Source organism: Bufo gargarizans, chromosome 2 (genome assembly GCF_014858855.1).
Source record: "Bufo gargarizans isolate SCDJY-AF-19 chromosome 2, ASM1485885v1, whole genome shotgun sequence".
Taxonomy (NCBI): Eukaryota; Metazoa; Chordata; class Amphibia; order Anura; family Bufonidae; genus Bufo; species Bufo gargarizans.
In genome coordinates, this window is record NC_058081.1 from 726,820,209 (window position 1) to 726,964,387 (window position 144,179).

The following is a 144,179-nucleotide window of genomic DNA, read 5'->3' on the forward strand; positions in this document are numbered from 1 at the left end:
GTCCAGGAATCAGTGACAAAGCTGAAGCTGCGCCGGGGCTGGATCTTTCAACAAGACAACGACCCTAAACACTGCTCAAAATCCACTAAGGAACAAGTACAACGTTCTGGAATGGCCATCTCAGTCCCCAGACCAGAATATAATTGAAAATCTGTGGTGTGACTTAAAGAGAGCTGTCCATGCTCGGAAGCCATCAAACCTGAATGAACTAAAGATGTTTTGTAAAGAGGAATGGTCCCAAATACCTTCAACCAGAATCCAGACTCTCATTGGAACCTACAGGAAGCGTTTAGAGGCTGTAATTTCTGCAAAAGGAGGATCTACTAAATATTGATTTCATTTCTTTTTTGTGGTGCCCAAATTTATGCACCTGCCTAATTTTGTTTAAATAATTATAGCACTTTCTGTAAATCCAATAAACTTCATTTCACTTCTCAAATATCACTGTGTGTGTCTCCGATATGATATATTTAACTGACATTTTTTATCGTAACAACCAACGATTTATACAAGAAAATCATGACGATTAAGAAGGTTGCCCAAACTTTTGCATCCCACTGTATAGCCTGTAATATTATTACACTCCAGAAATACATCCAGGCCCCTCCTGAACTCTTATAGTGACTTCACCATCACTACCTCCTCAAGCAGAGCGTTCCATAGTCTCACTGCTCTTACAGTAAAGAGTCCATAGTCTCACTGCTCTTACAGTACAGAGTCCATAGTCTCACTGCTCTTACAGCAAAGAGTCCATAGTCTCACTGTTCTTACAGTACAGAGTCCATAGTCTCACTGCTCTTACAGTATAGAGTCCATAGTCTCACTGCTCTTACAGTATAGAGTCCATAGTCTCACTGCTCTTACAGTAAAGAGTCCATAGTCTCACTGCTCTTACAGTACAGAGTCCATAGTCTCACTGCTCTTACAGTATAGAGTCCATAGTCTCACTGCTCTGACAGTATAGAGTCCATAGTCTCACTGCTCTTACAGTATAGAGTCCATAGTCTCACTGCTCTTACAGTATAGAGTCCATAGTCTCACTGCTCTTACAGTATAGAGTCCATAGTCTCACTGCTCTTACAGTATAGAGTCCATAGTCTCACTGCTCTGACAGTATAGAGTCCATAGTCTCACTGCTCTTACAGTATAGAGTCCATAGTCTCACTGCTCTGACAGTATAGAGCCCATAGTCTCACTGCTCTTACAGTATAGAGTCCATAGTCTCACTGCTCTTACAGTATAGAGTCCATAGTCTCACTGCTCTTACAGTAAAGAGTCCATAGTCTCACTGCTCTTACAGTAAAGAGTCCATAGTCTCACTGCTCTTACCGTAAAGAGTCCATAGTCTCACTGCTCTTACAGCAAAGAGTCCATAGTCTCACTGCTCTTACAGTAGAGTCCATAGTCTCACTGCTCTTACAGTATAGAGTCCATAGTCTCACTGCTCTTACAGTATAGAGCCCATAGTCTCACTGCTCTTACAGTAAATAGTCCATAGTCTCACTGCTCTTACCATAAAGAATCCTCTTCTATGTTTGTGTACAAACCTTCTTTCCTCCAGACGCAGAGGATGTCCCCTCGTCACAGTCACAGTCCTGGGGATAAATAGATGATGGGAGAGATCTCTGTACTGACCCCGGATATATTTATACATAGTTATTAGATCTCCCCTCAGTCATCTTTTTTCTAAAGTGAATAACCCTAATGTTGATAATCTTTCAGGGTACTGTAGTTGCCCCATTCCAGTTATTATTTTAGTTGCCCTCCTCTGGACCCTCTCCAGCTCTGCTATGTCTGCCTTGTTCACAGGAGCTCAGAACTCTACACAGTCCTCCATGTGTGGTCTGACTAATGAATTGTAAAGTGGCAGGACTATGTTCTCATCATGGGCATCTATGCCCCTTTTGATGCAACCCATTATCTTATTGGCCTTGGCAGCAGCTGCCTGAGGGGCGATTCTACATTGTAGCCAGTTGCTTTCCTCCCTGCCATCTAAACGATACCTGCACATGTCCTTAAGGAGTAGGGAGAACTGGGCCCTACAATGTTGAAGGTGTCGAAGAAGGTGGATTTAGCTAAAGATCTGTTGCTTTGATCATCTAAGTTTGCATATACCTTGATCGCCTTATCTCAGTGACCGCCCGGATAAACTCTGACAAGGCATATTTTTTAGCAGGACTTCCATCCTGCGAGTCCTTTACAGATCTCATCACAGTGAGAAATTGCTACTGCGGTGTCTACGTCAGTGTCTATCTGCTTCACGTCATGCTTCTCTGCTTGGAGTGATACCTGAGAGAGTGGTGCATGGTGTAAAGCCGTGTTGTGTGCTGTGCTACCGCATTCTGTGCATGTCACACTGACCTTACAGTTCCTGGTGAAGTGCGATGTCGTAGCGCATCACCTGAAGCAGATGTTGTTTTTTTTGAGGAATTCTTTGTGGTCCTCTAAAGACTTCTCCCTGAAGGCTCTACATTTTATAAGAGAATGTGGTTTCTTATGCAGGGGGCATTCTTTGGTATGATCTTTGAGTTTGTTCTCTTCTTGAGAAGACTTAAACGGCCTGTAAGGAGAACCTGTGGAGGCAATGTTAGTTTTGTGGACTGCCACTAGTGTTTTATGAGGTTTGACACCAGGGGTAGTGGAACATAACAATGTAAAGTCAAAACTGGGATTGTTTATGATCCTTGCCTGTTGAGTAACGAAGTCTACAAACACCAAGAAGGGGGGGAATGGTACATTTTGAAACTGTTTTAATGGGAACCATGCGTGATCCACTTCTCCTGTAGATTATAAGGGAGTTTTTGGACAATCGGGTTGACACCTCTGGCGGTGTCCAGGAATGAGTTCTCTGAGCTTCTGGTAACCCCTACCCACTATTCTGGGAAAATTATCAATTCTCTTATATAAAGCATTTTCTCTAGCTTCTATTGACCCATAACACTCATCAAGTCTTTCCCACACCATCTTTAGGTCTCTGCCTGGATAGTTTATGTTAATGTCTTTGATTCTTTTGGTGTGTTCAGCAGACTCGCTTCCAAGCCACTTTACCAAAAGATCTAACTCCTCACTATAGGAAAGATCTAAGTCTCTTATGGCATTCTGGAAGGAGGCTCGCCATGCTCTGTAGTTCTCGGGGCGATCGGTGAACTTTATAAGTCCTTTGGTAACCAGCTCCCGTTTAGCAAAGAACTTAGCAAAGTCCATGGTTGGTTGGTGCCAATACTACCCGGTGTGTTTTTGTTATGCTGCATGTGTGGGGTATCACCATACCTTTTAGGGGTTTCTGGTTTCACCTATCCCAGCCCCACCGGGTAGCCAGACCAAGGAAGCGGCTTACAATTTGCACAAAGGCAGAGAGGGGGCGGAGGCCTTTTTCACGGTGTGCAACGATCGGGATCATGTCCTCTCTATGAGCACCCTTCGCTGGAGGTGGAGATTTTTCAACTAGCCGATAGGGAGGTTCGTCTGTTTTGGACCATCAAGTCCCTCACTTCTTACAAAGAGAGTAACCGCATACCTCGCGGCTTAAGAATATATAAGGAGATACATCAATATGAGGATGATGGGGAATTTGTGGAGGCATGGAAACAAATGCATGCCGATTTCTCCACACAAATACTAAACTCAGTACTATCACGTAATGATAAAGAATATAAGCAGGTTAGTCATGACCTGGAAAAGGCGCACGCAGAACTCAAAATACGCATGACAGAGTTACAGTATACGAACTTTGAAAAAAGGCTGAATAAGAAGCTAACTGTGATGCAAAGCGAAATCAAGGAAAGCAAGAGAGACAAGTTTCTCCGTGATAAGAATGACTACGAGAGTGACAGAGTGTTCGATTGGAACAAGAATCGTGGCCGTGTTCGCCGCAACCCACGCCGTGCTCGTAGTGACTTTTGGACGACTGACTCCGATTCTAGTCAATCTGAAAATGGAGCAGCTGCCCCTCCCCCTTTGGGAAAAGAACCAGAAGGGGTCGAGGACGGCACAAGAGGAAGAAATCCCCAGGTCCGCAAGTCCATGAGGAGACGGAGACAAGTGACGTGGAAACAGTAGAAGAACACCAAGCACTCCCGTTTACACAGGACCGTCCTAGCCCTATTATCAATCTGACTGCCTATGTGTTACCCCCGAGCTGTATCTCACTCCTCCATCGAGGACTGGGATACAGCTTAGTGGAACAATTTAACCCTGTCGACTTTGAGGTGGACTTATATAAGGCAATACGTAAATTGTTCCTGAGCAAGATGTTCTCAGAACGCAGTCCAACTCACCCCCAGCTGTTACCGGGCGAGATCCCAGCACAAATGACATGCACCGATTTTCACCTCCAGCACCGCTTTGATACTGAGGAAATCTCATGTATTCAGTTCCTAGCGGGTCTTGACAGTGAAAGTGCCCAGGTTTTGGAGCCTCCAGCATCCTTTTCAGGTGGCATCAGGTCCACCTTTCTTCCCCCTATGCCGGCGGGCTCGGCCATTGACCTCTTCCATAAAAGAGTAATTAGGGATGTACGTGCACTGATTTACCCGGTTGCACCCCCTAATATTACCAGAGAGGAGAAAGCAGCGCTACGCTGGCTTACTGGCCTTCAAGATGTAGTGATTAAGCCCGCCGACAAGGGGGGAAATGTGGTCCTGATGACCAAGGCCTTCTACTTGGAGGAAGCTTCCAGACAGCTGGGAGATACTAACGTATATGAGAAGTTAGGTGACAATCCCGTCCCACTGATACTCACCAGGGTACGATACAATTTCTCCCCGCCAGCATCCTGGACAAGTTAGTCCCCAAGTTCCCCAAGAACCCAGTCTGGTATTTTGTGCCTAAGGTGCACAAATCGCTGTCCCATCCCCCGGGGCGACCTATCGTCTCCGGCTTGGATCAGCGACTGAACCGCTTTCGGGATATGTGGACTGGTTACTGAGGCCCCTACTGAAAGGTACTCCCACGCATCTAAAGGACACCGGGGACTTCCTCCGTGCCCTGAATTCAGTCGAGTGGCAGGAGGAATTCCACCTTGTGTCCTTAGACGTGGAGAGTTTATATACCAGAATTCCACATGATGCAGGCCTTAAAGCTATAGCAGCAGTCCTTAGCAGCTCCAACAAAGGTACCATCTTTTCACAGTTCATTCAGGAGTCCCTAGACCTGATACTATCCAACAACGTCTTCCAGTTTGGAAGTCAGTGGTACCGCCAGATACTAGGTACAGCGATGGGCACTCCAGTGTCGTGCACCTTCGCTAACCTGTATCTGGCGAGGTTCGAAGAGACCTACGTCTTCTCCATGCAGAACCCCTTTCTTAGATATGTCCACCTCAACTTGCGGTATGTGGATGACGTGTTTCTGGTCTGGTCGGGCAGCGAAGTTCAGTGTGGACAGTTTGTGGAATACATCAACAAGACAAATCATATGAATATGAAGTTCACCCTCAACTTCGGAGGCAACAGTCTAGAATTTCTGGACGTTAAGGTGCACCGTTGTTGATGGCATTTTGCGGACCACGGGCTTCCGCAAACCCACAGCCACCAATTTCGCTGCTCCACCAGACCAGCTTTCATCCCCCTGCCTGTCAAGGAAGCCATCCCGTATGGGCAGTTCATACGCCTCCTGTAGGATTAACAGCACAGAGGAGGACTATTTTAGGCAGGCCCATCAACTCAAAGACAGGCTGCTTGAGAGGGGCTATTCCAAGAGAGACGTCACTGATGTGCTGTATCAATCAGCTCTCCGCCCCCGATAAAGCCTTCTCAGTGATCAGGTCCAAAATGATAACAAAGATAGATTTACCTTTATCTTAAAATTTAGCCCAGCGGCAGACATTGTAAAACAAGCGGTGCTCAATAACTGGGATCTCTTGAAGGGTGACCCGGTTCTGGGGGATTTAGCTTCCCAGTGACCTTTAATCGCCTTTAGGAAATGTCACACCTTAAGGGATAGGTTAGTCCACAGTGTATTAGGGCGGACCAAACAGCCCAATTGGCTCCAAAGCAGGAGACCTCAAGGTAACTTTAAATGTGGGACGTGTTCTTTCTGCCCCTACAATTCACAGGGGAAGTCCTTGTCTCTGGGGGGCGTCACACAAGAGGTCAATGATTTAATTACATGCCGCACTACCCATGTGGTTTATGTCATATCATGTACCTGCAACAGGTTCTATATTGGCAAAACCATTAGGCCTCTGTTTGAGCGTATACTGGAACATCTTGGCTCCATCAGGACGGGACATGGTTCTCCGCGCCTTGTTGACCATATACGCTCAACCCACAATGGTGATCCATCTAGCCTCTCCTTCGCTGGGATAGAAGTGGTGGGCCCCATCCCACGGGGTGGGGACCGTCACCGCCTTTTGTTGCAAGCGGGAGGCTCGATGGATCATCAAAACGGGAGCCATGGGACCAGCACGGTCTGAATGACAAAAACGACATGGCTGTTTTCCTTTAAAGCCCTTTCCTCCATCAATATGTTAGTATATTTAAGGATGTACTAGTCTCTAGAGCCCGTACCAAAACTTGACTATCTGTGGTTCCAGATATCTATTCCCCACCTCCTCCATTTGCGCTTTATTTCCCCCTATGCACTATATTGCATTAGGGAATCAGCTTTTGTGTAATAACTCCTATGTAATATCTTTTTGATCTATGTATTCAGCATCTCACCTTTCTTCGCTAGTGTAACTTGTCTCCTCCATGATGTGTGTTACATAATGTTCGCTGCAGAGTTGTATAGTCGTGTGTGTAACATCGCAATGATTCCTTTCTGTATTATTCACAAAGCGCACCTGGGGAGCGTCCATGGTCGTCATGGTGAAGACCTAGGTTTGCCCTTAAAAGCACGTTCGTGCACCTGCACGTTAGTAGCGGTCTGAGGAAGCGCGACTTAGCGCGAAACGGCCGTCACCGCCTAACCACACCTGGGCCTGTCCGCTCCCCAGCCTGTGCACCTCACGCTACCTTGCTAACCAGCAAATAAAGCATCCATGAAGAATCGACCCTGGTGAGTGCCGCGTGTCTGTTATCTACATTCCTCGGTTTCTGGTTTAGGGCAGTCTGTATAAAACCGTTCTGACGTGAAGGGTGTCCCTTTAAGTCGAAGCGAAGGTTGTAGCTTTCGTTCTGTAGGGCGGTAGTTGTGGTCAGTATCGTGTTGTCGCACACCGTCCTGCTGGAGGTACTGTGGTTCAAAGTAGGATCTTGGACACTCTGTATAAGCTGGCTGATATACTGGATCACAGTTGTCATCTTTTGTAGAGAAGGGTCGGCACTGCTAAGATGTATGCGGTGCACGAGTCGATGGGGAGGCGTCCCAAAACTTACGATAAAGAAGAAAGGACCGGCACTCGCAATGATTATTCAATGATGCTGTACTTTATTCAGTCACATATTATAGAGCATAGTGTGACGCGTTTCAGCACAACACGTGCTTTCTTCAGACTATACAATCTTGTATAGTCTGAAGAAAGCACGTGTTGTGCTGAAACGCGCTTGCAGGAGTATTCTCTCCTTTTCCAGTGACGCTTGAAGGAGTATTCTCTCCTTTTCCATTGACACTTGCAGGAGTATTCTCTCCTTTTCCAGTGACGCTTGCAGGAGTATTCTCTCCTTTTCCAGTGACGCTTGCAGGAGTATTCTCTCCTTTTCCAGTGACGCTTGCAGGAGTATTCTCTCCTTTTACAGTGACGCTTGCAGGAGTATTCTCTCCTTTTCCATTGACGCTTGCAGGAGTATTCTCTCCTTTTCCATTGACACTTGCAGGAGTATTCTCTCCTTTTCCAGTGACGCTTGCAGGAGTATTCTCTCCTTTTCCATTGACGCTTGCAGGAGTATTCTCTCTTTTTCCAGTGACGCTTGCAGGAGTATTCTCTCCTTTTCCATTGACACTTGCAGGAGTATTCTCTCCTTTTCCATTGACACTTGCAGGAGTATTCTCTCCTTTTCCATTGACACTTGCAGGAGTATTCTCTCCTTTTCCATTGACACTTGCAGGAGTATTCTCTCCTTTTCCAGTGACGCTTGCAGGAGTATTCTCTCCTTTTCCAGTGACGCTTGCAGGAGTATTCTCTCCTTTTCCATTGACGCTTGCAGGAGTATTCTCTCCTTTTCCAGTGACGCTTGCAGGAGTATTCTCTCCTTTTCCAGTGACGCTTGCAGGAGTATTCTCTCCTTTTCCATTGACACTTGCAGGAGTATTCTCTCCTTTTCCATTGACACTTGCAGGAGTATTCTCTCCTTTTCCAGTGACGCTTGCAGGAGTATTCTCTCCTTTTCCAGTGACGCTTGCAGGAGTATTCTCTCCTTTTCCAGTGACGCTTGCAGGAGTATTCTCTCCTTTTCCATTGACACTTACAGGAGTATTCTCTCCTTTTCCAGTGACGCTTGCAGGAGTATTCTCTCCTTTTCCAGTGACGCTTGCAGGAGTATTCTCTCCTTTTCCATTGACACTTGCAGGAGTATTCTCTCCTTTTCCAGTGACGCTTGCAGGAGTATTCTCTCCTTTTCCATTGACGCTTGCAGGAGTATTCTCTCCTTTTCCAGTGACGCTTGCAGGAGTATTCTCTCCTTTTCCAGTGACGCTTGCAGGAGTATTCTCTCCTTTTCCAGTGACGCTTGCAGGAGTATTCTCTCCTTTTCCATTGACACTTGCAGGAGTATTCTCTCATTTTCCATTGACACTTGCAGGAGTATTCTCTCCTTTTCCAGTGACGCTTGCAGGAGTATTCTCTCCTTTTCCAGTGACGCTTGCAGGAGTATTCTCTCCTTTTCCAGTGACGCTTGCAGGAGTATTCTCTCCTTTTCCATTGACACTTGCAGGAGTATTCTCTCCTTTTCCAGTTACGCTTGCAGGAGTATTCTCTCCTTTTCCAGTGACGCTTGCAGGAGTATTCTCTCGTTTTCCAGTGACGCTTGCAGGAGTATTCTCTCCTTTTCCATTGACACTTGCAGGAGTATTCTCTCCTTTTCCAGTGACGCTTGCAGGAGTATTCTCTCCTTTTCCATTGACACTTGCAGGAGTATTCTCTCCTTTTCCAGTGACGCTTGCAGGAGTATTCTCTCCTTTTCCATTGACGCTTGCAGGAGTATTCTCCCCTTTTCCAGTGACGCTTGCAGGAGTATTCTCTCCTTTTCCAGTGACGCTTGCAGGAGTATTCTCTCCTTTTCCATTGACGCTTGCAGGAGTATTCTCTCCTTTTCCAGTGACGCTTGCAGGAGTATTCTCTCCTTTTCCAGTGACGCTTGCAGGAGTATTCTCTCCTTTTCCATTGACACTTGCAGGAGTATTCTCTCCTTTTCCATTGACACTTGCAGGAGTATTCTCTCCTTTTCCAGTGACGCTTGCAGGAGTATTCTCTCCTTTTCCATTGACACTTGCAGGAGTATTCTCTCCTTTTCCAGTGACGCTTGCAGGAGTATTCTCTCCTTTTCCATTGACGCTTGCAGGAGTATTCTCTCCTTTTCCAGTGACGCTTGCAGGAGTATTCTCTCCTTTTCCAGTGACGCTTGCAGGAGTATTCTCTCCTTTTCCATTGACGCTTGCAGGAGTATTCTCTCCTTTTCCAGTGACGCTTGCAGGAGTATTCTCTCCTTTTCCAGTGACGCTTGCAGGAGTATTCTCTCCTTTTCCATTGACACTTGCAGGAGTATTCTCTCCTTTTCCATTGACACTTGCAGGAGTATTCTCTCCTTTTCCAGTGACGCTTGCAGGAGTATTCTCTCCTTTTCCAGTGACGCTTGCAGGAGTATTCTCTCCTTTTCCAGTGACGCTTGCAGGAGTATTCTCTCCTTTTCCATTGACACTTGCAGGAGTATTCTCTCCTTTTCCAGTGACGCTTGCAGGAGTATTCTCTCCTTTTCCATTGACGCTTGCAGGAGTATTCTCTCCTTTTCCAGTTACGCTTGCAGGAGTATTCTCTCCTTTTCCAGTTACGCTTGCAGGAGTATTCTCTCCTTTTCCAGTGACGTTTGCAGGAGTATTCTCTCCTTTTCCATTGACACTTGCAGGAGTATTCTCTCATTTTCCATTGACACTTGCAGGAGTATTCTCTCCTTTTCCAGTGACGCTTGCAGGAGTATTCTCTCCTTTTCCAGTGACGCTTGCAGGAGTATTCTCTCCTTTTCCAGTGACGCTTGCAGGAGTATTCTCTCCTTTTCCATTGACGCTTGCAGGAGTATTCTCTCCTTTTCCATTGACACTTGCAGGAGTATTCTCTCCTTTTCCAGTTACGCTTGCAGGAGTATTCTCTCCTTTTCCAGTGACGCTTGCAGGAGTATTCTCTCCTTTTCCAGTGACGCTTGCAGGAGTATTCTCTCCTTTTCCATTGACACTTGCAGGAGTATTCTCTCCTTTTCCAGTGACGCTTGCAGGAGTATTCTCTCCTTTTCCATTGACACTTGCAGGAGTATTCTCTCCTTTTCCAGTGACGCTTGCAGGAGTATTCTCTCCTTTTCCAGTGACGCTTGCAGGAGTATTCTCTCCTTTTCCAGTGACGCTTGCAGGAGTATTCTCTCCTTTTCCAGTGACGCTTGCAGGAGTATTCTCTCCTTTTCCAGTGACGCTTGCAGGAGTATTCTCTCCTTTTCCAGTGACGCTTGCAGGAGTATTCTCTCCTTTTCCATTGACACTTGCAGGAGTATTCTCTCCTTTTCCAGTGACGCTTGCAGGAGTATTCTCTCCTTTTCCATTGACACTTGCAGGAGTATTCTCTCCTTTTCCAGTGACGCTTGCAGGAGTATTCTCTCCTTTTCCATTGACACTTGCAGGAGTATTCTCTCCTTTTCCATTAACGCTTGCAGGAGTATTCTCTCCTTTTCCATTGACACTTGCAGGAGTATTCTCTCCTTTTCCATTGACGCTTGCAGGAGTATTCTCTCCTTTTCCAGTGACGCTTGCAGGAGTATTCTCTCCTTTTCCATTGACACTTGCAGGAGTAATCTCTCCTTTTCCAGTGACGCTTGCAGGAGTATTCTCTCCTTTTCCAGTGACGCTTGCAGGAGTATTCTCTCCTTTTCCATTGACACTTGCAGGAGTATTCTCTCCTTTTCCAGTGACGCTTGCAGGAGTATTCTCTCCTTTTCCAGTGACGCTTGCAGGAGTATTCTCTCCTTTTCCATTGACACTTGCAGGAGTATTCTCTCCTTTTCCATTGACACTTGCAGGAGTATTCTCTCCTTTTCCAGTGACGCTTGCAGGAGTATTCTTTCCTTTTCCATTGACACTTGCAGGAGTATTCTCTCCTTTTCCAGTGACGCTTGCAGGAGTATTCTCTCCTTTTTCATTGACGCTTGCAGGAGTATTCTCTCCTTTTCCAGTGACGCTTGCAGGAGTATTCTCTCCTTTTCCAGTGACGCTTGCAGGAGTATTCTCTCCTTTTCCAGTGACGCTTGCAGGAGTATTCTCTCCTTTTCCATTGACACTTGCAGGAGTATTCTCTCCTTTTCCAGTGACGCTTGCAGGAGGTATTCTCTCCTTTTCCATTGACGCTTGCAGGAGTATTCTCTCCTTTTCCAGTTACGCTTGCAGGAGTATTCTCTCCTTTTCCAGTTACGCTTGCAGGAGTATTCTCTCCTTTTCCAGTGACGCTTGCAGGAGTATTCTCTCATTTTCCATTGACACTTGCAGGAGTATTCTCTCATTTTCCATTGACACTTGCAGGAGTATTCTCTCCTTTTCCAGTGACGCTTGCAGGAGTATTCTCTCCTTTTCCAGTGACGCTTGCAGGAGTATTCTCTCCTTTTCCAGTGACGCTTGCAGGAGTATTCTCTCCTTTTCCAGTGACGCTTGCAGGAGTATTCTCTCCTTTTCCAGTGACGCTTGCAGGAGTATTCTCTCCTTTTCCAGTGACGCTTGCAGGAGTATTCTCTCCTTTTCCATTGACACTTGCAGGAGTATTCTCTCCTTTTCCAGTGACGCTTGCAGGAGGTATTCTCTCCTTTTCCATTGACGCTTGCAGGAGTATTCTCTCCTTTTCCAGTGACGCTTGCAGGAGTATTCTCTCCTTTTCCAGTTACGCTTGCAGGAGTATTCTCTCCTTTTCCAGTGACGCTTGCAGGAGGTATTCTCTCCTTTTCCATTGACGCTTGCAGGAGTATTCTCTCCTTTTCCAGTTACGCTTGCAGGAGTATTCTCTCCTTTTCTAGTTACGCTTGCAGGAGTATTCTCTCCTTTTCCAGTGACGCTTGCAGGAGTATTCTCTCCTTTTCCATTGACACTTGCAGGAGTATTCTCTCCTTTTCCATTGACACTTGCAGGAGTATTCTCTCCTTTTCCAGTGACGCTTGCAGGAGTATTCTCTCCTTTTCCATTGACGCTTGCAGGAGTATTCTCTCCTTTTCCAGTGACGCTTGCAGGAGTATTCTCTCCTTTTCCAGTGACGCTTGCAGGAGTATTCTCTCCTTTTCCAGTGACGCTTGCAGGAGTATTCTCTCCTTTTCCATTGACACTTGCAGGAGTATTCTCTCCTTTTCCAGTGACGCTTGCAGGAGGTATTCTCTCCTTTTCCATTGACGCTTGCAGGAGTATTCTCTCCTTTTCCAGTTACGCTTGCAGGAGTATTCTCTCCTTTTCCAGTTACGCTTGCAGGAGTATTCTCTCCTTTTCCAGTTACGCTTGCAGGAGTATTCTCTCCTTTTCCAGTTACGCTTGCAGGAGTATTCTCTCCTTTTCCAGTGACGCTTGCAGGAGTATTCTCTCCTTTTCCAGTGACGCTTGCAGGAGTATTCTCTCCTTTTCCATTGACACTTGCAGGAGTATTCTCTCCTTTTCCAGTGACGCTTGCAGGAGTATTCTCTCCTTTTCCATTGACGCTTGCAGGAGTATTCTCTCCTTTTCCAGTGACGCTTGCAGGAGTATTCTCTCCTTTTCCAGTGACGCTTGCAGGAGTATTCTCTCCTTTTCCAGTGACGCTTGCAGGAGTATTCTCTCCTTTTCCAGTGACGCTTGCAGGAGTATTCTCTCCTTTTCCATTGACACTTGCAGGAGTATTCTCTCATTTTCCATTGACACTTGCAGGAGTATTCTCTCCTTTTCCAGTGACGCTTGCAGGAGTATTCTCTCCTTTTCCAGTGACGCTTGCAGGAGTATTCTCTCCTTTTCCAGTGACGCTTGCAGGAGTATTCTCTCCTTTTCCATTGACACTTGCAGGAGTATTCTCTCCTTTTCCAGTTACGCTTGCAGGAGTATTCTCTCCTTTTCCAGTGACGCTTGCAGGAGTATTCTCTCGTTTTCCAGTGACGCTTGCAGGAGTATTCTCTCCTTTTCCATTGACACTTGCAGGAGTATTCTCTCCTTTTCCAGTGACGCTTGCAGGAGTATTCTCTCCTTTTCCATTGACACTTGCAGGAGTATTCTCTCCTTTTCCAGTGACGCTTGCAGGAGTATTCTCTCCTTTTCCAGTGACGCTTGCAGGAGTATTCTCTCCTTTTCCAGTGACGCTTGCAGGAGTATTCTCTCCTTTTCCATTGACGCTTGCAGGAGTATTCTCTCCTTTTCCAGTGACGCTTGCAGGAGTATTCTCTCCTTTTCCAGTGACGCTTGCAGGAGTATTCTCTCCTTTTCCATTGACACTTGCAGGAGTATTCTCTCCTTTTCCATTGACACTTGCAGGAGTATTCTCTCCTTTTCCAGTGACGCTTGCAGGAGTATTCTCTCCTTTTCCATTGACACTTGCAGGAGTATTCTCTCCTTTTCCAGTGACGCTTGCAGGAGTATTCTCTCCTTTTCCATTGACGCTTGCAGGAGTATTCTCTCCTTTTCCAGTGACGCTTGCAGGAGTATTCTCTCCTTTTCCAGTGACGCTTGCAGGAGTATTCTCTCCTTTTCCATTGACGCTTGCAGGAGTATTCTCTCCTTTTCCAGTGACGCTTGCAGGAGTATTCTCTCCTTTTCCAGTGACGCTTGCAGGAGTATTCTCTCCTTTTCCATTGACACTTGCAGGAGTATTCTCTCCTTTTCCATTGACACTTGCAGGAGTATTCTCTCCTTTTCCAGTGACGCTTGCAGGAGTATTCTCTCCTTTTCCAGTGACGCTTGCAGGAGTATTCTCTCCTTTTCCAGTGACGCTTGCAGGAGTATTCTCTCCTTTTCCATTGACACTTGCAGGAGTATTCTCTCCTTTTCCAGTGACGCTTGCAGGAGTATTCTCTCCTTTTCCATTGACGCTTGCAGGAGTATTCTCTCCTTTTCCAGTTACGCTTGCAGGAGTATTCTCTCCTTTTCCAGTTACGCTTGCAGGAGTATTCTCTCCTTTTCCAGTGACGCTTGCAGGAGTATTCTCTCCTTTTCCATTGACACTTGCAGGAGTATTCTCTCATTTTCCATTGACACTTGCAGGAGTATTCTCTCCTTTTCCAGTGACGCTTGCAGGAGTATTCTCTCCTTTTCCAGTGACGCTTGCAGGAGTATTCTCTCCTTTTCCAGTGACGCTTGCAGGAGTATTCTCTCCTTTTCCATTGACGCTTGCAGGAGTATTCTCTCCTTTTCCATTGACACTTGCAGGAGTATTCTCTCCTTTTCCAGTTACGCTTGCAGGAGTATTCTCTCCTTTTCCAGTGACGCTTGCAGGAGTATTCTCTCCTTTTCCAGTGACGCTTGCAGGAGTATTCTCTCCTTTTCCATTGACACTTGCAGGAGTATTCTCTCCTTTTCCAGTGACGCTTGCAGGAGTATTCTCTCCTTTTCCATTGACACTTGCAGGAGTATTCTCTCCTTTTCCAGTGACGCTTGCAGGAGTATTCTCTCCTTTTCCATTGACGCTTGCAGGAGTATTCTCTCCTTTTCCAGTGACGCTTGCAGGAGTATTCTCTCCTTTTCCAGTGACGCTTGCAGGAGTATTCTCTCCTTTTCCATTGACACTTGCAGGAGTATTCTCTCCTTTTCCAGTGACGCTTGCAGGAGTATTCTCTCCTTTTCCAGTGACGCTTGCAGGAGTATTCTCTCCTTTTCCATTGACACTTGCAGGAGTATTCTCTCCTTTTCCATTGACACTTGCAGGAGTATTCTCTCCTTTTCCAGTGACGCTTGCAGGAGTATTCTCTCCTTTTCCAGTGACGCTTGCAGGAGTATTCTCTCCTTTTCCATTGACACTTGCAGGAGTATTCTCTCCTTTTCCATTGACACTTGCAGGAGTATTCTCTCCTTTTCCAGTGACGCTTGCAGGAGTATTCTCTCCTTTTCCATTGACACTTGCAGGAGTATTCTCTCCTTTTCCAGTGACGCTTGCAGGAGTATTCTCTCCTTTTCCATTGACGCTTGCAGGAGTATTCTCTCCTTTTCCAGTGACGCTTGCAGGAGTATTCTCTCCTTTTCCAGTGACGCTTGCAGGAGTATTCTCTCCTTTTCCATTGACACTTGCAGGAGTATTCTCTCCTTTTCCAGTGACGCTTGCAGGAGGTATTCTCTCCTTTTCCATTGACGCTTGCAGGAGTATTCTCTCCTTTTCCAGTTACGCTTGCAGGAGTATTCTCTCCTTTTCCAGTTACGCTTGCAGGAGTATTCTCTCCTTTTCCAGTGACGCTTGCAGGAGTATTCTCTCCTTTTCCATTGACACTTGCAGGAGTATTCTCTCATTTTCCATTGACACTTGCAGGAGTATTCTCTCCTTTTACAGTGACGCTTGCAGGAGTATTCTCTCCTTTTCCAGTGACGCTTGCAGGAGTATTCTCTCCTTTTCCAGTGACGCTTGCAGGAGTATTCTCTCCTTTTCCAGTGACGCTTGCAGGAGTATTCTCTCCTTTTCCAGTGACGCTTGCAGGAGTATTCTCTCCTTTTCCAGTGACGCTTGCAGGAGTATTCTCTCCTTTTCCATTGACACTTGCAGGAGTATTCTCTCCTTTTCCAGTGACGCTTGCAGGAGGTATTCTCTCCTTTTCCATTGACGCTTGCAGGAGTATTCTCTCCTTTTCCAGTGACGCTTGCAGGAGTATTCTCTCCTTTTCCAGTTACGCTTGCAGGAGTATTCTCTCCTTTTCCAGTGACGCTTGCAGGAGGTATTCTCTCCTTTTCCATTGACGCTTGCAGGAGTATTCTCTCCTTTTCCAGTTACGCTTGCAGGAGTATTCTCTCCTTTTCCAGTTACGCTTGCAGGAGTATTCTCTCCTTTTCCAGTGACGCTTGCAGGAGTATTCTCTCCTTTTCCATTGACACTTGCAGGAGTATTCTCTCCTTTTCCAGTGACGCTTGCAGGAGGTATTCTCTCCTTTTCCATTGACGCTTGCAGGAGTATTCTCTCCTTTTCCAGTTACGCTTGCAGGAGTATTCTCTCCTTTTCCAGTTACGCTTGCAGGAGTATTCTCTCCTTTTCCAGTGACGCTTGCAGGAGTATTCTCTCCTTTTCCATTGACACTTGCAGGAGTATTCTCTCATTTTCCATTGACACTTGCAGGAGTATTCTCTCCTTTTCCAGTGACGCTTGCAGGAGTATTCTCTCCTTTTCCAGTGACGCTTGCAGGAGTATTCTCTCCTTTTCCAGTGACACTTGCAGGAGTATTCTCTCCTTTTCCAGTGACACTTGATCTGCTTGCTTTAACTTTGGTTGCATCATTTAGTGCAGCAAAGGAAGACTTTACTTTTGCAGCCTCAGCTTCCGCACTGGCGAGAACAGGACTTGCTAGAGCGGCTTTCTTGTGACCTGGTCCTGAATGATGATGCCTGGCTAGTGGACATTGTGTGCCTCTTTGCTGGTTGCCTAATGTCTCTGTGCGCACTCCGTCTAGGTAGGAACAGACTTCAGCGTGGTCTGGATTGTGCTGCGCTTGCTGGGGCCTGCACTCTCACTTCATGTGACTGTATGGCAGCCGCTGCACTCTTGCACACAGGACCATATGTGTGATGGCGGCTCTGTATAGTCAGATCCACTATCGCTGGTGAGTAGCATCTGTTTTACTGTCCTATCTTCATACACGTTCACACACTGCGCAGTCTGACATTCTGTATAAACAATTCCTGTCTTCCAAATAAGAGGACTGTTTTCTGTAGTCTAACTGTTTTTTGGTAAAACATAAGTATTTGATAATTGATCGATTGATAAAACAGATCTGCTTTTACAAGACAGGTGGAGTTTAAGAAGGAGATATGCAGAAGGACAGCTCTGCTGATGTGTCCTGGTGATTGCAGGCTTCTCTTTCCCAGGATGCTTTGCACCACCCACAATGCAGCAGTCTTTGTAACAAGAAAAACTAAGTGTGATACAATTTAACACCACTAGATGGTGCTATAACCACATTAATCACTACAGAAATACCAAAACCAAGGCAGACGTGATCTGTAATGATTCTAACTCTGCTGGGCAGAACAAGAGTAAAAAAAAAAAGTTCAAAATATTTATAAAATTTGGTATATTCATCATCATACTGACCCGCAGAAAAAAAATAAAAGTTATACAGTGCATTAGATGTACCCCAGGATGGTTCCATCTAAAAATGCAATGTGTCCCACAAAAAAAACATTCCTTCATGTTAATAGAAAAAAAACTTATTAAATATGTAGATGAATTTTTTTTTTTTATAAAAAGGTGGCATTCATAAAGGGTTGATTGACATGTTTTTTTTTTGTTTCTTTTTTATCGAAAGCCCAAAATCGTGCAACGTGCCACACAAAAACGTACACTAGGTCGCGGTCTATCGCAGGCCCTCTCCGAAGAGAAGGGCCCCCCAACAAACCATTCCCTATCCCTCCGGGGCCGAAGCTCCTGCAAGGGACCGGGACAAGTGGCAACCCTCAGCCGAAGCCAAGGGTTCGCCCATCTATGCTCCCGGCTTTCGCCTAGGCTGCCACCCAAGGCGTCAGCCAGGAGCTTCAACAAGGTCTGGACTCTCCCCGGAGGGAGAGCCCAAGGGGTTTGGCAGGGGGTGAGGAACCAAATGGCCACACGCCCCCCAGACCTCAAGGAGGGGGTACCCGTTAGAGCGCCGCAACCCTTAAGAATCCTAGTGACACACAAACGTGGAAAAATGCACACAGTGACATAAAAAATAAATAAGTGAAATGTTTGCCGTAAGGCCCGGACATTCGGCCGGAATTATAAAAATTCCTCGTTTCTTCAAGGCCGAAGCCGAGCAAATAGAGGTGTGTGCTAAAATTGTAAGAAAGAAGTGCATGTGCAAATGTGCCGTCACTCTATGGGCCAGGACACCCGTGAGTTCAGGCACCCCGGGGACACCACCCCTGGGGCACTACCACTTTTGGGCTTTCAACACAACCCGCACCTCATGGCTTCGATCCAGCAGAGCTCAAAGATCACTTCGCATAGGCGGTCTCTGGCCACCCATGCTCCATGACCCAGAGTTGCTGTGTGGTTCTTCATTCCGCTCAACAACCTTGGGCATACCAAGGTTGGAGTACAGCCTGGAGCGTAGCTCTACAGGACTGAAGAACAGATACTACACTTGATCTTAGCCAAAAGGCCGAGAAGCGAGACTGATTGACATGTAAGGTTTCAACATAACTTTATTAACGAAGAAACAAATACGAAAAGGTGAAACCAATTTTTATAAAATAATAAATAAAGAAAAAACAGATTTTGTAAGATTATCAAACATAATTCAAAAAACCGACTTCACTCATGGTTAAATTATAACATAAGACAAGAAAAACCAACTTAACATTCCGTCATCATCAAACACAACACAATATTAATCATCCTCAAAAATTTGAACCCTCTTAATTTTCTTTATCATACATATCAATAAAGCTTCATACAATGAATTCAACTCTTCTAATGAAACATCTAGTTCTTCATCTAATGCCTTTACCAACCAACTCTCTGGCTCATAAAGTCTTAAGAACCGTTCTGGATCCCCTTCATAAGATTCTGAAACAGCTTTACGTGCCTTTCTTAAGTCATCCCCTGGATATTCCTCTTCTAATGCTTTCTGCCATTGTTCTTTTTCCCTTCTCTTCCTTTCATCCTTCTTAATTTTACTTTCATCTTCTGAAGCAGACAACTCTAATCCTATCTCTTTTTCTAAAGCAAGCTTGACTTCTCTAGCCTCCTGTCTAGCCTCCTGTCTAACCTCCTGTCTAACCTCTTTAACAGCCCTTTTAATTTCTAAGCGAACTGTTTTCCCTTCTTCCTTTTTCTCAGGACCCTTACTTTCTTGCCTAGCTCTCTTCTTTACACCTGTCTCAAATTTCTCCTTCCTCTTGGGACACTCAGCATATAAATGCCCTGTCTCCCCACACAAATTACATTTTTTACCATTTTTACAGTCTTTTGGCAAATGACCAACTTCCTCACATTTATTACACCACATATGTGAACAATCTTCTCTTTTATGTCCATACTTTTTACAGTTGCGACAAAAGTCCGACATTCCGCTGAAAAATAAATCACCGTTAATTGTGCCAATTTTAAAGCGCCCTGGTGGCAGGACTAAAGCCCCCCCAGAGTCCTCCTTAAACAAAACTTGAAATTTCCATTTTGTAGTCCAAAGTCCAAACTTGTTATAAACTTTTCCTACAAGAGAAACCTTTTCACAGGACCTTTTCAGGAACTCATCAATGTCCTCAACTGGAACGTAAGGACTGTACATCTGTACCGTTACCAGCTTCTCCCGTCTTGGATGATGAGGTATCACCCAGACACCATTCAGGATCGGATTCGATGCCGATTGTTCCAATACTCTCAAAGCAGAGTGACAGATCTCCTCAGACATAAAAACCACGTCGTAGACTCCTCTCTTTGGAACTCCAACATGGCCAAAACCAGCTCCTTCCGGGCACCGATTAGGCCAAACAGGATATCCTCCACAAGGAAGTCGAGACCACGTTCCTTCTTAAGCGCATCCTCCAACTGGAACCGAACAGCATTCTTTAGCCTCTCGAAACCGGGAACATCTCTGCGACCAGCCTCCAGAAGCTCCATCTCAGCCATCTCAGCCATCGGAAATCAGGACACGCACTGAAACACAAAATCCTCACCCACTTGTTCAGCGGGTAGGTAAGGTGATCGCTCCTCGTTGCTCGGGGACTAAGCCGTCCCCCCAATAGCAGCAGGGGATCCAACCGCAGCTATAAACTACGGCCTTCACCCCAGGCAGAGGGTCCGGGTACCCCGAGCACCTCCGGCTAAGACACAGCGCAGCACCTCACGATACTACACTTGATCTTAGCCAAAAGGCCGAGAAGCGAGACTGATTGACATGTGGTTTCTCAAACCTTGTACAGGGGTGTTTTGTATTGTACTGTATTCCTAAAATTTTCTGGGGGTATACCTGGATGGGAGCATACATCAGCTAGGGAGACAACAGAAGGTGTGCCCCATGGTGGCTCATACCAGTCTTAGGCAGGTCCACTTTATATAGGCCTCACCCGAAACCCCACCAAAGGTTTGTACCGCCCTATGGGGAATTGGTAACAGGTGGAGACACAACTTGTTGGTGCTGGAGCCTAGAGTCATGGGTTATGCCAACGAGTTCAAATACAAAAAAAATAACGTCCCCTTTTGGATATCTACTATGGGTCCTCTCTACTCAGTGCAAGTGTATTTAAGATGTAGCAGACCTGTGTTTGTATTTTGGGTCAATTTAAAGAGTACCCATCTGCAGAACCGACCATATTATGCCAGACATACTGCCTAGGAGGGTTGATCCTGCTGATTACAATGACACATGTATTGTGAAAGGGCTAATCCTGCTGACACGTGCTCTTTAAATTGAATTTGTATTCTCTGAGGATTTCCAGTAAACTTACTTAGTTAAACTAGGTAATTGGCTTACAGCTAACGGATGAAATAATATCAGAATGTTATAGCTCTGCTACACCTATAGACCTTTCTGGTCTTAGACTGAGCTTCTTGTGGTAGAAATGCCTTTCTAAATGTATACAATACAAGAAGACGAGAAATGACTCAATCTGATGTTTACACAGCATTTTTATTACTACTTTGATGGATGACTCATTTGGCACAGTGATATTACAATCCCCCTGGTAAAAGCATGTTCAGTGCAAAACCCTTAAAGGCACCAATGGACATTCGAGGAATGAAAGTCAGAGGTTGGCAAGCTGCGACTGGTTGGGTATGAAGCATGGACCAGCAATACAAGTGTGAACTAGATGTCCAATAGATATTGATGTAGCAGAGCTGAATTAATCATTCTTTGGTGATGCATCTTTAGCTTTTGAATCTTCCTCCAGTTCTACTTCAACCTTAAAGAGGTTTTCTCATGAACAATACTTATCTTCTATCCATATGGTACGATGTTGATCGGTGGAGGTCCGACCCCTGGGACCCCAACCAATCATGAGAACACCAGTCCCACAAGCCTACATTGGAGTAGCACCACACATGTCCACTATTACTCACAGAACACAAAGAGTGAGGATTTCAGAGGTTGGACCCCCACTGTTCTAATCCATCCCCTAGTTTGTGGATAAGGAATATGTATTGAATATGGAAAACTCCTTTAAGAGTCAAATAACTAACTCAGCCTCCTACATCTGGCAAATTCAGTTCCCTTTCTAAACAGAGGAGATAGTTTGCTTAATGGTCATTGACAAGGTTGCCATGGTGGTCTCTGTTCTATCTGCCTTTTTCTTCCCAATAGCTGGATGGATCATAAACTAGAAATATGTAGCGGTGAACGATCAGGATGAACCTGATTTGAGAGCAAGTAGATCTACAGGGGCCATGATGCTATTGGAGACAGAAGATCTTGCCCAACTTAACTAAGACTTGTAGTAGAAAGAATCACCAAATAAACTGGGGCAATGATCTTCAAACATGCTGGGAGTTGTAGTCTTGCAACAGCTGTAAAGGCACAGCTTGGAGACCCCGGCCATAGGCCAAACCAAATTTTAGCTTGACTTGACCTTGACTTTAATTTTAGGGACTCCATATCATTGAGTGGAATTGGTGTCAGAAATGGAGATCTTGTAAGAATTGTCCTTCTAAATCCTGACATCTGTGGTTATTCTTGTTGGCTCAAAGTAATTCATGACTGTGTCCTAACTAACTGTCCATGGTATCATCTATGGCTACATGGAAAAGACAAAACATTGACTGAGGTTACAACATAGCCCCAGAAAGTTTAAAGACTTGGTAGAGCATTACTATCTTAATCTAGACATGGAGACATCTAGTCTCAAATGCATCAGTGCCTGTTGACTGAAGTTGATGAGATCAGGTCTCCAAGGTGGAACCAAACTTTTATTTGCTCCTTTGACTTGCTTTATAACAAGCAAGGTTGAAGAATCCAAAGTCAACTGAACAATGGTGGGGTTGGTGGTCTAATGAACAGAATAAAAATATAATAATACAATCTTAAATTCCAATTCACCTGACGTTCTCAGTCTGGCAGGTGAAAATGTTTTATAATTTGGCAAGAGGCTGATGGGAAGTCATTTTGCATGGCGTCATTTACGCAAAGTGAAGCAGATGAAAGTTCACAATTTGGTTTACCCTAGGCTGTATGACCAATGTAGCTTCTAGATCTTTGAGATTTTTGGACTTTGGTATCTTTGGTGAATAAGTCTGGAACCTTCTTAGAACATGTAGGAGACGTTCTCCAAGGTTGAGTGAGACAGAGTAGTGACAAGAAAACAGAAACAAGGATCTGGGATCAAAAGGCCTGGACACAGGAACATGTACTAGCTTGAACAGAGTTGAGTATAAATACTGCATTAAATACCCATTCAGTGGAGGGTGGCTATAGGCTACACTGGCCATGGCCATACAAAGATAACAGTCTCCTGGGCTACAAGATAAAGCAGGATCTACATTACAATGAAAGCGGGGACTGTGCCACGAAACTTGATTTACATAGTGTTGGGTTGTGGTTCTTAATCGACTTCTTCAATGGTGGGTCCAGAAGAGCCACCTCCTGCACTGCCTCCAGCTCCGGGAAAGCCACCCGGCATCCCACCAGGCATTCCAGGCCCACCAGCTCCTTGGTATAATTTGGTGATTATTGGGTTGCAGAGGTTCTGCAGCTCCTTCTGCTGATGTTCATATTCTTCTTTTTCAGCCATCTGAAAAGATATACAATGATAGAACAGGTGACATCAGTCTCAAAAACTGCAAAAAGAACAAGAATAAATGTAAAATGGAAAAAGGTCTATTTACAACGGCCTGTAGATAAGACCCCACATGTGAATTACTGAATCCTTCTCACAACAAGTCTACATGTTTCACAAGTCTAAGGACTTTGCCCAGAAATGGGCAAAGTCCTTAGACTTGTTCGCACCTGAATGTAGTGTATTTTAACCGCCTCCGGACCGCCTAACGCAGATCTGCGGTCCGGAGGCGGCAGCTGTGCGCTCAACGACGCATCGGCGCGTCATCTCGCGATAGCCGAGATTTCCTGTGAACGCGCGCACACAGGCGCGCGCGTTCACAGGAACGGAAGGTAAGCGAGTGGATCTCCAGCCTGCCAGCGGCGATCGTTCGCGGGCAGGCTGGAGATGTGATTTTTTTAACCCCTAACAGGTATATTAGACACTGTTTTGATAACAGCGTCTAATATACCTGCTACCTGGTCCTCTGGTGGCCCCTTTTGTTTGGATCGACCACCAGAGGACACAGGTAGCTCAGTAAAGAAGCACCAAACACCACTACACTACACCCCCCCCTGTCACTTATTAACCCCTTATGAACCCCTGATCACTTCATATAGACTCCCTGATCACCCCCCCCGTCATTGATCACCCCCCTGTGATTGATCACCCCCCGTAAGGCTCCATTCAGACGTCCGTATGATTTTTACGGATCCACGGATACATGGATCGGATCCGCAAAACACATACGGACGTCTGAATGGAGCCTTACAGGGGGGTGATCAATGACAAGGGGGTGATCACCCATATAGACTTCCTGATCACCCCCCAGTCATTGATCACCCCCCTGTCATTGATCACCCCCCTGTAAGGCTCCATTCAGACGTCCGTATGATTTTTACGGATCCACGGATACATGGATCGGATCCGCAAAACGCATACGGATGTCTGAATGGAGCCTTACAGGGGGGTGATCAATGACAGGGGGGTGATCACCCATATAGACTCCCTGATCACCCCCCTGTAAGGCTCCATTCAGACGTCCGTATACGTTTTGAGGATCCGATCCATGTATCCGTGGATCCGTAAAAATCATACGGACGTCTGAATGGAGCCTTACAGGGGGGTGATCAATGACAGGGGGGTGATCACCCCATATAGACTCCCTGATCACCCCCCTGTCATTGATCACCCCCCTGTAAGGCTCCATTCAGACATTTTTTTTGGCCCAAGTTAGTGGAAATTGTTTTTTTGTTTGTTTTTGTTTTTTCTTACAAAGTCTCATATTCCACTAACTTGTGTCAAAAAATAAAATCTCACATGAACTCACCATACCCCTCACGGAATCCAAATGCATAACATTTAACATTATATTTAACATTTATATTCCAGACTTCTTCTCACGCTTTCGGGCCCCTAAAATGCCAGGGCAGTATAAATACCCCACATGTGACCCCATTTCGGAAAGAAGACACCCCAAGGTATTCCGTGAGGGGCATATTAAGTCCATGAAAGATTGAAATTTTTGTCCCAAGTTAGCGGAAAGGTAGACTTTGTGATAAAATACAAAAAAAAAATCAATTTCCGCTAACTTGTGCCCAAAAAATTTTTCTATGAACTCGCCATGCCCCTCATTGAATACCTTGGGGTGTCTTCTTTCCAAAATGGGTTCACATGTGGGGTAGAAGTCTGGGATCCAAATGTCTAAAAATGCCCTCCTAAAAGGAATTTGGGCCTATTTGCGCATCTAAGCTGCAAAAAAGTGTCACACATCTGGTATTGCCATACTCAGGAGAAGTTGGGGAATGTGTTTTGGGGTGTCATTTTACATATACCCATGCTGGGTGAGATAAATATCTTGGTCAAATGCCAACTTTGTATAAAAAAATGGGAAAAGTTGTGTTTTGCCAAGATATTTCTCTCACCCAGCATGGGTATATGTAAAATGACACCCCAAAACACATTCCCCAACTTCTCCTGAGTACGGCGATACCAGATGTGTGACACTTTTTTGCCGCCAAGGTGGGCAAAGGGACACACATTCCAAAGAGCACCTTTAGGATTTCACAGGTCATTTTTTACACATTTTGATTTCAAACTACTTACCACACATTAGGGCCCCTAGAATGCCAGGGCAGTATAACTACCCCACAAGTGACCCCATTTTGGAAAGAAGACACCCCAAGGTATTCCGTGAGGGGCATGGCGAGTTCCTAGAATTTTTTTTTTTTTCACAAGTTAGCGGAAAATGATGATTTTTTTTTTTTTTTTTTTTCTTACGAAGTCTCATATTCCACTAACTTGTGACAAAAAATAAAAAATTCTAGGAACTCGCCATGCCCCTCACGGAATACCTTGGGGTGTCTTCTTTCCAAAATGGGGTCACTTGTGGGGTAGTTATACTGCCCTGGCATTCTAGGGGCCCTAATGTGTGGTAAGTAGTTTGAAATCAAAATGTGTAAAAAATGACCTGTGAAATCCTAAAGGTGCTCTTTGGAATGTGTGTCCCTTTGCCCACCTTGGCGGCAAAAAAGTGTCACACATCTGGTATCGCCGTACTCAGGAGAAGTTGGGGAATGTGTTTTGGGGTGTCATTTTACATATACCCATGCTGGGTGAGAGAAATATCTTGGCAAAACACAACTTTTCCCATTTTTTTATACAAAGTTGGCATTTGACCAAGATATTTATCTCACCCAGCATGGGTATATGTAAAATGACACCCCAAAACACATTCCCCAACTTCTCCTGAGTACGGCGATACCAGATGTGTGACACTTTTTTGCAGCCTAGGTAGGCAAAGGGGCACACATTCCAAAGAGCACCTTTCGGATTTCACCGGTCATTTTTTACAGATTTTGATTGCAAACTACTTCTCACGCATATGGGCCCCTAAAATGCCAGGGCAGTATAACTACCCCACAAGTGACCCCATTGTGGAAAGAAGACACCTCAGGGTATTCCGTTAGGGGCATGGCGAGTTCCTAGAATTTTTTATTTTTTGTTACAAGTTAGTGAAATATGAGACTTTGTAAGAAAAAAATAAAATTAAAAATAAATCATCATTTTCCGCTAACTTGTGACAAAAAATAAAAAGTTCTATGAACTCACTATGCCTATCAGCGAATACCTTACCTAGGAGTGTCTACTTTCCGAAATGGGGTCATTTGTGGGGTGTTTGTACTGTCTGGGCATTGTAGACCCTCAGGAAACATGACAGGTGCTCAGAAAGTCAGCGCTGTTTCAAAAAGCGGAAATTCACATTTTTGTACCATAGTTTGTAAACGCTATAACTTTTACCCAAACCAATTTTTTTTTTTACCCAAACATTTTCTTTTTTATCAAAGACATGTAGAACAATAAATTTAGCGAAAAATTTATATATGGATGTTGTTTTTTTTGCAAAATTTTACAACTTAAAGTGAAAGATTTCATTTTTTTGCAAAAAAATCTTTAAATTTCGATTAATAACAAAAAAAGTAAAAATGTCAGCAGCAATGAAATACCACCAAATGAAAGCTCCATTAGTGAGAAGAAAAGGAGGTAAAATTCATTTGGGTGGTAAGTTGCATGACCGAGCGATAAACGGTGAAAGTAGTGTAGTGCAGAAGTGTAAAAAGTGGCCTGGTCATTAAGGGGGTTTTAGCTAGCGGGGTTGAAGTGGTTAAAAGGATGTTCTCTTACTTAGACCATCCAGTAATATAACTTACATAGCGAGCCTCCTGAATTTTATCTCTGCTATTTAATTGAGAAAGGGCTCCTTGAGTGTTCATTCTTGGTTCCACCCTTAAAGAGGTATACCCATTACAGACATGCATGGTATATCCACATGATCTACCATAAATGTTGGGTATACTGTACGAGGTTCCTTCCCAGCATTGTTTCTTCTGATTGCCAATTCCAGGCAGAGAATTAATGGAGAGGTTACCATGCATGTGTGCAGCCCTAACCATTCACTTCTATAGTGTGGATGTGGTTCTCAGAGGTTACCCCTTTACCAATATCCTCTGGTATACATGATAATTGGTCTATAATATTCAACTGGATTGACACAGCCTTGTATAGTCACAAAGGTGTACCTCCTTAATCTATAAATCAACCAAAGAGAACTGGTACCATGGAATACCTAATAAAATGTATCTTTATTTAACATAAAAACATGAAAAAGATAATTAATCTTTTTATAGACAAAAATACATATACATAGAGACCATACAAGATGCCAGCAGAGAATGATCGACAATAGCTATTATATTATTATTCACTGGTCATGTAATATTATATACTTGAAGTGTGAGACATCGCCGATACTTAGTATCAAGATCAGCATACCATATCTAAGCTGTCTCTAAACATCACTGTCTCTCACTTCAAGCATACATAGCATCACTGGAATCGAGGTGTTAATGAAACTATATTTGCAGAGTTGGCGCCATCTGTTATTCACAGCCTATTGCATATTTCTATGATACAAGCGCCAACGCTGATTAGCGTCTGTCTCTTACCCCAAAATCCTATGGTTCAAATGTGGTCAGTCTCTGCTAGGCATTCCTCATCCTCGACGCACGTTTCGCTTATTGCTTCCTCAGGAGGATTGGTTTCTAAATGGCTCTGGAGGTCTTTTTATTTTGGAAGTGGCCAATGGCTGGTTGTACTCAGGTCATGTGATGTCGCTGCCCATCAGCTGTGATGTTACTTCCTATCAGCTGTGAATTTGTATCCTTGTTGGCGCATCGCACGTTCGCGTGGCATGGATGTTAAAGGAACTTCCGCCCTTCCGTCTGCGCGACCCACGCGAGGGCAGAATACGTCTGACGTCACATGGATCACGCCTGACGGGACGGCGAAAGCCTCTCCTGCCCGCGAGCCGCGATGCGCTCTGGATGCCCTGATCTATCAATCTACAAGTGATCATGGAATTATCCCCACTCATAATCTATTCATTCCTATTCATTCCTATGGTATGTATACTGTGTATACATACCATTCTCCCCTCATATATTCATACTATTGTTGAATGAGTGTATACAACATAGCAGATCTCACATTTGAATACAGAATCTTGAGGCATGAGAGAACCTATATTGTTTCGATCTAGTCATATATTTCCACCTAGTTATAGTACATTAACATATATTCATTAATTAGGCTACTATTTTGAGAGATCACCAGTATCTCCTTTTGACACTATGCTTGTTACACATATTGCGATATGATGTATAGTATCCTATCCAGCGGTCGTGCAAGAGATTTTGCACATTCACATACATACGACATATTCATCTATTATCAAATATGGATTTATTAGAAAGAGTAAAACTGCTACAGCAGTATGCTCATGTAGATGAATATCGTGCATATTTATATATTTATCCACCGCACTGTCGCTGGACTAGGAAATACATCACATCGCATATGTTTGTACTTAATATCCCGCATGTCCCACAATTCATATTAGATTATTTTTCCCTCTATTACATAGTAAAGTGCCAAGTGCAAAAAGTTTGACCATATATCAGAGTTGCGGATGTCCGTCCATATATTTCTCCACATATATAGTATATGAGAGATATTTTATTTAATTGACTTGTCTATTCGACAGTATATATTAGTCCATCATGCATCTCTCTTTCCATATGTGTCTTACATCCGCAAGTCCGCATATAACTCATTCTTACTTGATCAATCTACAGAAGTGCAAATGTGCAGAATAAAGTGCATATTTGTTACCACATAGATCACGAGTAAGTGGACGTATTCAAATGTGAGATCTGCTATGTTGTATACACTCATTCAACAATAGTATGAATATATGAGGGGAGAATGGTATGTATACACAGTATACATACCATAGGAATGAATAGGAATGAATAGATTATGAGTGGGGATAATTCCATGATCACTTGTAGATTGATAGATCAGGGCATCCAGAGCGCATCGCGGCTCGCGGGCAGGGGAGGCTTTCGCTGTCCCGTCAGGCGTGATCCATGTGACGTCAGACGTATTCTGCCCTCGCGTGGGTCGCGCAGACGGAAGGGCGGAAGTTCCTTTAACATCCATGCCACGCGAACGTGCGATGCGCCAACAAGGATACAAATTCACAGCTGATAGGAAGTAACATCACAGCTGATGGGCAGCGACATCACATGACCTGAGTACAACCAGCCATTGGCCACTTCCAAAATAAAAAGACCTCCAGAGCCATTTAGAAACCAATCCTCCTGAGGAAGCAATAAGCGAAACGTGCGTCGAGGATGAGGAATGCCTAGCAGAGACTGACCACATTTGAACCATAGGATTTTGGGGTAAGAGACAGACGCTAATCAGCGTTGGCGCTTGTATCATAGAAATATGCAATAGGCTGTGAATAACAGATGGCGCCAACTCTGCAAATATAGTTTCATTAACACCTCGATTCCAGTGATGCTATGTATGCTTGAAGTGAGAGACAGTGATGTTTAGAGACAGCTTAGATATGGTATGCTGATCTTGATACTAAGTATCGGCGATGTCTCACACTTCAAGTATATAATATTACATGACCAGTGAATAATAATATAATAGCTATTGTCGATCATTCTCTGCTGGCATCTTGTATGGTCTCTATGTATATGTATTTTTGTCTATAAAAAGATTAATTATCTTTTTCATGTTTTTATGTTAAATAAAGATACATTTTATTAGGTATTCCATGGTACCAGTTCTCTTTTGTTGATTTATGATAATTCGTCTACAGAATCTGCCCCAGCGGAGCCCTAACTGAACGTATCTACTGTACAAGTGCCAACTCACATGGGTTTGTAAAAATGCAAAGTCTTTTGACTTGACTGTCCTTAATATTAAGTTTCCTGAAACACAAAAGTTTGACTCTACTACCCATGTATGTATTTGTGAGTATCCTTCAAGCTTTCCAAAGACATGCTTTGATGACATGATATAATTTGGCCTACTAATGATGGTGAGAGACCCACTGGGCAAGTGACCAATAATATAGCATGGCACAAGTAAACTAATAAATTATAAAAAGAGGGATAAAAGAGGGGGGTAAAAGAGTGATAATCCAGCAGTCCGACTGCCCCCCGGAACAATGCCAGAAGATGCCAGTAGCACAAAGGTTAAGAAATGAAAAGCTTAGAGTCTTGTCTACAAATGCTCGCAGTTTAGGGAATAAGATCAATGAATTTGAGGCTATAATGGCATCTGAGAATATAGATGTAGTGGCTGTTACTGAGACTTGGTTCAAGGGAAGTAATGACTGGGATATATCAATACCAGGGTTCTCTCTATACAGGAAAGACAGAGAAGGCAAGAAGGGAGAGGGGTGGCCCTGTATGTGAAAGATAGCATAAAATATAATTTAATACAAGTTAGCAAGAACAATTTAGAGTCAGTTTGGGTTACCTTGCAGCTTGATAATCATAAGGTAACTCATGTAGGTGTGATATATAGACCACCTAGCCAAGTCAAAGAATTAGATGATCTACTAGTTGAGGAAATAGCTAAAATGACATTGAAGGGGGAAGTTATCATTATGGGAGACTTCAATCTTCCTGATGTAAACTGGAAAACCAAAATAGCTAGTTCTGCCAGGAGTACAGATATTCTAAATTCCCTACTGGGATTATCTCTACAGCAAGTAGTTGAGGAGCCAACCCGGAAGGAGGCCATTTTAGATTTAGTATTCACAAATGGGAATTTGGTATCTGATATTACTGTAGGGGAAAGCTTCGGATCTAGTGATCACCAGTCAGTGTGGTTTACTATAAGTACAGTGACTGAGTCACACCACACAAAAACAAAAGTTTTAGATTTTAGAAAAACAGACTTTTCTAAAATTAGATTAGTGGTACACGAGTCCCTATCAGATTGGAACGTTTCATTGGAGTCCAGGAGAAATGGGACTACTTAAAAGTGGCACTATTGAAGGCAACAGAAAATTGCATTAGGCTTGTTAGTAAAAGCAAAAAAAGGAAGAGACCACTGTGGTACTCAGCAGAAGTGGCCAAAATCATTAAAAACAAAAAGATAGCATTTAGGAATTATATAAAAAAAAAAAACGAGGATGACAGGCAAATTTATAAGATTAGGCAGAGAGGGGCCAAACAAGTTATAAGAGCTTCTAAAGCACAGGCAGAAGAGAAATTAGCTCAGTCAGGGAAAAAAGTCGATAAGGCCTTCTTCAGATACATAAATGAAAAAGGAAACTAAAACAAGGAATTACCTAATTAAAAACAAAAGAAGGAAGGTATATGGAAGAAGATAAAGAACTAGCTGACTGCCTCAAACTGTTCAGTTTTCACAAAGGAAAATGAAGGAGAAGGACCTCAGTTAGGAAAGAAGACTAATGAATCTTTTGATGCATGTGTCTTTACAGAGGAAGAGGTTCTAAGTCAACTGTCTAAAATCAATACAAATAAGTCACAGGGGCCTGATGGGATACACCCAAAGCTATTAAAAGAGCTCAGCGGTGAACTAGCAAAACCATTAACAGATTTATTTAACCAATCACTGGCAACAGGAGACGTCCCAGAAGATTGGAAATTAGCAAATGTTGTGCCCATTCACAAGAAAGGTAGTAGGGAGGAATCGGGCAACTATAGGCCAGTAAGCCTGACATCAGTAGTGGGGAAATTAATGGAAACCATACTTAAGGAGAGGATTGTGGAACATCTAAAATCCCATGAATTGAAAGATCAAAAACAGCATGGGTTTACTTCAGGGAGATCATGTCAAACTAATCTTATTGATATTTTTGATTGGGTGACTAAAATAATAGATGGCGGAGGTGCAGTAGACATCGCTTATCTAGACTTCAGTAAGGCTTTTGATACTGTCCCACATAGAAGGCTTATCAATAAATTGCAGTCTTTGGGCTTGGACTCCCATATTGTTGAATGGATTAGGCAGTGGCTGAGGGACAGACAACAGAGGGTTGTAGTCAATGGACTATACTCAGACCATGGCCTTGTTACCAGTGGGGTACCTCAGGGATCTGTTCTGGGACCCATATTGTTTAATATCTTTTTCAGAGAAATTGCAGAAGGCCTCAATGGTAAGGTGGGTCTTTTTGCTGATGACACAAAGATTTGTAACAGGGTTGATGTTCCTGGAGGGATACACCAAATGGAAAAGGATTTAGGAAAACTAGAGGAATGGTCAAAAATCTGGCAACTAAAATGTAATGTTGATAAGTGCAAGATAATGCACCTGGGGCGTAAAAACCCAAGAGCAGAATATACAATCGGTGATACAGTCCTAACCTCAGTATCTGAGGAAAGGGATTTAGGGGTCATTATTTCAGAAGACTTAAAGGTAGGCAGACCATGTCACAGAGCAGCAGGAAATGCTAGCAGAATGCTTGGGTGTATAGGGAGAGGCATTACCAGTAGAAAGAGGGAGGCGCTCATGCCGCTCTACAGAGCACTAGTGAGACCTCATCTGGAGTATTGTGCTCAGTACTGGAGACCATATCTCCAGAAGGATATTGATACTTTGGAGAGAGTTCAGAGAAGAGCTACTAAACTGGTCCATGGATTGCAGGATAAAACTTACCAGGAAAGATTAAAGGACCTTAACATGTATAGCTTGGAAGAAAGACGAGACAGAGGGGAGATGAGAGAGACTGCTAAATACATAAAGGGAATCAACAAGGTAAAAGAGGAGAGAAGATTTAAAAGAAGAAAAACTGCTATAAGAGGACATAGTTTTAAATTAGAGGGGCAAAGGTTTAAAAGTAATATCAGGAAGTATTACTTTACTGAGAGAGTAGTGGATGCATGGAATAGCCTTCCTGCAGAAGTGGTAGCGGCAAATACAGTGAAGGAGTTTAAGCATGCATGGGATAGGCATAAGGCCATCCTTCATATAAGATAGGGCCAGGGGCTATCCATAGTATTCAGTATATTGGGCAGACTAGATGGGCCAAATGGTTCTTATCTGCCAACACATTCTATGTTTCTATATTATAAATAGTGTCAAATGTTCTTAAAATGGGAAGATACAGAGATGAGAGCCGAGTAAATGTCATATCTTGAGGCTCTCCTCAGGACTTCATTTTGGCAGTGCCCTAAAAATTGCAGCAAGTCACTTACAATCACATTACAAGTAAATGTACTCACTTGGTTTCTGTCCAGCCAGGAGATGACCTCATTGCACTTGTCTAGGATCTTCTGCTTATCCTCTGGGCTGATCTTGTCTTTCAGCTTCTCATCTTCAGCTGTGCTCTTCATGTTGAAGGCCAAAGACTCCAGTGAATTTTTGGCAGTAATCTTCTCTCTCTGAGCTTCGTCTTCAGATTTATATCTGTCTGCCTCTTGTACCATACGCTCAATCTCTTCTTTGCTCAGGCGGCCTATAATACAAATACAGTATTATAATACAAATTATATTATGAACCTACATATGAGATGGAAAGGAGAAATCCCTGTGGCTGAGGATCTGGAGTTATCACAGTTTTACTCCAGAAACATGACTATTCCCCAAACAAGCAAGTCATTCCTGTTTGGATGAACTAGAAGTAAGTTATGCAATGACTCTGGGCAAAGATCTGGTATGACTATCCATTCCTCTTATGGAATTCAGACACCACTTGATCGCCCCTTTAGCAGTCACAAATAGGGAAGTTGGATGGGAACGTCCATGGCCAGACCTTTAAAGTCTATGGAAATCATGGAGAAATTCAAACTAAGTAGTTCCTAAGAGGAGATGAATCACAGGCCTCCTTAGCATAGGTTGCTAGGTCATAAAAGCCAATTTAAAAGGTAGATACATAAATATGCAATAGATAAATAAACAGATAGAATCAGGGTCGAATTGCAGTTCCTTGAGTCCATGAGAGGAAATTATTCTTGGGGCCCAACCTTTATATCATCAATAAAGTATAAGAAATTGGCTCTAGTTGCAAGTTATTGGTTCCAAAGGCAGCACCAAATGTTTTTTCATCCGGGACCTTTGGGACCCACATTGGTATCAGTACCTGTGCCCAGCTATCCTCTGGTACTCTGGTGGGCCAGTACAACGCTGAAAAGTACAATAAAGCTGGAGACCCCCTATTTCCTCAATAATTTGTCACTGCTTAAGACCACTCACCCTTGTCGTTGGTGATGGTGATTTTATTTTCCTTGCCGGTGCTCTTGTCTGCAGCAGACACATTCATAATCCCATTGGCGTCAATGTCAAAAGTCACCTCGATTTGGGGAACACCACGAGGAGCAGGTGGAATTCCAGTCAACTCAAACTTTCCGAGAAGGTTGTTGTCCTTTGTCATTGCTCTTTCACCCTCAAATACCTATGAGCAAGGTAATTGGTTAATTGAACATCAGTTTTTGACCAGATAATGCCTTTTATAAGTTGATTGGTCACTGTGTTTCCACCTCTCTAACTGTATCTCCAATACAGTGTCATGGACCATCACTTCAGATATATAGTAGATATGAAAAGTCTACTCACCCCTGTTAAAATGTCATTTTTTTGTGATGTATCATTTCAGAACTTTTTCCACCTTTAATGTGACCTATAAACTGTATCACTCAATTGAAAAACAAACTGAAATCTTTTAGGTGGAGGAAAGAAAACAAAAAAAAACAAAAACAATGTGGTTGCATAAGTGTGCACACCCTCTTATAACTGGGGTTGTAGCTGTGTTCAGAATTAAGCAATCACATTAAAAATCCTGTTAAATAGGAGTCAACATACACCTGCCATCATTTAAAGTGCCTCTGATTAACCCCAAATAAAGTTCAGCTGCTCTAGTTGGTCTTTCCTGAAATGTTCTTAGTCACATCCCACAGCAGAAGCCATGGTCCACAGAGAGCTTCCAAAGCATCAGAGGGATCTCATTGTTAGAAGGTATCAGTCAGGAGAAGGGGACAAAAGAATTTCCAAGGCATTAGATCTACCATGGAACACAGTGGAGACCGTCATCATCAAGTGGAGAAAATATGGCCCAACAGTGACATCACCAAGAACTGGACGTCCCTCCAAAACTGATGAAAAGACGAGAATAAAACTGGTCTGGGAGGCGACCAAGAGGCCTCCAGCAACATTACAGGAGCTGCAGGAATATCTGGCAAGTCCTGGCTGTGTGGTCCATGTGACTACAATCTCCCGTATTCTTCATAGGTCTGGGCTATGGGGTAGAGGGGCAAGACGAAAGCCTTTTCGTACGAAGAAAAACATGCAAGCTAGGCTACATTTTGCAAAAACACATCTGAAGTCTCACAAAAGCATGTGGGAAAAGGTGTTATGGTCTGATGAAACCAAGGTTGAACTTTTTGACCATAAGTCCCAAAAATATGTTTGGCCCAAAAACAACACTGCACATCACCAAAAGAACCCCATCACCACAGTGAAGCCTGGTGGTGGCAGCATCATGCCAAGGGGCGGTTTTTCTTCAGCTGGAACTGGGTCCTTAGTTAAGCTACAGGGAATTATGAATAGTTCCATATACCAGTCAATATTGGCACAAAACCTTCAGGCTTCTGCTAGAAAGCTGAACATGAAGAGGAACTTCATCTTTCAGCATGACAATGACCCATAACATATATGCGGACTCCACAATTTCCTCCACAAAGCATTGTGCGGACTCCACAATTTCCTCTAAATGACCCAAAGCAGACATCCAAATCAACAAAGAAATGGCTTCACCAGAAGAAGAAGAAAGTTTTGGAATGACCCAGCCAGAGCCCAGACCTGAATCCGAAAATCTGTGGGGTGATCTGATGAGGGCTGTGCAAAGGAGATGCCCTCGTAATCTGACAGATTTGGAGTGTTTTTGCAAAGAAGAGTAGGCAAATATTGCCAAGTCAAAATGTGCCATGCTGATAGACTCATACCCAAAAAGACTGAGTGCTGTAATAAAATCAAAAGGTGCTTCAGCAAAGTATTAGTTTAAGGGTGTGCACACTTATGCAACTGCAGCCAGCCAGTCGCAGGCGCAACATGTGAGGTGCACAGTGGACCGATGAGGGGCCAAATAATATAACACACAGTTCATCAGTTTACTCACGGTTAGCAGATAGTCTCCCTGGGCTGTCAGCACAGTGTTGAGGTGGACAGCACGAAATACTCCGGGGCACGCTCTGTGGTAGGAAGCACCAGCCAAGATGGTGGTTGAAGTGCCCTTGATGTTAGGGGTGCTTAGGGTGCTTGTTGCGGCTGAGTCCCTTGATGGTTTTTGTTGTGACACCAGTACCGTTAATGGTGGTACAACCATAGGTGGTAATAATGAGGTAGACAGTGGTAAGATGCAACTCACAACTTTTACTTTGGATGTCTTTTGGTTGCAGCAGTACAATTATGCAGTTTCTAGATGGTACAGAGTTTATTCTGCAAATCCACTGTTCTAGGCTGTTTAGGTTTCTTGGTTTTGGAGAAGTGGGTTCGGTGTACCTGGTTCCTGCATCCTATTCCTTGACTTTCCCTACAAGCTGAATATTTTAAACAGGAAAACTCAACTGTCTCTCAGAAGCATGGTGTGGCTGCCTGAAGCTATAAAACCTCCACCATGCAAAGGTGTCTGTGGCCCTCAATAATGTCTCTTATCACCGATGAATTCCTAGGAATGCTTGTTTCTTTTCCAGGGAGGCAAACTCTTCTCCTACTGGTCAGAGATGCAAGTCTACAGTCCGGCTACAGAAGGAAAATGCTCTTCTGCGCCTCACATCTGAGTATCACCTACTAGCGAAGTTGGCTCCACTCTCTAATATGACTACCTCAGATCTGCTCTCTTCTGAACTACATTTTCTTATCTCAACTTCCTCCTGGTCTCAGCTCATCTGTCTCACTAGGCCTGACCTGAGTATATATAGGACCTGAACTTTGTCCCCATCTAGTGGCGGGATGTATAAATTACACCTAATAGGCCTGTTACAGGGATTTTGCAGATACATAAATGCAAAGTTATACATTACAACCTAGTGCTTTTAATAATGTAAAAAGTGCTTTTAAGCAGTGCCCACACACACGTAGTGGGACGCTGCACAATCATATTATTTTATTTTTATATTTTTTCTTCCCTCTACCTAAAAAAATTCAGTTTGTTTTTGAATTGAGTTGTACAGTTTATAGGTCACATTAAAGGTGGAAAAGGTTCTGAAATGATTTATCTTTGCCTTATTTTTTTACATCACAGAAACCTGACATTTTAACAGGGGCGTGTAGACATTTAATATCCACTGTACAGGAATTCTCACCTGGATGAGGACACCGGGCTGGTTGTCAGAGTAGGTGGTAAAGGTCTGGGTCTGCTTGGTGGGTATAGTGGTGTTTCGCTTGATGAGCACAGTCATGACTCCTCCAGCAGTCTCAATACCAAGAGACAGGGGAGTAACATCCAGCAACAGAAGATCCTGAACATTCTCAGACTTGTCTCCGGATAAGATTGCAGCTTGAACAGCTATGAAAAGAGCAATGGATGCAAGAGTCAACATCATCCGAAATCATTCTAAAAAACACTGTGACAAATCTAAGAATCATAGATATGTCATCTAACTGAACATTATGGAAATTTATTAAAAGGTACAATAACCAAACAGGCGGCGAGGTGGAAATTCTAAAGAAAATCAGAAAGTTCTTCTCCAACATAAGAGCCATCTTACTTAAAGGGGTTTTCAGTTTAGAAAACCCATCGGGCCCCTGTCCTGCATTAAATAGGCAACCAATTGATTTATTCTGTAGTGGCGCTGCAGGGAAATCGAACACTTATGGCTCTGGAGGTCCCAACAGGCAGTCACTTTTTAATCATTATATTGTCAAGGGACCCTCAAGCGATTGTCCAAAGTGGAGAACCCCTGTATCTGGTATTCCTTTATGACTCAGTAGGCACAGGAAAGAGACCATTTTATCTTCAAACATAAGATATGTCCATGCCCTTTATCTAGACTTTGCTACCGGCCAAGTTTTGCTGTTGCCATAACACAACCTTTGTATGTTCTTGTTCTTGTGATTTCTCCTGTATTAAACCATAACAATATTTCACCACACAATATAAAGCAGCCTAAGACATTGAATAACCTTGTAAATTCTTATTTGTGGCTCAGAGTTTTTAGATATTCCATATCTTTCTCTCCAAAGTACAGAAGCAAACAATTGAGTGCTCACAATCTGAGCTGCCACAATGCATGGCAATGTTGGACTGGAATTTTTTAGGTTTAGCAGAGGCCCCTTTGTTGCCTATTATTCTGCCACAGTCTGGGACCTTCAGATAGGCTTAAGGTCCAGTCCAACCCTAAAGCATTGTGCTCCAGTAACTTGACCAAATATTGCAAAATATTGTAAACATTGTAACATAAAAAGTTGTATCTTCTGGAAAAAAACATAGAATTGCCTCTACAACTTATGCCATTTCGAAAATGCTAAATAGCGATCTCACCAGCTCCGTAGGCTACGGCCTCGTCTGGGTTAATGCTCTTGTTCAGTTCCCTTCCATTGAAGAAGTCTTGCAGAAGTTTCTGTATTTTTGGAATGCGCGTGGATCCTCCAACCAGAACAATATCGTGAATCTGGGCCTTGTCCAGCTTGGCATCCCGCAAAGATTTCTCCACTGGCTCTAGAGTGCCACGAAAGAGGTCCGCATTGAGCTCCTCAAAGCGTGCTCGGGTTAGAGAAGTGTAAAAGTCAATGCCCTCAAAAAGAGAATCAATCTCAATACTGGCCTGGGTACTGGAAGACAGTGTACGCTTGGCACGTTCACAAGCTGTACGCAGACGTCGTATGGCTCGCTTGTTCTCAGTGATATCTTTCTTGTGTTTGCGCTTGAATTCTCCAACAAAGTGGTTGACCATGCGGTTATCAAAGTCCTCACCACCTAAGTGAGTGTCACCAGCTGTAGATTTAACTTCAAAGATTCCATCTTCAATGGTAAGTATGGAAACATCAAACGTGCCACCACCAAGGTCAAATATGAGGACATTCCTCTCACTCCCGACCTAAAGGTAGAAAATCACTGAGTAATTAGTATGAGTTGATCAAAGTTTTACCTAGAATTAATAATCCCTTGTTAGTGTTACCTTTTTGTCCAACCCGTAAGCAATAGCAGCAGCAGTCGGCTCATTGATGATGCGCAGGACGTTAAGTCCTGAGATGGTCCCGGCATCTTTGGTGGCCTGCCTCTGGGAATCATTGAAGTAGGCTGGGACTGTAATCACTGCATTATTGATTGTCTAGGGAAAAGATAATATGTTAATATACTACTTCATAAAAAGAAGACAACCAACTTGAAATTTGAAGTAATCAGAGTACCATTAAACTGGGTCGTAACAGAAAACATTAGGCCCAGCGCCACTAAAGGAAAGAGCCTATGGCAAGCTTAAGTCAAGAATCGATTGCAAAAAATCTTTGTCGCACTCCGTAGGACTTGCTGTAAGTAGGGTTCCAACCCCTGTTTTAATACAACTACAGCATTAGACTTTTTTATCTTAATAGTAGAATTTTTTATTTATTTTTTTAATGCGGCAATATTCATATGTGACGTTTCGGCAAGCAGGCCTTCTTCATACTTTATGCCGCAGTGATGAAGGAAGAGAAGGAAAGACGCAGTAATAAGCAGAATGTGAAATCACATGTATGAAGGAGACGCTTTTCTTCATACATGTGGTCACATATTCTACTTATTACTGCGTCTTTCCTTCTCTACCTTCATCACAGCGGCATAGTGTCTGAAGAAGGCCTCAGTGCTGAAACATCACATATGAATATTGCCACATTTCAAAAATAAAAAATAATTTCTACTATCAAGATAAAAAAAGTCTAACGCTGTAGTTGTATTGTTTATTAAGCTTAAGTCAAGATTAGCCCCTCTTCTGGTGCTGGACCGCCACCCTTCAAGTGTCCAATGCTTTTTCACCCATTCCCGAATATCATGTCAAAAAGAGGTTTGACCCAACTTATAAGTCATACCCTCAATTTAGGATGGTTTGTAAGAATGAAGACCACTGCTCAGGCTCACATCAGCCATGGTGAAGGCAGATGGGCCAACTATAGATGGGGCCATTTCTCCATGGGCTCCAATGTAGATAGTAGAATAGAATAGTTTCTCTTATAAAGTATTGTACACCCAAGCTCAGTATGGAGAACCTTACAGATGCTCGTCAAACTTCAAATTGGCATGCCTTCAAAAAGTTATTTTTAATATGACTTTTTGACAATCAAGTCCAAACCCTTTTTGCCAAGCCCATTCAAACCCCCCGCAGCCACGCCCACAAATTTAGACCTGGCATGAGCGGGGCAAAGTCACAGATAGCGCCTGAAATACAACTATGTACTATGACCCCCAAGGTTCCTTCCAAGAAAATCACCCTTATTGCTTACTATGTAGTGTTATCATCCAACCTCCAATATCACCAACACCATCTACCAACTGAGATGACCAGTTCTAGTGTGATTGAAAATATGGTCTAATCGAGGGGTCTCATAAGCCATTCTCACTTTTCCAAGGTAGGCTTCCGAGATCTCTTTCATTTTGGTCAGAACCATGGAGGATATCTCTTCAGCGTAGAAGGTCTTGGCCTCCCCTTTGTATTCAACCTGCACCTTGGGTCTCCCACCATCGTTTATGACTGTAAATGGCCAGTGCTTCATGTCGGAGTGTACAATGGGGTCATCAAAGCGTCGGCCAATCAAGCGTTTGGCATCTGTAATTAACATCAAGAGGCAAATGTCAATAATATATTGAGCTTTCCAAATAACGTAGAATGCCGAGGTAAATTATAAGTCGATATACAGCTTGCCAGGGGCATTACTCACCAAACACTGTGTTTGTTGGGTTCATGGCCACTTGATTCTTCGCTGCATCCCCAATGAGTCTCTCAGTGTCAGTGAAGGCCACATAACTGGGAGTGGTACGATTACCCTGGTCATTGGCAATAATCTCTACTTTGCCATGCTGGAAGACACCTACACATGAGTAGGTAGTGCCCAGATCAATGCCAACTGCTGGACCCTTAGACATTTTGCCTCTGAAAGAAAAATAGTAATTAAATTATTGTACTGGTCATTCATGATGCTCACGTGTATCGTTATGCAATGTATTAACATATAGAGTAATTGTGGAGAACATCTAAAAGAACATGGATACCTGCATTTTCTGGATAGGTTGAGGGTCCCAGATGTCAAACCCCCATATACGTAAGGGGCATATCCTAGTATTCACCCTATTTCATCTCAATGTGTTCTAGCTCTGCTACATATTTCTAGTGCAAAACTGTGCACAATATTGTATTTACCATCTGACACGTGACCATCTTATTGGCTTTGGCAACAGCTGCCAGGCACTGGTTGCTGCAGTTTAGTCAACTATCCATGCCATTATTACCCAGTGTTTTTCCATTTGGTGAGAAAGTATTTAGGTTGGCCTAAGGTGCCATGATGCACGTAATGAGAGCTCCGTCATAGATAGAATAAATTATCTTGTGTTCCTCATCAATCAGCTTTAAAGAGTTTATTTACAATTTGAAAAACTAGGGCAACAAATTCTGACACAAGGAGGGGAAAATGCCAACCATAACCTCTACACCCACAACACAAATATAAATGCAAAAGACAAAGATGCAATAAAAACATTGAAAATGCGCAGAGAGTATGAGGAGTCAGACACAATCAGTCACAAGGATCGCACAGATCAGGGCAGGGTCCATCTTCTGCTGGTGGCAAATAACCAATAAAAATGTTTTGTGCTGACATCTTCAGTAATTACAGGTCAGGTGCCTGCTACACATGTCTCCAAACAAAACCAGCAAGCACAAATGAAGTTACTACACATGTGCAGCCCTTAAAAACTGTGTCCACAATTGTCCACCATACTGCAGGTTCATGGTAGCAATAATTTACAGCAACAAGAGAGTCACTGTGTACAAACATTACTTATCCTGTACTGATCCTGAGTTACATCCTGTATTATACTCCAGAGCTGCACTCACTATTCTGCTGGTGCAGTCACTGTGTACAAACATTACTTATCCTGTACTGATCCTGAGTTACATCCTGTATTATACTCCAGAGCTGCACTCACTATTCTGCTGGTGCAGTCACTGTGTATATACATTACTTATCCTGTAATGATCCTGAGTTACATCCTGTATTATACTCCAGAGCTGCACTCACTATTCTGCTGGTGCAGTCACTGTGTACATACATTACTTATCCTGTACTGATCCTCAGTTACATCCTGTATTATACTCCAGAGCTGCACTCACTATTCTGCTGGTGCAGTCACTGTGTACAAACATTACTTATCCTGTACTGATCCTGAGTTACATCCTGTATTATACTCCACAGCTGCACTCACTATTCTGCTGGTGCAGTCACTGTGTACAAACATTACTTATCCTGTACTGATCCTGAGTTACATCCTGTATTATACTCCAGAGCTGCACTCACTATTCTGCTGGTGCAGTCACTGTGTACATACATTACTTATCCTGTACTGATCCTCAGTTACATCCTGTATTATACACCAGAGCTGCACTCACTATTCTGCTGAGGCAGTCACTGTGTACAAACATTACTTATCCTGTACTGATCCTGAGTTACATCCTGTATTATACTCCAGAGCTGCACTCACTATTCTGCTGGTGCAGTCACTGTGTACAAACATTACTTATCCTGTACTGATCCTGAGTTACATCCTGTATTATACTCCAGAGCTGCACTCACTATTCTGCTGGTGGTGTCACTGTGTACATACATTACTTATCCTGTACTGATCCTGAGTTACATCCTGTATTATACTCCAGAGCTGCACTCACTATTCTGCTGGTGCAGTCACTGTGTACATACATTACTTATCATGTACTGATCCTGAGTTACATCATGTATTATACTCCAGAGCTGCACTCACTATTCTGCTGGTGGAGTCACTGTGTACATACAATACTTATCCTGTACTGACCCTGAGTTACATCCTGTATTATACTCTAGAGCTGCACTCACTATTCTGCTGCTGGAGTCATTGTGTACATACATTACTTATCCTGTACTGCTCCTGAGTTACATCCTGTATTATACTCCAGAGCTGCACTCACTATTCTGCTGGTGGAGTCACTGTGTACATACATTACTTATCCTGTACTAATCCTGAGTTACATCCTGTATTATACTCCAGAGCTGCACTCACTATTCTGCTGGTACAGTCACTGTGTACATACATTACTTATCCTGTACTGATCCTGAGTTACATCCTGTATTATACTCCAGAGCTGCACTCACTATTCTGCTGGTGGAATCACTGTGTACATACATTACTTATCCTGTACTGATCCTGAGTTACATCCTGTATTATACTCCAGAGCTGCACTCACTATTCTGCTGGTGCAGTCACTGTGCACATACATTACTTATCCTGTACTGATCCTGAGTTACATCCTGTATTATACTCCAGAGCTGCACTCACTATTCTGCTGGTGGAGTCACTGTGTACGTACATTACATTACTTATCCTGTACTGATCCCGAGTTACATCCTGTATTATACTCCAGAGCTGCACTCACTATTCTGCTGGTGCAGTCACTGTGTACATACATTACTTATCCTGTACTGATCCTGAGTTACATCCTGTATTATACTCCAGAGCTGCACTCACTATTCTGCTGGTGCAGTCACTGTGTACATACATTACTTATCCTTTACTGATCCTGAGTTACATCCTGTATTATACTCCAGAGCTGCACTCACTATTCTGCTGGTGCAGTCACTGTGTACATACATTACTTATCCTGTACTGACCCTGAGTTACATCCTATATTATACTCCAGAGCTGCACTCACTATTCTGCCGGTGGAGTCACTGTGTACATACATTACTTATCCTGTACTGATCCTGAGTTACATCCTGTGTTATACTCCAGAGCTGCACTCACTGTTCTGCTGGTGCAGTCACTGTGCACATGCATTACTTATCCTGTACTGGTCCTGAGTTACATCCTGTATTATACTCCAGAGCTGCACTCACTATTCTGCTGGTGCAGTCGCTGTGTACATACATTACTTATCCTGTACTGATCCTGAGTTACATCCTGTATTACACTCCAAAGCTGCACTCACTATTCTGCTGGTGCAGTCCCTGTGTACATACATTACTTTTCCTGTACTGACCCTGAGTTACATCCTGTGTTATACTCCAGAGCTGCACTCACTATTCTGCTGGTGCAGTCACTGTGCACATACATTACTTATCCTGTACTGATCCTGAGTTACATCCTGTATTATACTCCAGAGCTGCACTCACTCTTCTGCTGGTGCAGTCACAGTGTACATACATTACTTATCCTGTACTGATCCTGAGTTACATCCTGTATTATACTCCAGAGCTGCACTCACTATTCTGCTGGTGCAGTCACTGTGTATATACTTTGCTTCTAATAAACCAACATATCACAAAAGCCAATAGCATTATAGTATAAATTGTCCTGTAATGGGCCTATAGCTAGATACCAACAAAACAAACCAACAAAAAAATAAGATCAAAAACAAGTTATACAAAAAAAGAAAAAAAAGATTACCAGATTGCAAAAAATTTTTTTTCTTTTTTTTATTAAATAGAGAAATACTGTATATGAAAAGCAATGGCCATAACAGCCAGACATATTACAAATATCACATAGGACATTTATAAACATAATAAACTGAGTTACAGTCTGTATTACACTTCAGATCTGTAATCACAGTTCTGCCGGTATTTCATAGGTAATTGTCAGACACGACTCTGTTGTACAGATACTTCGCAGAGTGCAAATCACAATCTATGTGCCGACAACGATCCAGCAGGTAGGTGTTAAAGGGAGTCTTTCGCGCTGATTGACACTATAAACCTATTAATAGACTAATGTCCATGGCATCCCCCCTATTAAAACAGTTCTTACCCTTAGTTCCCTGCTATAGTCGTTCGTCCGAAAAACACTTTTATTCTGTATGCAAATTAGGCAGTGAAGGTGCCCAGGGGCGGCCTTAGAACGGCCGGTGCCCAGGCCCCTGGGTCATCTTCATACTAATCCACTCCCCCATCCGCCGCGTCTTCCCGCCCATTCGCCGAGTCTGCCCGCCCATCCGCCCTTGGTCTCATGTCTTTACCTTCCTCCTCCTGGCCGTAACGACTACTGATGCGACTACGCACGGCAGGAACGTAAGTGAGGTACACTGTGATGCCCCGGCCAGACTGTGGGCATACAATGCGCATGCGCCGACATCGCGGTCATCGGCGCATGCGCGGGATTACGGCCAGGAGGAGGAAGGTAAAGACATGAGACCAAGGGCGGGCAGACTCGGCGGATGGGCGGGCAGACGCGGCGGATGGGGGAGTGGATTAGTATGAAGATGACCCAGGGGCCTGGGCACCGGCCGTTCTAAGGCCGCCCCTGGGCACCTTCACTGCCTAATTTGCATACAGAATAAAAGTGTTTTTCGGACGAACGACTATAGCAGGGAACTAAGGGTAAGAACTGTTTTAATAGGGGGGATGCCATGGACATTAGTCTATTAATAGGTTTATAGTGTCAATCGGCGCGAAAGACTCCCTTTAAGCTTTTAAACCAGAAGAATTAGGAATGCAGCTCTGGAGTATAATAAAGGACACATCATAGGATCTATACAAGATATATCATGCTTATAATGTAATGAAGAAACTCAGTAGGTTCTGTGCACTCATTTTCCCTCCCAGCAGAATGGCTGCAAAGGGTTTTAACGACTTGATAGCTCTTCAAATAATCACATTCGTTGTGGACCAAAAGGTCTCACCCATGTGAACTTGGGGAACGTAGAACACTTTATGAACAGGTTGATTCCATCTTTGGTCTGTGGAGAGAGGCAGCCCTGGGCAAGCTAAACCTATCAGTAGGTACCCAACCTGACCACGGGCTGCTTTATCCATGGGTCACCATGGCAGTGTCAGTGATGGCAGGGACTGGAATACGTGTTGTGAACCCAGAACCGTACTCCACTCTATGGTGGTTTAGAAGACCAATTCCATTTTTCAAGTCTTGCCCACTCAGATTTAAGAATTGTGACAGTTACACGGTTCTCCTAACGAGTAGAATTTTATTTAGCGTGATCAGGTTACCAGGGTGTTGAAGCTCAGAAGTTGACATTCTCATGTCAGCTTTCCATTACTGAGAGCTTTCCTTGACTCAGCAGCCTCTGGGCATTGTGCACTATTCATATGCGGCTTTGCTTAATTCATTGCACGGTCAGCAGAGTCTCATCTGGACACGTGGTAACCAGTGACCATCAGAGGTTACTGGTGGGTGGAATAGTGATCTGTGGCCAAGTCAGTTGGAGATCTGTGGGGCCCTGGACCAGACAGTAGGGTATGGAAAACAAAATACTGTGATGGGCGCTTACAACTAATCTGACCAGATTGAAAACGTATTCTAAGAGTTTCTGGATTATTGGATGTAAATTCAAAATACTACATCCAACACTCCACCGTGTGTCGATAGGGCGGCATTGGAATGAAAAAATAATAGGGTGACATCAGAAAGTCATTCCAATGATGTCTAAACTAAAGTGCCAATTACCTAAATTATAAATCGCCCCTACCCCGCCAAATCATTGGGTTTTAATTTCAGATCTAAAAACCTAAATCACATCAGCTGCCCGGAGTCTAAGCTGCCATCTGAACAGTTTGTGCCATCAGCCATGGGACAGGACTGGAATGTTCTAGAATGCGCAATGCATTGGCGTCTGCTCAACGAGAAGAAACACTGGCAGCAGAGTCATGAAAGTTCTCAATGAGCAGTGACACCTAGTGGAAGAGAACTGTAACTAGCTTCCATACAATGCAGCACAGTGACACCTAGTGGAAGAGAACTGTAACTAGCTTCCATACAATGCAGCACAGTGACACCTAGTGGAAGAGAACTGTAACTAGCTTCCATACAATGCAGCACAGTGACACCTAGTGGAAGAGAACTGTAACTAGCTTCCATACAATGCAGCACAGTGACACCTAGTGGAAGAGAACTGTAACTAGCTTCCATACGATGCAGCACAGTGACACCTAGTGGAAGAGAACTGTAACTAGCTTCCATACAATGCAGGACAGTGACACCTAGTGGAAGAGAACTGTAACTAGCTTCCATACGATGCAGCACAGTGACATCTAGTGGAAGAGAACTGTAACTAGCTTCCATACGATGCAGCACAGTGACACCTAGTGGAAGAGAACTGTAACTAGCTTCCATACGATGCAGCACAGTGACACCTAGTGGAAGAGAACTGTAACTAGCTTCCATACAATGCAGGACAGTGACACCTAGTGGAAGAGAACTGTAACTAGCTTCCATACGATGCAGCACAGTGACATCTAGTGGAAGAGAACTGTAACTAGCTTCCATACGATGCAGCACAGTGACACCTAGTGGAAGAGAGCTGTAACTAGCTTCCATACGATGCAGCACAGTGACATCTAGTGGAAGAGAACTGTAACTAGCTTCCATACGATGCAGGACAGTGACACCTAGTGGAAGAGAACTGTAACTAGCTTCCATACGATGCAGCACAGTGACACCTAGTGGAAGAGAGCTGTAACTAGCTTCCATACGATGCAGCACAGTGACACCTAGTGGAAGAGAACTGTTACTAGCCTCCATACGATGCAGCACAGTGACACCTAGTGGAAGAGAACTTTAACTAGCTTCCATACGATGCAGCACAGTGACACCTAGTGGAAGAGAACTGTAACTAGCTTCCATACAATGCAGCACAGTGACACCTAGTGGAAGAGAACTGTAACTAGCTTCCATACAATGCAGCACAGTGACACCTAGTGGAAGAGAACTGTAACTAGCTTCCATACAATGCAGGACAGTGACACCTAGTGGAAGAGAACTGTAACTAGCTTCCATACAATGCAGCACAGTGACACCTAGTGGAAGAGAACTGTAACTAGCTTCCATACAATGCAGGACAGTGACACCTAGTGGAAGAGAACTGTAACTAGCTTCCATACAATGCAGCACAGTGACACCTAGTGGAAGAGAACTGTAACTAACTTCCTTACTATCCAGAGGTGAGCCAAACTACCTCCTTCCTATAGTATACAAACTAAAAACTCGAAATTATTATAAGGACAGATTTAGAGGGATTCTGTCACCTACATAGCATGTTTTAAACTGATGATATAGCTCTGTGGGAGGCAGATATATCACACTGATGGTACCTGGCTTTAGTTTTTCAGAGTCTCCAAAGTGCCAAAAACGAAGTTTTAAAGATATGCAAATTACCTACTGCAAGTGCTCAGGGGCTGCGAGTGTGCTGCACGCGCCCAGTGCTTCCTGCCTTACTTGCGCCTGACTCCTCCCCTCTGTACCGCCCGGCCAGCCCTGTATCCTTGCGGCGTCATTTTCGTCTCTATTCCCGGCATGCACAGTACATTGCCCAATGTGGGCAGAGGTATACTGATATGCAGTGTGCATGCACCGCTTACTCAACCCTGAATGCGCATGCGCCATCTCAGCCCTGAACATGTCACCTTGCCAACCATTGACCAGAGGAAAGCTCTCTGCCTCTCTATACAAAGTTTTCTGCCAATCTACAAATTGTACCGGAATACCGTACTTTGACAAAGTGCCCCATAGATACCCGTGGTCTACTCTGTCGAAGGCTTTATCTCCTCCACCTCAGGGCTTTACATCTCTCAAACATCTCCCTTATCGAGGTGACGGCTCCAGAGATGTTCCGCCCTTTTATTGTGCTGAACTGGCAGCCTGCCAACAGTGCCCGGCACAAACAGAATAACCTAGTGAACAGGATTTTTGCCAGAATCTTCCTGTCGACATTCAAGAGGGCAATCGGCCTCCAGTTCTTGACGTCCCGATCCAGTGTCCCACTCAGTGATGGTCGTGGGCACTTCAAACTGTTGTATATGCCTATCTAATGTATTTCGGTGTAAACTGTAAATTCCTTATAACAGGCTGTTTTAGAGGAGAGTGTCATTACATCTCTTCGCCCCTAGGTGGTGCTGGCGCCACTGATATATATAGTCTGGGTTTGCTAATAAAGGTTGGTTGTTAGTTGGTTGTTGAGAGGAGAACAGAGGAGAAGGTAGGAAGTTAATGGAGGAGCAGAACAGGCCTAGTCCACCATGTAGCTGCCATATTAGCCCCTTGGCTCTGGCCAGGCTAGGGGAGTATAGAGGACAGTGTTCCAGCACGGCACAGACCAGTCAGTCTACGCCATTCCATCAAGGGCACCTCAAGCACCATCTGGCGGGATTCCCTGGACAAGCAGAGTGTGCCCTGAAGGAACTGGTGCTGTCCTTCCCATCACTGCACACCGGCCCAGGGAGGCTCTGCCAATCGTGAGTACGACTACTACCCCCATCAGCCCACAGTAGCTCACAGGTTGCCCCTGCGGTCCAGTTTGCTGCAACTAGGCTCCATACCTTTGGGTAGCAGAATTAACAAGGACACCCTCATGGACGGAGGCATCAGGTGATTTACTTGACAATTTTGGTACACGTCCATGAGGATTAGAGACCAGTGGTCTTTAAATTTCTTATACAATTCTGCAGTTATACCATCTGGACCTGGTGCCTTCTTTAGATATAATTTATCAATGGCCACTTTAACCTTCTCCACCGTCAGCTCTGCTGTTAAAGGAGAAAAATCCAAATTGTTAGTATCAGATCCTGGAGTTGTCTCCAAGAATTGAGCCATCTTCTCTTTATCCAAAACCTTCATCTGAAGCAAGTCAGCATAAGATCTCACCACCCCCAGGAGACCCTCCCGAGATTCCTGCAAAACACCCTGAGCCGGACTGGGGATAAAAACCAGCCCCACAACGTTGCGTCAGTATTTACTTGTTTATAAAAGGGGAAAGCATTCATTTTAAAACACGTGTGTAAACACGAATATGAACTTTGCCCCACAATAGCTCTTTTGTAGAACCTACATTGTTCATATTATCACCGTAGACCAGCTCTTCCTAACCAGGAGGCCTCCAGCTGTTGCAAAACAACAACTCTCAGCATGCCCAGACAGCGTTTGGCTGTCAGGGAATGCTGGGAGATGTAGTTTTGCAACAGCTGGAGGCATCCTGGTAGGGAAACACTACAGTAGACCATTATCCCATCCAATTGGGTCAGAACTAAGAATAGTCAAAGAACTTTAAAGAATGGAAGACACAGTTTCAAACTCCTACTTTATATTAGTTACTCAACATACGCAAAACCAGATGTTGATGAATAGTGCAAAAAAACTTAAACGGGGAAAAAAAAAAGTGCAAATAAGTTATACATCTTCTTGTATATAGTGATATGGACCATGCTGGTATAACCTGGGCATCTCCTGTATATAATTATATATGTACAGCTGGTATAACCTGGGCATCTCCTGTATATAATTATATATGCACAGCTGGTATAACCTGGGCATCTCCTGTATATAATTATATATGTACAGCTGGTATAACCTGGGCATCTCCTGTATATAATTATATATGTACAGCTGGTATAAGTTATCCATCTTCTTGTATATAGTGATATGGAGCATGCTGGTATAACCTGGGCATCTCCTGTATATAATTATATATGCACAGCCGGTATAAGTTATACATCTTCTTGTATATAGTGATATGGAGCATGCTGGTATAACCTGGGCTTCTCCTGTATATAATTATATATGTACAGCTGGTATAAGTTATACATCTTCTTGTATATAGTGATATGGAGCATGCTGGTATAACCTGGGCATCTCCTGTATATAATTATATATGTACAGCTGGTATAAGTTATACATCTTCTAGTATACAGTGTATAACTTATACCAGCTGTACATATATAATTATATACAGGAGACGCACAGGTTATACCAGCATGCGCCATTAAAGATTTATAATTTATACCAGCTATACATTTATAATGATATCCAGATGATGCCTAGGTTATTCCAGCTTAGTACATATTAAATTTATACTCAGATATATAGTCCTATAAGTACCTGGGGCAGTGGGATCTGTGCTAACCTTGTGCCTAGTGGGCTGAGTGCTGATTCTGTTGGCTCTTCAAGCACTGGACGGCCTGGACCAGTAGCTTGGAATCGTGCATGGCAGGCAGTACCAGTGAGCATTAAACAGAATGGCACCCGTGCTCTGCAGCCGCTCCCGCCTGAACTAAAGGTACGCGCCGTCGGATGTGCCACTCACGCAGCAGCGCTGATGAGGTGTGACGTCACGTCATACAGCACACTATGTGGTCCTGTGCTGCCCCAACCTGCTCTCTGTGATCAGCATGGCCGGCCGTGCAGCAGTCAGCTAGTAGCTAAACCGGCCAAGGAGCCTCCTCGCTGTCGCCTGCGGCCGGCCGTGCGGCAGTCAGCTAGTAGCTACACCGGCCAAGGAGCCTCCTCGCTGTCTTCTGCGGCCGGCCGTGCGGCAGTCAGCTAGTAGCTACACCGGCCAAGGAGCCTCCTCGCTGTCGCCTGCGGCCGGCCATGTGGCAGTCAGCTAGTAGCTACAACGGCCAAGGAGCCTCCTCGCTGTCGCCTGCTGCTGGCCGTGCAGCAGTTAGCTAGTAGCTCCACTGGCCAAGGAGCCTCCTTCATGTCGCCTGCGGCCGGCCGTGCTGCAGTCAGCTAGTAGCTACACCGGCCAAGGAGCCTCCTCGCTGTCGCCTGCGGCCGGCCGTGCGGCAGTCAGTTAGTAGCTCCACTGGCCAAGGAGCCTCCTTCATGTCGCCTGCGGCCGGCCGTGCTGCAGTTAGCTAGTAGCTCCACTGGCCAAGGAGCCTCCTTCATGTCGCCTGCGGCCGGCCGTGCTGCAGTCAGCTGGTAGCTACACCGGCCAAGGAGCCTCCTCGCTGTCGCCTGCGGCCGGCTGTGCGGCAGTCAGTTAGTAGCTCCACTGGCCAAGGAGCCTCCTTCATGTCGCCTGCGGCCGGCCGTGCTGCAGTCAGCTAGTAGCTCCACTGGCCAAGGAGCCTCCTTCATGTCGCCTGCGGCCGGCCGTGCTGCAGTCAGCTAGTAGCTTCACTGGCCAAGGAGCCTCCTCGCTGTCGCCTGCGGCCGGCCGTGCTGCAGTCAGCTAGTAGCTACACCGGCCAAGGAGCCTCCTCGCTGTCTTCTGCGGCCGGCCGCGCTGCAGTCAGCTAGTAGCTCCACTGGCCAAGGAGCCTCCTCGCTGTCGCCTGCAGCCGGCCGTGCGGCAGTCAGCTTGTAGCTACACCGGCCAAGGAGCCTCCTCGCTGTAGGCACGGCCGGCCGTGCGGCAGTCAGCTACATGCCTACACGCTCTTTTGTGGCACCAGATACATCCATCTGTAGCATGATGCTACAGATGGATGTAGCTGGTGCCACACATGAACATGCTGCATAGTCTTCATTTTGTGGTGGAAAATGTTCAAGGCAAAACCCCCTCCGAATATACCTTAGTAGTTATCCATACCAATAAGTTGAAAGCTACTCTTTCCACCACCCCTTCTACATACAGACACATGCTCGACTCTGGCTGAGCATGCATGTCTTCTCTGCCAGGCGCCTCATGCAGATGCTCGTCGTCCTTGACAAAACCACTGAGCGTGTTGAAATCAAACATGGCCGACTCCTATAGCCCCTGATATCTGGGCACCCCCATACATTAGATGGCTGTCAGAAATTCATCTACTCTGTAGGTCCCCCTTAAAGGGTTTATCCGCAAAGGGCGCACCCCTTATCCACATTGCTGCTGTCCTAACCAAACTTTAAAGGGGTCGTCACAGAAGCAACATCTGTCATAAAGTGTCCCCCAGTGAGATCAGCCAATACAAATATGTAGGAGACCTCTTTAGATGCGTCCCCCCCATCCATATTTCCAGTCACTGCAGCGTTACATTATACATCAATGTAAAGATCCATCCGGCTGCGGAGATCCCAGGGCGCTGTGCGGAGATCTCCCACTACATATAGGTCTAGGGCTGCTGCAGGGTATATATTCTATATAGCGGCACCGGCCATAGTGTTGTGCAACTAACAGAGTGCAAAAAGTTCTAAAAAGTATGTGACCCCCAACCCCCCTCCCCCCTTAGGCATCCGCCTTGTACAATCTCAGCAACTCAATCCTCTCAGGAGTCTGACAACTGTAGCAGTGCTGTACAGGTCACACCGATGTAGCAGAGCTGAGCGCAGTCACTGTGACATAGCCCCCGCAGTATACATGACAGCTTCAGCCCTGCTACATCCTGCGCGCACCACGCGTGTCCTCTCTCCAGCCTGCTACATCCCCTTCCCAAGGACATGCTGCGACCACTAGTCCCCGATCAGGGAGGGGTTTATATAAGTGGAGAACCCGGCACTACAGCCCGAGCTGTTCAAACCGACCACCCACTTACTTCGCGGGATACTTTTCAGCACTTAGGCCCGAGACACAGAAGACCACACGTGCTTCCTTTGCGGAGATTGGGCGTAAATGGCCGCTCACAGGGAGGGGATATACACAGGAAGATCCTGCTGGGGCTGAGGAGAAAAGCATCATGGGAATCAGCGCCATCTTGCTACACTCAAACTTGCGCACAAGTGCAGTGGAGGGAGTTCTTCAAACGTTCGCGCAAGCGCAGTGGAGGAAGATCTTTCTGCAGACCGCCTGACCGGAGCCCATTATTACTGTGCCTTCTCTCTGTTCTCTCGGTGATCAGCACGGCCGGCCGTGCGGCAGTCAGCTAGTAGCTACACCGGCCAAGGAGCCTTCTTGCTGTCGCCTGCGGCCGGCTGTGCGGCAGTCAGCTAGTAGCTACACCGGCCAAGGAGCCTTCTTGCTGTCGCCTGCGGCCGGCTGTGCGGCAGTCAGATAGTAGCTACACCGGCCAAGGAGCCTTCTTGCTGTCGCCTGCGGCCGGCTGTGCGGCAGTCAGCAAGTAGCTACACCGGCCAAGGAGCCTTCTTGCTGTCGCCTGCGGCCGGCCGTGCGGCAGTCAGGGCTACCGGCCTAACAGGAATTTTTCCGGTATCCCGGTAAACCAGTCCGGCCCTGAAAACACCCTGGGAGTCAGTGAGACCTGTGACCACTTTGTTTGCCCCACGCTCCTGGCAGTTCTCAAAGGGATCAAGTGACCCTAAGGTCCCATAATTCCATTTAAGAACCAATGAGGTGTACCTGCTGTACTAATACTGACTTCTCAGATTTCAGTCGATTGAGCTTTTGTCTTCCAAAAGACCAGCTAAATACAGTGACTCCAGTTCTTTCCGTAGCTTGAGATACTGGCTGTACTTACTCTTCCCTTTCCTAAATGACAGTCTCCTCAAGAGGGATCTGATCTCCTCCTTGACATCCTCCCACCAGTCAGCCATGTTGTCATAGTTGTTGCTGAAAAAGAGAGTGGACGACTCTCTGGACATAAGGGTCTTCCAAAAGACTGGAGTTAAGTCTACATAACCCTTTACCACTATCAGGACACTTTGTGGATCCCAAGCAGAAAAACAAAGCCAGATGATCTGAATAAGGGACTACTCGCTCCTTCATCCCACTGATTCTGCCAGATTAACAAAAGCCAAATCTATCCTACTTTTTCTGTCGGCACAAGAGTAGGTGAGGTTTGGCTTCCTGCCTCCCTGGGTGAACACATCACTGAGGCCTGCCTGCAAGATCATATTATTTAAGACCTTGGAGTCCCTGGTCACTGCTCGGCCAGAGGATCTGTCACCTGATGTTCTAGCGACATTGAAATCTCCAGCCATTACCACAGGAACTGAGGTAAAGAGATAATGCTTCACCTCACTGAACAACTGAATCCTTTCCACCACTGATTGTGGGCCATAGATATTAATGAGCCGGAGCCTTCTACCATGAATAGTGACTACTAGAACCAGACATCTTCCCATAGCCACCTCTATTAACCAATGTACTGTCACATTATTAGTGATAACCATGATAGCCCCCCCTGCATAAGACTCCACAGCCAGTGACCAGAAAGACGGACCAGACCGGTGGTCAGACGGGTCTCCTGCAAGAAGATGACATCTGCGCCCAGATACCTGAGATGGTCGTACACAGCGTGTCTCGTACTCCTTACTGTTATGCTGTTCATGTTATGTTTTTAAAGAAAACGCGGCCATCAGAGCACAACATAATAAAAGTAGTGAAGTCCCATCATCATAGGTCAGAGTTTGAGTTGTTCTGTCTGCCACTTGTTTCCATGTCTGACTCTGATTCTAAGGCAATGGGTCTCCTTTTTGTTGGGGGGTCTCCTGTGATGCCTTTTCATTCCTTGTCTATCCTTTGTAGCTCTCGTTCATAGTCACCATCTGACTCTGTCAAAACCTCATACTTATTAGATATCACCATTACATCTTTTTCTTGGCCCTTTGTCCCATGTTGCAATCTGCATCGGGCTTACGGGAGGATGTGTCTTTTTTCCTCCGTTTTCCCTGCTTGCTTTACAGATGGTAATACAGACGAGACTCTATCTGACTGTTGCTGGATCTGGCATAGTCTCCATGTCATCCCGCACCATCTCTGAGCCCTGATGTTCTGGCTCTACACTGTTTGACCCCTGCTAGACTTCTTGCCTGGTCAGTATTGTCCCTGACATCAAGGCCTCCTCTACAGCCTCTGCCTCTTTCACCAGTTCCTCATCAGGGAGCTCTTTACAGATTTTGTGTCATGCATCTGGGCATCTCTGTGAGGGTATCTGATATTTCCGCGCAGATTACATCTGATGTTCTCACAGCTAGCGCTTGCATGGCTAACCTCACCACATAGATTGCACTTTACAACAGTGCAGGCGCTGGCCAGATGACAAGCCTTGCCACATCTGAAACAGTTCCTTGGCCCACCAGGGTAGAAACAGATGCCTTTCTCTCTCCCAATGTAGAAGGAGTTGGGTAGATGGCATGTTATGTTGTTATGCTGGCGCAGTTTGACCAGGACCTTCCACCCTCCCGTCCATATGCCGTCATCATCCCTGTTCTTGTTTAGGTGAGACATAAAGTCACACTGTCTATAGAGCCACACCACAAAATCCTGGGTAGGGACGGCCTCATTCCAGAAGATGATGTTGACTGTGACTGTGTCCGGTTTGGAGATTGAAATAAATGAAATGGATTTACTCCAACCTTCTGGGGAAAAGAGCCTAAAACTTTTCCAGATTACACATTAGCTCAAAGCTGACATCATGGTCCTGTCTATCTGGTAGGTTTATCACTGCCAAGATGTCTGCTGGCACAAACTCAATCTGGAAACACTTAAGTTCCCGGACCACAAACCTCCTGTGGGGAGGTCTTCTTTGGTGCCTTGGTGTTTGATCCTCACCACATACCTTTTTTTAAAGACCTGGCCTGTATAGCCTGCACTAGAAGAGAAGGATGGAGCGCCGCGACTCCAGGCATTTCTGATGGGTCTCATGAACCTGATCTACAGGGGGAGCTTCTGCTCTAGAAGGGTCTGTCACATCTTGTGTGGCTGTAGGTAAAGGGGGGAAATCCTGCACATTACTCTGCACAGTTTCTCCCACCCCATCAGATAGTTTGCACAAAGGTTGTATGTCCCCTCCCGCCTCTGACCCAGCAGGTCCATATCTGCCATCACCCCAATCTCTTCCCCGGCAATAGAGCTCTGTTCTGTCATCACACCACCCTGACACCTGGATGCTGCTGTTCAGTGCCTCCTGGGACTTGTGGTAGAGGTCTCTGTGGCTTCTGTTTCACAATGCCTGCTGGGACTTGTGGTACAGGTTGCATGGTGCCCGCTGGAACTTGTGTAAAGGTCTCTGTTGTTGCTGTTGCATGGTGTCTGCTGGAACTTGTGGTGCAGGGCTCTGTTGTTGTTGTACTTGTTTATCTCTGTGTGTATCACCCTCTTTGAAGGAAAGGCTTGCAGCCTGCAGCTGTGAGATTGAGAAACAGCTCCCATTGTTTGAAAACTGTGTGTGGATTAAATTAAATGTTCTGGACTGACGTTCTGCTGTTTGGCCACAAGATGCTGCTGTTTCCCAGGGAGAGCTGAATGACTGTATGTATATATATATATATATATATATATATACATATATATACAGTACAGACCAAAAGTTTGGACACACCTTCTCATTCAAAGAGTTTTCTTTATTTTCATGACTATGAACATTGTAGATTCACACTGAAGGCATCAAAACTATGAATTGACACATGTGAAATTATATACATAACAAAAAAGTGTGAAACAACGGAAAATATGTCATATTCTAGGTTCTTCAAAGTAGCCACCTTTTGCTTTGATTACTGCTTTGCACACTCTTGGCATTCTCTTGATGAGCTTCAAGAGGTAGTCACCTAAAATGGTCTTCCAACAGTCTTGAAGGAGTTCCCAGAGATGCTTAGCACTTGTTGGCCCTTTTGCCTTCACTCTGCGGTCCAGCTCACCCCAAACCATCTCGATTGGGTTCAGGTCCGGTGACTGTGGAGGCCAGGTCATCTGGCGCAGCACCCCATTACTCTCCTTCATGGTCAAATAGCCCTTACACAGCCTGGAGGTGTGTTTGGGGTCATTGTCCTGTTGAAAAATAAATGATGGTCCAACTAAACGCAAACCGGATGGAATAGCATGCCGCTGCAAGATGCTGTGGCAGCCATGCTGGTTCAGTATGCCTTCAATTTTGAATAAATCCCCAACAGTGTCACCAGCAAAGCACCCCCACACCATCACACCTCCTCCTCCATGCTTCACGGTGGGAACCAGGCATGTAGAGTCCATCCGTTCACCTTTTCTGCGTCGCACAAAGACACGGTGGTTGGAACCAAAGATCTCAAATTTGGACTCATCAGACCAAAGCACAGATTTCCACTGGTCTAATGTCCATTCCTTGTGTTCTTTAGCCCAAACAAGTCTCTTCTGCTTGTTGCCTGTCCTTAGCAGTGGTTTCCCAGCAGATATTCTACCATGAAGGCCTGATTCACACAGTCTCCTCTTAACAGTTGTTCTAGAGATGTGTCTGCTGCTAGAACTCTGTGTGGCATTGACCTGGTCTCTGATCTGAGCTGCTGTTAACCTGCGATTTCTGAGGCTGGTGACTCGGATGAACTTCTCCTCCGCAGCAGAGGTGACTCTTGGTCTTCCTTTCCTGGGGCGGTCCGCATGTGAGCCAGTTTCTTTGTAGCGCTTGATGGTTTTTGTGACTGCACTTGGGGACACTTTCAAAGTTTTCCCAATTTTTCGGACTGACTGACCTTCATTTCTTAAAGTAATGATGCCCACTAGTTTTTCTTTACTTAGCTGCTTTTTTCTTGCCATAATACAGATTCTAACAGTCTATTCAGTAGGACTATCAGCTGTGTATCCACCTGACTTCTCCACAACGCAACTGATGGTCCCAACCCCATTTATAAGGCAAGAAATCTCACTTATTAAACCTGACAGGGCACACCTGTGAAGTGAAGACCATTTCAGGTGACTACCTCTTGAAGCTCATCAAGAGAATGCCAAGAGTGTGCAAAGCAGTAATCAAAGCAAAAGGTGGCTACTTTGAAGAACCTAGAATATGACCTATTTTCAGTTGCTTCACACTTTTTTGTTATGTATATAATTCCACATGTGATAATTCATAGTTTTGATGCCTTCAGTGTGAATCTACAATTGTCATAGTCATGAAAATAAAGAAAACTCTTTGAATGAGAAGGTGTGTCCAAACTTTTGGTCTGTACTGTATATATAAATATATATATAAAATGAAAAAATGTATGGCAGCACCAATCTGTACCAAAAAGAGATTAGGGTGCTAGGTCCAGGGAGTACACTGCTTACCCTTGTATTTAGACAAAAACGGACAGCAACTCCAGGTAGTACAAAATAGTATAATTTATTGGGCCACAGTGGCACAGAGGCGACGTTTCGGCTCAAAATCCAGAGCCTTTCTCAAGCATCACAATACAAAGGTGAGTGCACATATAAATAGGTGTACACAATTATAGCATCACAATCAATTAAATTTTCCAATTAATATCAAAAATAACAAATACATCAACGAATAGTGTTGAAAAATATAATGGTATACAAAGATGAATCTAATGATACATAGTAGTGGATGTGATTCATAATAGATACATAGAAAACATATATTTCATAGTGTAAACATAAGTGGCTCCAATATAAATCATCTGTTTCTCATCTTCTTTAATAAACTATGATTAAAAACAAGGAGGTGCCAGAAAGATAAGGGTGACGTACCACAGAGTTCGCTTGTATCCACATCCTGATAATGGCCACACTTGGCGTCTAGCTGAATGTAGTGCGCAGGCGCCAGTATCCGTCCCCGTAATATCACGTCATGTTACGTCCTACTACGGCGCGCCCGCATCGCACCTTACATCATCAACTGCACGTCACTAGCTCAACATCAGTGCGCATGCTCAGGGCGTTCTATGCCGCGCCATATTTGATTCTGGACGAATTGCCCATAATTCCTAAATCTATACTTGAGCTGGCTAATGGGAGGCGAGAGTAGGGAAACCATAACCATCTGTCAGGGGGTCATGGTAACCACATATAGGGCATGCATTATGGTCCCGACCGGTACCCCAGTATCGGTCGTATACCAAGTGCCGCCTCTATCTCGTCATTCATAACCACTCGTAAGGGTTCTCCTTGATGTTATATATTCCTAAAGGAAACAGGTATATGTAATATGTCAGAACATGATCCGACCCCAACACGCAATCCAATCCAGATCAGCCCAACAATGTGGATATCATCGGACGTGGAATACAGCACACTTCTATGTGGAAAAACGACACCCAAAACTTCATGGCTCCTTTCTTTCTATGTTCATTGATCATCTGTAATATAATGACAATGACAATTAATAATATTCAATTGAGAAAGAACAAAGAAAGTTAAATCTCATAATAACCTTTGTATAGGATCACCACCTACAGTCAGATGAAAGACATGTGACAAATAACACAAGATCTGCCAGGGGCAAACCACCTCTTCAAGTGCATACCCCTAAATTAAAATCTACATTAAGACCATTTGGTCTTAAGGTATTTAACCTATGTATCCATAATAATTCTCTCCTTTTTAATAATAGGTTCCTATTGCCCCCCCGTCTGGGCATGGGAATGTGATCAATAATCCAGCATTTAAGTTGGTACTCCGTATGTTCCATCTCAACAAAATGTTTGGGGATGGGTAAATCCCGACGTTTTTTTCTTATAGTGGAGCGGTGATTATTTAGTCTGGTTTTCAGATCAGTGGAAGTCTCACCTATATATAATAAGTTACAAGGGCAACTCAAAATATAAATCACATAGTTGGAACTACAGGTAAGGTAAAACAAAATAGGGTATTTCACATTGGTCACCGGGTGTGTGAAGGTTTTTCCCTTGCAGATATATTTACAATTCACACAGCAGAGACATGGGACATGGGATCCGAGATTTGGAAGACTATAAAAGGGGATTCATCTATACATGGCAATTTGATAACAACCAGTCCAACCAGAAAGATAGAAAGAAAAAGAAAAATGGACAACCATTGGTATCAGAGGATTCTACACCTTTTTTAGGATACAGAGGCAGTCACCAGCACAAAAAAGAAGTCGCACCAGACGCGGTGGTCGTAGACATCGACGAACCGCCAAAACTACGAAACAACAAAATCCGTGTACAAGGCAACAAAACACAGACACAGAAGAAGAAATAACTGTCATTAATTTGTCATCTAAAATACTTACCCCCATGCAAGTAAGTGTCCTGAATAAGGGTCTTACTTTTTGTCCGTCGACAAAATTGAATATGTTTGATTTAGATGTTGATCTGGCTGCTTTTTTTCGCAGGATCAAACTTAAAGCATGGTTTAGTGAGAGGATGCGGACCAACGCTGCCCAGCATAGTGAGCTTACGCTGGGTAGTTTTGATCTGCACCTCAAGAGTAATTTTACCCCTGTGATTGGCGAGTCTGCCGTTGATGCATACATAACAGCTGTAAAATCTGAAATACTACAATATAAACAATCATGTAATGTGAATGTGTTCAAGAACCCCAATCTCACTCGTTTGGAGATTGAGGCAATTGAACAATTGAGGGATGACCCCCTCCTTACAGTAAAACCTGCAGATAAGGGGGGTGGTATAGTCGTCTTAGATACCGCTAAATACATTGCGGAGATCAGACGACAACTGAGCGATACTGAAGTATATCTAGCACTTCAATTTGATCCTAAGTTTGATATTGCCAGAATCATCCAAAAGTGTTTAAATAATGCTGTTATGGCTGGCATCATTGACAGTGATCTTGCTGACTTCTGCACTGTGAGTCATCCGGTAACACCGGTACTGTACGTACTGCCGAAAGTACACAAATCTTTGGTCAACCCTCCTGGTCGTCCAATAGTGTCAGGATCAGATTCCATATTCAGCAACATTTCCATTTTTCTAGACAAACTTCTGAATAGTTATGCCTGTGGAGCAAAATCCTATATCCAGGATACCACAGATTTTCTGTGTAAACTGCGAGAGGTGGAATGTGAGGGATATGACAATCTGATATTGGCGTCGTTTGATGTGACATCGCTTTACACTTCAATCAACCATGATTTAGGAATTAGAGCAGTTAGACACATGTTGGAGAAATCAGCTCTCACTATAGAGGCATGTGAATTCGTGATTGATCTTTTGAATGTTATCCTGAGACAGAATTATTTTCTGTTTCAGGACACATTCTATAAACAAATCAGAGGTGTAGCGATGGGGTCCCATGTGGCCCCCACATACGCAAATATTTTTATGAGGTGTTTTGAGGAAGATGTCGTCCATGTATCCCACCACAGCAACAATATCTTGAGGTGGTGGAGATACATCGACGACATCTTCCTCATATGGACTGGTGACTGCCTGGAATTGTTGGAGTTTCAGGAGTATCTGAACAGTGTTAATAAAGAACTACAATTTACCCTGGTTTATTCCACCACTGTTATGTTTGATGAAGGAGGTTTAGCAACTAGGTTATTTACTAAACCTACGGATAAGAATACCCTTTTACATTACCAGAGCAGCCATCCACGTAATATGGTGAAATCTCTTCCTTACTCGCAGTTCCTCAGGGCAAAGAGGATTACCTCTGACCCTGATGTACTAGAGAACACATTGAATACTATGGTAGACAAATTTAAACATAGGGGTTATCCGACTGAACTATTAGTATCCCAGATAGACCGGGTCCATGATTTAGACAGAGATGACACTTTGGTGAGGAAGACAAGAAAGGGTCCTCACAACAGAATCCCCTTTATTACTAAATATACAGAACACAGCAGTAGTATCAACCGTATTATTGTCAAACACTGGGGCATTTTGGGGGGATGCCTCAGTCGAATACCTGAATTTAAATCCCCTCCATTATTTTCTTACAAAAGATCAAAAAATTTACGTGACCAATTGGTACATGCGGATATAGGTGTAGGACCTGGTCTAACACAGAGAACATTGACACAGCAGAGCACGGGATGTTTCCCATGTCTCTGCTGTGTGAATTGTAAATATATCTGCAAGGGAAAAACCTTCACACACCCGGTGACCAATGTGAAATACCCTATTCTGTTTTACCTTACCTGTAGTTCCAACTATGTGATTTATATTTTGAGTTGCCCTTGCAATTTATTGTACATAGGTGAGACTTCCACTGATCTGAAAACCAGACTAAATAATCACCGCTCCACTATAAGAAAAAAACGTCGGGATTTACTCATCCCCAAACATTTTGTTGAGATGGAACATACGGAGTACCAACTTAAATGCTGGATTATTGATCACATTCCCATGCCCAGACGGGGGGGCAATAGGAACCTATTATTAAAAAGGAGAGAATTATTATGGATACATAGGTTAAATACCTTAAGACCTAATGGTCTTAATGTAGATTTTAATTTAGGGGTGTGCACTTGAAGAGGTGGTTTGCCCCTGGCAGATCTTGTGTTGTTTGTTATATGTCTTTCATCTGATTGTAGGTGGTGATCCTATACAAAGGTTATTATGAGATTTAACTTTCTTTGTTCTTTCTCAATTGAATATTATTAATTGTCATTGTCATTATATTACAGATGATCAATGAACATAGAAAGAAAGGAGCCATGAAGTTTTGGGTGTCGTTTTTCCACATAGAAGTGTGCTGTATTCCACGTCCGATGATATCCACATTGTTGGGCTGATCTGGATTGGATTGCGTGTTGGGGTCGGATCATGTTCTGACATATTACATATACCTGTTTCCTTTAGGAATATATAACATCAAGGAGAACCCTTACGAGTGGTTATGAATGACGAGATAGAGGCGGCACTTGGTATACGACCGATACTGGGGTACCGGTCGGGACCATAATGCATGCCCTATATGTGGTTACCATGACCCCCTGACAGATGGTTATGGTTTCCCTACTCTCGCCTCCCATTAGCCAGCTCAAGTATAGATTTAGGAATTATGGGCAATTCGTCCAGAATCAAATATGGCGCGGCATAGAACGCCCTGAGCATGCGCACTGATGTTAATTGATTGTGATGCTATAATTGTGTACACCTATTTATATGTGCACTCACCTTTGTATTGTGATGCTTGAGAAAGGCTCTGGATTTTGAGCCGAAACGTCGCCTCTGTGCCACTGTGGCCCAATAAATTATACTATTTTGTACTACCTGGAGTTGCTGTCCGTTTTCGTCTAAATATATATATATATATACACAGTTAGGTCCATAAATATTGGGACATCGACACAATTCTAACATTTTTGGCTCTATACACCACCCCAATGGATTTCTGCAAATACATCCTTCCAAGTCCATCGCAGGACCTCCAACATGGTGTGCCGGGCAGAGCTGGGCAGGTTTCCACTATGGCTCACCGTGCAGAGGAGGGCAATATCATTCTGGCCACACATACACTCGGGTCCATAAATATTGGGGCACCAACACAATTCTAACATTTCTGGCTCTATACATTACCACAATGGATTTGAAATAAAACAAACAAGATGTGCTTTACCCGCAGACTGTCAGCTTTACCTGCAGACTGTCAGCTTTACCTGCAGACTGTCAGCTTTACCTGCAGACTGTCAGCTTTACCCGCAGACTGTCAGCTTTACCTGCAGACTGTCAGCTTTACCTGCAGACTGTCAGCTTTACCCGCAGACTGTCAGCTTTACCTGCAGACTGTCAGCATTACCCGCAGACTGTCAGCTTTACCCGCAGACTGTCAGCTTTACCCGCAGACTGTCGGCTTCACCTGCAGACTGTCGGCTTCACCTGCAGACTGTCAGCTTTACCCGCAGACTGTCAGCTTTACCTGCAGACTGTCAGGTTTAATTTGAGGGTATTTACATCCAAATCAGGTGAACGGTGCAGGAATTACAGCAGTTACATCTGTGCCTCCCACTTGTTAAGGGGCCAAAAGTAATGGGACAGAATAATAATCATGAATCAAACTTTCACTTTTTAATACTTGGTTGTAAATCCTTTGCAGCCAATTACAGCCTGAAGTCTGGAACGCACAGACATCACCAGACGCTGGGTTTCATCCCTGGTGATGCTCTGCCCGGCCTCTACTGCAACTGTCTTCAGTTCCTGCTTGTTCTTGGGGCATTTTCCCTTCAGTTTTGTCTTCAGCAAGTGAAATGCTCAATCGGATTCAGGTCCGGTGATTGACTCGGTCATTGCAGAACATTCCACTTCTTTCCCTTAATAAACTCTTTGGTTGCTTTTGCAGTATGCTTTGGGTCATTGTCCATCTGCACTGTGAAGCGCCGTCCAATGAGTTCTGAAGCATTTGAATGAATATGAGAAGATAATATTGCCCGAAACACTTCAGAATTCATCCTGCTGCTTTTGTCAGCAGTCACATCATCAATAAATACAAGAGAAGCAGTTGGCAGCCATACATGCCCACGCCATGGCACTACCACCACCATGCCTCACTGATGAGGTGGTATGCTTAGGACCATGAGCAGTTCCTTTCCTTCTCCATTCTTTTCTCTTGCCATCACTCTGGTACAAGTTGATCTTGGTCTCATCTGTCCATAGGATGTTGTTCCAGAACTGTGAAGCTGCATACTCTGCAGGACCTAATGTTTGCTGGAGAGACTGGTTGTTTGGTTCAGAGACATCAGTGGATAAAGAGCAGACCCGGGTCGGTAAGATCGTGCACGCATCTCACTGCAGTTTGGCGCCTAGAGACTTAGACCAGGCCTGTAGTTAGTTAGTTGGGGTCCCTGCTTTGTGTCAGGTCTAAAGTGTTGCTACTGTACTACAAGGACTCCATTACTAAAAGGGACATTGCACATTTGAGATCTGATAAATACCCCCCACGAACTCTATCCAGTTTAGCGTTTTGCTCAGGAGAAATAATCACGTGCTACCGGATTAGTTATGGGAGGGGGAATAATATAGAACATGGTAAGATTGTGAACTGCTGTGTTCCACTGCAGGCCCGCCCGTACTAAGAACCCAACTAATTGTTTGTGTTTGTTTCAGGGTAATAATAGGTACGGCGAGGCAGTTTTAGTTGTGCCCGCAAGTAGGTAATTTACCACAAAATTTCCGCTGACATCCATCAGGGGGCGCCGTGCTGTGCAACACAGGGGTCTCAGCCTTTGGGCTGGGTGTATGTAAACTTATTTTATGTTCTCAGCATTTGTGGTTGTGTTTATTATCACGTGTTAGTAAAATTCTGTTTTTGCAAAAGCTGGTGTCTGACTTTGCTCTATCCTGGAGAGGCCACCCCGGTACACGGCTTACACAACACAGGCAGTGTCATCTGCCGGGGCTCGTCTAGAGTAATATCTGACCGTGATTCAGCATCAGAGGATCTGGAATTGAGCTCAGGGCTCTGCCCATATGTGGCAAACCGTTCCTGGTTCCTATAGGACTCATCTTCTCCAGGACACAGTCCATCTCCCTCACCACCCCAGCCAGCTCTACACTCAGTGAGTGCAGTCTGCCATCATACAAGGTCTTACTCCCTGGATTTGCAGTCTTTAGTTTATACACACAGTCTATCTGTATCTGCAGCATTTGCTTATGGTGGTTCAGCACCCCCATTCTCCTAACCAGCCCTGAGATCTCCTCCGCCAGCTGCACATGCCGTCTCCTTCACCTGGGGTCTTGGCTTGTGCAAAGTCTGAGGCGGTTTGAATTCAGAGTCCTTCAGCCTCCTCATTCTTGGCTTGATGGTCTCACCACTGGCTCCAAAGTCTGCACCTGTGATAGTCCTGGAGGATCCTGGAGACTTTGCTGCAGGTTTCCCCTGGGCGATCTCCAGAGGCTTCTCAGCTTGTTTCATGCTCCCACCACCAGCCTGAGATCTTGTCCGGCCTGAGCATGCCATGTTGGACACCAGATCATGCTTCTGCAGGTTCTCCTACAATGCCAGTCTCTTCAGGGAGGTTCTGTGCTGTCTGTGAGCTGGAGGGGTGAGCTGCACACCTGCTGCATGGGACGAGCTCTGTCCTTCATGCTGGCCACCTTGCTGGATTTTTCTTGCACTTCTTAAATTTCCCACAAAATATGCCTTTTTGCAATCATCTGTTTTCTTAGCATTCTGCAAGTTTTGCATGGCCGATTGTCTCACCTCTCTTTCCTTAGAAGCAGTTGCTGTTTCTCCTTCTTTCATTCCTTTTCTCATTTTAATGTGTTCCTCTCTGTTCCTTGAGGTGGAAACACTTGCACCCTGAGCATTTCTCGGCAGAAAGTTCTCTTTGGGATTTGAATCCACATTTGGAAGGTTCTGTGAGTTTCCTCCCAGTGAAGGCCTGGATCTTGCATGGGGAGCTTCCCCACCCAGGGTGTCCCCTCCCTGGGCTTTCTCCAGAAATCAGGAGAGCTACAACACACAACCTCTCAGCTAGGAGGCAGTATTAGAGATCTTTCGCACAAGCGGATGCCGTGCGGGTAAACCGCTGCGTGAAAGAGAGCCAAGCCCCGTTCTGGACAGCATAGACACGGAGCAGTAACATGATTGATAATAATCTGGGCTTCTTTGTGACCTTTTTACTACAAAATCAAGGTGACAACTTTATCTCACTGTGATTTTGTAGTAAAAAGGTCACAGAGAGGCAAAGATCATTATCAATCATGTTACTGCTCCGTGTCTCTGCTGTCTGGAACGGGGCTTGGCTCTCTTTCATGCAGCGGATTACCCGCACGGCATCCGCTCGCATGAAAGAGCTTTTATAGTAGTTATATTCTTGTACATAGGAGGCAGTATGTCACGGATGGTGTTACAGAAAACTAGAAGACACAAATGAAGATCCGACTGACTGGATCCAAAACTAAGGAACAGGAGGGTAAGCCCTGTAAGAGCCCTAGCTATCTCCCCTACTGCTCAGCCTATGCAAAAATCTCAATGGTAGAAAATTGCATATCCTCGTTCCTCGACTGTATGCACCTGAACACCCTATAATAGTGAGGGGACACGACCACCAGCTCCCTACTCTTAATACAGAGGGAGTCAGGGTCACCTAGGATCAAGCCCACAGGCAAACAGAAATAAAGAAAACAGACTTATCTTGTGGATGCAGCAGTAACAGCTTCTAGCATCAGGACACTCCAGGAAGTTCTATAAACCGCAAAGTGATGCAGTATGGGAAGGTATTTAAAAGGATGCAATCAGTGCAACTACATGACAGCTGAGAGAGGCTAACGAGATGAGAAAATGAAAGCAAAACAAAAGGAACCTCAAGCAGGAGGAATCTGTCAGAGCTTCTCAGATGTCTGGTGGTGACACAGTATTATAGTAGTTATATTCTTGTACATAGGAGCAGTATTATAGTAGTTATATTCTTGTACATAGGAGCAGTATTATAGTAGTTATATTCTTGTACATAGGAGCAGTATTATAGTAGTTATATTCTTGTACATAGGAGCAGTATTATAGTAGTTATATTCTTGTACATAGGAGCAGTATTATAGTAGTTATATTCCTGTATATAGGAGCAGTATTATAGTAGTTATATTCTTGTACATAGGAGCAGTATTATAGTAGGTATATTCTTGTACATAGGAGGCAGTATTATAGTAGTTATATTCTTGTACATAGGAGCATTATTATAGTAGTTATATTCTTGTACATAGGAGCAGTATTATAGTAGTTATATTCTTGTGCATAGGAGCAGTATTATTGTAGTTATATTCTTGTACATAGGAGCAGTATTATAGTAGTTATATTCTTGTACATAGGAGGCAGTATTATAGTAGTTATATTCTTGTACATAGGAGCAGTATTATAGTAGTTATATTCTTGCACATAGGAGCAGTATTATAGTAGTTATATACTTGTACATTGGAGGCAGTATTATTGTAGTTATATTCTTGTACAAAGGAGCAGTATTATAGTAGTTATATTCTTGTACATAGGAGCAGTATTATAGTAGTTATATTATTGTACATAGGAGCAGTATTATAGTAGTTATATTTTTGTACATAGGAGCAGTATTATAGTATTTATATTCTTGTACATAGGAGCAGTATTATAGTAGTTATAATCTTGTACATAGGAGCAGTAGTATAGTAGTTATATTTTTGTATATAGGAGGCAGTATTGTAGTATTTATATTCTTGTACATAGGAGCAGTATTATAGTAGTTATATTCTTGTACATAGGAGCAGTAGTATAGTAGTTATATTTTTGTATATAGGAGCAGTATTATAGTATTTATATTCTTGTACATAGGAGCAGTATTATAGTAGTTATAATCTTGTACACAGGAGCAGTATTATAGTAGTTATATTTTTGTATATAGGAGCAGTATTGTAGTAGTTATATTCTTGTACATAGGAGGCAGTATTATAGTAGTTATATTCTTGTACATAGGAGCAGTATTATAGTAGTTATATTCTTGTACATAGGAGAATGTATTATAGTAGTTATATTCTTGTACATAGGAGCAGTATTATAGTAGTTATATTCTTGTACATAGGAGCAGTATTATAGTAGTTATATTCTTGTACATAGGAGCAGTATTATAGTAGTTATATTCTTGTACATAGGAGAATGTATTATAGTAGTTATATTTTTGTATATAGGAGCAGTACTATAGTAGTTATATTTTTGTATATAGGAGCAGTACTATAGTAGTTATATTCTTATACTGTACATAGAAGCAGTATTATAGTAGTTATATTTTTGTATATAGGAGGAGTATTATAGTAGTTATATTCTTATACTGTACATAGAAGGAGTAGTATAGTAGTTATATTTATGAAAGGGGTGTGATTTAGAAAAAAGAGATGTGGCTTGAAATTGAGCGTGACTTAGAGTGAAGGGGTATAACTTTGTGGGACAAGTGACCCAAAATTTTGGAACGAAAGAGGCCGAATTATACATGGTTTACAGATGGACATAACTGACTACACATCTAAAAAATGCACCAAATGTATCTTACAGTATGTGACACATCATCGTTAAATCAACCCCATTCGTATCTCACCCTGAGTTGTGTCAGACGACTGTCTCACCTCTGCTACAGTGGCACCAAAAGGGTCAAACTACATTGCAACAGGTGCCGTGTGTCGATAGTTAATGGTGTCGTACTGCGCATGTGACACGAAGTGACTGTGACGCGACAGACGGACATAAATCCAACTTAAATAGATTTTTTGCAACTTTCGTGTTGCAGTCGCAGTGCGACACTATTGACTATCATTATAAAAAATGTTGCGCGACATTTCTGCGATACATGTCGCCATGTAGCCCTAGCCTTAAAGGGAACCTGTCATGTGGATATTTTATTATAATCTAACTAATTATATACAATCATTAACTACTAAAAAGTACCTTAGATGTATTCACTTACTGGTGTGACAGATGGTTACCTCATAATATACACACAAAGATGCCACATGCCGCATGCTAATGAGCTGATTTGAGTCCAGCGTGATGTCATTGAGTCCAGCGTATATTTATTCAGAGCTATAGCCACTCCCCTGCCCACCTGCTGCTGATTCATATGGAAAAAAAACTGTCAATCTGCAGCCGGTGGGCGGAAAGAGTCAGGAGCTCATGAATATTCATGACTCATCATTATCAGCTGGAGCTTTTCAATACAAGATGTTGGCAGATTGACTGGGTCAAATAAAGAAAGTGACCCAGCATTTTGCTAAGAGAATCAGTCACTTATTTATGTTGCTCTTAGTTAGGACACCATAAAACTGGTGACAGGTTCCCTTTAAGTCTTTACGTGTGATGCGGTGCTGTATTCTACAATATTTAAAGGGCCGGTATCCCTAAAGTCTGCATTTTGCAAAATTGCAGCAGGCAGCATTATAAGAGCTGATAGCAGAAAACAACAGATGAGAGCCAAGTGCACAGAAAATGGGATCGACGTTACCTGCTACTTCTCCAAGTTTCTGCCCACCATGTATGATCCGGTCACCTGTCTATGCAGTAAACACCATTTCAGGAGCTGCAGAACTACACGCGGCAGTTTACTGGTTAATTGCGTTGCAACTTCTACAACCCCACAAGCAATGTACACACAATGCAGACGTTATAAAGCAGTCACTCCATCATGTCTCATCTGTGATCCCATGCATACAGATGTAGCAGAGCTGAATTTTCAATTAACACTTTGCATAATCCATAAGCTTTGCTTGCAGTCCTATGTAAAACCACAGAACTTATTGTGGCAGCTGACAAGGTCTGTTCTACTGTAACCATAGATGCACCCTGTCCGTCTGTCTGTCCTTGTGCAGCTCACCTGTGCCAGTGCCCTCAGATATAGCCTGGTGTCTGCCTGCGGACGCCTCTATATACACTGCCGCCTGGCTCTGCACAGCTGTGACGGGATTCAGAAGCTTCTAGATGTCCCTGTTTTCCTCTCCACCCTCCCCTGCTGCCCCCCCTCAATGCCTGGCAGTCACGCAGGCACAGAGAGCGAGGGCGGGTGAGTCCAGCAGAAGAGAATATTCTAGATTTTGGCAATGATTCTCCAAAAAGTCACCCGGCCCAAATTGGCGTCATGCATTTTTGGACTGCATAACTTTGTATAGGCCAGAAGATGAACCCACCACAAGCAGAACACGAGTAATAGTCTATACCCGGACACCAATCTGATTGCACAGATGTAGCAGAGCTGAATGTGTCTACTACTCTCTGATTTCAGGTAGAACTACAGGTAAGCCAGCTGCAATCAGCCCGCACGCACAATGCAAAGAATTACAGGACAGCGTCAGCTCTGCTACATGTACTTTTTGGAGTTGATATAATGCTTGGTTCTGACAGAGAACAAATCCAGCTCTGCCTCGTTGATATTAAAGAGGTTTTCTAGGATGAGAAAAACATGGCTGCCTTCTTCCAATATATACTGTAGACTACCCTTGTCATCAGGGTGTATGTGGTATTGCATTTCTGTTCCATTGAATCCAACAGAGTCGAACTGCAGTACCAGACACAATCCATGGATAGGGGTGGCGCTGTTTTTGGAAGAAAACAGCCATACATTTCTAATCCTGGACAACTTCCTCAATCCCAATGAAGATGAAATTCGTACCATTCAATAACTATGGGGGACAGCAAATAAATGTGTCCACTAAAGCCGCCAGAAGGAGGAGCTCAAAGGTTTATAAAGCTCCAATACTAGCTGTATTCATCCATGTGCGGTGGTAGATGTATAATATCTATATAGGGATCTATATAATAAGATCATAGTGGTCACTGTATATATCTGTATGTAGTAATCTCCTGAGCTCCCTCTAGTGGTGGCTGTATATATCTGCATGTAGTAATCTCCTGAGCTCCCCCTAGTGGTGTCTGTATATATCTGTATGTAGTAATCTCCTGAGCTCCCCCTAGTGGTGGCTGTATATATCTGTATGCAGTAATCTCCTGAGCTCCCCTAGTGGTGTCTGTATATATCTGTATTTAGTAATCTCCTGAGATCCCTCTAGTGGTGGCTGTATATATCTGTATGTAGTAATCTCCTGAGCTCCCTCTAGTGGTGGCTGTATATATCTGTATGTAGTAATCTCCTGAGCTCCTTCTAGTAGTGGCTGTATATATCTGTATGTAGTAATCTCCTGAGCTCCCTCTAGTGGTGGCTGTATATATCTGTATGTAGTAATCTCCTGAGCTCCTTCTAGTAGTGGCTGTATATATCTGTATGTAGTAATCTCCTGAGCTCCCCCTAGTGGTGGCTGTATATATCTGTATGCAGTAATCTCCTGAGCTCCCTCTAGTGGTGGCTGTATATATCTGTATTTAGTAATCTCCTGAGATCCCTCTAGTGGTGGCTGTATATATCTGTATGTAGTAATCTCCTGAGCTCCCTCTAGTGGTGGCTGTATATATCTGTATGTAGTAATCTCCTGAGCTCCTTCTAGTGGTGGCTGTATATATCTGTCTGTAGTAATCTCCTGAGCTCCCTCTAGTGGTGGCTGTATATATCTGAATGTAGTAATCTCCTGAGCTCCCCCTAGTGGTGGCTGTATATATCTGTATGTAGTAATCTCCTCAGCTCCCTCTAGTGGTGGCTGTATATATCTGTCTGTAGTAATCTCCCGAGCTCCCTCTAGTGGTGGCTGTATATAACTGTATGCAGTAATCCTCTGAGCTCCCCCTAGTGGTGGCTGTATATATCTGTATGTAGTAATCTCCTGAGCTCCATCTAGTGGTGGCTGTATATATCTGTATGTAGTAATCTCCTGAGCTCCCTCTAGTGGTGGCTGTATATATCTGTATGTAGTAATCTCCTGAGCTCCATCTAGTGGTGGCTGTATATATCTGTATGTAGTAATCTCCTGAGCTCCCTCTAGTGGTGGCTGTATATATCTGTATGTAGTAATCTCCTGAGCTCCCTCTAGTGGTGGCTGTATATATCTGTATGTAGTAATCTCCTGAGCTCCTCTAGTGGTGGCTGTATATATCTGTATGTAGTAATCTCCTGAGCTCCCTCTAGTGGTGGCTGTATATATCTGTATGTAGTAATCTCCTGAGCTCCCTCTAGTGGTGGCTGTATATATCTGTATGTAGTAATCTCCTGAGCTCCCTCTAGTGGTGGCTGTATATATCTGTATGTAGTAATCTCCTGAGCTCCCTCTAGTGGTGGCTGTATATATCTGTATGTAGTAATCTCCTGAGCTCCCTCTAGTGGTGGCTGTATATATCTGTATGTAGTAATCTCCTGAGCTCCCTCTAGTGGTGGCTGTATATATCTGTATGTAGTAATCTCCTGAGCTCCCTCTAGTGGTGGCTGTATATATCTGTATGTAGTAATCTCCTGAGCTCCCTCTAGTGGTGGCTGTATATATCTGTATGTAGTAATCTCCTGAGCTCCCTCTAGTGGTGGCTGTATATATCTGTATGTAGTAATCTCCTGAGCTCCCTCTAGTGGTGGCTGTATATATCTGTATGTAGTAATCTCCTGAGCTCCCTCTAGTGTGGCTGTATATATCTGTATGTAGTAATCTCCTGAGCTCCCTCTATGGTGGCTGTATATATCTGTATGTAGTAATCTCCTGAGCTCCCTCTAGTGGTGAGCTGTATATATCTGTATGTAGTAATCTCCTGAGCTCCCTCTAGTGGTGGCTGTATATATCTGTATGTAGTAATCTCCTGAGCTCCCTCTAGTGGTGGCTGTATATATCTGTATGTAGTAATCTCCTGAGCTCCCTCTAGTGGTGGCTGTATATATCTGTATGTAGTAATCTCCTGAGCTCCCTCTAGTGGTGGCTGTATATATCTGTATGTAGTAATCTCCTGAGCTCCCTCTAGTGGTGGCTGTATATATCTGTATGTAGTAATCTCCTGAGCTCCCTCTAGTGGTGAGCTGTATATATCTGTATGTAGTAATCTCCTGAGCTCCCTCTAGTGGTGGCTGTATATATCTGTATGTAGTAATCTCCTGAGCTCCCTCTAGTGGTGGCTGTATATATCTGTATGTAGTAATCTCCTGAGCTCCCTCTAGTGGTGGCTGTATATATCTGTATGTAGTAATCTCCTGAGCTCCCTCTAGTGGTGGCTGTATATATCTGTATGTAGTAATCTCCTGAGCTCCCTCTAGTGGTGGCTTGTATATATCTGTATGTAGTAATCTCCTGAGCTCCCTCTAGTGGTAGGCTGTATTATCTGTATGTAGTAATCTCCTGAGCTCCCTCTAGTGGTAGCTGTATATATCTGTATGTAGTAATCTCCTGAGCTCCCTCTAGTGGTGGCTGTATATATCTGTATGTAGTAATCTCCTGAGCTCCCTCTAGTGGTGGCTGTATATATCTGTATGTAGTAATCTCCTGAGCTCCCTCTAGTGGTGGCTGTATATATCTGTATGTAGTAATCTCCTGAGCTCCCTCTAGTGGCAGTTGTATATATCTGTATGTAGTAATCTACTGAGCTCCCTCTAGTGGTAGCTGTATATATCTGTATGTAGTAATACCCTGAGCTCCCTCTAGTGGTGACTGTATATGTCTGTATGTAGTAATCTCCTGAGCTCCCTCTAGTGGTGGATGTATATATCTGTATGTAGTAATACCCTGAGCTCCCTCTAGTGGTGACTGTATATGTCTGTATGTAGTAATCTCCTGAGCTCCCTCTAGTGGTGGATGTATATATCTGTATGTAGTAATCTCTTGAGCTCCCTCTAGTGGTAGCTGTATATATCTGTATGTAGTAATCTCCTGAGCTCCCTCTAGTGGTAGTTGTATATATCTGTATGTAGTAATCTCCTGAGCTCCCTCTAGTGGTAGCTGTATATATCTGTATGTAGTAATCTCCTGAGCTCCCTCTAGTGGTAGTTGTATATATCTGTATGAAGTAATCTCCTGAGCTCCCTCTAGTGGAAGCTGTATATATCTGTATGTAGTAATCTCCTGAGCTCCCTCTAGTGGTGACTGTATATATCTGTATGTAGTAATCTCCTGAGCTCCCTCTAGTGGTAGTTGTATATATCTGTATGTAGTAATCTCCTGAGCTCCCCCTAGTGGTGGCTGTATATATCTGTATGTAGTAATCTCCTGAGCTCCCTCTAGTGGTAGCTGTATATATCTGTATGTAGTAATCTCCTGAGCTCCCTCTAGTGGTAGTTGTATATATCTGTATGAAGTAATCTCCTGAGCTCCCTCTAGTGGAAGCTGTATATATCTGTATGTAGTAATCTCCTGAGCTCCCTCTAGTGGTGACTGTATATATCTGTATGTAGTAATCTCCTGAGCTCGCTCTAGTGGTGGCTGTATATATCTGTATATAGTAACCCCCTCAGCTCCCTCTAGTGGTGGCTGTATATATCTGTATGTAGTAATCTCCTGAGCTCCCTCTAGTGGTAGTTGTATATATCTGTATGTAGTAATCTCCTGAGCTCCCTCTAGTGGTGGCTGTATATATGTGTATGTAGTAATCTCCTGAGCTCGCTCTAGTGGTAAATGTATATATCTGGATGTAGTAATCTCCTGAGCTCCCTCTAGTGGTTGCTGTATACATCTGTATTCAGTTCTCCTGAGCTCCCTCTAGTGGTGGCTGTATACTGTATATCTGTATGTAGTAATCTCCTGAGCTCCCCTTAGTGGTGGCTGTATATATTTGCATGTAGTAATCTCCTGAGCTCCCTCTAGTGGTGGCTGTATATATCTGTATGTAGTAATCTCCTGAGCTCGCTCTAGTGGTGGCTGTATATATCTGTATATGGTAACCCCCTCATCTCCCTCTAGTGATGGCTGTATATATCTGTATGTATTAATCTTCTGAGCTCCCTCTAGTGGTGGCTGTATATATCTCTAGGCAGATATCTCCTGAGTTCCCTCTAGTGGTTGTTGCATATATCTGTATGTAGCTATCTTCTGAGCTCCCTCTAGTGGTGGCTGTATATATCTGTATGTAGTAATCTCCTGAGCTCCCTCTAGTGGTGGCTGTATATATCTGTGTGAAGTAATCTCCTGAGCTTCCTCTAGTGGTAGTTGTATATATCTGTATGTAGTAATCTCCTGAGCTCCCCCTAGTGGTGGCTGTATATATCTGTATGTAGTAATCTCCTGAGCTCCCTCTAGTGGTAGCTGTATATATCTGTATATAGTAATCTCCTGAGCTCCCTCTAGTGGTGGCTGTATATATCTGTATGTAGCAATCTCCTGAGCTCCTCCTAGTGGTGGCTGTATATATGTGTATGTAGTAATCTCCTGAGCTCCCTCTAGTGGTGGCTGTAAATATCTGTATGTAGCAATCTCCTGAGCTCCTCCTAGTGGTGGCTGTATATATCTGTATGCAGTAATCTCCTGAGCTCCTCCTAGTGGTGGCTGTATATATGTGTATGTAGTAATCTCCTGAGCTCCCTCTAGTGGTGGCTGTATATATCTGTATGTAGCAATCTCCTGAGCTCCTCCTAGTGGTGGCTGTATATATCTGTATGTAGTAATCTCCTGAGCTCCCCCTAGTGGTGGCTGTATATATCTGTATGTAGTAATCTCCTGAGCTCCCTCTAGTGGTAGCTGTATATATCTGTATATAGTAATCTCCTGAGCTCCCTCTAGTGGTGGCTGTATATATCTGTATGTAGTAATCTCCTGAGCTCCCTCTAGTGGTGGCCGTATATATCTGTATGTAGCAATCTCCTGAGCTCCTCCTAGTGGTGGCTGTATATATGTGTATGTAGTAATCTCCTGAGCTCCCTCTAGTGGTGGCTGTATGAATCTGTATGTAGCAATCTCCTGAGCTCCTCCTAGTGGTGGCTGTATATATCTGTATGTAGTAATCTCCTGAGCTCCCCATAGTGGTGGCTGTATATATCTGTATGTAGTAATCTCCTGAGCTCCCTCTAGTGGTAGCTGTATATATCTGTATATAGTAATCTCCTGAGCTCCCTCTAGTGGTGGCTGTATATATCTGTATGTAGTAATCTCCTGAGCTCCCTCTAGTGGTGGCCGTATATATCTGTATGTAGCAATCTCCTGAGCTCCTCCTAGTGGTGGCTGTATATATCTGTTTGCAGTAATCTCCTGAGCTCCCTCTAGTGGTGGCTGTATATATCTGTATGTTGTAATCTCCTGATCTCCATCTAGTGGTGGCTGTATATATCTGTATATAGTAACCTCCTGAGCTCCCTCTAGTGGTGGCTGTATGACTGCAGCGAGCTCCGGTTTCTTTGGAGGTGTTGGATGTCCGATGCACAGGTGGCGGTGACCCGGCGGCAGGGGATTAGTCTCCAGTCTTTATATAAACCCTGCGCTGCGTCCTTGTCAAAACTAAAGATGTTTTGTTTAGAGGTCCAAAATACCTTCAACCAGAATCCAGACTATCATTGGAACCTCCAGGAAGCGTTTAGAGGCTGTAATTTCTGCAAAGGGAGGATCTACTAAATATTGATTTCATTTCTTTTTTGTGGTGCCCAAATTTACGCATTTGCCTAATTTTGTTTAAATAATTATAGCACTTTCTGTTTCCGTTCTCGCAAGGATGGGCTTTGGGGAAAAATTTATGTGTACTCTCAAGCTACTGTATAGATCTCCAAGGGCAAAATTGAGTCTTAATGGAATCCTGAGTAGTAGTTTTGATTTAAATAGAGGCACGCGGCAGGGCTGCCCATTATCCCCCTTGTTATTCGATATTTATATCGAACCCCTTGCGATGGCCATCAGGCAGGATGATCAGGTCAATGGATTTGGTACGTTAGGAGTACAAGACCGTATCTCCCTATATGCGGATGATGTTTTGTTTTTTATAGACCATACGGATACTACTCTTCCTAGGATTATTCAAATGGTTAAAGCATTTGGTGAGGTGTCTGGTCTTCTTATAAACTGGGCCAAGACCAGTTTGTTGCCAATAGACCCACTGCCACAGAAAGAGGTTCTTGTGACACAGTTAGACATTGTTGACACCTTTCAATATTTGGGTTTGACTATATCGCCTCGGGTTGAAAATTTTGTACAACTCAATTTGATCCCCATAATGGTAAAGACTAGAGCTAAAATAGGGATCTGGCTGAGACTTCCCCTATCCAGAGCTGACCGAGTCTCACTGGTTAAAATGGTGATATTACCACAATTTCTTTATGTGCTCAGGAATACACCTATTTGGATACAAGACAAATATTTCAAACTCTTGGAAAGAATAATTAATGATTTAATATGGGGAAGAAAGCGAGTTCGAATAAAGCTGGAATATTTGTACAAATCAGTGGAGTGCGGGGGCTTAAATCTCCCTTACTTTAAAGGGTACTTTATTGCAGCCCAGTTATTGATGTGCTATGAATCAGAGAACAGTGCACTGCTGGGGAAGTTGGTAACTAGTAATGTCCACAATAATATTTTTACACTGTTGGAATAGGGACAACGGAGCGGGGCGCAGACGTAGCGCAGTGAAAACTGACTGAGGGGGGAAGCTGAAGACCAGGATGGGGTTAATCTAGTAGGTGGGTGGAGTGATGCTTGGAACGTACAGGGGGGGGCGGTGCTGCATTTTCGCGCGCCGTTTATATGCAGGGTGGTGAAGGGGGCGGCACCAGAGGCCATCATAGTTCCGGAGAAGTTGGGAGCAGTTGCGGTTGTGTTGGTAGCTGTAGGCGTAGTGTTAAGGCATGTCGGCGCTTGAGGACTTGTTGGCGGCGGTGCGTGCAGCGGCGGAGCAGCATGGCTCCGACTGGCTCGTGAGTAGTCTGCAAGCGGCGGTGGGGGCCCCGGTTGTTCCTCCGGTGGCGGTGGCTGGCAGAGTGAGGGCTAGGAGATCTGTCCCTCCGGAGCGCTTGAGTCCGGAGGTGACTCCCCGGTCGAGGCGCCGGCTTGGGAGCCCCACGGTTAACCCTTCCTTTGCCCCGGGTGGCGCGGCTGATGGTCCGGTGTGCCGGCGCAGCGGTCGGAGTTCGGCGCGGCGTTGCGCTGGTGCGTCGGAAGTGCAGAGGGGACGAGGTAGGGAGGCGGCGCGGTCGGCCAGGAGTGCGCGGCGCGATGCGGTGGAGGGGGGTGAGGCGCGGGCGGGAGGACGGGGCCTTGGGTCTCGAGTGGCTGGCGGTGTCGGTGGCATCGGCAGTGCGGTCTCACTTACCCTGGGTGAGGATCGGGCGGCGGCGGCTGAGCGTAGGAGGTTTGCTGAGGCAGCGCAGAGTCTGGAGTTGGAGGCGGCTCGGTCAGCGGGCGTTGGTGTGGCGGCGGGAGACTCGACTGGAGGTAGGAGGGCGGCCCTGCGGTCTCGGTCGGCTGGCCGGCGGCGGGGGTCAGGTGCGCAACTGCGTAGTGGTTCTGGGATGTCGCCACCTGCTGGTGCCTGTGAGGTGCCGGGCAGAGAGGTTCAGCGGAGTGCGCTTGCTGGGGGAACGGGCTTGGCTCCGCCCTCAGTGGAGCTGGTGGACTGCAGGAATGTGCGGAGGTCAGATGCGGCTCATGGAGGGACTTCTGTGGAGCTGGTTTTTGGTGGGACTGCAGCGGATGATGCCTATGGTCCACGGCCGCCAGGAGGTGGGTCTGTCGACAGGGATGATGCTACGGTGCAACCTCGCCAATGGGATGTTGGTGGGGGTTTCGTCGAGGGTCCAGCGCTGGAGGATGGTGAACTCAGCCAGGAGGCTTGGGAGGTCGGGGACCGGCGGGACGATGCTGTCGGCGCATGTCCTGCTACGTCCGGGTCGGCGATGGAGTCTTCGCAGAGAGGTGCAACGGTGCGGTCGGCGGCTGCTGGGGGAACGTCCCAGGGACGGCCAGGTGAGAGGATGTCGGGTCCGGACCCAGTTGGAGGGGTGGGGGGGGTCAGGCGGGGGGTGACAGTTTAGCGCAAGATTTATTGGCGGGTATGTGGACTTTGTTATCGCAATGGAAGTCCGGGGCGGAGTCGTCCCCGGCCGCAGTTTGGGCTGCTGCGCCTGCGGTTGGGGGCGCGGAGCGGTGTGGTGCGGCTGCTGTGGGGGGCCCTCCAGCAGTCGGGGGGGGGTGCGGCGGCGGTTGCAGTCGCTGGAGGTAGTGGGGGTCAGGGTGCTGGGGATGAGGTCAGGTTAGCGGACGCGGCCAAGGGTGAAGTCTATGTGTGCTTTGAAGGGCCGTTGGGGGCCCATTTGAAGGTAGAGGTCAGGGAAAAAATTTGGAAGGATGAGTATGTGGAGATTTTCTCGCTGCTTCCGTTGGATAAGTTTCAATTGGACAGGGTGAAACCGGACGAGAGTAAGAAGGAGGAGGAGGAGAAGCGGAGGTACAGGTTGATCCCGCGTACTTTCCAAAATTGGCTGCAGGCGTTTGCTATTCTAGCCAGTGTGGTGGGCGAGAAGGCGCCGGAACACTGTTCGGCTCTGTTTTGCTACATGGATGCCATTGGGGAGGCGTACCGGACGTATGGTGGGGTGGCGTGGCTCAGGTATGATGAGCAGTTTCGCCAGAGGAAGGCGGTCAGGCCTAGTATTCGTTGGGACCATAAGGATATAGGTCTGTGGATGCGTTTGATGACGGCCCCAAAGGGTGTGAGTCAGCCCTTTCGTGGGGCGGCCGGGGGTCCCTCGGCGTCTGAGTCAGCTGGGGGGGTCCGGAAGGGTTGTTGTTGGCAGTTCAACGAGGGTCACTGTAAATACCTGTCCGATTGTCGCTTCAAGCATGAGTGCTCGGGCTGCGGAGGTGCCCATAGCTTTACGCGGTGTTTCAAGCGGGGACGGGGAAGGGGTTTTGAGGTTGCACAGAAGAGGGGTGACCCCGGTGAGGGTGGACGTGATGGAGCCGTTTCTAGAGAGATATCCAAATAGGGCGGCGGCGGCTTTATTGCTGGCTGGGTTTAGGGACGGTTTTAGGATTCCGTGTTCGGCGGTTGGAGCGGGTATAGCTGGGCGTAATTTGTCGTCAGCATTGATGCGGCCGGAGGTGGTTTCGGAAAAGATTGCGAAGGAGGTGGCAGCTGGGAGGGTGGTAGGCCCATTTGGCGAGTGTCCGTTGCCGGATTTGCGGGTTTCTCCTTTGGGGTTGGTCCCGAAGAAGGAGCCCAACAAATTTCGGTTAATTCATAATTTGTCATACCCGGCGGGGTGTTCGGTCAACGACGGCATTGATGATGAGTTATGCTCGGTTTCGTACACGTCCTTTGATGAGGCGGTGAAGTGGGTCCGTCTTTTTGGGCGGGGTGCGTTGTTAGCTAAGACGGACATTGAGGCTGCTTTTCGCTTGTTGCCGATTCATCCGGCTAGTTTTCGTTTGTTGGGTTTTAAATGGGAGGGGCAGTTTTTTGTGGACTGTTGTTTGCCTATGGGATGTGCTATCTCGTGTTCACTGTTTGAGACGTTTAGTACCTTTCTGGAATGGGTTGTGCGGCAGGAGGCGGGTTGGAGTTCTGTATTGCATTACCTAGATGATTTTTTGTTTTTAGGGCCGGCTGGGTCCAGGGTGTGTTCTGTGTTGTTGCACACCATGGAGCGAGTGTCCGCTAGTTTTGGGGTGCCTTTGGCACGGGAGAAGACTGAGGGCCCGTCTACAACAATGCGGTTTTTGGGGATTGAGATCGATAGCGTAGCCATGGAGTGTCGGTTGCCTTTGGATAAGGTGGAGGATTTGCGTGGTGAGGTGGGTTGGTTGCGGATGGCGAAGAAGGTGCAGCTTAGGCGGGTGCAGTCTGTTTTGGGGAAGTTGAATTTTTCCTGTAGGATTTTGCCTATGGGTAGGGTTTTCTGTAGACGTTTGGCTATGGCCACAGCGGGTGTGAAGGCCCCGTTTCATTTTGTGCGGTTGTCTGCGGAGGTGCGTGCGGATCTGGAAGTGTGGGAGCGTTTTTTGAGGGACTTTAACGGTCGGTCGGTATGGATGGAGGCGCTCGTTGGTAATGTGGATTTGGAGTTGTTTACGGATGCGTCTGGTTCCTGTGGTTACGGGGCTTTTTGTCAGGGTCAATGGAGCGCGGGTGCGTGGCCGGTGGAATGGAGGGTGGCTGGTTTGTTGGGGAATTTGGCCTTATTGGAGTTGTTCCCTATTGTTTTGGCGACTGAGTTGTGGGGGGATTTGTTGCGAAATAAGAGGGTGCGGTTTTGTTGTGACAATTTGGGGGTGGTGCAGGCGGTGAATAGTCAGTCAGCGAATTCGCCCCCGGTGGTGCGGTTGCTTCGTCACTTGGTTTTGAACGGTTTAAAGTTAAATGCATGTTTTGTGGCGGTTCATGTACCTGGGGTTGATAATTCTATTGCTGATGCTCTTTCTCGTTTCCAGTGGGATCGTTTTCGCAGTTTGGTGCCGGGAGCAGAGGTGTCGGGTCTGCTGTGTCCTCAGTGGCTCTGGAGCGTGGCCTTGGGGTCTCGGTAGACCTGGTTCGGCGGTCCGTGAGTAGCGGTACGTGGTTGGCTTATTCTGCTGTGTGGTCGCACTGGGAGTGTTTGATTGAGCAGGTGGGGGGCTGTAAGGGGGTTGGAGATTTCCATTCTTTGCTGGTTTATTTCGTAGGTCAGTCGTTTAGCGATGGTTTGTCCTTTTCTGTTGCTACTAAGAGGGTTGCGGCGGTGGCTTTTTGGTTACGAATGCGGGGGTTGGCGGATGTGTCTCGGAGTTTTTTGGTGAGGCAGGCCTTAAAAGGGTATCGTCGCAGTGTGGTGAGGACGGATTCCCGGCGTCCGGTGTCTTTTCAGGTTCTGCAGTTGTTGTGGGATAAGGTGGGGTGTGTGTGCGTGTCGGGGTATGAGGTGTGTTTATTTCGTGCAGCTTTTTCCTTGGCTTTCTTTGGGGCATTCCGGGTTTCAGAGCTGGTAGCGGTCAGTCGGGTGCGTGGAGGTGGTTTATTACGGGAGGATGTGAGCTTTGGTGCGGAGGGTTTGCGGTGTGTGTTACGCAGGTCCAAGACGGATCAGGTGGGTAAGAGGGTGTGTATTTTGTTGCGACCTTTGTCTGGATCAGTGGTGTGCCCGGTTCGCTGTGTGGAAGAGTATGTGGCCCGTCGACCGCTTGGAGGGGCGGGTTTGCTGGTGCATCAGGATGGCTCGGCCTTGTCCCGTTATCAGTTTGTGGCGGTTTTTCGTAAATGTTTGACGGCGGCGGGTTTGGTGGCGAGTGAGTTTGCGTCTCATTCTTTTCGCATTGGTGCGGCGACGGAGGCTGCTAGATGGGGTTTGGGTGAGGATGCGATCATGCGGATTGGCCGGTGGGAGTCTGCGTGTTTTCGGTCATATATTCGGCCTCATTTGTTGTAAGGTGGGTGGGGGGAGTGAGCTGGGGTTGTTCTGTTTGTTTTCTTCAGGTGGGGTAATCCTTTCCTTCATGTTTTGCAGGTTCGCGGTCTTGTTTGGCGTGGATTTTTGGCCATTCTTATGTGTACTGGGGAGCGTTGAGAGCGGATGTGAGGAGAAGTGGTCGGCAGTTGGGGTTCCAGCCTAATGAGTTGCAGGTCCGGTGGATTGGGGTCCGGGGTATGTTGTGGGGCCGCGTGTTGCCTGAATTTCATGCTTTTGTCTCATTGGATAGGTGCCCGGATATTGTGGTTTTGCACGTGGGCGGGAACGATTTGGGCGTTCGCCGCTCGAGGGATGTGATCAGGGACATCAAGCTGGATTTGTTACGTCTGATGGCGGAATTCCCGGATTTGTTGGTAGTATGGTCGGAGGTGGTAGCCAGGAGTTCGTGGCGTTTCGCGAGGTCGGTGGATCGGATCAACAAGGCTAGGGCGAAGTTGAATAAGGAGGTGGGGCGTTTTGTGCGCAGGCAAGGTGGTTTTGTGGTCCGACATAGGGAGTTGGAGGTGGCGTCGCCTCAGTTCCTTCGGTCGGACGGGGTGCATTTGAATGAGATTGGCATTGATTTGTGGGCTCTAGGGCTGCAGGATGGTTTGGAGACAGCATTCAGGGTGTGGCGGGACGCCCATAGGTGAGGTGTCCCTGATGTGCGTCTGTGGCTGGTTAAAAGGGGGGTCCTGGAAGGCAATACTATGTTTAGTAGGTGCATGACACGTTGGAACGTGCATCTATGTGGTTCGGTAAGCTGAAAGCTGGGGGCTCCTGTTGGGCTGGAAGGCCTGCAGGGGTGGAGGAATATATGGTTCTGGAGGATTTGGTGCCCTTGGGTCGGCGAGTGCGGCCGAGGGTAAGGATGGAGATGTGTGGAGTGAAGATCGCAGCTTGCTAGGGTTGCCTTCTAGGATCCTTCCAATAAGTGAATGTTATTATTACAGTGTATTTACATGTTTGTATTTATTGGTTGATATTTATTAATGTATAATTTAAAAATGATGGTGGAGTATTTTGGCTGTTTAATAACCGGCTGCTATGGCCTTTACACCAACAATTACGGTCTACGTGTGTTAATGGGGATGGTGGGTGGTGTGAAGGGTCTGGAAAAGGTCTTTTCTCCCTAAGTCATCTGGTTTATTGAAGAGTTATGAGCGAGGCTACAGAGAGACCACAAAACTACTCCTTAAAGTGTGGGCTACAATTAGGACATGGTTGAAGGTTAAGGGTTCACTTACATTTACGCCCCTCTGGCATAATTTGTATTTACAAAGGCTGGATGATATTGCAGCCGACACATTTTGGCAGAAGAATAAAATGTTATATATCTCACAGGTAGTTAAAGATAGAGAAATTAAACCATTTATAGAAATGACACATAATATAAGAAACCTTTCATGGTTTAGGTATTTTCAATTGCGTTCAGTACTATCCAGCTTGGATGATAAACGGGTGTTGGATATAGATAATTCATCTTTTCTGAATGATTGGGTAGGGGGTACACCTTCTAGAATAAAAATCTCAAATATATATAAGTTACTACTTAAGGCACGGTTTAGTGATACACAGTCACCAGGACAAAAAGCGTGGGAGGTGGATTGTCCGAATTTACAAATAGAAGGGTGGGAGAATATTTTTGGGAACTTAGTCTCACTATCCCAGAACTTCAACCATGTTCTAGTACAATTTTATATTTGCCATAGATTATATATTACTCCATTATGGATGAATAAATGCGGGTTAAGAGACACGTCCAACTGTCCCAAATGTGACACTGCAGGAGCGGACTTTCTCCATATGATATGGACTTGTCCAGAACTTATAAACTACTGGAATAGTATCAATAATTGTATTATCTATAAACTAAAAATTCGAATCCCTTTTGAACCACAAGTATTTGTGCTTAATGATCTTTCCAAATTAAATAATCACAAGTATCAAAAGATTTTCCTGAGTAGGATATTGATGTTGGCCAGAGTGCTGGTCAGTCGGACCTGGTTTGCCCGATCCACTCCAGATATAAATACATGGATAAACTTAATTGTTAAGGTAAAAAACTATGAGAAAATGATGTACAAACAGAGGGAAGTTGAGGACCAGTGGATTAAGATATGGGGTGGATGGAGGATTGATTAGTTGAGGTCAAACTGTTTTATTATAGGGGTTCTATTTTGACGCACCACAGGCAGGGGGGGAGGGGGGGGGGGTTGGGTGGGGAATTGTATTCTCTTCTTTATTTTTGTAATGTTTTGATATATTAATCAATAAAGACAATTTAAAATAAAAAAAAAATAAAAAAATTATAGCACTTTCTGTAAATCCAATAAACTTAATTTCACTTCTCAGATACCACTGTGTGCGTCTCCGATATTATATATTTAACTGACATATTTTATCGTAACAACCAACGATTTATACAGGAAAATCATGACGATTAACAAGGTTGTCCAAACTTTCGCATCCCACTGTATATGACACAGTAGTTAACAGAACAGTAGAGTATGGTACAGTAGTATATGACACAGCAGTGTACGGGACGGTAGTATATGGCACAGTAGTATATGACACAGTAGTGTACGGCACAGTAGTATATGGTGCAGTAGTATATGGCACAATAGTATATGGCACAGTAGTGTATGGCGCAGTAGTATATGGCGCAGTAGTATATGGCACAGTAGTGTATGGCGCAGTAGTATATGGCGCAGTAGTATATGGCACAGTAGTATATGGCACAGTAGTGTATGGCGCAGTAGTGTATGGCGCAGTAGTATATGGCGCAGTAGTATATGGCACAGTAGTATATGGCACAGTAGTATATGGCACAGTAGTATATGGCGCAGTGGTATATGGTGCAGTAGTATATGGCACAGTAGTGTATGGCGCAGTAGTATATGGCGCAGTAGTATATGGCACAGTAGTGTATGGCGCAGTAGTATATGGCGCAGTAGTATATGGCACAGTAGTATATGGCACAGTAGTATATGGCACAGTAGTGTATGGCGCAGTAGTATATGGCGCAGTAGTATATGGCGCAGTAGTATATGGCACAGTAGTGTATGGCGCAGTAGTATATGGCGCAGTAGTATATGGCACAGTAGTATATGACACAGTAGTGTACGGCACAGTAGTATACGGCGCGGTAGTATATGGCACGGTAGTATATGGCACAGTAGTGTATGGCGCAGTAGTATATGGCGCAGTAGTATATGGCACAGTAGTATATGACACAGTAGTGTACGGCACAGTAGTATACGGCGCAGTAGTATATGGCACAGTAGTATATGACACAGTAGTGTACGGCACAGTAGTATACGGCGCAGTAGTATATGGCACAGTAGTATATGGTGCAGTAGTATATGGCACAGTAGTATATGGCGCAGTAGTATATGGCACGGTAGTATATGGCACAGTAGTGTATGGCGCAGTAGTATATGGCGCAGTAGTATATGGCACAGTAGTATATGACACAGTAGTGTACGGCACAGTAGTATATGGCGCAGTAGTATATGGCACAGTAGTATATGACACAGTAGTGTACGGCACAGTAGTATACGGCGCAGTAGTATACGGCACAGTAGTATATGGCACAGTAGTATATGGCGCAGTAGTATATGGTGCAGTAGTATATGGCACAGTAGTATATGGCGCAGTAGTATATGGCACGGTAGTGTACGGCACAGTTGTATATGACACAGTAGTATATGGCACAGTAGTATATGGCACAGTAGTGCATGGCGCAGTAGTATATGGTGCAGTAGTATATGGCACAGTAGTATATGGCACAGTAGTGTATGACGCAGTAGTGTATGGCGCAGTAGTATATGGCGCAGTAGTATATGGCACAGTAGTATATGGCACAGTAGTATATGGCACAGTAGTGTTATGGCGCAGTAGTATATGGCGCAGTAGTATATGGCACAGTAGTGTATGGCACAGTAGTGTATGGCGCAGTAGTATATGGCACGGTAGTATATGGCACAGTAGTGTATGGCGCAGTAGTATATGGCGCAGTAGTATATGGCACAGTAGTATATGACACAGTAGTGTACGGCACAGTAGTATACGGCGCAGTAGTATATGGCACAGTAGTATATGACACAGTAGTGTACGGCACAGTAGTATACGGCGCAGTAGTATATGGCACAGTAGTATATGGCACAGTAGTATATGGCGCAGTAGTATATGGCACAGTAGTATATGGCGCGGTAGTATATGGCACGGTAGTATATGGCACAGTAGTGTATGGCGCAGTAGTATATGGCGCAGTAGTATATGGCACAGTAGTATATGACACAGTAGTGTACGGCACAGTAGTATATGGCGCAGTAGTATATGGCACAGTAGTATATGACACAGTAGTGTACGGCACAGTAGTATATGGCACAGTAGTGTACGGCACAGTAGTATATGGCACAGTAGTGTACGGCACAGTAGTATATGGCACAGTAGTGTATGGCGCAGTAGTATATGGCGCAGTAGTATATGGCGCAGTAGTATATGGCACAGTAGTATATGGCACAGTAGTGTACGGCACAGTAGTATATGGCACAGTAGTATATGACACAGTAGTGTACGGCACAGTAGTGTACGGCACAGTAGTATATGGCACGGTAGTATATGGCACAGTAGTATATGGCGCAGTAGTATATGACACAGTAGTGTACGGCGCAGTAGTATATGACACAGTAGTATATGGCACAGTAGTGTACGGCGCAGTAGTATATGGCGCAGTAGTATATGGCGCAGTAGTATATGACACAGTAGTGTACGGCGCAGTAGTATATGACACAGTAGTATATGGCACGATAGTATATGACACAGTAGTGTACGGCACAGTAGTATATGGCGCAGTAGTATATAACCGGCCTCCATAGTCCACTGCAGCCATGATGTGGGGGTATATTTTAGGGAGGTGACTGCAGCGAGCTCCGGTTTCTTTGGAGGTGTTGGATGTCCGATGCACAGGTGGCGGTGACCCGGGGGCGTGGGATTAGTCTCCAGTCTTTATATAAACCCTGCGCTGCGTCCTTGTCAGAACGTCTTCAGTTCAAACTACTAAACAGAAGGAAATTAGCAACGGAGACAAATCTGATCTGAGACGCGGCCGGGACATGGTATGATACCCGGACAGATTTAGAAGCTGGAAGTGGCGGAGTGGTATTCCTCTGGCAGCACTAGTTACTAACATTGTGGCCATGGAAACATGGAGAGATTTCCTATGTTGTTAATGGAGCGCCCCCGTGTGTCAGTGCCAGGTACTGACCATGAGTGACGTCAGTCATAGAGGTTCATTAAACTGATGCACTAATATATAGCGCAGGGTCTGAGGGGCGGAACACAGCGCAGGGAGTCCGAGATTGCCAAAATAAATTCCTCTCCTGATCCTGAGTCCTCTCCTGCATAACGGAAACGGGACGGATCCGTTTTGCAGTCCGCAGACTTCTATTATGACAGAATGAATAACGGAATGCATTCCGTTATATAATTGTGTTATGGTCCGTGGTAACAGAATCCATAACGCAATTCAAACAAAGTGTGAACGAATTTCATAAGCGGAAATTCGCTCATCTCTACTCAAGACAGTGAGAAGGAAGAGTGGACATGGCGCCGCTTATCTCTTGAGACACATAGAAAAGATTTTAATGGTAGCATGGGAGAAAATAGAATCAAAAGAGCGGTGAAGATGAAAGCAGGCGGCGCGGCGGTTGCTCTTCACTTTTCCTGTATTTTCTGGGTTCAGTGTTCCTCTCCATGATCCCGGCAGGATAACGGGATCCTCTGCGTTGCAGGCGACCGGTCAGCAGATGGCGCAAGAGATAAACGGTTCAGTTTTCTGGAGAGGGAAAAAAAGAGAAAAAAAAGAAGAAACTTTCGTTTCACTTTCATTTCTCAAGAACTGAAACAGAAATCGAGGTTTTGATAATCAGGAGAGGCGTCTGAAATACACAGAGGGCGAGAGGACAGCAGGGTACACTGACAGGTAGGTATGTCCACTTACTGAACGTGGCTGTCATTGAGCAACAGAAATTAAGATTCTTCCTTTTAAACATAATGGGAACTGAGGAGGTGAAAGGGTTAATATCACTCTGTACAGGGAAATGAGGTAGTGATGGGAGTACTGGGGGCACTGTGGCAGTAATCAGGGTACTGTGGCAGTGATCAGGGTACTGTGGCAGTAATCAGGGTACTGTGGCAGTAATCAGGGTACTGTGGCAGTAATCAGGGTACTGTGGCAGTGTTCCAGGTACTGTGGCAGTGATCAGGGTACTGTGGCAGTGATCAGGGTACTGTGGCAGTGATCAGGGTACTGTGGCAGTAATCAGGGTACTGTGGCAGTAATCAGGGTACTGTGGCAGTGTTCCAGGTACTGTGGCAGTGATCAGGGTACTGTGGCAGTGATCAGGGTACTGTGGCAGTAATCAGGGTACTGTGGCAGTGTTCCGGTTACTGTGGCAGTGTTCCAGGCACTGTGGCAGTGAACAGGGCGCTGTGGTAGTGATTATGATACTGTGGCAGTGTTCCAGGTACTGTGTTAGTGATCAGGGTACTGTGGCAGTGATCAGGGTACTGTGACAGTGATCAGGGTACTGTGGCAGTGATCAGGGTATTGTGGCAGTGATCAGGGGACTGTGGCTGTGATCAGGGTACTGTGGCAGTGATCAGGGGACTGTGGCAGTGATCAGGGTACTGTGGCAGTGATCAGGGTATTGTGGCAGTGATCAGGGGACTGTGGCTGTGATCAGGGTACTGTGGCAGTTATCAGGGTACTGTGGCAGTGATCAGGGGACTGTGGCAGTGATCAGGGGACTGTGGCAGTGTTCCAGGTACTGTGTTAGTGATCAGGGTACTGTGGCAGTGATCAGGGTACTGTGACAGTGATCAGGGTACTGTGGCAGTGATCAGGGTATTGTGGCAGTGATCAGGGGACTGTGGCTGTGATCAGGGTACTGTGGCAGTGATCAGGGGACTGTGGCAGTGATCAGGGGACTGTGGCAGTGTTCCAGGTACTGTGTTAGTGATCAGGGTACTGTGGCAGTGATCAGGGTACTGTGACAGTGATCAGGGTACTGTGGCAGTGATCAGGGTATTGTGGCAGTGATCAGGGGACTGTGGCTGTGATCAGGGGACTGTGGCAGTGATCAGGGGACTGTGGCAGTGTTCCAGGTACTGTGGTAGTGATTATGATACTGTGGCAGTGTTCCAGGTACTGTGTTAGTGATAAGGGCACTGTGACAGTGATAAGGCTACTGTGGACATAAGGCGGGTATTATGACTTTGTACGGGTACTATGGTGGTGATAAGGATACTGAGAGGGTGTTATAAATGTGTGAGAGGTACTGAGGCTGTCAGCAGGTTCAGCAACCTTCGGCACTCCAGTTGCTGTGAAACTACAACTCCCACCATTTTGTTCAGCTGTTCTTGTAACTCCCACAGAAATGAACCATTCTGGGAGTTATAGTTTCAGAACAGGGAGCAGTTTTGTGGTAATGAGGGTACTGTGATGGTGAGGGGGTATTGTGACTTTGTACAGGGCAGTGTAATGGTGATGCTGGTACCGAGGCTGTGCGGGGGATGTTATGACGGCACTGGGGCAGTGATGGGGGCGCAGTATCTTTATAGGGGGCTTGTAAATCTCAACAAAGAATATTTTGCCCATAAATATGAGGTGCGACAAGTGTCCGATGAACGCGTTAAACACCACTTAAAAGAGCGGGCGACATCGTACTCAACAAAAAGAGCAAAAACTCAACCCAATCGGTTGCTGTACATTAAAAAAGCGACTGTTCCTGTAAGACCGTATTCAGACACGAGGAGGCCCGGCGCGCGCCAGTTCCTTAATGGTAACTTTTAAGCATATGATAACATTTAACACAGGGGGGAACAACCTTCTTCGGTCTGAGGGCTGCGCTCGATTACATCGGCCGATGCCCAGTGAGTGGGGAGGAATGATCACTACCGCAGTCATTCCTCCCGCAGGTCCCTCGGTGGCACACCTCTGATTACACAGGGAGATTATCGCACCTCTCTCATCCTGATAAAATATGCTAATCAGCCGACAAGCGAGTAATTGCTCCTAATCAGCGGCGCCATTATACTCGTCACTTATCTGGAATGAGCGCCTGAGGACAGCTGTTCCCAGTAAGTGGCCGAATATCGTGCAGAGTAATAGGGTTTTAAAGGGGTTATCCAATACTATAAAACTGTCCCCCATATGCCGGGCCCCTCACAGTAACTATACTTACCCCGCTCCTGGTCCCCGCACCGCCGCTGCTGCTTCTCCCCGTGCACGGATGAAAACCTCCGGTATCGGGGGGAGCAGCCAATGGCAGACGGGGACAGGGGGGAGCCTCCCTAGCATCGCGGGTGATGCTAGGGAGGTGCGTCCCCTCCTGCCATTGGCTGCTTCCCCCGACACATGATGTTTTCGTCCAGGCACAAAGAAGCAGCAGCGGCGGTGCGGGGAGCGGCGCAGGGAGCGGGGTAAGTATATTCACTGTGAGGGCCCGGCGTATGGGGGACATTATTATAGTATTGGATAACCCCTTTAAAGCTTTAACAAGTTCCTGCAGCACGGCCCCTGAAACTGAAGACTCATACTTACCTGCTCCCCGCCGCCTCGCTGCGCCCGCTGCCTCCATCTTCCGGTCCCCGCCCTGTCTACATCCGGCAGGCCGTGGGCATAGTCACATGCATCGCTGCAGCCAATGACTGGCTTCAGCAGTGATGTGGCCACAAACAGTTACAGACGCCATGCAATAACCGGTAAGCCCCTTCCCTTCCAGGCGGGGAAAACGCTCATTGGTTAACCCTTTACCGACCAGGCCTGGATAGGCCTTAATCAGCAGACACTTTTTTTTTATGATTTAGCGCAAATTGCTCAAGGAGTTGTAACTTTTTTTTTGTTGGATTACCAAAATATTTTTTGTAACTTTTTTGTATGTGGCGCACAGGGCTTTATAATAGATATTTTAGTTTTATTTAGGGGAAACTGGACAAAACATATTTTTTTTTAAGTAATTTTTTTCAAACTATAGCTTTTTTTCTTTATTTCTTAAATATGTAAACTGACACCAAAATAAATTATTATAATTAGTTCCCAATTTTGTGTTGGTCGTTTTGTTCTATAATATGTAGTTTCATGTGAATGGCGCAATAATTTGGTTGGTCTGGGTGTATTTTCTTTTATAATTTTATCTTTTTTTTATCTTTTTTTTATCTTTTTTAAAAATAAATTTTCTTTTCTTTTTTTAACTATATTTGACCACATAATATGTCCCCCAAGAGGTCTTTAAAAATATTTTTTTTTGTTGTTGCATTTGCACTTGATTACGGAATATTTTTTATTTTATTGTGTTTTAATTTTTTTAGATATGATAAAAATATGTTTTTTATATACTTTTGTCACATAATTTGTCCCTAGGAGGTCACCTTTTTTTTTATTTCCACTGTAACAGGAGCATCCAAAGGAGAGCCAGTTATAGAGGGAACCAGCGTCCTGTGCGGGCAGAGCTGATCAGGGTCTACAGATCCTCCAGCTCAGCACTCTCCTCTGCCCCTGACGTGATTGCCGGGGTGCACACTACATAATGCTCAGTGAGGAGAAGGCAGAAGCTCTGATAAACCACCTCTGTCCTCTCTTCTGCTCCCCCGCTTTCACTGACAGCCGGGGACTTAACCTGCTCCTGCAAGAATGCAGGAAGAGAAGCTGTAATCCAGCGCTGTGCGGCGCTCTGGGCGGGAACACAGCTGATCACATGATCAGCTGTATTTATGTCCTGCAAGACAGGTGCCGCATGCATCCCGCGGGCCTCGGGTTGTGCACCCTGATTAAAAATAAACCCTCATAGAAGGTGGAGTAACTTTTCACAGTTTTTGCATCAATTATCATGTACTGATCTTGACTTGTCTCTTTTACACCAGAGCTGCACTCACTATTCTGCTGGTGCAGTCACTGTGTACATACATTACTTATCCTGTACTGATCCTGAGTTACATCCTGTATTATACTCCAGAGCTGCACTCACTATTCTGCTGGTACAGTCACTGTGTACATACATTACTTATCCTGTACTGATCCTGAGTTACATCCTGTATTATACTCCAGAGCTGCACTCACTATTCTGCTGGTGCAGTCACTGTGTACATACATTACTTATCCTGTACTGATCCTGAGTTACATCCCGTATTATACTCCAGAGCTGCACTCACTATTCTGCTGGTGCAGTCACTGTGTACATACATTACTTATCCTGTACTGATCCTGAGTTACATCCTGTATTATACTCCAGAGCTGCACTCACTATTCTGCTGGTGCAGTCACTGTGTACATACATTACTTATCCTGTACTGATCCTGAGTTACATCCTGTATTATACCCCAGAGCTGCACTCACTATTCTGCTGGTGCAGTCACTGCGTACATACATCACTTATCCTGTACTGATCCTGAGTTACATCCTGTATTATACTCCAGAGCTGCACTCACTATTCTGCTGGTGCAGTCACTGCGTACATACATTACTTATCCTGTACTGATCCTGAGTTACATCCTGTATTATACTCCAGAGCTGCACTCACTATTCTGCTGGTGCAGTCACTGTGTACATACATTACTTATCCTGTACTGATCCTGAGTTACATCCTGTATTATACTCCAGAGCTGCACTCACTATTCTGCTGGTGCAGTCACTGCGTACATACATCACTTATCCTGTACCGATCCTGAGTTACATCCTGTATTATACTCCAGAGCTGCACTCACTATTCTGCTGGTGCAGTCACTGTGTACATACATTACTTATCCTGTACTGATCCTGAGTTACATCCTGTATTATACTCCAGAGCTGCACTCACTATTCTTCTGGTGGAGACACTTTGTACATACATTACTTATCCTGTACTGATCCTGAGTTACATCCTGTATTATACTCTAGAGCTGCACTCACTATTCTGCTGGTGCAGTCACTGTGTACATACATTACTTATCCTGTACTGATCCTGAGTTACATCCTGTATTATACCCCAGAGCTGCACTCACTATTCTGCTGGTGCAGTCACTGTGTACATACATTACTTACCCTGTACTGATCCTGAGTTACATCCTGTATTATACTCCAGAGCTGCACTCACTATTCTGCTGGTGGAGTCACTGTGTACATACATTACTTATCCTGTACTGATCCTGAGTTACATCCTGTATTATACTTCAGAGCTGCACTCACTGTTCTGCTGGTGCAGTCACTGTGTACATACATTACTTATCCTGTACTGATCCTGAGTTACATCCTGTATTATACTCCAGAGCTGCACTCACTATTCTGCTGGTGCAGTCAATGTGTATATACATTTCTTATCCTGTACTGACCCTGAGTTACATCCAGTATTATACTCCAGAGCTGCACTCACTATTCTGCTGGTGCAGTCACTGTGTACATACATTACTTATCCTGTACTGATCCTGAGTTACATCCTGTATTACACTCCAGAGCTGCACTCACTATTCTGCTGGTGCAGTCACTGTGTATATACATTACTTATCATGTACTGATCCTGAGTTACATCCTGTATTATACTCCAGAGCTGCACTCACTATTCTCCTGGTGGAGTCACTTTGTACATACATTACTTATCCTGTACTGATCCTGAGTTACATCCTGTATTATACTCCAGAGCTGCATTCACTATTCTGCTGGTGCAGTCACTGTGTACATACATTACTTATCCTGTACTGATCCTGAGTTACATCCTGTATTATACTCCAGAGCTGCACTCACTATTCTGCTGGTGCAGTCACTGTGTACATACATTACTTATCCTGTACTGAACCTGAGTTACATCCTGTATTATACTCCAGAGCTGCACTCACTATTCTGCTGGTGCAGTCACTGTGTACATACATTACTTATCCTGTACTGATCCTGGGTTACATCCTGTATTATACTCCAGAGCTGCACTCACTATTCTGCTGGTGCAGTCACTGTGTACATACATTACTTATCCTGTACTGATCCTGAGTTATATCCTGTATTATATTTCAGAGCTGCACTCACTATTCTGCTGGTGCAGTCACTGTGTACATACATTACTTATCCTGTACTGATCCTGAGTTATATCCTGTATTATATTTCAGAGCTGCACTCACTATTCTGCTGGTGCAGTCACTGTGTACATACATTACATTAGTTATATTGTACTGATCCTGAGTTATATCCTGTATTATATTTCAGAGCTGCACTCACTATTCTGCAGTCTTCTCAGATGAAATTGGCCTATTTTTTATCAACAAAGACCTACAAGGAATTATGTATACGGATGAAGATTTCTGTGCCTTTTGTGAAGAAGAAGTGGAAGATATCATTAGAGCATTACATGAAAGTACCTTGTGCGACATAGTGGATGATGGAGAAAACGATGCAGCTCAGGTTCCACAGGAAAGTGCCTCCTGTGACCCAAAAGAAATGAATTTTGTATGTCCAATAATAAACATTGCAATAATGGGACAATCGGGATCAGGGAAGTCTACTTTTGTTAATGCCATTCGTGGTCTTCAGGGTGACGAAGAAGAAGATGCTGCTAAAACTGGTGTAGTGGAAACCACTATAGAGCCCAAGGCCTATCCCCATCCCATGCTGAGAAATCTTCTATTTTGGGACCTTCCTGGTACAGGAACTCCCAACTGTATCACCCAATCCGTCAACTATCATGAATATGACTTATTTATTATCATTGCTTCCGAACGGGTGAGGCACTCTGACATGGAACTGGCCAAGAAGATATGGTCTATGAAGAAGAAGCTCTACTTCATAAGGAACAAAATAGACAATGACTTGAGAGCCAGCAAGCTTCGAAGATGTAAGACGTATGATGAGTGGAAGATTTTAAATGAGATACGAGATAATTCTATTCAAGGTCTTAACAATAGTGGAGTAGAGGAGCCCAGAGTCTTCCTCTTGTCCTGCTTAGAAACTGACAAATATGACTTTAGTCTCTTGTTGAAGACCCTGGAGAAAGAGTGGTCAAAAAACTGACATCTGTAAGATAGAACCTTTCCATAGGCCCTAAGGATGTATGGTCCCTTTAAGATACCAGAATCCACATTTTAGTAAGATTTTGATGTAAAAGGGTATTAAACCATATTAAGCATCAGATATTTGTTTACCTAAAGGCATATCCATTGCATTTCCTTCCCTGGAATTCTACATGCAACTGGTGTCGCTATGGGAATGAGTATAGCAAGTTCACTATCTTCCCTTGGTTGTTTAAGACATTACCACTCCCAGAATTGACCCTAAGGAAGCAACAGGAGCATGGCTTAAAGCTCTTCGGCCCCAATGCAAAATCTATAACAGGTCCCCCACCCTGGGGTCTTCTTACTTTATGTAGGAGACGAGCATTTGGTCCCACTCAGAGACCATATAAAGCATCAGATATTTGTTTGCCTAAAGGCATATCCATTGCATTTCTCTCCCTAGAATTCTACATGCAACTGGTGTCACTATGGGAATGAGTATAGCAAGTTCACTATCTTCCTTTGTATGCACAAGACATCACCACTTACAGAATTCACCCTAAGGAAGCAACAGGAGCATAGCTTAAAGCTCTTCGGCCCCAGTGCAAAATCTATAACAGGGCCCCCACCCTGGGGTCTTCTTACTGTATGTAGGAGATGAACATTTGGTCCCACTCAGACACGAGGGTGAAGGTCTAACTTTTTAGTAAGATTTTGATGCAATAAGGTTGGGATTATGACAACATACCTCTCCTTTACAGTACTTTTTAATATATTTGTTTACAGTATGTTTTTACAAAATGTAAATTGTCTATTAAAGCAAATAAAGCAACAGATATTTAAGTTTTGTTATAGGGACTCAAGGATAATTGTTAACTTAATGCAGGGAAGCTCTGTGGGTTCATCTGGACTGTCATGTGGATTGGTCTTCATGTAGCATTTCTTTCCCCCCATGTACTGTATTAATTTAATTTGGCATTAAAGACAAGAGGGTTGACAGATATGAAGAGAGAGGCAGGAGCAGATAAAGGGTTGGTGGTGACTGGATGACCATGGATACCCCTCCTTAACCTCCAAAATGGCTGACAGTGGTTGATACTTCCTGTCCTGGTTCCGTAGTGGAAATTGCTAAGTCAAATACTGTGTAACATTCATGAAAAAAAAAACGTCATATGGTTAGAGAAGAAATTTGCTGAGTGTGAAACTGGAGAAGACACATCGAGATATTCCCACCAGGCAGAATGACTCCAAGTGTTTTGATGGGAAAAAAATCTTCTTGTTATCTTTAGGGTCACTTGGCATAAAGCTAAAACAATTTCTGTTTGTTCTCCACCCAATCCATCTCACTGTTGATGTGTTGCTTTTATCTAATGAGTATGGCAGTATGACATTAGCCAACCCAAGTAACAAGTACCCTTTCTGGTTAAAGTCCACCCACTAGTTCCCCTACGGATCCTCGATTTAATGGGGCTTTGTTGCAGTCAGGGACAAAGCTGTATTAGTGTGCTTTTACACTGTGTTTTGGAATTTCGTTTGCTGTATGCACTCGAAAAGCTGCTATCAAACATATACATAGGCTGCCGTTCACCCAGAGAAGGCAAAGAGTCTACTTCTGACCTCATTTGGGCTGGTATATCATTATACCTTTTCTTTTTGCAGTATGAAATAACACAGTCTGCTGCACAATTCCATACACAGACATCCAGTAAAAATACCATGCAGTATCGTCAAACCGATGCAGTTGCAGAGATATACATCAGAGGTATACGTTGGGTAACACTACCTCTGATGTACACTCCAAAAGTGTGAAAAGCAGGTGTAGATGCCTTTCATGAATAGTCAAGGTCCGTAGGTCCCAGTGGTCAGGCCATCACCAATTAGACACTGTCATCAATATATTTTCCTGAACATCATACAACCAAAATGTTGTTGTTCTCCAAACATTATTTTAGTACTGAAGTCTGCCTGATCATGGTTTTGAGGAGCACCAATCCAATCATGCCTGGTCATCACTTCTCCTAAATATGTAGCAATACATAAATTGATTTTAGAGAATTAAAAGCATTTTCTTAAATATTGATGACCACTCCTCTGGAGAGGTCATCAGTATCTGATCGGTGGATGTCCAAGATTCAGGACCCCGACCAATCAGCTGTTTGAGAAGGCAGCAGAGCTTGCAGTAGCACCACAACCTTGTCCGTGCTCACTAAGCACATCGCCGTACATTGTATAGCAGCTGTGCTAGGTATCAAGCTCAGCCCCGTTCACTTCTATAGGGCTGAGCTGCGCCTAGGCCATGTGACTGATGAACGTGTTATGGAAAGCTACGAGAAGGTCATGATGCTACTTCGAGCACAGCTGTCTTCTCGAACAGCTGATTGGTGGGGATCCCAGGTGTTGGACCCCCACCGATCAGATACTGATGACCTATCCAGAGGACAGGTCATCAGTATTTAAGTCTCGGAAAACTCCTTAAAGTTAATGTTCTGTTCTCACTAATTCTTTCTTACTTTTCTTCAGGCCAATAAGTGAAAATGGATTCTTCTTTTGACATCATCACCGAAGAAGAAGTGCAAGAAATTAAGTCTGCTTTGCAAGATGGGGACCTCTGTAAAGCAACCGAGAAACTCAGTGAGTCCCTTAAGGAAATTGAAAATGCCCCGTTAAACATTGCCATCACAGGAGAATCAGGAACAGGAAAGTCCACTTTTGTCAACGCTATCCGTGGGATGGATGATGAAGAAGAAGGCTCTGCCAGAACTGGTGTGGTGGAGACAACGAAGGAGCCCATGCCATACCCTCACCTGCAGTATCCTAACGTGACTGTTTGGGATCTTCCAGGAATAGGAACTCCAAATTTTGTAGCAGACAATTATCTTCAGTCTGTTGAGTTCAGTCAATACGACTTTTTCATCATCATGTCATCAGAACGCTTCAAGCAAAATGACATACTCCTGGCGAAAGCGATTCAGGCTATGGACAAGAAATTCTACTTTGTGAGATCCAAAGTCGATTCCGACTTACTGGCCTCCCAGAAACGAAGGAAGAAGACCTACAATGAGCAGAACATACTTAAAGAAATTCGAGATCACTGCATTAAAAATCTCAAAGACGGAGGAATCATCGAGCCTCAAGTTTTTCTCCTCTCATGCCTGGATCTGGACAAGTACGACTTCCTAGAAATGCAGGACACTCTAGAAAAGGAGCTTCCGAAACATAAGAGACACATATTCCTGATCTCTCTACCTAACATTTCTCTGCCTGTTCTACAAAAGAAGCGTGAGGCTCTGAGGAAGGACATCTGGAAGTTGGCTACTCTTTCGTGTGCATTGGCTACAGTCCCGATTCCAGGCCTGTCTGTAGCTTTTGACATAGGAATCTTGGTTAAAGCCATGATAAACTACCGGAAAGCTTTTGGCTTGGATGAGCCCTCTCTAGAAAAGTTGGCCAACAAGTTTGGTAAAGAGGTCAACGAGTTGAAATCAGTGATCAAGTCCCCCTTAGTCATACAAGAGATAAACAAAGAGCTGGTCGCCACTTTGCTAACCAGAGGGGCAGCAGGGGGTCTTATGGTAGTTGAGTATGCTGCTAGCAATATCCCAGTGCTAGGTAGCATGGCAGCAGGGGGCATCTCATTTGGTACCACTTACTGGATGCTCTGTGGCTTTCTTAAAGAGATTGCTGAAGATGCAGATCGGGTTCTTAGGAAGGCATTAGAGTCACCTGTTTAAGTTGCCGTTCGCACTACATTTTTTTGCTGGTGGAATTTTGGCTTGGACATCGTGCCAGAATTCAACTGGTGGCCTTGTGCTATCTTCTTCTCATTGTTTTCAATAGGAGGGAGCGCTAAAGAACATGGGGTGGCGGTTTAAAACCACCACTGTGCCAAGAAGGGACACATTTTTCTCTTATAGAATTGGTCCTACGATTTATTAGTTTACCTTCTATACATTATCTAGTTTTTTTACTTTGTACCTTCTCTTCATATAAAAATGTAAAACTTGAATAACATCTCCTGTCAGACTCAGCCCTATAACATCACCGCTAATCTCCTCATACTCTCTACTTCTTACTCATAGGAGCCCATGAAGCAGAGATACGCTCTTCTGTATGCAGGGTGCTCTCACTGGATTGTCTGCAGAACTGATAGGGTTGGAGGCAGCATCGTATAGGTCTATAGGTAATCAGATAGGCCAAAAGACCAAGTAGTTGCTAATCTGCATTTACAAAGCATTTTTGCCATATATTTTGACATACATCCTAAAGGGCCCATTAATAAGACAGAGTCTCCTTTTGCCCTCAAGCAGTACTAACTACATTAGTATGGTATTCAATTAAACTGTATACAGTAAAAAATAATGTGAATGCTAAATGTAAGCCTTATGCTAGTTTCACACTAGTGGCAGGGGACTCTGGCAGGCTTTTCCGGCAGGTGAACAGCCTGTCGGATCCGACCTGTCGCTAGTTCACGTGTGCCACCGGACTTCCGCTCCGTCCCCATTGACTATATTGGGGTTGGGGGCCGAGTTCCAGCGGCAACACGGCAGCGCACGCCGAGAGGCAGCCGGACTAAAAGTACTAAATGCAGTACTTTTAGTCTGGCTGCCTCTCAGTGTGAACTGCCGTCGGAACTCCGCCCCCGCCCCTATTATAGTCAATGGGGACGGAGCGGCAGTGCGGGGACACATGTGAATTAGCGGCAAGACGGATGCGACAGGCTGTTCATCCGCCAGAACAGCCTGCCAGAGTCCCCAGCCGCTAGTGTGAAACTAGCCTAAAATGGGTTTTCCCCTGAAAAATATTCTACATTTTTCAAACCAGCACTTGGATATGAATACTTTTGCAATTGCATATAATAAAAAATGTAGTATAGCCACTTATTCAATAAAATGTATCTGTATAGCACCACTTGTTGCTTGTTCTTTTCCTCATCCCTCTTTCCACCTCGCTGAGGTGGACACACATGCTCAGTTCCATCCTTCAACTGCCGCCAGCCATATCATCTGTTAGAAACTGTGACGGTTACAGGTCATGTCCCCAAGCAAGGACACATCTCAAATCTAGCAGAGCAACACATGTGGAGACCTCTGGATCCATGTGAGGTACGGGGCTGGTTCTAGCTTTGTTAGAGATTGTCCTGTACTATACAATTTCCATATTACTCATTTTCATTTTATACATTAACTTTGGGTTAAACCCTATAAAATCACTGTGAACATAGTCCAAGACGTCGGGAGGGGGGGGGGGGGGGGAACTGTCAGGAAGGTGATGACTGTTTCCAAATAACAACTATGGTCTCCAGAGCAATTGTTTGTTAAAACTCCTCCCAATAATTTGGTACATTGGTTGTCAAAACAACAGTAAAAACAAGTGCCAATCAACTTTCTATGTGGCTGGGTGGCACTTCATCTGCCCATGTAACAGGACCCTTATATTTTCCGGTCACTTGCTGGTTTATGGGTGCCCAGCTGTCAAAACTTTCACCAATCCTCAGATTTTCGACGCCCAGAAAGGGAGCTCATCGAAGGCAGGAAACACTTTTTGTCATAAGTTAATAATTTTGCTTTCTTTTGATGGTGATATTACAAGCTACCGATTTCAGGCCATATTAAGGGGAAGCCTGTGGGGAGACCTACTTTATGGCAAGAACGTTAAGGGGAGATGCCTGGCAGGAAATGTAGGAGGAAGCCTGTGGCAACAAAAACATATGGGGGATGATTCTAGCTTCTCTGCTGCCTGTGGTGGACACTGAAATGGCGCCCTCTCCCTTTTGCCAAGTTCTCAGTCCAACCCCTTCCCCGAGCCCTACTACTAATGACATATGTGGACGGGCAATAAATTCAGCGCTACAAAGCGTACAGGAGAATATAGCACCACATACCTCTTACATCCAGCGATGTCTCCTGTGATGTAGGCATTCTCTTTCCTCATCTTCTCCAATCAGACCAGACCACCATGATAACTTCTTTCAGCCACATCTCATCTCTGCAGATTTTGTTATCACACCCCTAGTGTCCCGACATTTGTATCCTGCTGCTACCCCCTATAATGTGCCTGCTGTGCTCCCCGAAATACTATACTACAGAAATAATAGTGCCATACAGATAGTCCCCTTCATAGTAACAGTGCACCCCAAAATCCTATCAATATTAATACAATAGTGTCCTCTACAGTACTTCCAATAGTGATAATGCTCCCTAAGAGTGCCCACATTAGTAGCAATATCCTCTATATTGTGCCCAATAATAATGCCCCCTCAGTAGTAACAATGCCTCATAGTGCACCCAGTAGAAATAAAGCCATCTATAATGTCCTCAGCAGTAGCAAGGTCCTTCTATGAAACCTCTTTTGGTGCCTCCAGTGGTAATAATACCAATTTATAGGAAACCCCTACAGCATCCCCAGTAGTTATAAGGCCTACTGTAGTATGCCCAGTAATTATAATGCACCCTGTGGTAGCCCCTTTATTTATAATACCCCTTGTAGTGTCCCCAGTAGTTATAATGTCCTCTACAGTGCCCCCAGTATTTATAAGACCCTCTGAAGTAGCCCCAGCAATTATAATGACACCCGCAGTACCTCCTGTAGTTATAATGTGCCACAGTATTTATAATGCACCCTATAGTAGTACTCCACTATTTACAGTATAATGCACCCTGTAGTGATAATGCCCCCCTGTAGTGTCCCACTCTTTATAATGCCCCCTGCAGTGTTCCGTGTATTTTTTTATTTTTATTTTTTATAATTGTATGTTTTATAGATTTTTAACCATTAAGGTCAAAATACAAAGTACAACTATCAGACTTTTTGTTCTTTACAGCAAGTCCACTTACACTGGACATACATGCATACATGAACCAGAATACTCTTGTATTACCTTTTATTATATACAACCTTAAATGATATAACCACATAAAGACAAGACGAGAGTACAAAAGGAAGGGTCGGGGAGAGAAAAAGAAGAAGTACAGAAGGTCATCTCTAATCCACTGTAGGTAATGCGTGGCGTCAGTTGACCTACAACTGTTAGGTGGCGTCCCCATTTCATTACTAATTCTCAAATCTATTCCACTCTTCCCATACCTTGTAAAAAGTGTCAACCTTGTCCGACAATAGGGTGGTCAAATATTCCATACTCCTCACATCTCTAATCCTCGCTCTCAGTTCCTCATATGAGGGGGGGCAGACTGTCTCCAGTGTCGGGCTATTAGACACTTAGTCCGCTGTATGTGTTGGACTATCCTGGTTTTTCCCTTGGGGAGGGTTCTCGGGAAGACATTAAGTCAATAGCACATGGGTTCCAATGGGATCTCCAACGATAACACGTCATTGATCAGTTTCTAAACCATACCCCAAAAAGGGCACACCAGGGGGCAACTCAGATGAGGTAGTGAGCAGCTGATAAAGAGATGGAATACGTCCCTCTGTAGATGCGGTCAGTTTACACAGCTTTTCAAAAGGTGCAGGCAAGGAGACGGTCTGCCCTGCAAATAGGGAGGTATAGAAATGAAAGATCTGCAGATAAGAACAATGAGATGCCAGGGGTAGGTTACACCTCGTTCTCAGGGTATCGAATGGGAGAGGTTTCAACGTGACATAATCAACTATGTCTACCAGACGGAATAGTCCGTGTTGGAACCATGGACGCGAGAAATCCGAGGAGGTGCTTTGGCCCGTGTAACAGCCGCCTTGCAGATATAACCCCCTGTAGTTCACCCTGTATAATAATGACCCCTAACGTGCTCTCTGTATTATAATGTCTCCTGTAGTGCAGTTATGTGTAATGCCCCCCCTGTAATAGCCCCAGTAGTGTTGATATAGATATATATTGTGACACAGTAAAAGGTCTGGTCTGGAGGGGAAGGTATTGCATGTGCTGCTGGACTGATTGACAGCCAGGCAGGGGCGTAGCTAAAAGATCATGGGCCCTGGTGCAAGAGTTCAGCTTGGGCCCCCGTCCCTCAGTGCTTGTTGGCAAGGGGCAGGGGAGCACATAGCCTTCCTGCTGCCTGAGGCAAACATTGAAAGGGCACCCCCTCATGCCAAATTCTTAACCTAACCCCTTCCCTTCAGCCAGAGGTATAAATTGACCAGTATGCACTTTCTGAGGTCAAGCACCGGACTGGATCTTAGGTACCGGTCCGGGCTTTGCCGACACCTGACTGTCTTAAAAGCCAGCTGGACGGCAGCAGTGGGGGAAGGCCTGTGCCTGGACGAATGCTTGCCCCAAACAGGTCGACTAAAATTCTCGACTAAACCTTTGGCGTGGACCTGTTGGCAAAGTGTGAACACACGCCTGGACTTGGACTCTTTATGCAGAAACTGCAGCATGGTGTGAATGAACACCAGGACTTTCAACTAAGGTGAAGTTGGTTACTGAGATGTTAAACCTGCTTGTGTGAATAAAACACTCAACTGACTCCAGCTCCATGTCACCATCTGTGATTCTATGATGCAGGCCACGGCTGTTTGGCCTTTTGCCTCGTGCACTGGGTTTCAGGGTGTGTGATGATATGATCACGAAAGCCTGTGCCATGATGGTTCCACTGCCCCACTATAACATGATGCCCCCAAACACAGGTCAGCCACCACCTGAGGTGAGATAATCATCTTGCCTCATGGCAGATGTTGCCCTTCATCAGCTGGGTCTCTTAAACAGATTTAGCTTGGGGATACTTCTAAGGGCATTGTCTAAGTGGCTCCCTTGGTCTACACCCTTTAACCCTTGTAAAGGGATCTGGACTCTGCTGCAGGAGAACCACCAGGACCCTACCTCTCAGAGTAGTCTCTGATCAAGCCATTGCTGACCCACTGGGCTCAGGAGACAAAGTCAGGGTTAGGCCAAAGTCAGGGCAGGCAGCGTTTGTGGGACCCAATAAACAGTACAAAGTCAAGGGTCAGAAAGGAGATCAGACTGAGGTCAGATCGAGCAACTAAGGGTCAAATTCGTGAAACAGAAGTCGGTACACAGGCAGATGGAGGTAGAAACGGCACACCTTTCAGGAATGTGTCAGCCCTACCCTAAGTCTTTGCTCTCTCACTGAGTGAGTAGACAGTCTTAGATAAATATTAAAACCATATCAGCACTTTTGGTTAAACAGACAGCTGTCCCTGATAACACAGGGCGCAAAGTCCATCAAAAGTGGCTACTGAATGCAACGGCACAATCAGCTTGACCAGTTATGATTGTATAACTTGTAATTCTGGGTGCCAGACAGACTATTTTCTCTTGTAGAAGGACGGTTACTATAGACTCTGGTAATTATTACAGAATCTCCCTGGTATGACCTCCTGTAGATGCATGCCCCAGGTTCCTCCAAGTCTCTCAGTCTGAGATCAGTTTGGCCTTTCACCAGGCAGTGATGCAACCGGTCCAATGCTGAACTTGTTTGAGGGCTAATAAGATGCTTCGGTCACAATACACAGCAACTAGCCTCTATCAATCACTTTCACAGTCTCTCGAGTGACCCCTCTAAGGGCTTCCAGTCTCCAAGACAGATTTCTCCCCCTAACCTTCTCCACGGGGCAGTATCTCAGTCTCCACTTCTCCTCGAGCTTCAGTCACTATTTCCCTGCCTCCAACACTGCATGCTCCTCACTGTCTCTCAGCAAGTCTCTCATGCACTCACTGCTGACTCCCTCTGACTTCCATGACCTGAGCCAGATCCTTGAGACCTACAGTCTACTGACTGAGCTGCACTCCATATGGTCTCAGCCACACACCAGTGACGTCGCTACAGGGGGGCAAGGGGGGGCAATTGCCCCCCCAGGTCATTCCTTGCCCCCCCCGGGTGCCCCCCCTGCTGAATCGGGCGCGGGCTGGCGGAGTGTGGCAGCCGCAGAGACGAGTTGACGACTGCGCGAACAGACTTTGCAAACTGCTGCGCTGCCAAGTGCCACTAGTGAGTAAGTACTGTGAGTGATAGACTAACTGAGTGCCTTCAATGTTCTCTCTGCTCCTGGACCTGTCCTGCGTGCTGCGTCACTCTGCTAGGCTAGCTACTAGTGACTTCTTCTTCTTAGACTGTGTAACTTCTGAGCCAGCGGCTGTCTGAGCCTCAGGCCCTCAGCCTGGCCCTGACCTCACCTGGCTGTCTTCCACAGGTGCCCACTGTCTAGGGCTAGACTGCCTAGCCCCTGCTTGGACTGTCAGGAGAGGAGGACAGCAGGACTGGAGACAGGAGTGGACTCAGACTCAGTCGACTGTGGCTGCTGTGGCATTGCAACCTCTCAACTCTGCCTGGCCCTATAGAAAAGAAAACAAAGTAAGAATAAAAAGTTTTAAAAAAAGTATTTACCCCTATACCCCCACTACCTCGCCTTATGGCCTGCCCTGAGCCTTCCCTCCTGCTTGGTTTGCGCCCAGCCCCTCCTCAACCTGTCCCTGATACGGTTACCCCTATAACTTAGGGTATCATGGTACTTTATACAGGGGTAATATAACTAGGGACCCCTGTATAATGTCCCCACTCCCCTGATAGCACTGAGTCCTCCTCAGTTATATTACCCTTGTATAATGTACCCTGATAGCACTTAGTTATAATATTACCCATAATGTCCCCTGATACCCCTCAGTTATATAACTGAGAGTAATCAGGGTACATTATACAGGGGGTAATATAACCAAGGGGTGTCAGGGTACATTATACAGGGGGTAATATAACTTAAATTGCCACCGTTCCACCGTATAATGCCTGATAGGCCTCCTGAGTTATATTACCCGTGTATAATTATGTACCCGGATACCCCTTATTTATATGATCTCGGCGGGGTCATATAACTAAGGGGTATCAGGGTACATTATTATACATGGGTAATATAACTTAGGAGGCCTATCAGGCATTATATGGTGGTTTGCCAATTTTGACCTAGATTATTCAATTCTCCTAGCTGAATTGCAGTTAAATTATTAGCAGAATTGAAAAATCTAGGTAAAAATTGCTGAAATAGAAAATTTCTCACATTCTGCTCACTTAACCAATTGTATATATTGATCTAGATTTTTATATTCTCCTGCTATTCACCTTTCAGTGTGGGTTCACACTAGCGTTAGGGCTTCCGTAAAACCTTTCCGTTATAACATGGTTATAACGGAGCATAACGGAATCCATAAAATGGAGGATGGATCCGTTCTGCTGCCCATAGACTTGTATTGTAACAGAATGCAAAACGGAAGCCTTTAAAAGGCATTCAGTTTGGTTTCCGTCATAATAGAATTCTGTGGGAATCAAAAAAGATTCATCTGGTTCCTGTTATGCAACAAGACAGAAAACAAAGTCCTGTCGACAGGACTTTGTTCTCCGTCTTGCATAACGGCACCCAGACAGGATGAGGCTTTCTCATAGACTTCTATTAGGACAGAGCAAACAGGAATGCCTCTTAAAGGTTTCCGTTTTGCATTCCATCTGGACATTCCGTTATATTCTGTTTGAAACAAAATGGCACAATGCAAATGTGAATCCAGATTGTTTCTGAATACTCAAGCCTACTGAGGAATGAAGGAAACTCTTCAAAGCTTGTCTTTTAAGTATTTGGTTTAATACAATAAAAAAAGCTATCCCTGCAGACCGCAATACTCTCGTATTTTGTTATCTTATTTATAAATACTTATTTTGTATTTTTCAGTAGTATGATTAGCTGGTGAAAATTATTAGTGCCCCCCCATTTTTGACTGTGTATCTTCTGTGCCCCCCCTATATATTGATCCTAGAGTCGCCACTGCCACACACTGACTCACGTCCTGCATCCAGCTCTATATAACCCCTATCTACCTGTCCACAGTACTGCAGAGGCATTTAGTGGCAGCAAATAATATTGCTTGCACATATTTAATGCATTACATACAGTTTGCAGGGGGTTAGGTTTCAGACACTTATACTTTACCCACTTGCAGGTATCATTTAGCAGGGACAACATTAGGGGAAAACCTGTGGCAGAAATCAAAATAAATTAGTTTTTTTTCCTGTCATTTTTCAAATCATTATTTCTTTGGAGTGTGGGAGAAAACCCAAGCAACACATGGAGAACATAGAAACTCCATGCAGATGTTGTCCTTGGTTGGATTTGAACCTATATTCCAGACTGGTTGGTTAATACACGGATTTATTCACTGAACGCTCAAGCAAGTCACTGTTACTGTATTCCAGCCCACAATGTTATCTGCTCAGGTCTACCTGTCACAACCATAAAAAGCTCAGCTCCTCCTATTCCTGGACATTGAGAATGAAACTCAAAACTCAAAGCAAGTTATTACTGAAGAGAAGAACATCTGAGTGCAGAGAGAGAGCGAGAGATGGAGACGGAGGTAAGAACATGACAATGAGGCAACGTTCATCTTTCATTACGGCAGCTGTAACATGAGGTTACTCTTTATCACCCATTTTGCAGGTTTTGTTTCATTTGAAAATAAAAAAAAAGAGACATGTTGCTCTCTGGAAACTGTCAACAAGAAGTCTATCTGCCGTTGATGGATCCCTTGATGTCTTTATTTTCATTGTCCGCTCATTATGACTGTCTCATCAGATATGTTGTGAGTCTGGCCCATGGGACACACAGCTAATATTGTAGGGGAAAGCAGAGTACAATCAGGTCGTTCCCTCCCCTGTAGTATCTGCTAGGTCCTAGGATGACTCTCCAAACTCTAATAAGATAAATACTGCATAGACTAATAGAACGAAAACATTCATGAGAATATGGTTGTGTGTGTGTGGATATTACCACAAAGCTGAATGACAGAAGTGTCATTACTATGTAATGTTAGATTTTGTTTCTACATGTACCATACCTTCTGAATTCTTGTGAATGGTGGAGGTCCCTGTAGTCAGACAATCACCGATTAGATGCTGATGGCATATCTTAGTGAAATGCCATCAATGCCTTTACCCAGACAACCTCTTAAAATAAACTTTAATTGGACGAAATATTTGTACTGAAGTCTACCCGATCATGACTTGGAAGAGTATGCGTCAATCCAATACTCCAGCAAGCCAGTCCAACCCTGCCTGGTCATCTATTCTCCTAACCCTTTAGCAATCCAAAAACAGATTTTAGTAAGTAAAGATGAAGTTCTGTTCTCCTTGTCTTTCTGCAGGTCGATAAGTTAAAAATGGATTCTGTTTATGACATCATCACTGAAGAAGAAGTGCAAGAAATTAAGTCTGCTTTAGAAGATGGTAACCTCTGTGAAGCAACTGAAAGACTCAGTGAGTCCCTTAAGGAAATAGAAAATGCCCCATTAAACATTGCCATCACAGGAGAGTCGGGAACAGGAAAGTCCACTTTTGTTAATGTCATCCGTGGAATGGAAGATGAAGAAGAAGGCTCTGCCAAAACTGGTGTGGTGGAGACAACCAAGGAGCCCATGCCGTACACCAATCCACTATTTCCTAACGTGACTGTTTGGGATCTTCCATGAATAGGAACTCCAAATTTCGTAGCAGACAATTATCTTCAGTCTGTTGAGTTCAGTCGATACGATTTTTTCATCATTATGTCATCAGAACGCTTCAAGAAAAATGATATTGACCTTGCGAAGGCGATTCAGGCTATGGACAAGAAATTCTACTTTGTGAGATCCAAAGTTGATGACGACTTGCATGCCTCCAAGGTACGAAGGAAGAAGACATACAATGAAGAGAGCATACTTCAAGAAATCAGAGATAATTGCATTCAAAGTCTCACTGTTGGAGGAATCATCGAGCCACAAGTGTTTCTCCTCTCATGCCTAAAGCTGAATAAGTACGATTTTCTCAAAATGCAGGACACTCTAGAAAAAGAGCTTCCGAAACATAAGAGGCACATATTCCTGATCTCTCTACCTAACATTTCTCTGCCGATTCTTGAGAAGAAGCGTGAGGCTCTGAAGAAGGACATCTGGAAGTTGGCTACTCTTTCGTGTGCAGTTGCTACAGTCCCGATCCCAGGCCTGTCTGTAGCTTGTGATGTAGGAATCCTGGTGAAAGCCATGATAAACTATCAGAAAGCTTTTGGCTTAGATAACCGCTCTCTAACAAAGTTGGCCAACAAGTTTGATAAAGACATGAACGAGTTGAGATCAGTGATCAAGTCCCCTTTAGTAGTACGGGAGATAAATAAAGAGCTTGTCACCACTTTACTAACCAGAGGGATCATGGTGGGTCTCATGATAGTTGAGTATGTTGTTAGCAACATCCCAGTGTTTGGTACCTTCGCAGCAGGGGGCATCTCGTTTGGTACCACTTACTGGATGCTCTGTGGTTTCCTTAAAGACATGGCTGAAGATGCGGATCGGGTTCTTAGGAAGGCATTAGAGTCACCCGTTTAAGTTGCCCTTCGCACTGCCTTTTTTGCTGGTGGAATTTTGGCTCGGACACCGTGCCAGAATTCGGCTGGCGGCCTTGTGCTTTTTTCGTCCCATTGTTTTCAATAGGAGGGAGACCGCTAAAGAACATGCGGTGGCGGTTTAAAGCCACAACTGTGCCAAGAAGAGAATACTGAAGATGCAGTGCAAGTTCTCATGAATGCATTAGAATAACCTTTATGCCATAGATTAAGATATCGGAACAACTCCCAGATATGGGATACAACAAAATGTTTGAGTACAGTTACTAAGAGGGTTTAAAAAGGGCTCAAAGTGGAACTAAAAATAAAAGATACTGCCACTGCTTCTCCCATTCCGATGCTTCCTGGTCCATCAGGAAATGCCTGGAGATGGTTGTTAGGCCAATCGCGGAGGAAGATCATTACTGCCCCCAGTGATTGGCTGAGCAGGCATCTTCAGGCCTTTCCTGTGTGTCAAGACAGGACCAGGAAGCTAAGACCAGATGGAACCCAGGAAGCAGGAGCAGCAGGAGATCAGTGATGAATTTTTTATCCCAGTTTGAGCCCTTTCTAAAGAATTTCTGCCCTGAGACAACCCCTTCAAGAACTGATTCGATGATCTACATTTGTGAGGCAATGTTTGTTGTTCTTGTTTTTTTTTATCTCTTCCTTTTTTTTCCTATAGAAATATATGACTGAGGGAATCTGTCACCAGCGACCTCCCTATGAAACTATTTGCATAGACACACGGTTCACCTGGTCAAAACGCTTTTCTTTTGTTGATCTGAGGCTCGGTTCCAGAGTTATGAAACTTTTTCTTAATAAATTAGACCTTAAAGTTGCAATGAGGGCATCACCATTGCTCTTGTTGCACCCAAACACTGCCCTTTTTTGTGGCCAGCCCTTTCTTTACTGTTTTGATTGACAGGGACAGGCAGTGGCAAAGCAGCCGGGGAGGGAGGCTGTCCATGGAAATGAGGGGAGCTTGTGAACAACAAGAGCAGAGGTGACGCCCTCTGTGCATCATTTGCTTATTAAAGAATAACTGTCACATTTAGACCCTAATTTCAATGTTCATATATGTAGTTACTAATAACATGATATTCCAGAATCAGTTACTATTAGACTGACTTACCCCATATTTAATAAGATTCAGCCCTTAGCAACCAGTCTGCATAAAACTGCAATTTCACTATTCAGTTAAGATGGCCGCCACCGACCTCAACCTGAAGCTAATCCCGCCTGCCCTCACTAGCCAGTAACAATAGCCCCCCAAAAGTGTCAGTAACCAGAGCCCTCCCCCTAAAGGGTTAATCTCCTGCAGCACAAAGGGGTCCTCTTACCACACATTGCTGTCATGTATACACTGAGCAGACGGCAGATCTCCCTTCCCTGGTCTGCGCTGCTTCAGCTCTGCATCTCCAGCTCTGCTGAGTGAGGGAGCGTCTGCCAAGCGCAGGGACAGGGAGAAGTGCACACAGCCCAGGCTCTGTTATCAGCTGCTGGGGAGGACCTGGCTCTAATCATTTACTTACAGTCCCTGGCTGTCAGCAATGTGAGCCTGCACGCTGCGTGCACCATCTATCGGACCATGCCTAGCAACCCTATTTTAAGTACAGGGAACAAAAATGTGGAATTAAGGGGTAATTGAATACACAGTGAAAAGTTGAAATAGGGCCACCAAGGAGATATTAATCACCACAATCCAATACTCCCCAAAAAAAAAAAATACGACAGTTATACTTTAAGAAAAAGTTTTATAACTTGGGAGAGGATGGACGGAGAGATCAAACCCTAAAATCATATTTAGTGAGAAAAGCTTTAGAGGGAGGTCAGTGGCAGAAACTTCAGGCGAGGCCTGAGGCAAGATCAACGCTGGAGGTAGGCCTGTGAAATCACCATCATGGGGGAATAATTGATGCAGCCACAGATAGATATTTAGTAAGGATAGCTGTGACAGCAAAGGTATTAGGGAAGGCCTGCGGAGGACAATATTAGGGGTAGGCCTGTGGCAGAATTCAAATGGATTATGCAGCGTCCCACTCAAGTAACCGTGGGCCTCGCAAACGTGTTTTTACCATGTAATAATGTCATGTGATATGCCTGTATTTTGTATTTTATCTCCTGTCATATTCTCCATGTCACAATGTGATTTTACATGCAAATATCCATTACACAGGCCTAGTCAGGGTGCACTACACTCAATTCTCCACAGGATGGAGCAGTGTCAGTGTATATATAGCTTAGCTCAGACCGAAGTTAGGCTGTGAGTGCAAAGGCAGGGCAGTGCAGTCGTGTGTCCTGTGCAGTGCAGTCATGTGTCCTGTGCAGTGCAGTCATGTGTCCTGTGCAGTTGTGTGCTGTGCAGTGCAGTCATGTGTCTTGTGCAGTGCAGTCATGTGTGCTGTGCAGTGCAGTCATGTGTCCTGTGCAGTCGTGTGCTGTGCAGTGCAGTCATGTGCTGTGCAGTGCAGTCATGTGTGCTGTGCAGTGCAGTTATGTGTCCTGTGCAGTGCAGTTATGTGTGCTGTGCAGTGCAGTCATGTGTCCTGTGCAGTGCAGTCATGTGTCCTGTGCAGTGCAGTCATGTCTCCTGTGCAGTGCAGTCATGTCTCCTGTGCAGTGTGTGCTGGGCAGTTCAGTTCCTGGTTGAGGTAAATCCAAGTGAGAGTTCAGTTGACTGCAGTTCTCTCATGAGCCTACAAGAAAGCAGCAGCCGTGTAGCCGAATACCTGGAGGGAGGCCCCTTCCCAGCCTCTCTGCTCTGTCCCTGTCGGCTCCACTGCCCAGGGTTAAGGCCTGCAAGTATTCTGTAATCACAGGAAAACAACGTAGCCTTTAATCTAATTTACACATAAAAGGGACTTTGGCACCTGACTATACGCCACCAATCTAGGGGGCCGTTCTCTGGTGCCAACTCTGTATATATAAAATACATCCGTATGTACAAATGTGTACGGCAATTTTCTCGTGTGTGAACATTACACATTAATATCTTTTTTTTTAATGATATATATATAGATAATCACACCTGTGGTTGTCTCAGTATCTTCCATGACGTAACTTCTCGAGCAATTTTCCGCCCGTAGACGCAGCATCCATGAGTATGGGCGGTTTACTGCTCTGTAGACTGTAATATTTAATATTTCTTTTGTTCTGTAAACCTAGCGTAGGCCCCCATCAGGGACTCACCAACGTTTTAGGGTCAATCTAGGACCCACTAGGAGGTTTCAGAACACGGGATCGTCCTTGTCAGGGCGGCAGTCCCGTTTACAGGCAGGGGTACTGAGTCTAGGGCTAGACTCAGGGACAGACCATTGTCCACGACTGTCCACCCTGTCCATTATTGACTCATGCCATTGAGCGTTGCAGAATTATCCCTTATGTCGTCATGGTGATATCTTTTCTTCTTTTTTTGTTCCTTTTCTATATTTGTTTGTGGGAGTTTGTTATTTTATGTGTAAATTAGATTAAAGGCTACGTTTTATAACAGGTTGTTTTCCTGTGATTACATTACTATACATTGACACCACCTGTGGTTATCACTCCCTCTGACGGGACACTGTCTTAGCTGTGAATCCCTGCAAGTATTCTACCTAGAGGTGAGCAATCCGCTGCTATAGATCTCTCTTCCAGGGTGACCAATGTCTAAACTGCATGCAGCCGAGTATCTAAGGAATGATCACGTTTATGCAAGACTATCACGACTGGCGTGCCGATCACATACGTGACGCAAAGGGAGGGAAAAGGGAAGGCCCTGTCCAAGGGAGAGGGAAAGGTGGTGACCCCTAACTCTCCTTGCGGCTGGCACCTGACTGCCCTGACGTCCCTAGACGGGTTCCTCACCCGTACGCCGATCACGTGCCTAAACCCTGGCTTTCCCTGAGATGAGCCCTAGATAGTGAAGGGGCCGGTGGGATCACTAGTCCGCACCACTGACACCAAGGAGAGGACAGACAAAATATATAATCCCAGGTGGGCAACAACAAACAACCAACAGGGATCCGGAGGGTAACGTTCTGGAACAACAACCAGGATTCACAGCTCCAGTGGGTCAGTATAGAAGTCCAGACAGGAAGCTCCATATCTGGCAACCAGAGAAGTGTGAGAGGGGAATATAAGGAGGTTGGGAGTGCTGGACAAGGAACAGCTGAGGAGAAGAAGCTACGGATCCCTGAGTGAGACAAAAAGGATTGCAAGGCAAACACAGAAAACAATCACTAAGAAACAACGTGATCTTTAGACATAGAGCGCGCAGCCACCTGCTGCAACTTCCTGACCCCGGGTATAATGGAGTCAGACGTGGCTCTTTACACCCTTGTGACAAAGACAAAGGATTAGCAGGATAGTCATTACCTGAGGACTTATCAGGCACCTTTGTACCAGGTGTAGGAGACAGCTTGGAGCATCTACATCTCCAGTGTAAATCCTGAGGACAGTCTGGCCGACTGTCAGAACAGCTAGGGTGGCCAGACGTTCGGTTTTAGGCCGGACAGTCCGGTTTTCAGGCTCCCTGTCCTCCGTCCGGTGCAGGGCCTGGACGGACACAGGGATGTCCTCCTTTTCAGTAGCTCACGTTCAGACAGCAGCATTGTGCTGTCTGAGCGTAAGCTGCAGCAACTAACCGAGGCTTCTCTCACCCCCAGTCAGTCACTAGAGCCGCAGATATGGCTCCCTGTGGATGACTGAGGGGGAGAGAAGCGCCCCAGCTGCCCCCGTTTACCTTCTATTCACAAAGTTCTTACCTCTCCTCCCCCGTGTTGTTTTCCAGCCGATGGTGGGGGCGTGGCTTCACTGGCACGGGGCGTGGCTTTATGCGGTTTGGAGGCGTGGTTTGGGTCATTGTGGGAGTGGTTTGGGCGTTGTGGGTGTGGTTTGGGCCGGTCCGGCTTTCTAGGGTGAAACCAGTGGCCACCCTAAGAACAGCATTGGAATAGAAGTTTCAGGATTCAGAAAAGCGCCTTTTTATTCCAGTATTAGGATCAGGCCGGAGTTGTGACCAGTGTGAGACTTTCCTTATCACCAGCCTAGTCTGGGCAGCAGCTTCTTATCTGTACTTCACTGAGGACTTGCATTTCCCTTTCCCCACATGTCTGAGAGATTGTGCTTAATGCCGGATTGTATCTAGAGACTGTTTAATGCCTGTGGATGTGTTGTTATCAGAAGTCATCATCAGTAAAGAGCCATTTGGAGTTTCACCCTGCTCGCCTCAGACTCAGTTCCTCCATTAACACTATAGTAAATGGTTGTACCTTCATCCAAAAGGTACTGGTGTCACAATTACAAGGGACCTTGCCACTGGCCCATTAATACAGACCACCAAGGGCACCTCAAACCACCATCTGGCCAGTGTCCCTTACACCAGAGTGTGCCCCAGAGAATCCACGTGCCATTCTCCTCATCACTTATGCAGGCCTACCCAGGGACGACGCAACCGTGAGTAACCAGAACTGTACTTACCTCGGCCCACCTACTGCTCACACTGTGACCTCACACATAATTCCCCTGCAAGGTCTGGCATTCCGCAACCAGAAGACTGGGGAGTTGTCAGGGCTGTGACTGTCAGCAATGTGTTGACTGTTTCCAAGTAGGAAAATGGAGTATATGACACGATGTCACTAGATAATAAGTCAACAGGACTTAGAAATAATGAGAGAAATAAAGGAATATTCTCCAGCATCTGTCAGTGTTGGTCGTCTTTATTGTAGATCGGTATAAGGCCTCATGTACATGACCGTTTTTTTTTAAGGTCTCCAAAAACGGGGTCCGTAGGTCCGTGATCCGTGACCGTTTTTTCGTCCGTGGGTCTTCCTTGATTTTTGGAGGATCCACGGACATGAAAAATGAGAAAAAAATCTAAGTCAAGTTTGCCATTGAAATGATAGGAAGAAACGGACACGGATCATGGACACGGATCACGGACGCGGATGACAATCTTGTGTGCATCCGTGTTTTTTCACGGACCCATTGACTTGAATGGGTCCGTGAACTGTTGGCCGTGAAAAAAATAGAACAGGTCATATTTTTTTTCACGGCCAGGAAACATGGATGCGGCTGCCAAACGGTGCATTTTCCGATTTTTCCACGGACCCATTGAAAAAAACAGAAAACGGCACAACGGCCACGGATGCACACAACGGTTGTGTGCATGAGGCCTAACAGTACATGCTTCAATCTTCACCACAGGTTAACATGTTTCAAACTTGGAAGTTCTTAATCATAACCTGTGGTGGAGGGTGGTGAAGATTGAAGCATGTACTGTTATACCGATCTACAATAAAGACGACCAACACTGACGGATGCTGGAGAATATTCCTTTATTTCTCTGATTGTACAAGGGACGGGTCCGGTCCTCTCCATGCACCGAACGCTTATGGTGAGCTGGATAAACTTTCTTTTTTGATTAGAAATAATGACAATTTATATGAAACGATGGTGATGTCACGGATGGTGTTGCAGAAAGCTGGAACTTATAAATAAACATCCGACTGGCTTGATCCCAAACTAAGGAGCATGTGGGTGAGCCCTATAAAACCCCTAGAGCTCTCCCTGACTGCTATGCCCATGCAAAGGTCTTTATGGTAGACGATTGCATGCCCACGTACCTATACTGTGTGACACCTGAAAACCCTATAATAGTGAGGGGACACGACCACCGACTGCCTGCAGTTAATACGGACGGAGTCAGGGTCACCTAGAATCAAGCCAGCAAGGAACCACAAATAAAGGAAAAAGACTTATCTGAGGAATCAGCAGTATCAGCCTCCAGCAGTGAACAACTCATCCAGGAAGAAGTATAAACCGCAAAGTGAGGCAGTATGGGAGGGAATATAAAGGGAGACAATTAGTGTAAATTGGTGATAGCTGGGAGAAGGAAAGGAGATGACAAAGTGAAACCAAAACAAAGAACGTCATGCAAGAGGTAGCGAAGAACGTCTAACAGACCTTCTCATAGAACTGGCGGTGACAGGTGAACCCCACTTTGTACATCCCTTGAAGAGCAAAGATGGTTCCCATTATAAGTTTTTTTTCTAGGACCCTGCTTTCTTGAAACTTTATTATATGAGTTGGAAAACTGTAATTTTCATAATTTCACCAATCTTTGTAAAAAAAATTAATAAAAATATTTGGACGTTTCTATTTTTGTTGTGTTTTTTATTGCTGATCCTAACATTGTGAACGGGGAATCTGTGCAATATCTTCTGTGCAATACATTTCATCTTGGTGATGTAAAAGGTTTCTACGTAATATCTGAATTGATGATCTATCTTCCAGATAGGTCATCAGTATCTGATTGGTTGGAGTCCGACACCCCATGGGCAAAAAGGAGCTACAGTATGAAGAAGACTTATCAGGTAAAGGAGACAGAAAACATCTAGCTCCTTCTCAAAGGCTTAAATAATAGGCCAGACTGGGGGCTGTGTATGTGCCCAAACTTTATCAAACCATAAGCTGGTATCAGCTAGGGTTGCATCAACCTTCTTGTAGAGAAGAAATCTATTAACTTTCAGAATCATCTCGGATATAGAAAGAGTCGGGGATCTCTACCTGGCGGCAGCCTGTATCCTAGCAGCCATAAGAATATACTGCAGAACACTGGCATAGCTTTAGGGGTCGCAGTTGCCCCCCATGGCAGTGGTGCTGTATATTTCCCTTTATAAGATGCAATGCAGTATGCACTAGTATGAAGGAGCCTGTGGAGTGAAGCGCTGTACTTACCCCTCTTCCTGCTCGCTCTTCCCGGGCCCACGCTGCTGTGTCCTGGCTGCCTGCAGCCTCAGGACGTACAGAGCGCACCGTGACCTGACTCTGCAGGCAGTCAGGTCACTGTGCAGCGCTGGCCCTGAGAAGAGAACAAGGAGACGACCAGACCAGGAGAATAGCAGCGGAGCAGGAGAGGTAAGTTAATTTATTTATTTTAAAGTTTGATCTGAGGTCTGATATGGGGGATCTGAAAGGTCTAATGGGAGTCTGGAGGTCTGATTGGTGGTCTGGAGGTCTGATTGGGTATCTGGAATTCTGATTGGGGGTGTCGAGGTCTAATGTGGGTCTGATTGGGGTCTGGAGGTCTGATTGGGGGTCTGAAAGTCTAATGGGGGTGTGATTGGAGATCTGGAAGTCCAATGGGGTCTGATTGGGGGTCTGGTGGTCTAATGGGGGTCTGGAGATCTAATGGCAGTCTGATTGGGGTCTGGAGGTCTGATGGAGGTCTGATTGGGGGTCTGGAAGTCAAATGGGAGTCTGGAGATCTAATGGCAGTCTGATTGGGGGACTGGGGGTCTGATTGGGGGTGTGGAGGTCTAGTGGGGGTCTGATTGAGGGTTTGGAGGTCTTATGGCAGCCTGGGGGCCTGGAGGTCTAATGGGGTCTGATTGGGGGTCTGGAAATCTAATAAGGATCTGGAGGTCTGGTCTGAGGTCTAATGAGGTCTGAAAGTCTGGTCTCAGTTCTAATGGGGGTCTGGAGGTCTTGTCTGAGGTCTGATATGGGGCTCTGGTCTGAGCTCTTAAATGGGGGTCTGAAGGTCTAATGGGAGCCAGGTCTTGAGGTCTAATGGGAGTCTTATCTGAGGTCTGATATTGTGGCGGGGTCTGACATGGAGGTCTAATGGGGGTCTGATTTTCGGTATAAAACTGGGGTCTGATATGGGGTCTGACATAGAGATCTAAAGGGGGTCTGGTCTGAGATGGGGCATCTTATCTGGGGCTTTGTATGGGGGTCTGATCTGAAAGGTAAGGGGGTATTTTTTGTACTGACACACTATCTGTGTGGTACCAGTATTTTCAGGGGGACTATTTCTGCAGGATAGAATTGGGGCAGGGGCGGACATATCCACTGTGCAGCTGGTTGAGCTGCACAGGGGCCCAGAGTGTGAGGGGGCCCAGCCTGGACTGGCCTACTGGGGAGATCGTGACTAACAATTGAGCTTTCTCAGTTGCCGGTAAGCTCCTCCCACTGTGCGATTGCACACAGTAGGGAAAGTAGCTGGCTGCAGTGGGGCCCCTTCATAAATTTCAGAGGGACTTCAGAGATGATTCGCTGGTCAGGGACTGATTCATAGGAGGGCTGGCAGGTTATAGTGTAATCAGGACTCCTGGTCAGTAAGGCTGGATCCACAGGGTCTGATTTTGAACAAATCGCGGCAAAAAAAAAAACCACTGCATTTTGCTGTGATTTGATAAAAAATAGGACCTTGACGACCCAACCTTACGGACCAGGAGATGGAGAGCTGATTGGTCTACAAACTGTCACTCATAAGCACTGACAGCCTCTCCTCCAATGAGCCAGCTCTGCTAGAAGGAAGGAAGGGCTGCTGCTGTGTGGAGACCGAGCCCTGCTACTGAGAGGGGGAGGAGACTGAGCCGGCTACTGAGAGGGGGAGGAGCCGGAGCCTGCTACTGAGAGGGGAAGGAGCCTGAGTCTGCTACTGAGAGGGGAAGGAGCCTGAGCCTGCTACTGAGAAGGGAAGGAGCCTGAGCCTGCTACTGAGAGGGGGAGGAGCCTGAGCCTGCTACTGAGAGGGGAAGGAGCCTGAGCCTGCTACTGAGAGGGGGAGGAGCCTGAACCTGCTACTGAGAGGGGGAGGAGCCTGCACTTGCTACTGAGAGGGTGAGGAGCCTGTGCCTGCTACTGAAAGGGGGAGGAGCCTGAGCCTGCTACTGGAGTACATACATGTATGACAGTGTGTGTATGTGAGAGTGCCTGTGAGTATTTGTGAAAAAGACCCATTCATTTCAATGGGGCCACAAATGATGCAGACAGCGCACTGCGTGTTGTCCGTATCCGTACTTCTGTTCCTCGGCCCTGCAAAAAAGATAGAACATGTCCTATTCTTGTCTGCAATTGTGGACAAGAAACTGCATTTTTTAACATAGGACGCACGCTGGCAGTCTCCGTGTTTTGCGGATCTGCAATTTGCGAACTGCAAAACACATATGGCCGTCTAAATGGTCCCTTAGGCCGGCACCACAAGGTGGCTGTGGCTGCAACACACACTGAGCAGCCAAAGCCTGAAGCAACACCGCAACTAGTAAAGTAAATGGGGTCGTGACCCGACAGCCCCAAAAAATCCAACCTGCTGAAATTCTTGTGACTTTCTGATTGTAAGAAACTTGAAGGTCACAATGCGACCCGTTCATTTTAACTCCATGCATTGCAGCCTTGTGCTGCTGGGACCCTTGGTTGCAGGACACATTGTTGGCCAAAAGCAGTGCGCAGCCTTATATGCTCCTTGGTCTTCCAGGATTCTGCACGTATTGTATATGTTTATGTCTGTATGTGTGGTTTGTGGAGGGCGGGGGCGGGGGGGGGGGGGGCAGGCACATTCTTTGCACAGGGGCTCTCTGCTGTCTGTGTCCACCCCTTTATTGGGGGCACAGCGGACACAGTATAGGGGGTGGCAGGATGGGGTGTTGAGAAGGTGAGGAGAAGGATGGAAAAGAAGGAAACTAAGATTGTCTTTGTTAAACTCTGCAGAGATGAGACACAGCTGAAAGAAGTCACCATGTGAGCGCTGCCCTCTCTTCAACCTCTCTTCAACTCTTCGGCGGGGGTGCTGGGTGTCGGATCCCCGCCAATCTGATATTGATGACCTATCCTGAGGATAGATCATCAGTAGTAAAAAGAGGACAACCCCTTTTTCAATAGGACTGAATAGAACGGGTTAGGTTCAGAATTGGGCATGGGGGGAGGGGACATTTCAATTTTTGCCTCAGGCAGCAGAAATGCTAGGTGCTCCCTTGCCCCTGGCCACAAAGCGCTGAGGGAAGGGGGGGCCCAAGCTGAACTCTTGCATCTGGGCCCATGAGCCTTTAGCTAAGCCCCTGGTGCAGAAACCTATGTGAAGCAACTTTGTGGTTTGGCGCCGATGAGAAGGGGAGATCCACTTTGAAAACTCCACATAACAGTGATCTGATGGAATCCTAGTTCTGTCGAGGGCAGATCCACCATATGTGAAGCCTCAGGATAAATATGATGGAGCTTGGAGGGGACCATATACACTCACCTAAAGAATTATTAGGAACACCTGTTCTATTTCTCATTAATGCGATTATCTAGTCAACCAATCACATGGCAGTTGCTTCAATGCATGTAGGGTTGTGGTCCTGGTCAAGACAATCTCCTGAACTCCAAACTGAATGTCAGAATGGGAAAGAAAGGTGGGCTACAACAGCAGAAGACCCCACCGGGTACCACTCATCTCCACTACAAATAGGAAAAAGAGGCTACAATTTGCACGAGCTCACCAAAATTGGACTGTTGAAGACTGGAAAAATGTTGCCTGGTCTGATGAGTCTCGATTTCTGTTGAGACATTCAAATGGTAGAGTCCGAATTTGGCGTAAACAGAATGAGAACATGTATCCATCATGCCTTGTTACCACTGTGCAGGCCGGTGGTGGTGGTGTAATGGTGTGGGGGGATGTTTTCTGGGCACACTTTAGGCCCCTTAGTGCCAATTGGCCATCGTTTAAATGCCACAGGCTACCTGAGCATTGTTTCTGACCATGTCCATCCCTTCATGACCACCATGTACCCATCCTCTGATGGCTACTTTCAGCAGGATAATGCACCATGTCACAAAGCTCAAATCATTTCAAATAGTTTTTTTGAACATGACAATGAGTTCACTGGACTAAAATGGCCCCCACAGTCACCGGATCTCAACCCAAAATAGCATCTTTGGGATGTGGTGCAACGGGAGCTTCGTGCCCTGGATGTGCATCCCTCAAATCTCTGTCAACTGCAAGATGCTATCCTATCAATATGGGCCAACATTTCTAAAGAATGCTATCAGCACCTTGTTGAATCAATGCCATGTAGAATTAAGGCAGTTCTGAAGGCAAAAGGGGGTCCAACACTGTATTAGTATGGTGTTCCTAATAATTCTTTAGGTGAGTGTATGTCATATGCAATACCGGCAGGAAAGACTCCATTAAGGTCACCTACCCAATATGTTTGCTAATCATGACGGAATTTAGAATAGAAGACCTAACTCAACAAGCTGTAGTCTCTTCTGCTTCCTTGAGGAACATACTCTGTCTTGGCTGAGCCCTAAATGTGAGCACCGTGTTGCTGTTTTAAACATGTTTTTAGTTTCATGTCTTGGTTCTGGTGTCCAAACCTCCCAGTAATTTAATACGCAAAACGTGGTTGATGGTGGCCAGTGACATACCGACTGGCAGGAACACTGTGAAAACGAAAGAGAAAAGAGATTGCAATTAGAGGTTCTACTCTGTACTGAGTTGGATTATAACCTGCCTGCTTGTCTACAACATGTATTGCTCAACAGCTCAATCCAGTCCAGTGCACAATGCTATCTGACCAGTTCGACCAGTCACAACTCGTCCGGAGTTCATTTACTGGAAATCGAGAATAGAAACTGAGATCTGACAGCAGTGAAATCATTTATAAGAAATCTGTGGGCAAACAGCAGCAGTCAGAGGTAAGCAGACATGAATGAGACTTGAATGAACTTTAGACTGAAGCTTCTCCTCTCCTTAAAGGGGTTCTCCGGGAATTAAGAAAAGGAAAATACTTAAATATTACTTTATTTTAAATCTATTCCCAAATATCTTTCATTAGTTATAATGGCTCGTGTTGTCTAGGGAGCAATCATCAGGGGAAATAAAATGGCCGCCATCCTATTAGTACACACAAAACCTGTCCTAATCACACAGCAGGACAAGTTACTTCACAGCACTGAGCTAAAGAGCTGCCTTATCCTCCTCTCTGTACTTCATGTCTCCTCATGAACTCCATTCCTACAGAGATTTAGCTGAAGATCTTATCATCTGTATTCAGGATCATAATACCTGACAAGTAGGAGAGGAGGCTGGGCAGCTCTTTAGTTCAGTGTTGTGAAGTAACTCATCCTGCTGTGTGATTAGGACAGGTTTTGTGTGTGCTAATAGGATGGCAGCCATTTTATTTCTCCTGATGATTGTTCCCCAGACAAAACAAATCATTATAACTAATGAAAGGTATTTGGGAATATATTTATAATAAGGCAATATTAAAGTTTTCTCATTTTCTTAATTCCCGGAGAACCCTATTAAAGTAAAATGCAGAACTTTTTGATCCACAGTCATCCTAAATTATTACACCTTTTTTTGCAGTTTTTATGCAATTTGCTAACAATCTGTTGCTCTCTGGAGACCATCAGCATGCAGTCTATCTGCAATCGATGGATACTATTATGAGTTTAGTTTCAGTCTCAGCTCAGTATAAATGTGTAATACGCTTTTACAGGGTTGTCTCCTCATCGCACCAGGGGTAAAAGGATGGCTTTGTAGGGGGAGCGATGGACAGTCAGGTGATGATATGATAGAATAGGATTGAAAGCTCACACTTAAATCACAACATAGACTCTGCTGTCATCTCTGCACACGTGGGTCAAGTCATCAATGAGGAGTAACAGGTCAATAAAGTCAGAGTGCAACTCAAAAGATTACAGACCTCAAGTAGCTGTGATGGGGCCCTTAAAGAAAAGTGGCCCAATTTAAGGGGTGGAACCCCACCGGAATGTCACAGATGCTGCAAAACAAATTACTTTATTACAGAGGTACAGCCCGTCTGATGGTTACTGCCCCTTGAAGTGGTACAGTACGCTTGTTAACTTTAAATTTAGATTTGGATTTAGTGGTCTTTTACGGGGACCAGGAGGACCATGCACAACACCACTAGAACTGCGAGGGTCAGGTTGTGCATAATATGGCTGCTGGTCGCCCCAACCTTCTGTGACATTGTGGGTCTCTAGGTGGCTAACCCCTGCAACAAAATCCTCAGCCTTGGAGTTTTTTGCAGGGTTGCACCGGACACTTATTAATGGTTGCCCAGCACCTCCATGGGTCCTCACAACCACTAGACTGCTAGCATTCATAGAATGACCTACTGACCACTATAATGGCTAGATACAAATGCGTACACTGACCAAAAACTAGCACTACCAGAAAAAGTCCTAGTAACTGGAACAGTAATGCCATATAATTTGAACTGCTTTTTGGTTCTGCTGGGGCGGTATTTTGTTCTGCACTATAGTATTGCTGGCTCTCTCTACCTCTGTTGTCCCGGCCTCTTGTGTTGCTCTGTCTTCTGTCTGATTAGACCCACCTACAACATGGGGCTACTTTTAGTTTTTTTTCCAGGGCCACTTTAAGTTCTCAGTTCTCCCATGTGTGACAAACACATACTGTCTGGGTCGTTCTCTTCAGGACTTGTCTGGGTAGACAATCCTCACTATACACTGTCCATTACACCGAGCTTTGGTTCCTACACATTATAGTCTCTCTTCCACACTCACTATTTCACTGGCTTATCTCATTGGTGTCTTATAAACCTTAGTACACAGTTCACACTCAAGTACCATGTCATTCATTTGTTCAGACCCACTGCAGTTTCAGTCTCCCCTTCTTCCTGCTCGTGATATATTTCTCTCTATCAGGTCTAACAAACACTGTGAGGCAGTATCTCATAGAAATACACTGGGAATTCTGCCCACAGCACATATCCACAGATATATAGTATAGACAGGCAGTGCGAGTCACAGGAGAACACTGTGAGGCTACATCTCATAGAAATACACTGGAGATTCTGCACACAGCACACACAGATACTAGCAGTGTGAGGCAGGTGACAGCAGTGTGAAGCAACATCTTATATGATACATTGGGGATTTTGCACACAGCACATACAGATTGTATAGACAGGAAGTATAAGTTGAAGAGGGCAGTGTGAATTTGTATCTCACAGATTATTGAGGAGATTCTGCACACTGCACACACATAGTATAGACAGGCAGTGAGAGTCAAGGGACAAGACTGTGAGGCTACATCTCATAGAAATACACTGGAGATTCTGCACACAGCACACATAGATAGTGGCATTGTGAAGCAGGTGAACGCAGTGTGAAGCTACATCTTATATGATACATTGGCGATTCTGTACACAGCACATACAGATTGTATAGACAGGAATTATGAGTTGTATGACAGTGTGAGTTGTATCTCATAGAATATACAGGAGATTCTGCACACAGAACACACATAGTATAGACAGGTAGTGCTTTACAACTCTGCAGCTAATTGCTGTATGGAATCACAGAAATCATATGTTCAGCAGCACTGGCCATGCAGAGGAACATAAAAGAAGGAACTACAGTATGTGAGAAGGTCTAAGGGCTTATACGTGCTGATGTCATTCTATAGATCACACAGGAGAGACTGCCCTTCTGTCTACACAGGAAAGCAAACTCTGTACTGGTGATCAGATTGGGGTCCCATGGCCCCACTACCCAAAATGAAAATTTAAAAAATGTATGGACACAACACAGCTCTATTCATGTGAACAGAGCCACACCATTTAAGGGTACCTGTTACCAGTTTTATGGTGTCCTAACTAAGGGCAACATAAATAAGTGACTGATTCTCTTAGCAAAATGCTGGGTCACTTTCTTTAATTGACCCAGTCAATTTGCCAACATCTTGCATTGAAAAGCTCCAGCTGATAATGATGAGTCCTGAATATTCATGAGCTCCTGACTCTCCCCGCCTTCCTGCTGCTGAATGACAGTTATTTTCCATATGAATCAGCAGCAAATGGGCAGGGGAGTGGCTATAGCTCTGAATTAAATATACGCTGGACTCAATGACATCACGCTGGACTCAAATAAGCTCATTAGCATGTGGCATCCGGCATTTTGTGTGTATATTATGAGGTAACCATCTGTCACACCAGTAAGTGAATACGTCTAAGGCACTTTTTAGTAGTTAATGATTGTATATAATTAGTTAGATTATAATCAAATATCCACATGACAGGTTCCCTTTAACTGTACCTTCTTCACTCTAAGAACTGGTGAAGGACGACAACCAATAAGGAAGTAATTTCATTTCTGTGCAATTTTGAATTGATTTAACCCCTTATAATTAGAGGGCCTAACTATATATTTTTAACTTTTATGGGGACAAAACTGAAGCATTTTCCTCCGGTTTTGAGATCCTCTGCCGGATCTCAAAACCGCAAAGGGGAACTAAGATGTAGCTAATACTGCAGAACCCCTTTTCTACATCTCTGCTTGACCAGCCCCTTTTACAAGAACATTTTTGCTTATTTATCTCACCAGAGCTAAAACAGACAAGATGAATCCACAGGAAGAATTTTCTGGAGCTGAAGTGCAAGAGATAAAGTCCTACATACAAGATGGAGATCTCAGCGGCGCCATTGAAAGAATAAAGAGTTATTTACAGAGTTTGGAAAACGCTACTTTGAACATTGCAGTAACGGGAGAGTCGGGGACTGGGAAATCCACTTTTATCAATACTTTCCTTGACTTGAGTGATGAAGATGGTGCAAAAACAGGAGTGGTGGAGACCACAATGAATCCAGAGGCTTACTCCCATCCAAAATATAGAAATGTCAAGTACTGGGACCTTCCAGGGATAGGAACACCGAATTTTAAGGCAGAAGATTATCTCCATAAGGTCCATTTTGCCAACTATGACTTTTTCATCATTATTGCATCTGAACGCTTCAGGGAATGTAACATCCAGCTTGCTCAGGCTGTGCAGGCCATGAAGAAAAAATTCTATTTTGTAAGATCAAAAATTGGGCAAGACATGTATTCTTCTAAAAAGAAAAAGGGCAAGACGTTCCATGAGGAGACTATACTGAAAGAGATCAGGAAAGACTGCCTTAAATGTTTTCAGAAAGAAAATATTAACAACCCTACGGTTTTTCTTCTTGACTGCTTGGAGAAAGGCAAATATGACTATGATCTACTGCAAGAAGTTATGGAGAGGGAACTTCCGAATCAGAAGAGACATGTCTTCCTGATGTCCTTGCCTAATATTTCTCTATCTGTGCTAGAAAAGAAGATGGAGGCTTTGAGACAGCAGATATGGAAAAAGGCGACCCTGTCCTGTGCCGCCGCTGCGCTGCCTATTCCGGGCCTGGGTATCGCATGTGATCTCACCATTCTGGTGAAGACTATGAGAGAATATCAAACCGTATTCGGCTTGGATGAAGGCTCCCTCAACAAATTATGCCAACTTTCGGGTAAAAGCATGAGCAATTTGAAATCGGTGCTCAAGTCCCCCCAAGTGATTGGAGAATTAAATAAAGAGATTGTCATTAAAATGATTTCGAAGGGAACCATGGGGGCGGTCATGCTGGCTGAACATCTGAAAAGCAGCATTCCCATGTTTGGCTCCTTGGCAGCAGGAGGCCTCTCGTATGTGATGACTTATAAGATGCTGAAAGGATTCTTGTTAGAATCCGCTCAGGATGCACAAAGGGTTCTTATAAAAGCCTCAGAAGATCAAGTGTAATGAATGGAAAGTAGAAAAGAGAAACAGAACTGCTCCGGATATCTTGTGCATGCGCAGTTGACTCCTACTTCCCTGGTACACTTGCTTCAGCTTCATCGGTGGTTGGGACAGAGCTTCCCATTGAGATGATTTTGCTGAAACAGAGCTCTTGCAGAAGTCGGGCAAGGCAGTGACTGAACTCTGCCTCAGGTGTCAGCTAGACAGGACTCTGTCACTATCTCTCCTGACTTCCAGTGCATGATCCAAGATGAAGTCAGAGTAAGTACACCCGGTTTCACAGCACATGCTGACACTGGACCCTCTTTGGCTTGTCAATCACTCATATGAACAGAACTGAGTCAAGGTAGCCCCACAGAACAGCATTTTGAAGAGGCCACGGCGGTGAGGTGAGTGCCGTGGCCTCTTCCATAAGCCAGTGACATCACAATTATCAGTCACATGAGTTATGTGCAGTTTAGTCCCATTCAAGTGAAAAGGCCTGGGATGCAATACCAACCCCAGCCACTATATAATGTACAGTGCTGTGCTTGGTATTCTGTGAGGAGGCCGATAAACATGACGTCACTGGCCCAGGAAGTGGCCGCAGGGCTCACAACCTCTTCAAATAGCTGATCGGTGGTGATGCCGGGTGTTGGATTCCCACCAATCTGATATTGAAGACCTAACTGAAGGACAAACCATTAATATTCTACTCCCGTAAAACCTCCTTAAAGTATCTAATATTAACAGACAAGGTCGCCATGTATAGTTGGGTCTATAGAGACAGCTTCTTCTGGAGGAGAGCCATTTTGGAGGCCATATTAATATCAACACCTTCAAGACTGAAAAGCAAAGTCTGTGAATATCAATAAAGTTGTATCATAAGAGGATTCATCTCACTATTGATTTTCACTCATCAGGTTCCGTCTTCAGATGTTGGAATAAATAAGAGACTCCTGTACTTCACGTTGCTGCTTGATTTGCAGAGGTTTATTAAGGTGGGATTTCCAGTACAATTAGTGCTGAACGTTTTCGGCCTTCATCAGGAGTACTGTAAGATACATGAAAACAGAGGAATCAGACGTAGAGCAAGTGCAATAAGGTGGTGGAAGCAGGTAACATCGTTCACAATTAGTGATGATCGAGCACCAAAGTATTCGGGTGTTTGGCCCGAACACATTGCTATATTATTAAAATTTGCCCTAAAGAAACAGTTTTCGGATGTGTATTACACGCACACACTACAGAGACAGTAGATATATGTTCTCTACTCTTGAGAAGTTTGGTTTCTCAGGTCCCATCTTAAGAGGCATCCAAGCCTTATATCAAAATCCCTCAGCCAGAATATTGACAAATGATATGCTCTCAAGTCCATTTTCCTTGACAAACGGAACACGACAAGGATGTCCACTATCCCCTATTTTATTTATTTTAGCACTAGAACCCTTTGCCGAAACAATTAGAATGTCACCAGAGATCTCAGGTATAAAAATTGGAGATAAAACTCATAAAATAGGATTATTTGCAGATGACATCATCATATGCACAACAGACCCCATTAAATCCCTGAATAAAATACAATCCTTTATCCACAACTTTGGCTCTCTCTCATACTACAAAGTAAATGATACGAAATCTCTCATATTAAGCATGAATCTGACCAACAACAAAAAATGTATCATTCAATCCACATTTCCATACAGGTGGCAGGACAACAGTATTCCCTACTTAGGCATCAACCTTTCATTCCCTGTCGAAACTATGATTGATAATAACTTTAATCCCCTATTACTTAAACTACAAAATGAACTTACTCACCTGAACTCCTATGAATTATCCTGGTGGGGCAGACTTGTACTATACAAAATGATAATACTACCTAAGATTCTGTACCATTTTCGCACTATCCCCCTACCTATCCCAAGACAGATATTACAAAAATTCCAGACCCAACTTAGTAAATGTATCTGGTCCAATAAACCCCCAAGAATAGCGACTGGAATTTTAACCAGGCACAAAAGACATGGAGGCCTAGGTCTGCCTGACATAAAATCCTATCATATAGCGACCATACTAGATCAATCCATAGATTGGTGGCCCCCAATGAAGGACAAATTATGGATAGACATAGAAAAAAATATAAGCGGACCACACGAATTACACTCCTTACATCTAGCCTCCACAATAGGAAAAGTGAGAAATTCTTCTCTCTCCTTTCCTACAATTAAGGCGACCATACAAGCACGGAAGATTTATATCTCAACATGCTCTTCATTCCCAACTTTAAAAATACTAGATATCCCTCTTCAATCACTGGAAATACTTATCCCTGATCTAACGCTTTCAATTTGGATCAAAGCGGGCATAAGGTATATTCATAATCTGTATAAAGACAATATAATACATAACTTTCTGTATTTGCAAAACAAATACAACCTAAATAAATCCGATCTATACATATACCTGCAAATTCGTACTTTTTAAATAATACCACCTACACACATCTAGCGATCCGCCACCTCAGACACATGTATATACAACAAACAGATTAGGCAAATTGGGGAAAGGGATTAAAATATTCCACTCCCAACTATGAGAACCTTACTTAGAATCTCACACCTCACATATAAAAAAGTGGGAGAGAGATTTAAATATAAAAGTTTCTCTGCCCCAATGGAAAAAAGCTTTCACGACTTCAATTTGCAGCTCATCCTGCACTGAACACCATGAAGCCGACTCTAAACTAATATATAGATGGTGCTACACACCATACAGACTATCCAGGATTTAGGAGAATACACCCAGTATGTGCTGGAGAGGATGCAACCAGACAGGCACTGTCCCCACATATTCTGGGAATGCCCACCCATATCTAACTTCTGGCAAGAAATCAACAACCTAATCCTAAATGTCATAGGAGTGAAACTCCCTTTCAGACCAGAAATATTTATTTTAAGATTAAATTTAGACAATTTATCTCCCTCTCAAAAAACTGTACTCTGTCATATACTTACAGCTTCCCTCCAGGGTATCGCACAACACTGGAAATCCACACTCACCCTTCCCATTTCACGGATAATCAGGAAAGTAAATCTTAACTGCAGATTCGAAGAAATGATAGCAAACAGTAATAATACATCTGCCAAATACTATAAAACTTGGGTGCCATGGAGGTCTACAGTCTACGCCACTCTACTAGATCCATAAGATCAACCGAACTAAAACTCCAACTTTTATCAATATAGGTGGAACTATATAACCCTGTTCTTTTATTTATTTTTTATTTTTTCGCTGTCATACTGTATTTTCCTCTTGGGAATTTTATCATCCCTCATTCATAGCAAACCATATAGACCAGAATAAGGTTTATTTGAGGAAACTGTTACTAATCTTGATAATGCGTCTTTACTATAATAATATTATCCACTTGGCTGTTTGTCTCATGCTGTAAAGACAAACGTATAGTTTCTTCCATCTGCAATGTTTAGCAGGTGGAACGGCATTTTATTGTCCTCTATTATCTTTTATTGATACTAAACCAATAAAAACTATTGAAACAGAGACAGTAGATGAGGACTGGCCCCCGATTATTTAAATTTACGCTAAAGAAACAGTTTTCGGATGGCGCACTCTATATGTCACAGAAAACCACACACTATGGACACTAGATTAGGCCCAGATTATTGGAATTTGCCCTAAAGAAACAGTCAAACACACGCACAGTGGTCCTTAAAAGGACTTTGGGGTCTTTGAAAAGCTTTTGGTAGTAAAAACAGCACATTTCTCTCCCTGCACTATCTGTCCCTTCCTCGGCACGGATGTCCCTGAGACTGATCAGTTTAGTGCAGGTAAAATGTATTGCTGCTGTAAAACACACACAATAGTCCTTAAAGGGGATATCCGAGTTAATAAAAAGAAAACTCTTAAAACCCATTAGGATATACATAGAATTTGGTTAGGCTAGATTTCATCAACCCCATATGTCCACCTTTTCATGGTTCTGTCATTGCTGTGTTTACACGCTGAGGTACACGCTGAGGTACATGCTGAGGTACATGCTGAGGTACACGCTGAGGTACACACTGAGGTACACGCTGAGGTACACGCTGAGGTACACGCTGAGGTACACGCTGAGGTACACACTGAGGTACACACTGAGGTACACGCTGAGGTACATGCTGAGGTACACACTGAGGTACATGCTGAGGTACACGCTGAGGTACACGCTGAGGTACATGCTGAGGTACATGCTGTGTTTGCACGCTGAGGTACACGCTGAGGTACATGCTGTGGTACACGCTGAGGTACATGCTGAGGTACACGCTGAGGTACACGCTGAGGTACATGCTGAGGTACATGCTGTGTTTACACGCTGAGGTACATGCTGTGGTACACGCTGAGGTACACACTGAGGTACACGCTGAGGTACACACTGAGGTACACACTGAGGTACACGCTGAGGTACACGCTGAGGTACATGCTGAGGTACATGCTGAGGTACACGCTGAGGTACATGCTGAGGTACACGCTGAGGTACATGCTGAGGTACATGCTGAGGTACACGCTGTGTTTACATGCTGAGGTACACGCTGAGGTACACGCTGAGGTACACGCTGAGGTACACGCTGAGGTACATGCTGAGGTACATGCTGAGGTACACGCTGAGGTACACGCTGAGGTACATGCTGAGGTACACGCTGAGGTACATGCTGAGGTACATGCTGAGGTACACGCTGTGTTTACATGCTGAGGTACACGCTGAGGTACACGCTGAGGTACATGCTGAGGTACACGCTGAGGTACACGCTGAGGTACACGCTGAGGTACATGCTGAGGTACACACTGAGGTACACGCTGAGGTACACGCTGAGGTACACGCTGAGGTACACACTGAGGTACACGCTGAGGTACATGCTGAGGTACATGCTGAGGTACATGCTGAGGTACATGCTGAGGTACACGCTGAGGTACATGCTGAGGTACATGCTGAGGTACATGCTGAGGTACACGCTGAGGTACATGCTGAGGTACACGCTGAGGTACACGCTGAGGTACACGCTGAGGTACATGCTGAGGTACATGCTGAGGTACACGCTGAGGTACATGCTGAGGTACATGCTGAGGTACACGCTGAGGTACACGCTGAGGTACACACTGAGGTACATGCTGAGGTACATGCTGAGGTACATGCTGAGGTACACGCTGAGGTACACGCTGAGGTACATGCTGAGGTACATGCTGAGGTACATGCTGAGGTACATGCTGTGTTTACACGCTGAGGTACACGCTGAGGTACACGCTGAGGTACACGCTGTGGTACACGCTGAGGTACATGCTGAGGTACATGCTGTGTTTACACGCTGAGGTACACGCTGAGGTACACGCTGAGGTACACGCTGTGGTACACGCTGAGGTACACGCTGAGGTACACGCTGAGGTACATGCTGAGGTACACACTGAGGTACACGCTGAGGTACACGCTGAGGTACACACTGAGGTACACGCTGAGGTACACGCTGAGGTACACGCTGAGGTACATGCTGAGGTACATGCTGAGGTACATGCTGAGGTACACGCTGAGGTACATGCTGAGGTACACGCTGAGGTACACGCTGAGGTACACGCTGAGGTACACGCTGAGGTACATGCTGAGGTACATGCTGAGGTACACGCTGAGGTACATGCTGTGTTTACACGCTGAGGTACACGCTGAGGTACACGCTGAGGTACACGCTGAGGTACACGCTGAGGTACGCGCTGAGGTACACGCTGAGGTACATGCTGAGGTACACGCTGAGGTACACGCTGAGGTACACGCTGAGGTACATGCTGAGGTACATGCTGAGGTACACGCTGAGGTACATGCTGAGGTACATGCTGAGGTACACGCTGAGGTACACGCTGAGGTACACACTGAGGTACATGCTGAGGTACATGCTGAGGTACATGCTGAGGTACACGCTGAGGTACACGCTGAGGTACATGCTGAGGTACATGCTGAGGTACATGCTGAGGTACATGCTGTGTTTACACGCTGAGGTACACGCTGAGGTACACGCTGAGGTACACGCTGAGGTACATGCTGAGGTACATGCTGAGGTACATGCTGTGTTTACACGCTGAGGTACACGCTGAGGTACACGCTGAGGTACATGCTGAGGTACATGCTGAGGTACACGCTGAGGTACATGCTGAGGTACATGCTGAGGTACACGCTGAGGTACACGCTGAGGTACATGCTGAGGTACACACTGAGGTACACACTGAGGTACACGCTGAGGTACATGCTGAGGTACACACTGAGGTACATGCTGAGGTACACGCTGAGGTACATGCTGAGGTACACACTGAGGTACACACTGAGGTACACGCTGAGGTACATGCTGAGGTACACACTGAGGTACATGCTGAGGTACACGCTGAGGTACACGCTGAGGTACACGCTGAGGTACATGCTGAGGTACATGCTGTGTTTACATGCTGAGGTACATGCTGAGGTACACGCTGAGGTACACGCTGAGGTACATGCTGAGGTACATGCTGAGGGGGCGTGTACCGACAAAGCCTGAGCTCTGCCTCATGAATATTTCTGGGCGTGAACAACCTGACCTTCCCCTCACCCTGCTCTGCACAATCTTCTCCTAGCTCACACCGGCAGAAGATCTTCCTGTCACATTGCAGCTGCCGGATCCGCCGATCAGTCTGACAACTGACAGAATTTGTAGACGGATCCTGGTGCGGATCCATCTAGAAATGCATTGCAAGAACGGATCCGTCTATCCGCTTGTCATGCGGATGGACGGATCCCTCTGGCAGTCTTTTTCACAGTTTTCCCGGTCTGTGCATGTGCAGACTGGAAGGACGGATCCGTCCCTCGGTTGTTTTGCGATGCCGGATCCGGCAGGCAGTTCCGTCGTCGGAACTGCTCGCCGGATCACTATGCTGCAAGTGTGAAAGTAGACTTAGTCCTGCGACCTCTCGCCGTGCTGCGCTTATAGTCAATGGGGACAGAGCGGCACTGCCAAATAGCGGCAGGGCGGATCCGACAGGGTGAACAGCCTGTCGGATACGTCCTGCCGCTAGTGTGAAAGTACCATTATCAGTATCTGTATCTAAGCAATATCTATATTATTCAAATATATATTCACTATGGATATTGCTTAGATAAATATATACTGAATATTGGTGGCAGATATGGATTATGTATAGCTGAATCAAAAAATATGATGGCCAATTATTTATTTATTTTTCCCAGGGGGTGTTCAATGTGTAATGTCTACTAGTGGGGGGGGGGGGGGGGGGGACAGGGCTGTAAGAGCGATCCCCAGACGCAGAGGGGAACGGGTACAAACTGCCACCTCTAGCCCCAGTGAGTGCAGGAGCGATAAACATACCCTGCTGCCGGAGAAGAGGTCGCCTCGGCTCTGGTATGTACTGCGCATGAGCGATCGCATACCCGAGGCAGTGTGAGGAGAGCTGGAGGGGGGCGGGCACCAGAGGCGCTGACGTCTCGTTTACAGAGCCTGGCCACGCCCTCAAGCAGGGAGGAGCCTGTAAACGAGGCGTCAGCGCCGGCTTACTGACGTCGGGGGTCACATGACCCAGAACTGAACTGGCCAAACAGTGAAAGATAGCTTATGTAAGTGATTTGAAGAAACTTTCATTGGATTATAATAAGAGTAATTAGAATACATTTATTTTAGTTGGATAACCCCTTTAAGGACTTTTGGGTCTTTGAAAAGCTTTCTTAGAATAATAACTGAGAATTTCGCTCCCTACACTGCCTTTCCCTCCCTACCCTCTGCTCTCCCTGACTATGACCGAGCACTTGTCATCGGGTGGTATATAGCACGCAATGACGCGTTCCGGACAGCCAATCACTGTAATGCCAGCAGCCAACATGACTACTGGCATTACAAAAAATAGTAGTAAGACAGCACTACTCACTGAGACTTTAGTGGTGGTTCCAGCGGTGTCGAATCCTGGCCTATGGACTCCCAGATGTATTCCTTTCTGCAACTGCTATGCTGGCATTACCGTGATGGCAGTACTTACCTGCATGTTTATTGGCTGCTTAGTGAAAGCCGTGAAACATGCGGGGAGGAGACTTGAGCACATGTGGTACTCGGCCGAGCATGCTCGCTCATGACTATTCACAATCCATGTCCTACATATGGCTGCCTCCTGCCCAGGGGGCATGTTCAATCAGATACATGAATCGTGATGGTGTAAAGTAGACATATACAGAACAGTATTAGGTAGAATACAGTATTAAGAGAAAGTAAATGCTACGTGAGACATTTAGAAGTTCATATTAGAGATCCATGGTGCGTCAAGAGGGTCTCCGGTATCAATAGTTGGTGAGGTGGTGAAGCCATGCCAGGAGCTGTGGTCACAAGTAGGCTCAATCAATATATTGTAGATGTGAGGTACATAGATGGGCCTAGTGGATGTAATCAAGTCACAGTTAAGGATCCAGTCATAAAAGACACAGCAATATAAGAAAAACATTTCTGTGGAGGAGGACATGGGTGTAGCTTACCTGGCTGAGCCTCACCGGGGTTTAGGTTAGAGGTTAGGAGGAAGCAAGGGCCCTCTGGAGTATAGTGGCGCAAAAGTGGATGAGGCAAATGCCTCCTGAGTATGACACTGGGCCGCATGGCATGATGGTGTCCTTAAGAGTAAATACGCTGGAAGCGCACAAGGAGTAGGGTGGTCCCGTGGGCCAGGATGTGGGAGGCTTGGGAGCTACTGCGCAAGCGCACAGGGTGGAGGGTGAAAAAAAGATGGCCAGCGCTGTGGAATGATGTAGAGCACATGTGCCGCTACAGCCGGGAATAGGGGAACGGAAAGGGGGGGAGGAGGGACAGAGGGACAGCTGAGTGGGAGCAAAGGGATCGGGCACAGAAAGGGCTGTCTAAAGGAGTGAGAAGAGAAAGGGGAAAGAAGGAAAAGTGAGGAAAAGAAAAGGCAGCGGGGAAGGGAAAAATGAAAAGGAGTGGGAAAAAAGAAGAAAAGAGAAAAAGAAAAGGAAAATACAATATTTAAATAAATAAAAAACAATAAAAAAAATCTAAATGTTGAATAAAAAATTATGAAGATAAAAAATAAAAATAAAAAGTTAAAAATAAACAAAATGAAAATTATAGGGGGAAAAATGGAAAAAGAAAAAAAGGAAAAAGAAAAAGAGAAGAGAAAAGGAGATAAAAAAAGGAAAAGGAAAAGGAAAGAGAACCCTTAGACTGATTGGTAGACTAGAACTAGAACGTGGGTCATAGGATTCCTATTTCTAAGGATAGAGCTACATTGATGAAAGACTGAATTGCTATTTGACTGGAGGGGGAGATCCATCACGCTGTCGGGTCCTCCGGAACCGGGCAGTGTTCCAGTGAACAGGATTAAGCTGGGCCATAACCATCCTGGCAGGACGGGGACACTGCCTTCATAGCCCTTTCTTCTCCCAATGCTTTGTCTTCTCACTGATGGATCCTGGCAGCCGGCATCTGCTAAACATTAGCTCCACCGCAAATAAGTCTATAGGTTTCTGCATCTGTACATATGTGGACGCGAGGGTGGACGTCCATGTGGGCGATCAGGTGTCCATGTGTATGGAGGAATGCGTGGACATGTGAAAGTCCAGGTTCACCAGTGAGCACATGGGTCTGTGTGCACCAGAGATTATACCGGAGAACGTCTGCATTAGCTGATAGCAGGTCATGGCTGTCTTCTGGATGGGAGAGATATGCCATATCAGCTGGGTGCTGAGGAGCAATACAAAGTCCTGGACACGGAGCCCGTCCTGATGTGAAACACCCAGTTTAGTGAAGAAACCGCCTTTGCTTTGCTCAACTGGACTAAGTATCAGTATCCTCTGTAAGTCAGCTGTCAGCACGGCATACTTCAGGTTACCCGGCGCCCTGGGCGAAAAGTCATTTCTTATATGGTATGTCACCCTTCCCCCATGGACTGTGCCCGCTGCTGCTACTTCCTATATAATGTGCCATCCTTCCCCCATGGACTGTGCCCGCTGCTGCTTCACCTCCTCCCCAATGCTGACTTACTGGTTGTGCTGCTGGCAGAGCGCGGTCAGGGCCAGGGGCAGATCTCCACTGAGCTGGACTGGAGTCTGGACTGGTGACAGTGCGGGATCAGGTCAGGTCCAGACTGGTCAGTCAGGTCCCAGTGCGACGCTAGGATTTAATCCAGTCACAAATGATGTTTCTCTGACTGCTGCAGAACCTCCTAATACACACCTCAGCTGCTGCAGAACCTCCTAACACACACCTCAGCTGCTGCAGAACCTCCTAATACACACCTCAGCTGCTGCAGAACCTCCTAATACACACCTCAGCTGCTGCAGAACCTCCTAACACACACCTCAGCTGCTGCAGAACCTCATAATACACACCTCAGCTCCTGCAGAACCTCATAATACACACCTCAGCTCCTGCAGAACCTCATAATACACACCTCAGCATCTGCAGAACCTCATAATACACACGTCAGCTGCTGCAGAACCTCCTAATACACACCTCAGCTGCCGCAGAACCTCCTAATACACACCTCAGCTGCTGCAGAACCTCCTAATACACACCTCAGCTGCTGCAGAACATCATACTACACACATTATCTGCTGCAGAACATCATACTCTGTGCCTTCTGCTCAGTGCCCCCATACATAGTGCTACATGCTCTGTGCCCCAATACATAGTGCTACATGTTCTGTGCCCCCATACATAGTGCTACATGCTCTGTGCCCCAATACATAGTGCTACATGCTCAGTGCCCCCATACATAGTGCTACATGCTCTGTGTCCCCATACATAGTGCTACATGCTCTGTGCCTCCTGCTCTATGACCCCATGCTCTCTGTCCAGATATACAATGCACACAATACTTACCTTCCGTGGTCCCAGGATGGCCTCCCGCGATGCAGTTCTTTACTCTTCAGGCCAGCCCTGCATCTGCAGAATGTCGCAGTTGGAGCAATGACATCATAGCGCTACCTGCATCGCAACAAACTGCCGAGCAGCCGTTCAGGGAACCGATAGTTCCTTTATCCTGCCAGCACTGCTCAATTATATGTCAGTCCTATGGATGCTGATAAAACTGAGTTCAGAGGTGCCCAAAAACTGGGTGAACCATCCCAGTGAACGGGTGCCCAGGAGAAAGAACCATCTGGTGCCCCAATTCAGGAGTGAGGAGTGATGTGTCCTGGTGCCACTTGCTAAGACCGGCCCTGGCTGTGACTAACTCTGAGGCTATGTTCACATGGAGTTTTTTGTGAGCTTTAAAAAAAACAGATGCAAAATCTGCTTCAGGATTTCTCCTAGTTTTTTCAATGTGATTTTTATTTTGATGTGGTTTGTGATCCTGCCGATGTCAGTGGGAAGTTTGGATGTGGATTCAACCTGGAATCCGCACTAAGAATGATCACGTCACTTCTTTATTTCACACCACAGTTTTTAAAAGTGGAAGATATGGTGCCTTGTAAATTAGGAAGTGGTTTCACATTGAAATCAAGATGCTTTGGAAGCATTTGCTATTTGTTTTTTAGCTGCAGAATCCACACCAAAAACAACATGTAAAAAAACTCCAGATGTTGCCTTAGGGCCCGGTCACTGCGTTTACTGTGTCAAACTCCGCGGTGGTTTCTACCAAGGTTGTTCCCTTTAGATGCCACAGCTTATGGAGCTAAGCCGCACGCACAGAGCCACCGCGGCTTCAATCGATGGCTGTCCGCCCACCGTTCCTAAAAAGGGACATGTCACTTCTTGGCGCGATCTCGGCATTGAAGGAGGCCTAAGTTAGAATTTTTGGAATGCGGTGTGCAGAATCCATGAGTTTGCTACTAAAACCACCCCTTTCAGATGAATGAAACAACAAATGCATTTCCTCTGGATATTCTCTAAGGCATCTGCAGGTCCTGGAAGGCGAGATATTCAGGATTGGTTAGTAGATGGCGTCCTGGTGATTCATATAGTACAGGGTGGTCTCCTACAGGACTCCCAGCTGTTCATGGCACCACGCCAGGTCCAATCCTGGAGCCTCAGAACATGGTCGGCTTGTTACTGTAGCTCTTATTGAAAAATGTGAAACCGTTTGTATCACACAGCTCTAGATCCTGCACACATTGCTGGGGAGGGAGGGGGTCTCATAGACTTTGCTCTGGCCCTCTGTCGCCTCTACCAGCAGCTTCTGTACTATACCATGTCCACTCCCTCCCAGTTCCCCCTCCTCTTCCACACAGTCCCTGTCACTCACATACATGGACCGCCTTATGGTGTCACATACACAACTTGTATAGGAAGGAAGAGAGAGCGGAGAGCCAGGTAGGTACCAGGAGATCCCTGTATCTCTACGACCCCTGCCTATAGAAGAGGAAAGGGCAAAGAACACAGGATATGCAAAGGGAAGCAGCAGAGGGGGTCAGATCTTATAAAACACGGCCGAGCTGTAATAACACCTCAGCTCGGCTGCACTTTCACTTTCCCTAGCTGGAACATGTCGTTACAGATGAGCATGTTGGGAGTTGTAGCTGCATGATAAAAAACTCAGAGTTCAGACATTTATTTTTGCACAGTGCTATAGTTCAAGCTTTGCAAAAGTCAGAGCAGTGATCGCAGAAGCCTCTGGTCCATATCTAGTCTGAAATATGCGAAAAGTCCGATTGGGGTGGGTCAGGCAGGCGGGATCTCCAGGGGGACCAAGAACGGGGCAGCACCAGCTACAGTCCCTAGCAAATCAACGGCATTTATTAGTAAAGGCTAAATGTCGATTTTTTTTCTTATTGATACAAAGTTTCAAAAGTAGAAAATGAAACAATTTTGTGAGGATGTGATTAAAATATCATACGGTTTGGTGTTCGCAGGTCATAAGCAGACCTAAGTGTTTCAGTGTTTGCCCTGGATAGCTCATCAATATCATATTGGCGGGGGTCCGACACCCGACCCCCCCCCCCCCCCCCCCCGGCTAGCTGTATGAGGAGACGGCGCGCACAGTGTGCACGTGCCGTCTCCTGTCTCTCTTCCTGTTCACTGTGCATGCCGTCTCCTCATACAGCTGATCAGCAGGAGTGCCGGGTGTCGGACCCCCCATCGATCTGATATTGATGACCTATCCTGGTTCCTGGAGAACCCTTTAATGCTGAGTGAAGGAGCCCATACACAGTAGATCAATGGCCAAATTTGGCTTAGGCAGGGTACTGGCTTTCCTTAAAGAGACCGGCTGCGTATGGAGACTTAGGCCTCTTTCACACGGGCGAGTATTCCGCGTGGGTGCAATGTGTGAGTTGAACGCATTGCACCCGCACTGAATCCTGACCCATATATTTCTATGGGGCTGTGCACATGAGCGGTGATTTTCACGCATCACTTGTGCGTTGCGTGAAAATCGCAGCAAGCTCTATATTCTGCGTTTTTCACGCAACGCCATATCCCATAGAAGTGAATGGGGCCGTGTGAAAATCGCAAGCATCCGCAAGCAAGTGCGGATGCGGTGCGATTTTCACACATGGTTGCTAGGTGACGATCGGGCTGGGGACCCGATCTGTATTATTTTCCCTTATAACATGGTTATAAGGAAAAATAATAGCATTCTGAATACAGAATGCAAAGTAAAATAGTGATGGAGGGGTTAAAAATAAAAAAAAACGTAACTTACCGTCACCGAGTCCACATGAACGCGTAGTTGCGGATCTCTGTCTTCTTCTGTAATGTTGAGCTGCCGGCTAAGGACCTGTGGTGACGTGACATCACATGATCCAATCACATGGTCCCTCACCATGGTGATGAACCATGTGATTGGACCATGTGATGAGCTGTCACAACCAGACAGCTGAGAAGCTCTGACAGAGTGTCACAACCAGACAGCTGAGAAGCTCTGACAGAGGCCTTTCAGAACCTCCTCCTTGAGTTTCTGTGTTGTGGTATTCAGCTCCTCCTCTCGTTAGCCTCTCTCAGCTGTCATGTGTTGGACTAATTGCTTCCCTTTAAATTCTTCCCCAGAAGGCTTTTCTGGGCGGCTTATACTACTTCCTGGACTGTGTGTGCACGCTGACTCTGTCCTCCTGTTTGCTTCAAAGCTAAGTGTTGTACCTTTATCTGTTATTTTCTGTTTGCTGGATCCCAGGTGACCCTGACTCCCTCCGTATCTTGTGTAGGGAGCCGGTGGTCGTGTCCCCTCACTATTGTAGGGTGCTCAGGGCTTTATAGTCAAGGTTCGTGGATATGCAAACCTCCACCATTCGGATCTTTGCATAGGCTGAGCAGCCAGGGAAAGTGCCAGGTCTTCTGCAGGGGTCTCTCTTGGTTCCCTAGTTTTTGGATCCAGCGAGTCGTTTATACATGTTGCTTTGCCTTGTTTCCTGTACACCGTCCGTGACATTATAAGCCGCCATAACCGTCTCAAGCATGGATCCGGTTTCACTTTTGGCTGAACGCTTCCAGGGTCTTTCATTGGAGGTAGCTGACCTCCGTAAGACTTTTTCTCAGCTTCAAGTGACCGGTTCAGCTTGCGTTCATGGAGTTTGTTCTGAGCCTAAGATCTCGCTCCCGGATACGTTCTCCGGGGGTAGTGAGAATTTTGTGCGTTTTAGAGAGGCTTGCAAACTCCATTTTCGCCTTCTTCCCCATTCTTCTGGTGATGAGGAACGGAGGGTGGGGATCATTATATCGCTGCTCAGAGGTAACGCTCAGTCCTGGGCCTTTTCGCTGTCGGAGGGGGCACGGCCTCTCCGTTCAGTGGATGAATTCTTTTTAGCCCTGGGTCAGATATATGATGATCCGGATAGTATTGCTCTGGCTGAGTCTAAACTACGTCTATTATGCCAGGGTAAACAATCCGCAGAAATATACTGCTCAGAATTTCGGAGATGGGCAGTTGATACTGGTTGGAATGATGCTGCGCTCCGAAGTCAATTTTGCCATGGTCTTTCAGAGGGATTGAAAGATGCATTTGCCTTTCATGAGAGGCCTATTTCTTTGGACTCTGCTATGTCTCAGGCCGTTCGTATTGACAGGCGTCTTAGAGAGAGAGGAGAGATGTCCCCTTCCTGTCATACTCAGTCCCAGGACAGTGCAGCGGTCCCATTCTGTGCGCAGGGGTCTCAGTCGCTGTCAGCCCCTTCTGAGCAGGAGCCCATGCAGCTGGGGTTGATTGCTTCTGACAATAGAAGATTCAGCTCGCATGGGAGGGTTTGTTTTTGTTGTGGAGATATAAATCATTTGGCAAATATTTGTCCCTCTAGGAGATTCAGGCAGTTTTCTGGGAGTAATAAAGAAACAAACAGGAAAAAATCTTTTAAAAATGTTCCGTCTGTTACTATTGGCAGGGTTGAGGCGGAAATTGAAGGTTTTCCATTTGCTTGTAGTTCCCGTTTTGTCCTGCCGGCTAGGGTGGCGCTAGAGAGCAAGAACATTTTTTGTGAGATTTTTGTGGATAGTGGAGCAGCGGTCAATCTCATTGATAATCAATTTGCTATAACTCATGGTTTCCAGGTATGCACTTTGGGAAAGGATATTCCTGTTTTTGCTATCGATTCCGCTCCACTTTCTCAAAAATCATTAAAGGGCATAGTTCACAATATCCGTTTAATTGTGAGTGATGCTCATGTTGAGGATGTGTCATGTTTCGTCCTTAGCGGTTTACCCACCCCTCTGGTGTTAGGGCTGCCCTGGCTCACTAAGCATAACCCCACCATTGATTGGCAAGCGAGGCAAATAAATGGTTGGAGTGACTTTTGCAGAGAGAATTGCCTCATGACATCTGTTTCTGAGGTTGCTACTAAGACTGTACCATCTTTTCTCTCTGAATTTTCGGATGTCTTCTCTGAGAGTGGAGTTCAGGATTTGCCCCCGCACAGGGAGTACGATTGCCCTATTAATCTCATCCCAGACGCCAAGCTGCCTAAATCTCGTTTATACAATCTTTCCCAACCTGAGAGGATCGCTATGCGTGCTTATATCTCTGAGAGTCTGAGAAAGGGACACATACGACCCTCGAAGTCACCTGTTGCCGTTGGTTTTTTCTTTGTTAAGAAAAAAGATGGTTCTTTAAGACCTTGTCTGGATTTCAGGGAGCTGAACAATATCACAATTCGTGACCCTTATCCGCTTCCTCTGATCCCGGACCTGTTTAACCAGGTTGTTGGGGCTAAAGTCTTTTCCAAATTAGATCTAAGAGGGGCATACAACCTGGTCAGGGTCAGAGAAGGGGACGAATGGAAGACGGCCTTCAATACCCCTGAGGGCCATTTTGAAAATTTGGTTATGCCTTTTGGTTTGATGAATGCCCCAGCCGTTTTTCAGCATTTCGTGAACAGCATTTTTTATCATTTGATGGGAAAATTTGTATTGGTGTATTTGGATGACATTTTGATTTTTTCTCCCGATTTCAAAACTCATAAGGAACATTTACGTCAGGTCTTGCTCATCCTGCGGGAGAATAAATTATATGCGAAACTGGAAAAATGTGTGTTTGCGGTTCCAGAAATTCAATTTCTGGGGTTTCTTCTCTCCGCTTCTGGTTTTTGCATGGACCCCGAGAAGGTCCGCGCTGTGCTTGAGTGGGAGCTTCCTGAGAATCAAAAGGCGCTGAT

General features: G+C 45.1%; 4 protein-coding genes and 2 pseudogenes across 7 annotated transcripts in view; 4 read left to right on the plus strand and 2 right to left on the minus strand.

The window, feature by feature from the left end:
- Positions 1–18,285: 18,285 nt before the first annotated feature.
- LOC122929912 lies at positions 18,286–18,410 on the minus strand (annotated as a pseudogene).
- Positions 18,411–20,848: 2,438 nt separating this feature from the next.
- On the minus strand, positions 20,849–70,727 carry LOC122929154 (heat shock cognate 71 kDa protein-like). The gene is made up of 9 exons (XM_044282658.1): positions 70,591–70,727; positions 40,729–40,940; positions 40,411–40,616; positions 38,994–39,146; positions 38,357–38,912; positions 37,179–37,381; positions 34,075–34,273; positions 33,105–33,337; positions 20,849–22,962 (listed from the first exon to the last, which is right to left on the minus strand). Exons 2-9 carry the CDS (start codon positions 40,931–40,933, stop codon positions 22,774–22,776), a joined length of 1,944 nt encoding a protein of 647 aa, XP_044138593.1. The 5' UTR covers positions 40,934–40,940; positions 70,591–70,727; the 3' UTR covers positions 20,849–22,773.
- A 75-nt stretch (positions 70,728–70,802) lies between these two features.
- On the plus strand, positions 70,803–100,798 carry LOC122929155 (interferon-inducible GTPase 5-like). 4 transcript variants are annotated; one of them, XM_044282660.1, is made up of 2 exons: positions 70,803–71,007; positions 98,500–100,798. In XM_044282660.1, the coding sequence occupies exon 2, from the start codon at positions 98,514–98,516 to the stop codon at positions 99,708–99,710; it is 1,197 nt and encodes a 398-aa protein (XP_044138595.1). In that variant the 5' UTR covers positions 70,803–71,007; positions 98,500–98,513; the 3' UTR covers positions 99,711–100,798. The 4 variants fall into 4 exon arrangements, with proteins under 4 accessions (XP_044138595.1, XP_044138594.1, XP_044138597.1 ...); XM_044282659.1 differs by lacking the exon at positions 70,803–71,007 and adding an exon at positions 88,821–88,951; XM_044282662.1 differs by lacking the exon at positions 70,803–71,007 and adding an exon at positions 88,896–88,955.
- A 7,364-nt stretch (positions 100,799–108,162) lies between these two features.
- LOC122926390 lies at positions 108,163–110,281 on the plus strand (annotated as a pseudogene).
- A 12,325-nt stretch (positions 110,282–122,606) lies between these two features.
- Positions 122,607–128,472, plus strand: LOC122927137 (interferon-inducible GTPase 5-like). The gene is made up of 2 exons (XM_044278728.1): positions 122,607–122,721; positions 126,400–128,472. Exon 2 carries the CDS (start codon positions 126,416–126,418, stop codon positions 127,601–127,603), a length of 1,188 nt encoding a protein of 395 aa, XP_044134663.1. The 5' UTR covers positions 122,607–122,721; positions 126,400–126,415; the 3' UTR covers positions 127,604–128,472.
- Positions 128,473–139,862: 11,390 nt separating this feature from the next.
- LOC122927138 (interferon-inducible GTPase 5-like) overlaps positions 139,863–144,179 on the plus strand; it is an 18,653-nt gene continuing 14,336 nt past the window's right edge. Inside the window, exon 1 of the mRNA XM_044278729.1 lies at positions 139,863–139,914. The gene's annotated coding sequence lies outside the window, so the exon portion shown is untranslated. The remainder of the gene's footprint in view (positions 139,915–144,179) is intronic.

Excerpts from the sequence above, each read along its gene's own strand:
- LOC122929154 (XM_044282658.1), bottom strand. The coding sequence starts at position 40,933 with ATGTCTAAGGGTCCAGCAGTTGGCATTGATCTGGGCACTACCTACTCA. Across the intron at positions 40,617-40,728 it reads CCCAACAAACACAGTGTTTG|ATGCCAAACGCTTGATTGGC; the intron begins GTGAGTAATGCC and ends TGTTAATTACAG. Across the intron at positions 37,382-38,356 it reads GGCCGTAGCCTACGGAGCTG|CTGTTCAAGCTGCAATCTTA; the intron begins GTGAGATCGCTA and ends CTCTTTTCATAG.
- LOC122929155 (XM_044282660.1), top strand. The coding sequence starts at position 98,514 with ATGGATTCTTCTTTTGACATCATCACCGAAGAAGAAGTGCAAGAAATT.
- LOC122927137 (XM_044278728.1), top strand. The coding sequence starts at position 126,416 with ATGAATCCACAGGAAGAATTTTCTGGAGCTGAAGTGCAAGAGATAAAG.